Source organism: Colias croceus, chromosome Z (genome assembly GCF_905220415.1).
Source record: "Colias croceus chromosome Z, ilColCroc2.1".
Lineage (NCBI taxonomy): Eukaryota > Metazoa > Arthropoda > Insecta > Lepidoptera > Pieridae > Colias > Colias croceus.
In genome coordinates, this window is record NC_059568.1 from 4,241,587 (window position 1) to 4,385,765 (window position 144,179).

Sequence of the window (144,179 nt, forward strand, 5' to 3'; positions counted from 1 at the left end):
TTTGACATTTTCAAACAATTGATAATATTATTGTTTAGTTACATTTTTATCGCAGTCATGTGACCCACCAGATAATTGAAATAATTCAATACATAATAACAGCAGCGCTTACGCATCGTTCGACCTTCATGTCTATATTTAAGATAATTCGCTTGTTTTTGTGTCAATATCAAGTTATATAAGAACATGATCGATTTAGGTCATGGGCGGAAAATTTTGCGCTTTTCCTTATGGCGTGGTTTTCTAGAGAAATTATAAAAACATAATAATTTATAGTATTAATAACTAAACATAGTATTTTGTAGGGTGTTTAGATTTCTACTTTGATACTAGTCCGGTAGTCTCACTTATATATTAAACTGTTTTAAACATGTTATAATAAAGTTTTTTTACCTATATCTTCTCGAATAGATACAATATTGGTTGTTACCATCGATCAATCAACAGGCTGGCCGGACGAAAATCCGATCGTGGTTATTTTCGCGCGAAGGACACCACATGGCGGCTGGCGAAGAATAAAATAAATATTCCCTTGTCAGTTGAAAATATAAGCCGTTGGGTGGAAATGTACTGTATTAAGGAGGTACTTAAGAATCACAAAACGTTCTACGTAGCTTATGTGTTACCGTGAGCTTAAATGTGTGTTCTGAAAATTATTTGTAACCTTTTGTAACAGATTTATACAGACATGGAAAATTAACTTTCAATTCAAATTACAAATAAATGAAAAGAAATTGTTGTTACAATCACAAAATTGTCGATGTAATTCAGGTATAGCAACATCACTACGATTTCTAACTAACTCTACTTTTGCCAGAAATAAATCATTTTGCAAAACCGTCAAATGTATGCTAATGTGATTAATTGTATATTCACAAACATGCGCCGAATCTAATGTACATGTGTAAGTACATTATAAATTTAATATTTCCACATGAATTCGATGATGCGTGCATTTAAATCAATTTCAACCCTTCCTATCTAGGGTGTAATATCTTTATAAATTGCTTTAGGGATTTATTGCATGCTAGATAAAAATTTGGATACAGATTTTTATTTAATACAATTTGTTATCGATTAAGTACCCTTAGAATCATGGTAAGAAATAATATGATACATTTTTCAAGTACTGAATGTTTTGAAATTTGAAGCTATTGTGTAATAATATTATCTAGTTTCGTAAAAATAAGCCTTATCTATATCTATGTGCTATAGACATAAAATTTCCACTCAAATCCATTTGTACATAGAAATACAAAAAATATTACGTGGAAAAGTTTCAAATGTAATACAGATAGAATTTTAGAGGGTTTTTTTTTATATCTATACTTACAATGGTTCCACCAGAGTCGTAAGAGGCTTATAAAATATTGTTTTAATAAATAATACCCGTTATAAAGAGAGATTGAAATGTATCAGGGATATTTTCTGTATCCGGTTTGTGAGAAAGGTGATTTTATTTTTCCATTGTATCAAGCTTTTCACCAGACTTTGAGAAAATCAAAATTTTCCACTTTATTTGTTTGGTTTTTTGGTTAGCCGTTTTCCTTCTATAATAGCCTCGCTTTTTACTCAAAACTATGATTATGTTTTTCCATATCTGATTTTCACTGTATTTATTTTTAGTTTTCAGTGGTAAGCGTCAAAATTTCCACTGTATTTGGTTATTTTCCACAAATGATTATCTAGCTTTTTACTCCACTACCCAAAACATGTTTTTCCAAATTATTTCTGACTATTTATAATTCCAAATATTTATGTATCTCTTTTTACGTTTCAGTGGTCAGCGTGATAGAATTAGAAGAGCCATGCGTGCGCCAGGGCGGTCTCTGCCTCCGCATAGAAGACTGCCAGCCCGGGAACCTCGTGCAGATGAGGGGCGTGCTCTGCCCCAACCAGAGGCACTTGGGAGTCGAATGTTGCTATGTAAGGGTACTATTATAAGCGCGGTTAGAAAGTATGAGTACTAGGTAGCCATGCGTGCATTAAGGCGGTCTCTGCCTCCGTATAGAAGACTGCCAGCCCGGGAACCTCGTGCAGATGAGAGGCGTGCTCTGCCCCAACCAGAGGCACTTGGGAGTCGAATGTTGCTATGTAAGGGATACATAGACTTAACTAGCTCATAGAACTTTTTTATCAGGCTACCACGCATATGACAGCAGCAGGTTCGTGAAGGGATGATAGATAGGGAAGAAGTTCGCAAATAGACTTTTTGAATTTAATCAGTATAAACATTTATAAAAGGAATATTTACTAATTATAATATAATTTTAATATAATAAATAAATAAATAAAACACATTTATTGTCAATATCAAATCACGAGATACATTTAGAAAAAAGCAAAAACAAAAACAAATGAAAGAAAAAAAATCTCATTCTGAACAGCAATATGGCAGTGAGTGACTTGACAAATGGAGCCAACTCTGTTTAAATGCAAGGTGATATTAATACCTTACCACCACTGATTTTGAATTTATGATATTACTGAAATTATGTTCGTATACCAAAAGTCCATAATCAACTATCATGTCCATATTTTCCCTAAAACTTTGCATTTGAAACAGACCGGGAGCACGTCAGTATTTTTAAGTTTTAACTAGGATATTCCGGTATCAAGTAGCGCCATCTATGCTGTTTTTAAACCTGTCAAACCTTTTTTATAGTTCCAGTCTGTTCCAGTCTGAATCCATACTAATATTATAAATGCGAAAGTAAATCTGTCTGTCTGTCTGTCTGTTACTCAATCACGCCTAAACTACTGAACCAGTTTGCATGAAATTTGGTATAGAGATATTTTGATACCCGAGAAAGGACATAGGATAGGTTTTATCCCGGAAATCCCACGGGAATGGGAATTATGCGGGTTTTTCTTTGACTGCGCGGGCGATGCCGCGGGCGGAAAGCTAGTATTTAATAAACCTCCTATAAAGCGTCCCATATACTAAAATATAACTTACATTTAACCGGGTATAGTTATACATATATTTTAAATACTTACCTGACATACACGGTTTTACCTAGTTTGGGAGTCAGATACTTCAATATTTCAAAATGTAAAATCTTTTGTCAATAAAGACTTTTTATTTTGTTTTAATAATAAGATAAATTTTACAAGTGATAACTGCGTTAAAAACAACCGACTTCAAACTTACACTTGCAAAATTTACAAATACCTACAGACAAAAATGCTCATAAAATAAAAACTACTGGGCCTATCCGAATAAAATTTTTATGGGACCAATTCGACACCATCCCGCATCGAACAAAAAAAGAATCACGTAAATCGGTTCAGAAACCTCGGAGTAATCGGTGTACATACATAAAAAAAAAAAAAATATACCGGCCGAATTGATAACCTCCTCCTTTTTTTTTGAAGTCGGTTAAAAATTCGTGATGTCCTTCTGATATAATCGTATAAATCAAATTTTTATAATTAATTATAAGTGCTAATATTAATAATTTAATAGAAACGTTAAAGCAATTCAGTATTTTACACGTGCTTTAGTGGAAATACAAATCTTTTTTAATCCGTATTAATTTGTATAATAGAATAATTGATAGAAATGGGAACATAAACAGAATAAAGTCCTTTCAGCTCAGTAAAGAGGATTATTACAGGTGCGAATGTTTCTATTCCGTTTTAATACCATAATGGCGGAACAGATTAGAAGAAAAGAAACAGATAAACTAGAAGGACATAAGCTCATTTTACGTGAGAGTTTAAATGGAAAAAAAAACAGAGTCGCGGCCGGAAAGCTCAAAATGTCGTTATAATATTAACTCTACCATCTACTCACTGAATTAGATTTTATTAACATGCACTGGATATTTGCAGAGTCTAAGAGAAATATTAATTAACTCCTTAAAAATAAAGAGATAGATTGAACTCCTTATTGTAATTTGAAATATCGTTAAGTATATAGTTATTTCTTATATAGTTAGAACTGAAATCAAGTCATGTGTGAACTGTGGAAATATATGAAAAAGTCGTGTGCAATAAAGGAGTTTGATACTTTTTACGCCAGTCTTATGAGCACAGTTGCGGGTCATAACTAACATGTAGATTGTAGCCGAGTATATTTAACCCCACGTCCGATTTCCAGACGTAAAAGCTGTAATCAAAACCTACAGGGCACTTCCCATTTATTTACAATGTTCGTATTTGCGTAAAGGGGAATATTTATGCTCGTATGTGTTCACCAGATATTATGCGCCATCCATGCCACGTTTATTGGTTTTTCTGACTAATTATACATTGATAGAAGTAATCTGTGTACTTTGGTACTAATGATAGTTTCATTTGGTGATAGCATCGGAAATGAGTGAATACTCTTCGTTCGCTTGTAATTGCGACACGCATAGAGCCTTTTTTAAATAAAAGTCTTATTTTAAAAATCCATTATGTTCCCTATTATTATAAGGAACATAATGGAATTTTGAGGAATTTCTTGTATGTATTTTTTAATTTTTTACCTTTTTACGTATCTGTTAAATAAGGCAACTATTGAATAATTAATTGAACACAAATATGTATCGACGATAAAATATAGGAAATGTGAAAGTGTTTTTTATTAGTATACATTATTCATATTTCATAAATTCATTCATATGATGGTTCTTAAGTCTTATAATGTCTACATTTTACTTATTAATAACTACGCGCCTACGATAAAAATATATCAGTTTAATATTTGCGTGAACGTGTGTGCATGTAGCAGTTTGTAGCGACGTAGCTCCCAACAAGATTTGGTTTAGATCTTATATATAGAAGGAAAATCTGCTTTCCAAGATGTTTTGCCTTTACCGGAAATAGAATCAGTCGTCTCTGAGATATTTATATCCAGTAACTAGTGTCAGGATTTATTCTTGCTACGAATTGGAAATTTACATGTTGCATTTTATATGGCACTGTCGGACTTCGGAAGCTTACATTTTTAATACTTTTAGTTTCCAATAGTTTGTATTAATCGTTATTTTCTTACTTTCCAGGCATGAAGGAGATCTAGGGAGAAGCCGTATTCCGCCTTAAGTTAAGATAGATATAAGCTGTCAAATATAAATGGTTTATTACAAATGTATTATGCTCGGTTTCTATATGAACTATCTTATTTTATTAGCTTCACTGTCAGTTAAAATACAAACGTATGCAAAAATTTCTGTAATTTTTTTTGCCTGATAGGGAAGCGCTTGACCATGATCTTGCCTGATGGTAAGTTGAGATGTGGCATAAGATGGAGCGCGCTTCTCTAGAAGTAGAAATCGTAAATAGAATGAGAATATTAATTATAGTATGTTATATAATTATGAGTATTACGATGTTGTTATTGCTGTGAGCAAACTTATTTTATTAAATGAGTACTTAATGATATGGCTTATTATTTTTTTGAATTTCCTAAAAATCCCTTGATCTTAAGCTTCTTCTCAATTGTCTAATTATTGAATTATTTAAAAAAAAATACAAATCTTATTTATAAAATTATGAAAGATATCATAATCATATCACGTCATATCAAATGACTAAGATTATTTTTAATATTAATTCAAAATTGATTGTACGGTTAAAAGTACTCATAATATTTCTTATAAAATAATATTTTTTTAAGAATAGAAATAAATAAAATAGAAATTTTATTTTTTATAGCATTTGAATGTCATAAAAGTAAAGTATCAAACTCGCATATATTTGAAACACTACGACAAGACTACGACATTTAATAATATGAATCCACTTTATAATCAATTTCTATCAATACACGAGTTTTATGTAGGAGGAGCTGAAGTTCACAAACATTTTATCGAATATCAATTTATAAGATATTTTTACAGTTAAATCTATAATATAAAAATGAATCGCAAAATGTGTTGGTAAGCGCATAACTCGAGAACGGCTGAACCGATTTCGATAATTCTTTTTTTATTATATTCCTTGAAGTACGAGGATGGTTCTTATGGAGAGAAAACGTAAACATGTACCACGGGCGAAGCCGGGGCGGACTGCTAGTATAATATAGAAATATGAATCTTTTTATGTTACAGACGTTAAAATCTACTTAAATAATATTATTTCTTAACTTCAATGAAATTGAATCTACGAATTTTCATTAGAACGCAAATAGCATAATGGTTTCGGAAGTCAAATGAATACATCTTAAATATTTCATCAAAATTGATTTCAGCAGACGCCACGTTATTTTGAGATCGTGAAATGCAGCAAAAGCGTTCTATTAAAATATTGCTTAATTATCTGGAAAAGAGAATTTTCTACATAAACGTTTCCAAATATATTTGATCATTAATTGGGTTCAACGTTACCTCAAGTTAGGTATGGATTATAAACTTTTAAACAAACATATTTAAAAAAATTTTATATTTTAAATATACAAAAAAAACCTAAACGTTTCAAAATAGGTATAATATATTTGATCATTAATTGGCTTGAACGTAACTTCAACTTTGATAATTAACTTTGAACTATACATTTAACGTTTTAAAAATTGTATTTTTAATACACAAAAAAGCCAACTTAACGATCATATTTAAAGTCCATTAAAAGCGTATAAAGACAGAAATTTCGTCCTCCACGTCCAAATAAAGCCGATAAAATAAAACAAATCGTTTTACATTACGCGATTACGGTTACATTGTAAAAGGTGGCAATTTGATGCTGACATACGTCACGAGTACTCCTCAAAATCGGGGAGGCAACCCCCCGTTCTGTCGGAGCTTGCAGCGTATGCATTCCATCTTCCAACTAGCTACGGATTGGTCAACTCGCTTGCAATTACCAGGTGAGGCGCGCGGTAAGTACAAACTTTATTTATTTTATAATAATAATAATGTGCAAGTTTAATTGTAACGGAATTTATATTTATTAACTAATTTTTGACGAGTTTCGCGATGTTTTATGATTGATTTAATTCGATTGGATATTTTTAATTACTTACTAGCTTACCGCCCGCGGCTTCGCCCGCTTTGTCTCAAACCTAATAAATTATACACTAAAACCTTCCTATTGAATCACTCTATGTATTAAAAAAACCGCATCAAAATCCGTTCCGTAGTTTTAAAGATTTAAGCATACAAAGGGATATAGATACAGAAAAAGCGACTTTGTTTTATACTATGTAGTAATTACGGTAAGCGGTGTTAAATATGAATTTATACTTTTATTACGGTGTGTTTAAAGTAATATTTGGTGATAAAAGTGATTTTATTTTAAACTTTTACGCGGTCCGCGGCCGCGGTGTAACAAGTTACGCTTATAAAATGAGTGTAAACTAATGCGTTAAGATTATTTTTAATTACGGATCTTCTCATAAAATTCGGATAGTTCTTTATTTTTTTTAAGTAAATACCTGCTGATTTAAATTTCGTTAAAAAAATCCAACGGAAAATTTTAATTATTTTTATATTGCGATTCAAGTTAAAATGAACCAAAATTAAACGTCATGATTTGACAATATTGCGAGATATTTTTAATAATAAATTAATAAGAAGTGTTAAGTTTGGTGAGAATTCCGACGGACTTTCCAGAGAATTCGCTTCGCTTTACTGGACACTATTTAAATATTAAAACGACTATGAAAGTCTTTTTCTTTTGGTTTTGTGCAAAATTCATTACATTTTATAAGATAACTTAATGTTAAACATAGATGTACCGCGTTAAATGATCAATAATTGATATATAATATTATATTTGAGAATGTGTTCTTCTAATACATATTATATATTATGAGATTGTGCTCTCGAAATGTTATTATATCTTTATAATGGGCCATGTTTTTCATAAAATTTTTCGTGTAATAAAATGAACAAAGACTTTTTCACATAGTAATATAGCTCTAGCTTGGCTGTCAAAATGACGTTTTTGTTTTTGACATTTCTGCCCATATTCTAAGCTAACATTATCACGTTGTAATACATATTATATATCTAATGTATATGCGAAGGCCAAATAATGTGCAAATAGTGTTCATGCGATTGAATTTCTATTTCTCGGAATTCTGCTCCTTTCAGCCAATATGCAAAGTTTATCTCTAGAGTGAGATAGTGGCTAGTTACCGTGTAGCATTCGTGCGAAAGAGAACGAGCGATTGTAGCGATGGAAACAGATATATACTTGTCTATGCATTTTCCAATACTCTGTCTCACTCTTATCGCGCGGAAACGCCTACGTGAAAGCGAGAGCGCACGCTGTTCCCACCTACCGACCAATGCTGAAGAGCGTTGCATCTTTCTCGCTCTCGGAAATTACAGTGCGGCCGTATAGGATTAGACTTAACACGGATTAAAAACAATTTAATAGTTGAAAGGAATACTCTACATTTTAATTTTATTATTACTCCGGTACAATATTAATTTATTTTTGACTATTTGCATTAAGCAATTGAGAATGACTTTGACAGCAGCTGTCAATTAATGTTATATTGTCTGTGCGTATCTCGCGAATTCCTAATTCGAAAAAGTGTAAACGGTAAGCACTTAATCCACCAATCCATTATCGGCTTTGCTGCATTGTGTATATTTGCAATACATTTGAACGTGAGCAATCACAATCGATATGGATAATAAAAAAAATCATGCTATTTTATATGTTTTGATTGTTATTTTGATTCATTTATATTTTGATATCTACAATCTACATATTTTTAATTTTTATAATAGGAGTATTTTTATAAATCTTCAATTATTTTTAAGTTTTTGTATTCGCTTTTTTATTATATTTTATTTCGTAAGTTATATATGGTAACACAGCAGACTGGCGATCACAGATAATATAGGTATTTTAAACTCACTGCAAAACTAATTTAAAAAAAAAATTGAAATAATTTCATCTCTATCGATTGATAACCGTTTAAGCTTGCTATCCGAGGGAGGTTAAAGCAGTTCTTTAAAGTTTAAATTAAACGTGACGACTTACACTTAAACTCAATTTAAAGACGATTTACTTTTCTTACGCAAAAGTTAATATAACGTAACGAGGCGACGATGTTTGTTGTAGCTCTATTTTCTTAACAGCCGAGTGGGAGATGAGTCTTCTTTTTCTTATTTATCTAAGACTTTTTATTAATGTTGACTGGAATTGAACTTATGTTCTGCCGATCACATATTAAACAGATTTTACTTACCATTGAACAAAAAACAGTTTATTATATATGCTAGTTGAAGCCTTTAAATTTGTACAACTTATATTGTTGAAATCACAGTTGAAATAAAGCTTATTTTATAATGAAACAATAGTACTTCCTAAAAACAAAAGAAATATTTTTAACATCGGACAAAGTTCAAATATTGGAATTCAGTTACATTTCATAACAAAAAGTGACGGTATTCTCTGAACAATTGAAATCAGAGAAATATGGATAAACATATTTTGCCAATATATTCATAATAAAAAAGCGAAAGTAGAGTTCAGCGTATCACGTTTAAAAGCCTTCATAAAAGTGCCGCTGGGCATTAGTGGTCGGAATGCAGTCCAACGCAAAAGTACACTTCCAAAAAATACGGTCCACGAGCTACGGGCCTTACAATATATCATCGTATTTTCAAAAACTACACTCTTCATTTGGTCCTAAAACTCGTGAATAAAGAATAAAAGAATAAAATCATTTTTATTAGGTAGGTACACCACATTGATACAAAACATAAATAACAAAATTAAAAAAAGAAAAAGCAGTGAAACATCCAATTTCTATAGAAAAACTTCTTTTATTAAGTAATGTGTTCTTATTTTTTCCATACTTTCCGTGTAATCTTGTCTTTTAAAAGGATAAGCTGGACCTTATAAACCATTTAAAGGATTTGTCAAAGCGGTGCACTTTTCTAGAAATTGTGGTCAACATTTTATGTTTGAATGTAGTTTATTCATGTTGTGTTTATCTATCAGCAAACACAACATTTTATACATTTATACAAGTGCATTATAAATAATATTTTTACTTTTATTATTCCATATAAAACATTAATTGATCAGTAAAAAAAAATATTTACAAATTCTATATTACTACATGGCAGGTACATAAATTGATTTATCCATACTAATATTATAAATGCGAAAGTAACTCTGTCTGTCTGTCTGTTACTCAATCACGCCTTAACTACTGAAGCAATTTGCATGAAATTTGGTATAGAGATATTTTGATACCCGAGAAAGGACATAGGCTACTTTTTACCCCGGGAAATAGGATAGGTTTTATCCCGGCAATCCCACGGGAACGGGAACTATGCGGGTTTTTCTTTGACTGCGCGGGCGAAGCTGCGGGTGGAAAGCTAGTTTATTATAAAAATCCGATTGAAAATCATGCATCACTGTTACAAACCCTTGTGTTTGTGAATCCTACAGGAGTATCTGAAATCTGTTTATCTCGTATCATTGAAAAAGTTAGAATGTATAATTTATAGAGGTAATAAAATACACCTAATTAATTATACCTATATTACTTAGGGCCGATTTTTCAATGCTTGGATAAAACTTATTCGTCGAATAATGTATAAAACTACCATTTTAAAAACGTATTCCAATTGCCCGTATTTGACAGTTTACGTGACAATTTAATACTATCGTGTAATACTTTATTGGACGGATAAGTTTTATCCAAGCATTGAAAAATCGGCCCTTAGTGATAATAACAATATAATAAGAGTGACCATCTTAAGATGGGCTTTCATGTGTACTAGGCCAAATCCTTATCCAATAAATTTGCCTGGGACTGTACTTGACCATTACCTATGACATCACTGCCTTTAACTAAACAGGGGGTTGCCATAATATATTAAAGCAGTATTGCTTCTAGTGTAAAACAATGTCATAGCAATGTCGTCCAGCACCGTCACTTTTCCTTATGGAATTAATACTGCTTTAAGGCTGCCAGGGCGGACCAGCATAAAGTAAAGAGTTCTGAGAACACAGTTTTATATAAAAGTTGAACGGTCAATGAATAAGAAGAGGAAGAATAAAAATAGGACACACTCCTGAAAGGATAATCTCTTTTCTTTAAAAGGATTTCCTTTGTATTTAAATGTCATTTACGGAAGTAATGCATTATGCACGGTCAGAAAATAAAACTATATGTTCTTATGTTACGGCATTTCTAATTAACTTTAATCGAAATTTTGGCATTTCTAATTAGCTCGTTTTTTTTCGACTTTCTTGTAAATGTACGGTCAGTTACTATCGTTTTATTACTGGAGATTGATATTTAACGAATGTATTATTAGTTATTAGCTGTTCGATTACCTGTGATGATTGGTGACTTTTTTCATAGTACTTTTTTCATTTGCTGTTTCATTAGATCATTGGAAAGGTTTTTCAAAAAATTTTATCATTACGCGAAGACCTTTTTTTCAATTTAATGAACCGTGACTTATTAAGCTTTAAAGTGACAATTTTCTTCAGTGGTGTCCTCAAATAAACGGCTGTTGTAAGAAATTGAAATGTAACGAATGTAGAAACCTTGTACCTTGGTATAAAAAAGTTAAGAGACAAATAATTCATAATCAAACTCGAGTGGGCTTTACTAGTTTAATTAACTCTATAGAAATGACGATAGATAACGAAGATGGCTCGACATTCATGATACAGATAGATAGAAATATAATATAATATGATACAGAGATATCTTATTTAATTGGGTTCATTTATTATATTTGTGTGTGGGTGCCGTCTTAGGTTTTTTTTTTATATCTTCAATGTAATTAATTTGCCCTGTTAAATTTAAAGAGCTTATTATATTATTAGGTACGTCAACATATTATTTCTCAACTATAACATTGGAAGGTCATCGGTACCCGTAATACAGACTATAGTCTAGTACGGGACCATCGTTTTTTCTATACTTTGTAATTGAGGTTGTGAAATAAAGATATTTTTATTTTTATTTTTATTTTTATTAGAAGTAGTTTTTTCATAGAGACGTTTTTAAAGCTTTGCCAACAAATATCGCGATACATAAATTGTTATTTGCGATGAAGTGCATTTTAGCCAAATTGTTTCATTGTCATACGTACACAGGAGAGAACTGTAGAAATGAGACCAAAATTCGAACACTTAAAACCTAGTGTGAATCGAAATTAATTTTGAAGTGAGATAAACCTTTCAGATATTCAGTTATTTATTCACTTATTTATAGATATCTCTACACCATGGACATGGAAGAGATATTTTCGCTGATTATTTTTTATTATTATTTATTAAACTTTACTGCGCGCGCTAGCATACAAATAGATCAAATTAAAACTTATAACTAGACCAGCACGGAGGGCGGCCTTTAATATCACTTAAGAGTGATCTCTTCCAGGCAACCCACTGTGTAAAGTTATAGTTTATGGGAGGTTGGTAAATAAGTATAATAACACAAATAATTATGTTGTGTGCCGAGTACACGTGTCAGAAGTGAAACTTCTTTGGCAAGATTCAATAATACCAAAATTATCGCCTACCCCATGACGTGACGGTGTTGCCATGACCTTGAAAATTTACTCTCAACCCGTATATAGAAGTTTCACTTCAAAAATATTTCATACTTTCCAAAACACTACAAAATTGATTTGGTGATTTTTAGTTCAGTGTTAAAAGGGATTATAAACGATAAGAGAAAAAAGTGAAATATTTCTCTTTATAGTATGGACATCTATTAACTCGTAACTTTTTAAATGTTTCATATTTTATTTGTGCCGGCATTCTCGACGATATAATGAACATGACGCCTTTGAGCCTGTACAAAGTAATACATTTCTGAACTTTTTCACCTTTTACCTACAACGCCGCTTTAACGTTTTCGATTTATTTTTTAACACTGTCATTTCTATTCATTGTAAATATAATGCATTTTAAGATCGCTATTTTATGTAAAGATGTACTTAGAATATTACGATATCTAATAGATCGGAAAAAGAAATACGTATGTTTTTTTAGGATGTTATTTTCATATAATATTATGATCTTACCGCTTTGTTAAACCATAAAATATACGGCATATAAACTCGGCAAAGATGTAAGTAGTGTTTGAGTTTTATTGTAACAACAAAGAAACAAATGCCTCTTTAGTGTAATAGTATTTCTTTCAAAGTTATAATGCTTTGTTTTATTGTTAGCCTTAGCCAAACGGCAAAACGCTAAGGAATAGAATACGCTATCGATAGAAATTGACATAAGCGTATGATGTTTTGCATAAGGATTCGGTCACCCTACCAACGACAACGACGACCACGAACAAAATTTTCATCCAGTCGCAATTAAATAAAATTGTGCAAAACACAATTAAAAATGAAATTTAAGAATTTCCTGTCGTATTGGTGTTTGGAAAAAAAAAATTTGAGATCAATGGATAAACAAACAGGTTTTTCATAGAAACGGTGGCTCCTAGAAAAAAATGTATTTAACCTTTTTTATAGATAATTAGATTATATACAATTTTGGTTCAGGTGATTGTATGATAAACTTACCGTCTCGGCGAAAATCGCAAAAAACCCTATTTCTTTTTATTAATTGACCTCGAATTTTTTTATTCCTGAGTACCAGAATGACGGGAGATTTTAATATTGATTTTGAACAAATTTCGGCAAGATTGGAACTTTGGTCGTGGTCGTCTGCGTCGTTGGTAGTGTGATCGAACCATTACCAAAATGTCATGAGCTTATGTCAATAATTAGCGTTAGCAGTTTCTATTCCATGGCGTTACGTACGTTTGTCTAAGGCCCCTGGGGCCTTAGCCAAACGGCAAAACGCCAAGGAATAGAATACGCTATCGATAGAAATTGACATAAGCGTATGATGTTTTGCATAAGGATTCGGTCACCCTACCAACGACAACGACGACCACGAACAAAATTTTCATCCAGTCGCAATTAAATAAAATTGTGCAAAACACAATTAAAAATGAAATTTAAGAATTTCCTGTCGTATTGGTGTTTGGAAAAAAAAAATTTGAGATCAATGGATAAACAAACAGGTTTTTCATAGAAACGGTGGCTCCTAGAAAAAAATGTATTTAACCTTTTTTATAGATAATTAGATTATATACAATTTTGGTTCAGGTGATTGTATGATAAACTTACCGTCTCGGCGAAAATCGCAAAAAACCCTATTTCTTTTTATTAATTGACCTCGAATTTTTTTATTCCTGAGTACCAGAATGACGAGAGATTTTAATATTGATTTTGAACAAATTTCGGCAAGATTGGAACTTTGGTCGTGGTCGTCTGCGTCGTTGGTAGTGTGATCGAACCATTACCAAAATGTCATGAGCTTATGTCAAAAATTAGCGTTAGCAGTTTCTATTCCATGGCGTTACGTACGTTTGTCTAAGGCCCCTGGGCTGTTAAATTTTGCCCTCGGATTAGCTTTGGCGGCAACTGTGCTCATCATAATTTGTATGGTTCTATTTGTATCTTATATTCCCTTGTTTATCACCTTAATTCTATTTTAGAAGAGTAAAAGACGTTTAAAATTTGTAATTAATTTGAATGAATTTATCAAGTGATAATACACCAAAAATGTGTCTTGGAAGAGCTCATACTATTTAATTAATATAAAAATTAAAAAAAAAAAAATCGCAAATTTAGTAAGCGTCGTTAGTTTTGTAAAAATGGTCATAAAAATGTAATATTCATATCAAATTTTACACGTAAAAAGATTTCGAGTTTCAGTTACCATCATATAGAGTTTTTAATATACAGTTTCATCTCTGTAAAATGGTTTTTAAAAAAATATAGCCATGAATAAACAAATATACGACTGCTCGTTTTTACTTGCCTCAACGTCAACTCATGGGTTTTGATGAGTTTTGCAATAGAAAAATCTTTGAGAGCTTTTTGACTAGAATTTCATTTTTATTGAATTCCTTTTTTATAAAACTTTATACGATTCTTCATAAAAATCTTTACTAAAATAATACGAATAGTTAGTTGATGTCTAGTTGAATGGAATGACTAAAAAGTAAAAGATTTAAATTGGAATTTGTTTGATATATAAAATCCTTATGATCAATATTTTTATATCATAATGAACTCTTACGCAAAAATATCACTGAAGTATTCTTAATAATTTTTTATATTGCAACAGATAAATCAATAGAATGAAGATGACGATGTTCAATTCACATTTTTTTCCATAAACCTTGACAGAAATTTTCCCTTTTAATTACTTAGGTAGGTATTATAAAATATAGCAATTATACATTGTCTCAGAATCTCTAGAATCAGACCCGTCCGATTAGGGCCCTTCTGGCCTCCTCCACTCAAGCGACAGCTCAAGCCGAGGTTCGTGGTCCTCGTCAACGGGGGACGCCCTTGTGCATGTCGCTACCAGGGTGAACCTTCAGTTCACCCCCGCGTCCGCGTTAAAATGTAGTAGCCCTTCTGGCTAACATTGAGAAACACCTTACAAAAAAAAAAAATCTAGAATCAGAATATTAATTCTATCATTCCGACGCTTTTACGCTAACACTTTAGTTCAAATAGTTCTGCCTTTTAAAGTTCGTTTCAAAATAAAATTCGCGTAGCCTCACACACATGTACCATAGTCCGACTTGCTGTCGGATGACATGTCGCTCACCCTGGGTTCACTCAGAATTGTCAGTTCCCGACTCCCGTGTTCCTTTTTACGGTTCTGTGCGCTTTGCTGCGTTACTTTTGCTCTCGAATTTTGTTGATTTGTTTGTAGATAGGCGTAGATAGACCAGTGTGTAACATGTGTAGTATGTACTGTGATATTTTTATCTGTATTTTATTTTGTCAATATTTGTTGTTAGTTTCAAATAATTAATCCGGAAGGAAAAGCTTAATTTAAACTTCCTATGTTAATATTGTTGTTGAAACTGGCTTTTCAAATCATATGGAAGACGATTAAAGCTAAATTCGAATATCTTTTACAGAATAATTTACTAAAATGTTGATAAAAAATTGCTTCCGTTTATCAATGTTAGATAACTAATACGATTATATTGAATGAATTAATTAGTTGATTTGTTCCAAAAAATTATAAACACTAAACTTATTCTCTACTAAAGCCTCTTTTATAGATACCAGACAATACTAGACTCTGTGGCACAATAGTCAGAGTTCTAATCATTAAGCCTTGTCTCACAGGATTGACATTTAGTTAAAAACTTGCTAACTAAGCGGAACTTTTCTGCAGATGATTTTATTTGTTCCTTTTTTGTACTAGATACCTATAAAAGTTTTGGTCTGCTTTATTTATAGTTTATTGATTTTTCTCATGAAACGGCAAAAGCCGTACGAATTGATATCCCACGCACATTACTAAAATATATATTTCACGTTTCATTATCATTATCTAGTTGTTAGATAATTAATTATCTGTGGTTATCCTGATTATAAACATTAAAAGCTTTGACGTATACCTTTTTAGCTTATATTGAAACATTGGCTGTGGCAAGTTTTGTTTACAAAACGACCAACTCATTTATTTAATGAAAATCCGTCGGATAATAAATACCATTTGTAGGCTATTCACAAGTGCTATAATTTCGCAAATATTCAGTTGATCCGAATGCAGTTAATTATTTTGAAAGGGTTGTTTAGTTTCCCACGACTGCTTTGAATAAATAATTAGAAAATTGTATCAATTATCCATATAGTACGTAGATCCTTTGTCGACAGCCTTGATCGCCATTATTGACAATTTCCTAATGATTTATTATTAACACAACATGTTAGCTCGAATTGAAATACTGTGCACTTATTGACCGTGAAAGATTCAGTTTATCCTTCTAACGACTTAATAGGGTTTCACTGAAGCTATACTTGAATATTTGAAATATCTTTTCGCTTCGTTAAATGGAGGAAACTGTTTCAAATTCATACGAAAAGATCAGCTGAAGACGATGACGATGGATCAGCGTATACTTCAACTACACAGTATAAAACAAAGTCGCTTTCTCTGTCCCTATGTCCCTTTGTACGCTTAAATCTTTAAAACTACGCAACGGATTTTGATGCGGTTTTTTTAATACATAGAGTGATTGAAGAGGAAGGTTTTAGTATATAATTTATTAGGTTTTAGACAAAGCGGGCGAAGCCGCGGGCGGTAAGCTAGTAAATAAGAAATGCGAAAATTTCAAGAATGCACGCATACCGCAATAACAGCAGATTGGACCTGTATGAAATTTAGTACAATTATAGTACAAAGTCTAGATTAGCATATAGGCTAACTTTTACCCGGATACCATGAGTGGCGCCGCGGGTAACAGCCAGTTCATTTATAAGCTTCGATTTTTAATAGTGTGAACAAAATACAGTCGCTGTAAGCGAAGGAATTTTATCGTATACAATTTTTAATTAAAATCTCTCCTGCTGTGCGTTTACCCTTTGTATTAAAAGACAATATTTCAGCACAATATAATAGTGGAAATAAGCGCAAGGCATAAAGATATGCGAAAGTTTGTGAGGATGTGTGTATGTTTGTTACTCTTTCACGCAAATACTATTGAACCAATTACAATGAAATTAATCACACTTAAAGAGGGTAACTTCGATTAACACATAGGATAAGTTTTATCCCCCATTAAGTAAATTAAAATATTTCCCATTAATTCTATTTTTAAAAAGTTGTAATTTGTATTGTAATTAACTTAAATCATATTTATCACATATAAAGTACGCCAATTATTAGGTAATAACAAGAACATTAAAAAAATAATCGCTACAAGTAGAAGTACAACGAGAGTACCGCTTTCTTTAAATACAATTTCATAAATTAAAGATGACTTGATTTTTAACATAATAGAATATTCACAATATAATTTTCATTATCCTCTTATAATTAAATGTTCACGGTATTGTCTACCGGTTCAATAGAAATAATCCTTAAAAGAGTTCATAAAATATTCAAAAGAACGATCGTCAACTGCCACCTCATGAAGCGGCTCTATGAAATAAAATTGTGAATTTTATGAAGTACCAGGGTACCAGATTTCCGATGGCTTCGCTCTGTGGTAGATACCATTTTTTTTCAATCACTTTAAACGTTTTTTACTCTTCTAAAATAGAATTAAGGTGATAAACAAGGGAATATAATATAAGATACAAATAGAACCATACACATTATGATGAACACAATTCTTCGCTCACTTTATCTAAAACTTGTATAGTAAAACCATCTTATTGCTTCCATGCTTATTTCATTGTCCTTAATTGTTAAAAATACCAATTCATTATATAACTTCTCATCGTATAAAACATTATTAAATCATCATAAATGTAATAAATGCCGCAAACTGCAGAAGCATTGAAAATTCTAATTCAGTCTATACAAACCTTTCAGCCGACGCACAAATTAATAATCTTTGTGTCCGATAAACATGCACCTGAAACCCCAATCACGCGTGTTCCGTAAATAGCCATAAATAATCTTAATTACGCCATGCACGATGCGTGTGTCTAAATAAGTCCTATGACGAATGAATTTACAATACACCTAATTTTACCCACACCGATGACGCGACAAGACCACAGCAACAGCGATGTAATTCACACCTCCGCTTTTTCAAAGGGTGTTTAATCGTATGCATATTTGATTACCCTCGGCCCTGAATTAAGGCGTATTCGTTGCAAATAGACTGCTATTGTGGCTAATGTGTGAGTGGGTAAAGTTCCGTGAGCTCTGTTTTTGTGATCTGTTAACCTTAATTGATTATGCAATTCTTCCTTTTTTCAATCTTTCAGTTCAGTTTTCGTGTATTTTATCAGAAAGAATTCAGAATCTTTTGGCTGTAGCACAGAATACTTAATAGTAGCTAACGCTATAGCATTGACATTGACTACCAAATCAAGAAGGCATTCGAAATCTATTTAAACATCAATAAGTCTTTGGATATTTCATATCTATTCATTGCTTAAACTAAATATCTTTGAATACTTTGAAATTGAAGTCATGAATATAAACTATTTGCACTTTTTTTTAATGTTGCTTACCCTGACTTTTAACTTTTACCTCGTAGTTGAAAAGAGAGAAGAAATCATAATCTTACTTCTTCAATACAGATTTATTAGAAATAATTATGTATAGACAGAACGAAAAGACTTTAGAAAGTGGAAATCATAATAAAAAAATCATTAAAATTATATTGTGCACACGTAAAATCATCAAGAATTATATTTTTTCCTACCATGTAGCTACAATATTAAAAAGGTCACATGCTAACGATAGAAGAAATATTTTTCGTAAAGAGATATCAGGAAAATTCAGAAAAGCCAAAAATCAATTACACACGGCCGCAAAATTTTGAAACTAGTTCCTCACAAATTTGCCGGCAGATTTAAACACGTTTTATCCTTGACACGAAATGCAATTGCTTCAAACAGTTTACAGGTACTCTGAAAAATAGAGTTCTGAATAGTTAAAGAAATTTTGGCGTGAATGCGTGAATAAGTTTAAGTGTATGAGTGCGTTAATTTTAACTTTAATTGATCCAGGGTATATAGAAGAGTTTCTTAAGACCAATTAAAGTGTCATTATCTTATAATATTTTGTGCTCGAGATTTAGATATTGTTTATATTAATGAATGTTATGTTGCGATTTTCTATAACGACATTCAACATAATTTTGGAATGAACGCAAAAAACATAGATAGATTAGAACCTTACCTTACCTAGTTATCACACGAAGAAAACGTCTCAGAAAAAGATCTCATAAAACGTAAAGTGACTTAAAGTTTAAATTATTTCAAAATACTTTTTTTTAAAAACTGAACTAAAAGAAAGTTTTGTCTCTTTGACGATGATACTGTTTCACAAACACGATGTAATGACGGTGAAATTCTTTGTCTTTCACCACAATAAAAAGAGCTAACCTTTTGCCATATTTGCAACGGTCTGGACACATTTCCAATTAGTAGAGAAAATCTGAATGCGTCAAAAAGGAAATAATAACCGATCTCATAAGCTGCAAGGGCCTCAGACAGACACGGACCGACGCAGCTTAACTTGCTTTATTGAGCTTTGTTAATTTGTCCGAAGCAGAATTTCATTACAATTTACATTTTCCGTATCAAAGAAACACCAACTAATTAATTATTGACATGTAATAAACTCTTTGTGCCAATAACAGTCTTTATTAGCTTATACTTTTAGTGATTTTTTTAAATAAAAAGTAAATATTTTTACTCGTAGATCGGCTTATCGCTTTACGCTGTCCTGCGAGATGACGCCGCCATGATGTTTTTAAATTGTTTCTTATTGATAACTAGCTTACCGCCCGCGGCTTCGCCCGCTTTCTCTAAAACGATTTGAGATTTAAACTATCCTATCTCTCAAGTTGGATCGAACTGCACATGATGTGCGAATTTTATTATTATCGGTTAAGTGGTTTAGGAGTCCATTGAGGACAAACATTGTGACACGAGATTTATATATATTAAGATTTCACCCTTCACTATTGGTACCTTTGTTGTTGAACGTCATATAAACATACTTACTAGCAGTATACTGCCGCCCGCGTTTTTGTGTCTCCTTTGGTATACGTTTCGCTTGGTTTATGAAAGATTGATCTTTTATTATCAGGTGTTAAAGCGGCAATACATTAACCTATGGCTTTGTATTCCATACTTTAACACGACCGTTGTTCGTTGGACATTTGCGATGATTAAATACATACGTTTTTGTTAATATTTCAACGTATTTATTTGTTTGGAGTGAATATATTAATTTATTTATTTTATTTAAATCCTTTATTTAACACACACACACACACACACATACATAAGAGAAAAAATGAATAAACTCAGAGAAGAAAAAAGAAAATCATAATATGTTAAATATAGATTTTATAATGTTTATCTTTCTAGTTATTTGCTACACTACAGCTCTCTTTGAATTCGAATGCAAGAATCTACGGGAAAGCTTTGAATAAATCAGCATTGATGTCATAACCAGTGTCACTTACTGTAAATAACACTGATAGGTTTGTTCGTACCTCACAAAAACTGCAAAGCCAGTAAAGTCCATGAAAGCACAATCAGCGCGGATATCCTTTGTGCTTTGGCTAATTAGATAAGCAAATAGTTATAACCTTATTTGTTTTGAGTCGTCTTACGTTTTCGCTTTTTAGTTTAGCTGATAATTTTCTTCGGTTTTAATTGGTTGACTCTACAATAGCCGAAGTTTGCTAAGGGTGTGAGTTACCTATTATATCAGTGACAGCTCTATAATTAAATTCATTTTATGCAGTTTAGACAAGTTCGTTAGCAGCTTTCAATGGTTTGTTTTAAAGAACTTTGCTATCGTAACTGATCATAATAAATGTAAGGGGAACCTTTTTAGCGTGTAAGATAATAATTAAATAATTATGGGGAAGATTTTGATATTATGTTTGTTACATGCGTGTAAACTTTATAGGTAAAGTGAGTTTGATTTAGAGATGGCGAAAATTAGTTTAATTTATATGAAGTACATATTGGAAGCTTGTCTTTTACATTTTGCTATATATTCTACGATAACAACCAGTAAAACTTGTCAATAACATGAAACGAATTTCTTCTTTAACAAAAAATCAAAACCAAAATGCGTACGTAGCAACAAGAATCTGATACTCAAAGAACGTTATTTAGGCTTTAAAATGAGCAATATAGCTTGGTTTTATCAGCGTAGCTGCCGGGGCTGCGGCCGGCTGGGGGCATAGCCGCCAGCGACGCCGCTAGCAGTCGTATAGGAAGTGATAAGGGAGACAAATTTAGACGCACGAATACATTTTATATGTAAAAATAAATATATAATTAGGGTGATCGGTGTTCGACAGTTTTGCGTTGTAAGTTTGAATGGTTTTTTATACATAAAAAATATATATTTATAATTTATTTTATGAAAAATAATGATTGGACCGTGATGAATACTGCATTTAAAAGTTATTTGTCTCAATTCTTATAAATCTATAAATTACTTTAGTTATAAATATTAAATAATAATAAAAATTAATAAAAACGCTACTCTAGTAGCTTATTTGTCTCAATTTCTGTAAATCGGCCTACGACTTTAACTGTTGCTGTAAGTTTTGCTCCACCAGTTTTTAGGATAATTGAAAAAAGAAATATCATCCTTATTGCGACCGAAAAGTTATGAAACAGTTATCATTTTTTTAAATATAAAGCATAAAATTACTTAATTATCCCACGGACTACATCACAAAATTCTTCAAATAGGTTTAAAATATTTTATGAAATACTGTCCCTAGCTTCTATTATGGGAGAGTAAAGATAAAATGTGCAACACCGTGCTATCTTTTCTCTCCGAACACAAAAATCTTTATTTTCTAATACTCATCCTTACACAAGCGTGATCCGTCAATACGTATATCAAACGCCGCTATATAAAACGGCAGACGCTTACGGCGGTTTCGAAATAATTTTCAAAATGATTGTTCTGTAGATGAACGCCCGCGGTCATCGCCGGCGGCGCGAGAGCACTAGGTGTGCCTATCTGAAGCGAACCGCCCGGGGCCACCCCGCGGGCAACCCCTTATAATACACACGAAATAATAATTCTCAGCTGAAGCACATTCCGAGTACCAAATAAGTTAACGTTCATACCTTCTAAAACAGTCGGGAAGTGCGGACGTACATGTCTTAAAACTTTCCGCGTGTTCAAATTTTCTTGTGTGAAGTGTAGTACTTACAAAGATTTTTTAGTGTAAACTTTAATTATGTGAGGAGTATGCGTGTTTGTTTATGCATTGTTACGCCCCGAGCCTCGCAACACGTACGTATAAAAGTTATTTTAACATGACTGAAACTGTCAAAGCCAGTAATTTAATCCGCTACGAGACAAAAGTGGTACCTTTGGTATACGATTTTGTGTATTAAGGTAAATTTAAATTGAAATGCATTTTTAACTCTATGTTTATAAAAGGATGTAAGTTTATGGTTTTTAAGTTTTCTATTTTCGTCTAATAGGTATGTACAGTTTAAGAACTTGTTTCAAAATGAACTATATGATTAAAATATAGTGAATTTAAGGTTTATGGGGCAGATGCATAATAAATGAGTTTACAAATAGATTTTAAATTTACGGACAAATAGTTGATCAGCTTTCTATATTCTGCGAGACTGAAACATATTTTTTGTTTGTCATCACCGGAATTCGAATCCAAGACCCCTCTGTTCTACGTTCACGCGCTAACCACTTTACCAAGAAATAATTAATACCTACAACATTATTTAATTCAATCAAAAAGGAATACCGTCTACGTTATATTTTAACATACCTTCTCGGAACGCTTAACTTATAGCATCAAAGCTTAAAGCACCTTCGGAATTTTAATCAATAACTTCTTATAAAATATCTTTTCAGTCCAGAGAAAATTTAATTATATTATTAATTAATTTTTTAATTAAAGTTCTTGCGTTTTAATTAACATTCTGTTGTGTACTAAAAAAATATTATGTTTAAAGATACTCCTCTTTTAATTGCATGTTTAAAATTGTTATGAATTTTATTACATATTTTGATACAATACTTATTATAATTTTTTTTCTGTATGAAACATTCAATAACAAAAAAGAGCGCCATCCTTTGGCGAATTAACCAAAACATTAAACGAACGTTCCCAAAATATAACAGGAAAAATAATCACCATGCAAAATTTGGCTTCGTTTGAAAATATTATAATTGCGACGAGATTGTATTTTTTGGAAATAAAAAAATGAGATATTCTAAAAGTTATAATTAAAATTTTACTTAACCTGTATAATCGAAATCGATATTGAGATTTAATCTAAGCTATACCATCTATAGTCTATACCATACCATCTCAACTAATATAGAGGGACTACTTGCTCAATTTTTAATATATTTAAATCCACGAATCCTAATTATATCATCTATACATAATGTAATTATATAATAGGGTATATGTTGGTGTCTTATACACATGGCGAATATTGTCATATGTCTTAAACATATGACAGTGTTCTAGCTGTAATGGTGGATATACACTAGAGCATTCCCTCGAGAATGGCCAAAACATTTTTACGAATTATACAATACAAGTAAATGCTCATTTTTAAGAGTATTTCTATTTTCTATGCAATGTAAAATTCTTTCGAATTTTCGGTACTCTGTTCGGCTCAATACTCCTTGTAACTTTGCATTATATTTTGGTTAGAACTTTTTCCAATTAAAAACAGCATCATAGCGCTCGCCTTGGTACTTTTGCTCGGTAAAAAGTTACACCAATACGCTCTTGTAAAATCAGCTTGTAACATAACATGGAACGTTCCAGTCTACACCCACCCTAACACGAGAGGTGAAGGCTGACGTTCGTAACGCTGCTATTGTCATAATATATCTACTAATTGATACCTGCCAATATGTTACAATAGGCGTATCCCTCAACAACATACCTACCATACATCACGTCCATCCCCTTTATACAGAAGCATCAAGCCGTGCAGTGTCATCAGTGGTATTATTGTTTGCTGTCATACAAATTTTCCTAATAAGCATGTCAAGCTGTAACACATGGTGTTCGACACACGCCACCTATAATTATTTGACAAAGCAATCAATTACACAAAACGAAAATATACGTTTGTTTTCCGCAATATTTGTTTGTAGAAAATAAAAATAAGTCAGTAATCAGTTTCCGTACTTAGCTGTTGTGTGGTCGATCACAAATACTTATTTAAATGGCACATACTCCGTTGTTTACCGTATTTGCTAAATATTTATCAGCTTCATTAATTTTAAGCAAAAAGAGCGTCATTTCTAACGCTATACGCTTTATATATGCATAATGCATTCTAGTGAGATAATTATGATCCATAAAATGTATTTTCACATTTGCTCTTTTAAATTTATAATTAAAGCTCCGGTCGTACCTACTGTTAGCCAACAAAGAAAATTTCTGTTATAATTTAATGATAGTAAAAGGTTTCTTCAAAGGAAATCATTTGACCTTGCATCTTGTCTTTATGGGCAGGCATATAATAAGCAAGATGTTATTATGAGGTATTGTCTTTCGCCGTTGTTTTTCTGTCGCGTAACATTGCCCCTGTCTTCCGTTTTAATGGGGATTTCAGTAATACAAGTTTAAAAACATTGCGTTTACGTTATTTGAGATGGATTTATAGGTTTTTATGGCGATATCGGTATGGTTGTTGGGTTGGGTGTTCGAAACCAAGGAGTTTATAAAATAAATTTTTAAATTTCGGTTTTTAATTATAATATCTACGTATTATTTAATTTGATAAAATTAAGATGATGTAACTCTGTCTAAAAAAAATATAATATCGGTTTAATGTTGTAATGAAAAAACAAGCAAATCCATTAGCATCATCATATTTAAATTAAGTTTATCATTACAACAATCTAAAAGTTGATCTATAATATTAATTTTTGTTCAATTAAATGCAAAAATCCCTGCACTTTCATTTTATTCTTCGAATTAATTTATGATACTTCTGAGCTACAACAGTAATATCTATTCATAGCTTTTTATCCTATTAATCCATTTTTATCTCCTTCATTTTCTTAATGCTTTGTAATATTCTAGGATTAAATAATTATCACTTAAAGTTTTCCAAAGGACTGTTTGTATATTTTCAATCGCAATTAAATGAAAAACAGAGATTAACAAATAGAGATTTCTAGAAATATGTAGTTTCAAAATGAAACTGTTTTTTATATTTCTACTAGCTTTCCACCCGCGGCTTCGTCCGCGCAGTCAAAGAAAAACCCGCATATTTCCCGTTCCTGTGGGATTTCCGGGATAAAACCAGTCTATGTCCTTTCTCGGGTATCAAAATGTCTCTATACCAAATTTCATGCAAATTGGTTCTGTAGTTAAGGCGTGATTGAGTAACAGACAGACAGAGTTATTTTCGCATTTATAATATTAATAATAAATAATATGATAAGTATGGATTCTAAGAAGTTACAGGAATACATTTCCCACTACAGTATATTGTAGATGACAATTTCTTTAAACGTAGATTTCAAAGACATTATTGCTTTGACAAGCCCCTCGATAGAAACTATTGCCATATTCATATTTAATAGGAAAATCTATTTTGTTACGTTTTCTAGGTAACAGGTTAATCGATCAATCGTTTTTATTACAGCAAAGCTAGCATACGCGTGGAGGAAAGTACTAATACTTATAATTTTTTTTAGTTATGGTAGATGCTGAGGTTTATTTACCGCCAGCTCCTGTCTGATGTCTCACTTTCTCATCGGCGATACCGCCTTTTATGTCATGTACTTTCTTTGTACTTTGGTACCAGTTAATAAATAAATACTTTTCGGTATCACTAAACGCATACACCCGATGCCTTCATATATAAATATTACACCGATAAACAGCTCTTAAAACAGTGCAATTTTATCGCATTATTATACAGCTAAGATCGATGCAGATGATTAATAGCAGTTATAACAAAGTCGCGTCATACAGCAATACGCATAAATAAATTTAAACCTTATTTCTCGTTGAATATTAAAAGCGGTCGTAAATATTGTAGTTGTATGTACAAAATGTTGGCAGGCCGGCCCGGGGGCTCCGCCGGCGACGGCAGGCCTCCGGGCGGTGCGCCCCACAATAAGGCGAGTTCATGAATGGCCTTAGGGCTTCGCCTACTCCAAACGGAGCGCGGTATATACGGTATTCAGAAATAGAAAATGTTTTACTCTGGGGAAATGTCTTGGTTTATTGAGGACTGTGGTGTATAAAGCATTCTTGGAATATATAATCTGTGTGTGAGGGAATCATAATAAATTAAAAAAAACAACTTCACTATGTGCTAAGGCGATTATAGAAAAAATAATAATGGAGGGACAACAAACGATTAAATTGAAACCTCATTCTGCATAATTATATTGCAAAAATTATTAATAAAATCTATTTGACAAACAAGAACAGTAACAGTCGGGTTATTCGCTAATTTCTTCTTATTTTTGTGTCTATAGAGGCAAAAGAAAGGTAACTAATAATATTATTACATCTAGTTAAAATCCATTATAAATGCGAAAGTAACTCTGTCTGTCTGTCTGTTACTCAATCACGCCTAAACTACTGAACCAATTTGCATGAAATTTGGTATGGAGATATTTTAATACCCGAGAAAGGACATAGGCTACCTTTTATTGCGAAATATGTACCACGGGCAAAGCCGGGGCGGACCACTAGTTTATTATAAATAATCCGTATAAAATGCAAATAAAGGAAGAACGAAAGAATGCAAAATGAAAATCGCCAAAATTGCTTCATGCCTTACGTGTAATTGCTCGTGCAAAACCGATGAACCACTAGGCTACCTAAATCTTAAAACGATAGCAGAAATCAATATTCACTAATGGAGCGAAAAAATCAGAACTGAAACATTTAATTCATTACAAGGCTCTTTGACAATTTTAAAAGTATTGCACTCTTGCCAAAGCTACCTTTATACTATGTTAATAATATATGTACATTAAAATCGTGTTCATTATTCCTAAGCTCGTTGTATGGAATATGAAATAATCCAAATGGATGTTATAGTGGAAAGAATACACGGTAATAGGAGGGCTCGGATTCGATTGTTGATATCAATACATGGGGCAATCAATTCTCCTAATTGACTGCTATAGGAAGCTACTGTTAACATGTAATCCGATTTGCGATAAGCGATTAGCGGAGTACTCATTTGTTGTGTATTATATTGAATTAGAAAATGTTTGAATAGTTTTTAAAAACCTTAAGCTATAAAATCTTCTTCTAGCCCACATCACTAGTGGGCTAGAAGTCTTTATTGATTGATGTATGTATTCAAATACATAAGAAGGAAATGGAGTTGCATAGAGTTGGAGTTTATAAAAGCTGTTAATTTGACATTACAGATATACCACAATTTTATATGTAGGCAACCGTTTTATACATAAACAAATAAATAGAAGGTTTTGTATATATATTTAAATACATACATATATTATGACTTTAGAAAAGTATGATATAATAAAACAATTTTTCACTATTTCGGGTCATTATGCAAATTGAGACGAGTTCTTTATACCAAAAGGATTGTGTAATGTTGTGTTCATTATGTACGTCTAAAAAATACGTTACGAAAATTAGAAGCTTTATTATTTTTTTTGTCACGTCGGTTCAAAATTATGTAAAGAATATCAATTCTAATTATTCATGAGTTAATATCGTGTCTTGGTAATCATACAATCACTATCATTTTTCGATTAGTATCCTGCAGCTTTGATTTTAATAGAGGTTTTCTTTCAGATTTGAGATAAACTTCGAATTTTGAGAGTCGATCGCAATTTGCCAGTATGCCGAAAAGGTTAGTACAATATTATAACATATTTTCTTTAGTGAACCTAGTTATTAGTTATTCACGACTAAATCTCTAACAGATTTTAATAGACATTGAAGTTCGCTTTACATAAGGTGTTAATAATAATTGAATAACGTTGAATTTTATTTGCAATGTCACGGGAGAATTGAATCTCCAGGGGAGATTAAATTTTGAGTTCGAGGAATTGTAAATGATATATAGAATATATACGAGGAGTCATAAGTGCTTTTGCAAAGCTGTTGGGATTCCCGGAATAGAAATTATACCGGGAAAATTTTCGATAAATGAAAATTCAATGGAATTATTAAAACATTAATATAACAAAGTTGTGATACATTGAATATGGCGCCTGACAATCGATCAAAGGAATTCATGTAACAAGCGTTTTTAATTGCATAATAATAAAAAATTGAATCGGATCAAAGCTCAAAATTATTTATTTGCTTGGTGCTAAATATTATAAATTCGATTCTTCGCCCATGGCGTTGCATTTTATAGAGGCACTTTTAACAAAATACCTATGTAATGATTTATTGTAATGTTATTTCAACTTTGAAGCAGAGTAAGTGGTCGTTGCACGGAGCCGCTGCCCAATTGGAGTCCGCCTCCGGATCGGGCAACATCCGTTTGCTCACCGGCTGAGCCATCGAATGAGAGCCGTTCATCGCACGTGCATGCACCAGAGCACACCAACGGCGCACAGGCACAGGGGCACGTCCACGCGCAGGGGCATGTCCACGCGCCGGGGCACGGGCACGGCCCGGGGCACGCGCACGCGCACGCGCACACACACACCCACACGCACGGGCCTATCCACGTGCAGCCGCACAACCCCCGCCCGGACACCTGGCCCTACCGCCCTCGCCCCTACGTCGGCCAATCCGTGGACAGCGGCTGGTACGGCATGTACGACAAAGTGCAAGACATTCGCTCGCTGCAGTGCGAGATGACCCCGCATAGATACCACGGGGCAGGGCACATCCACGAGCACCCTGGATATGAGATGACGTACGCGCCAGAGCCGCGCTACTGCATGCCGCGCATTGCGGTGCCCAACCACATGACGGCGCCGGTGCATATCGATGTCGGCGGGGTGATTTATACATCATCCATGGAGACGCTGACTGTGTAAGTATCCAATATATTTGGTTTTAAAGCGGCTCTATTGTAACTTTTACACTTACGAATTTAAAAATGACTAAAATATATCCAAAACAAGTTTTCAAGGAATATTGCTAAACCGAAATAACACTGTGAAATTGATAATCAAACGATAGCATCTCATAATGCGTGATGTAAATTACTTATACCGTGCACGTGGCGTGGTTTTCAAGCTATCAAAAACATTTGTCAGATTTTAAAACTTGTTCGCCTGTTCTCAGTTTCCCAGTTATTTTGGCAGGATCGTAAATAAGCATGGTTTATCCAATCCGAGCCACAAGCGTAGCCGGCAGCCATGCGGACAAACCTCGCGCCACTTTTATCCTACGCCGTAGTTGTTAAGAGTTACTTTTGTGTGCGTTTAAATGACCCCCAGTAAATCGAAGAATGCTCTGAATTTTGTATCCGTAATCTATAAGTTTTAACTGATTCAAACTCATCCCAAATTCGTTGGATTCGGACAAAAGGAGTAATTATACTGCTCACGGCGTTAGGAATGAATAGAGTATCAGGTTTCGTTTTCAATTTTGGAACTCGGCATATTCGTTTATTTAATTATTTACATTTGTCTTATTAATTAACAACTTCTAAGATTAGACTGTACGTCTTAGTAAGTTTTGAGTCAATAGCCTTACGCCTATCCTTATCTATAGAAATCCCGCGATAATTTTAGTAAAATAACAGCAGGTTCCCGGACTCCCGCCTTGGCAGGATGTTCTCTGGCGCCATACCGCTGGTGCTGGACAGCCTGAAGCAGCACTACTTCATCGACCGTGATGGCGGAATGTTCCGCCACATCCTGAACTATCTCAGGAACTGCCGGCTGATCCTGCCCAACAACTTCGCTGATTATGACCTCCTGGTCACTGAGGCTGAATATTTCCAGCTACACCGTAAGTATTAAAAAAAATCGCATTATTAATTAATTTTAAGGTGACTGGTAACATATTCTTTAAACTCCAGGATATGATACCAAGAGATTTTACTAAGTAAATTTTTAAAGTTGTGTTAAAAAACAAATTAAGCATTTTATGTAAGTTATTGGGTATAGTTATGAGTCTACCATGGTAGCCTAGGACTGTGTGCTAAGGCCACCGCGTGATTGAATCGAAATGATGGCAGGAGCGCGTGCCTACACTTCTTTATAGCAAAAAAGGATAAAAGTTAAGGACTGACTTTAATTTCATACAACGGGAATCGTTCAAAGTATATTTCACCAGTCATCCTTTATATTATGATAAAAGATTATGCAAATGCTATTACTATTTTATGAATGTTAACTTCGTATTATGAATGTCGTCCTTCGACGAAATGTACAAGTTTATTGTAATGCGATTTTAATGAGCTCGAGCGCTCAATTAATATTACATAATATTCTGCTTTGTGACATACCCTTCAAAGTTGCTCTTGTACATAATGGCGAATTCCACTAATAAGCTTCTTAGAAATTCTGAGGTCCAACATAGAAAACTGTGTATATGAATGAGCCAGCTTCAAACGAGGAGTTCGCTTTCAAGCGTTCTCAATTAGCATCTTCGTAAGACTTATGCTACGTGTTGCGCGTTAGAAATTGTTAGCGAGGTTGTATTGATTTATTCTAAACGTGCTTGTAATGTGCACAAGGGAATTTCATAGGAATTATAACATACATTTTGTAAGTCTTTAAGATCTTGCTAGAATGCTCCTATTTCAAGGACTCTTAGATGAAATGCAAAGCACTTTGTAATGCGAAAGCTTCTTGAAGATGGCGCTACAAACGCCCGCCACTTGCGCTCGGGTACTTTATAGTTACGTGGAACAAGTCAAGTGCAATACCGAATCCGTATTAGCGTGTTATAAGGAGTTTGTATATAATACACCTGTTGAGCTGAATATTTTGTACAGGGATGTAAGTAAGCTTTGATAAAAATGTTTATAATATTTTAATTTTTAGTTTTGTTATATTAAATGCATGTAAATATTGGACCGTTTTAAAGAATATATAATATTTGATCATAAGATGGGATTCGATGCTCTTTCCATTTATTTATCGTCTGTGACTAACAATTTTTTTTATTGTGTGCTGTATACATTCAACTTGTTGATATTTAGATTCAGCGAGCTTTAGAATGCTAAATGCCAAGCGATGGAACTTATCATAATGAACTTTGTACTTACTTCCGAACTTCTTGCAGACTGCGCTATGCGATGTGAAGTCATGCATAACGCTATACTGTGGCCTTGCGATATTTAACTCTTATTATGGGCTCGCTTCAAAATGGGCAATGTTGGTCCAACAAATGATCGTCGATGTTTGATGTGATCACGGTGGTTGTGAACCTATTTATAATGTCGGCAGATCACACATTTAGGCCCTCTACACTATCGTGATTGCCTCTACTCGCCTAACGCAGCCCAACGTGAAGAGGGCCCATCAAACGCATGTTTAACCCATTATTACATCAAAGAAATTCTTGTATGATTGCAACAGAAATGGTGGAGGACTTGGGACGCTGGAAAGCAGCTCGTGAACCGAAGGTGAAAGTTGAGTGGGACGCCCGCCCCGCCGAGCCGGAACCTCAAGCGCAGTAAGCGGTAAGTGGAACTAAGGCGACGTACCCACGTGAATTATTTTTCAAGATTTTTCGACCCCTTTCTGTAACCACTCGTAGTATATGCAGAGATCACTCTTCCTTTAAGTTCTTAGGTAGCTTTGAACAGTGCAATTTTCAATCATTTCACAGGCAGAAAGTGCAACAAAAGAAAATAATTTGAGTCAAATTGCTTTATTTTGCACCGTTTATTATAAGACTACTTCATGCGTATAATAAATTATAATACGAGTAAATTGAAATACCTATGCGCACCGTATTCGAGCATAAACCAAAAAATTTCGAAATTACTTTAGGCGAGATTTACTACGAAAAAATGTCTAACCCACCACTAATTCTAACAATCTAACATCACGTGACTAATCTTAGTGTTTTAAAGATCTTCCCAACATCAACGTGTTACGTAGTATGAGTATGTTCCTTAAACTTAAGCTTTAAGCGCTTTATGGGGCGATTCGATGGTTTACCTAAGAGCCATCTAAACAGAGACAAGGGAACTACGACATACATTTTTCAGGTTCACTCGAATGTCGGAGCGCTACAGTTTATTTACACTGTTTACACGTTTCGACCGCATGGTGCAGCTAATGTCGTTTTTGTAGCATTAAATAATTTATTAGAAAATTTTGAAAAATATGTAGTGGAGAAAGAAAAATGTAAAATTAAAGGTTTATAAAATATTACGTTAAGGTACCTACTGCTGTTTTTTTTTTCCAAAGCTCCTATGTGAAATAAAAGATGGCAGTCATTGTATCATTTGAGAAAAGTGCTTTTTTAATAGTTGATTTATACTGAGCGTTCATTCAAAATAGGTACTGAAATAGTGAAGTTTATGTTTAACAAAAGAAAAAACGTAAGTTGCTTAGTCAACAAGTTTAAAATTCTGTTAATTCGTGATAAAGCTCTTAAAAATACGAGCTATAGCTCATTCGATTCTAATAAAACTGTTTCATAAAACATTGCATTTGCCACAAAAAAGTAATTCAAATATCAAATTGTATTTAGTTAATGTTTTTCTTATGCCTACTTGGCTTAAAAGTAACTACTAAAATGAAATTTATTGCATTTGAATACTTGAGATACTTACAATTCATATTTCATTTACTTCCAACCTTTTCAAAAACTTATAAATGAAATATCAAACTTCGATCTTCGACCTAACTTTAGAATACCTGTTCAATGATACCTTACAAATGCAGGGAAGGTCACAACTTCTTCGTTACTTTTTCACCCCCACTTTAATGATCGGAGAGGTATCTCTAGGAAAACAACTAAAGGTAATGATTCTAAAATTGGACCATTGGGAAAGAAACCTTAAAAAATTAAACAAAATACGAGACGAGAACTTTCCGAAAGTTGGCTAAAATTTAGTATTGAACTTGTAACTGCTCGCCTCGACTCCGATTTATGTTTTTCACATTTTAACAGCTAAGATTACTAATGCAGGCGGAGACAAATAGAATGAAGCGAAATCATTAAGCTGTTCTTTAGTGGTGATATTTACTTTAGATATGTTCAAGATAATCCCACCATGACCTTATCTATATTTCCTACAACATCCGTCCTCCTAAACTGAAATCCAAAATTTCCGTGCGACGCAACTTTGCTGGAATGGATGTTGATCAACTTTGTCGTGATGCTCAAGACATAGACTGGTTCGTAGTTTATTCTGAACACAATATCGATGCCAAGGTTGAACTGTTCACCTCACGTGTTACACAATTGTATGACAAGCATGCTCCATTGAGACCTGTTAAACTCAAACACCTCCCTGCACCTTGGTTAACTGATGAATTAAAGTCACTTTTACATCTTAAGTCTAAAGCTAAAACTAAACTGAAGCTGAACAATACCGACGCGAACAGAGAGAAGTACACAAAGATTCGGAATCGTTGTAATACATGTTGTAGAGATGCACAAAGACGCCACATTCATTCGTCGGTCGAGAACGGCGACCCTGCTAAAGTCTGGAAGTTCCTAAAAACCTTAGGAGTTGGCTCCAAAGATCCTAACACAGATTTTAAAAATTTTAATATTGAACTTCTTAATCAGTATTTTGCTGAAACTCCTCCCTTCGATAATATTACTAAAGTTACGACTCTTAATACTCTTTCTTCTATTCCAACTCCTAATTTTCCTCCGTTCTGTCTTAATCAATTTTCTAGTAGTGATGTTAAGAAGAATATTATGTCTTTGTCATCTAACGCCGTCGGGAGTGATTGCATAAGTCGTAGCATGATCCTTCCTATCCTCGATGTAGTTGTTCCTGTCATTACCCATATTCTTAACCATTCCGTTTCCTCTGGTACCTTTTTCTCGTCTTGGAAAAAGGCTAAAATTATTCCTCTTCCGAAAAAACGCAACCCTTCCTCTTTTGCTGATTTTCGTCCTATCTCCATTTTACCATTTCTGTCTAAAGTCCTCGAAAAGTTAGTACATCACCAATTAAACACCTTCCTCAATAAAAATAACTTGCTGAATCCTCTCCAGTCCGGTTTTCGTCCAGGTCATGGTACGACTACTGCTCTCACTAAAGTAACTGATGACATTAGACTTGGCATGGACAACAAGCAGCTCACATTGCTTACGTTGCTGGATTTTAGTAACGCTTTCAGCTCTGTTGATTTCGATGTCCTTGTGAGTCTGCTTCGTTCCCTTAACATATCTCCAACTAGTATTGATTGGTTTCATAGTTATTTATATGGACGTCAGCAAAGGATTCACAGTGATGACGTCTCCTCGTCATGGTGTGATATTCGTGCTGGAGTTCCTCAAGGTGGCGTTTTGTCTCCACTCCTTTTCGCTATTTTCATCAATTCTATCTCAAAATCCTTAACTTCTCTCTACCACATGTATGCTGACGACGTTCAAATCTATACCCAGTCAACCCTAGCTGAGTTACCGGATGCTATCCAAACAATGAATAGTGACCTGAGTTCAGTCCTTCAGTGGAGTAACCAATTCGGTTTGAAAGTTAATCCATCAAAAACGCAGGTCATCATTGTTGGTAGCCCATCGGTAATCGCGAAGGTTGACTGGGCTTCGCTTCCCCCAGTCAGTTTATGCGGTACTCTAATACCCTATAGTAAACAAGTCAAAGATCTTGGCATTTACATCGATCAAACACTATCCTGGGATGTTCAATTGAATAATGTAAGTAGGAAATTGTTTGCTTCCGCAGGTGCTTTGCGGCGTCTACGGAATCTTCTGCCCATTCCAACAAAGTTAGCGCTTGCTCATTCCCTTCTTCTATCCCACCTCGACTATGATGATGTCACCTACCTTGACCTTTCCGAAGCCCAGTTGGATAGGCTTGAGAGACTCCAAAACTTCTGCATCCGATTCATATTTGGGTTAAGAAAATATGATCACGTTTCTGAGTTTCGAAAGAAGCTACAATGGCTCCCTATCCGACTGCGGCGTAACTCCCATGTCCTTCATCTCCTGTACTGTGTGTTGTTTGATCCAAAAGCTCCAAGCTATCTCCGAGAGAAATTCAAATATGTAAACTCATTGCGTTCCTCCTCTAATCTCTTGCTTTTTATGCCGGCCCATAATACTAAATTTTTCCATAACTCATTTGCTGTTCGTGCAGTTCAATTGTGGAATTCTCTCCCCATAAATGTCAGACGAGCCCAAAACTTAAATTCTTTTAAAACTTTAGTAAAACATCATTTCATGTCTCTTTCTTAGTTCTAATCTTAGCTGTCTCGTTAGTTATATAATTTTGTTACTTAAACTAGATGTGTTCAGTTTATATTTATACCCATATGTACGTATAATTATTTCATATACAGTATACTTATATTATAAATATTTTATACTATGTAACTTTTTTATTTTATGTACGTTATTATGTTATTTATTTATTTTTTATGTATATTGTATTACATATTGTTATTATTATATAATATATTTATAATATATATTATATATATTGTTTATATTTATATATATTTCTTATTTTTATTTATATGTTTAGATACTAGATAGTGTATTTGAATATAATTTAATAAGTGTAATAGATTTTTTTTTTTTTTGTTTTTTCCAGTTTGCCTTGTTTTTGCTCAACCACTTTTGTTTTGTGTATTTCCTATATGAAGGGTAGCCTGGTAGAGATCGCTAACTAGCGATAAGGCCGCCTTTTGCTTATTTTATGTTATGTGCTGTGTGCTTTTCCACTTGTATTTTTAATTTATTATCTATTTATAAGCAATAAAGAATATTCATTCATTCATTCATTCATAATAGCTCATATATTTACGAGCTTTATCAAGAATAATAGAGTAAACTTAAGATTTGAAAATGAATTTGCAATACAATCTTGTTTTTGATAACGAATATGATAGTTCAGGATACATCGCCCATTTTTGCAAGTGACTACTATCAAGCTAATTTTCCGTTTGTAGCTTTTTTGATGAGACGCCCAATAATTTCGTGTACGAAAGTCTCGATTGTGGTAGCTAACAGAGATAACAAGGATAAAAAATTTTGATTTGATGGTTCTCAAATATTTATTACTAACTGAATTTTTTTTTGTTCAATCTCAAGATAATTACCTAAATTATTCGAAAAAATATTTGTCCTACAAAATCTATGGTTGGTTCAAAGAGTCCCTCTTCCCAAAGTGTATCGATAACGAGGTCATCATAAATGATTACTAACAAGCTGATTTTTTTGTTTTCACTTAGTTAATGTTTATATGTATAATTCAACAGACATATTGTCCTACAAATTGCGTAATAAATATCCCACCAAAAACATAAATGTAAAAATTGGAGCCGAGTTCAATCGCTGACTTAATTTGCCAAAAAAAGAAATGAGATCTAAATGTGTGCCAAGTTCTGCAGACAGTCCAGAAATTTATTTACAAAGATGTATTAAGTTCTTAGGTTGACTGAAAACTCAATTGTTTTATTTTCCCTTAGAGAACAATGTTTATTCCAAAATATAACTTTTTTAATTTGAGTAATATAATTATTTTCACAAAGCAAACAACTAATGACCTATTGAACCCCATAATTTGATGAGGCTAGTTTTTAGAACCTCACAAAATATAAACAGTAAGTATGTAAAACTAGCCTCATCAAATTATGAATAAAATCATAAATTGAGTTTTCAGTCAACCTAAGAACTTAATACATCTTTGTAAATAAATTTTAGACTGTCTGCAGAACTTGGCACACATTTAGATCTCATTTCTTTTTTTGGCTAATTAAGTCAGCGATTGAACTCGGCTCCAATTTTTACATTTATGTTTTTGGTGGGATATCATTACTTTTTGTACAGAAAATTACTCTGCAAATTTGATTTACTTTATAAATATAATACTTTTTATATACGATTTTTTTTTCTTGCGGTTTCTCTGTATGGTTTGTTTAGTATTATTTTCTATATTTTCTTGTATGTTATGAATGTCAGCGCACATTGCCCCGTCATTATCTGCAATTTTTTAAACTCGTTTTCTGTTTAAAAGATTACATGATTTTCTAAACATCCAGCATGAATTTGTACACACACTATTACCAAGATGCAAAGATCGTTGTAGAAGAATTGTCGCCTTACTCCATGACGTTACGGTATTGCCATGACGCGATCTTGAAATTTTGACTCTAAACGCGCCTAAAGATGTTTCACTCATATTAATATTACGCAAATTAAATCATTTCGACCTTCGACGAAGCCTTCTTCCATTACACCATTTATGGTAATTATTTTTGCATGCTTGTATTGGCTAAACATGTTTGTGCTTTATTAATATAATTGTATCACCATTGAATACCATGTTTAAAGCAAAATAAAGATTTTATTTATTTATTTATTTATTTACACTGAAATTAAAACTAAACTAAACACTCATAAATAAAGAATAAATAAATGTGAATATGTAAAATTATATATTATTTTTAACTGTATGAGCAATAAAGGCAATATTTTTATTACAATTTTCTTTTATTTTACGTTTAATAACAGTTTTGAATAAAGAAATCATGCAATCGAAGTAATCCGCCCTAGTGTGATGTCAGAGGCGCTTCGAATCTACAGATGTTTCGTCCTAAAATATGTTAACTTCAATAATCTATAATATCTCAGTCATTTATTGATGGATTTCAAAATTTTTTTCCGCCACTGATTAGTTTTGATCTATTTTTTAAGACTAGTAAGGTGAATATACTATTTTCTTTTTTTTTAAACTTTTCAATTTTTCCATACAAACAAAATTTATGTCATTTTGTATATGTCTATAAGTCAGTCAGTCTTAAAAATTGCGATTTTTGGATATTAATATCTACGCAACTGTTTAATCTGTATTTATGAAATTTAAGGTTCTTGTTTATCTTGAGGTCCTCTTGATATGTACCAAATTTGGTTTATATAACTTAAATAGTTTTCGAGTTATAAGGGGGTGAAAAGTGGCTCGAAATGGTTCGTGTAAATATACACACGGCTGCTGCTCGCCAGTTCTCTTCGCTTGAACTCGGTTTGACACGCTGCCGCGTGTCTAGATTTGAGAACCATCAAATCAAAAAATTTTATCCTTGTTATCTCTGTTAGCTACCACAATCGAGAGTTTCGTACACGAAATTATTCGGTGTCTCATCAAAATAAAGCTACAAACGGAAAATCAGATTGATAGTAGTCACTTGCAAAAATGGGCGATGTATCCTGAACTATGACATTTATCTTATTCACATAATATTATGTGTACATTATTTTGAACTGAAAAAAAACAAATATAGAACTTTCAAGGAAAGCCATTACAACAACGTTTTGTTGTGGGAAAACTACACAAGGTAATGAGTAAACAATAAAATATTTCTTTACAGGTATCACGATTGCACGAGTCTGCTTTGAAAACTATATGCTTTGTTCGAGTTTTATGAAGTTCTATTTAATGCTATATGTTTGCATTTGTACTACATTACATTATGTTATTATTATTTATTGTGAAACAGGATTGCGGGTTTACCATCTAGTTAGGTAAGGATTAGGATGACTAGGAACTTGGTGCTGATATGGATCTTCCAAATGTGTAAGGGTATTTTGTGATGAGTAGGCAAGGAAAGTAGGAGTAAACATATTAGAGGTCGATAAGAAAAACATAAATAAAACATTATAATATAATACTGGACTATTAATTCGAAAAATCACAAAAAGCAAGTACAATGCCATACTGTACTTAATTAATATCTATAGGCGGATTTATCAATTGAGAATTGGTTTGAGAAATCTTATGTCATATTATACAAGGAAATATTTAATCAGCATTTAACAGGTTTGGAACATAAAATAGTCTTTGTAAAAGATTAGAGAAGCAAAATATTTATCGTCAAATAATTTCATAGATACGAGTGTAACCATGTTCGATAGTCAAGAGGGATATAAGAATACTTAATAGAGTAAAGAAGTAGTTGATTAGAATGATTGGATTATTTAGTACTTCAATATTAATAGTTATGTTAATTTTATATGTTATCAGATTTAGTAGGTAATTTATTTATTTCGCTTCATAAGCATCTTTATTCGTCTGTTTCTTCAAATGATATATTGGTGTCAGTGTCAGTCATAGTCAGTGTTCTTAGAGATTGATGTCAATATGTGTATTCTTAAACTTAGTAAATTATCTTTTATTTGTCGTCGCATTTTTCATTAGATAAGGTACCTACCTACATTCTTTTTCTTTATGTATGTTTCACTTATGTGGATGGGACAAGTATTTTCTAAGTAAATAATATTACCTATGTCGTATTCTCTATAATAAGCAATAATGCTAAACTTAAGTAAGTCATCTTCATTTTTCATTAGTTGTATATTGAATATAGGTATCATGTATCAATCTAAGTAACTTGGATTAACACATAGGATAGGTTTTATCCCGGAAATCCCACGGGAACGGGAACTATGCATGTATTTCTTTAAAAACGCGGGCGAAGCCGCATGCGGAAAGCTAGTAGGTATATTAAGAACTCATCGTTTTTAGGGATTGGTATTTAACTGTATTATTTACATTCAGTTACAATCTTTGATATTATGTCGTTCTTTTAATCCTATTTATGTTGGTACATTCCTTAATTATCTCTCACTTATATCGAAGAAGAGCTAATAACTCTTCAGCGAATACATGTATTACAAGAATTTGATTGGCCCTCTTCACAATGGGCAGCGTGGGGCAAGTAGAGGCATCACGATAGTGTAGAGTCATCGCCATGATGGCGGCGAACATCGACCATCATTTGTTGGGCCAACGCTGCCCATTGTGAAAAGGGCCCATAAAGTTTTGAGTTTGAATTTGAACATTTTCTACGATGCATTTCTCTATAACAAGTAAAAACATTGAAAATAAGTAAGTCTAAGTCAAATAGGTAGATTTAGAATCTTATTAAATAGTCATTATTAAATGTTATAAGGTGTTTATTTTAAACTTTAAACATTTATTTACTAGTAAATTCTTAAACACTTAGTTTCAATCTTTTCCAAAATTTGTTGATTTTTTTTCCAATTAAAGTACATTTTTATTCATTTCTCATTTATATCATTTTAAGAGCGTAATTTTTGGCGCATAAATTTAATTTGTTACAATAACAAAATGTTTCGAGATTTGAGTTTGAATTTCAATATTCTCTATGACGTATTCTCTTTAATAAGCAATACATAATGTTAAATTTGTATAAGTAAGTCTAAGTCATACATCGTTTTTCATTAGGGATAGATGTAACACCAATGATATTACAAGTAAAAAGGTGTAGATAGGGTACCAACACAAAATTAGATCTTCAAAATAGGCACACACACACGATTGGACGTCAAAGTAAGATGGCATGATTCAACTATCGTAAGCAAGGAAAAAGAGACAACTTAAGCGAAGTGTGGCTAATAAGCTACATTATGCACAGCGCATTTAACCTATCTACACCTTTTTACTTACTATATCATTCCCGAACATTCTTCACGTCATCAACAATATTTATCCCCTATTTATATCGAGGAAGGGGCTCTTAACTCAATAAAACATATTGAGTTTGAGTTTGAATATGATCTATGTTGTATTCTCTATAACAAGCAATATCGTTAGACATAAGTATGCCTCACATCATTTAGTTTATAACTTCAACATAGAATTCCAGATATATTAGTCAGTATTATTAGGTAATAGGGTAGGTAATTTAAGCCATACGGTCTACCGTACAGGTATGGGTACCTACGTAGGTCGCTTGCCGTGTGTGGACAGTGACACTTGAAAGAATTGCTCTCGATCTTGCTCCGCTCACCTGTACAGGTTCAAAAAACTGCACAGGAACACCTTTATGTGTGTGGGAGTAATCCCACACACATAAAGGTGTTCCTGCGCAGGTATAGAATAGCGTATTTGGCTGACATAAATAACGATAACATAGGTAAGTTCTTAAACCACGAGTTTCAATATTATTGAAACGTTTAACATCATCAAATGTCCACCAACACCTTGGACGGAGGAGCATCCTCTTTTAATATTCTTCACCGAATATTAACTATGTTGTATTCTCTACAACAAGCAATAATAGATATATTTAAGTATAATAAAACAATATAAAATAGTCCTCTCGACCGAAATTCGACTACAGTGGCCAATCTCGGTTGAGACTACGAATAAAGTATGATTCACACTATACCGGGTCGACCGGGCCGTGCCGGAGGAAACAAATGAAACAATATCCATCGACATTTCAACGCCGTGCTCCGTCCGGGCCCCGTCCGTGCACGGCCGAACCACGCTCAGGCTTGAATTACTACATACAAAAAGTGTACGATAATATTTGAACGTGCCTCGACCAGGAACTGACGGAGCAGGGCCCGATCCCAACACAGTGTAGCGTAAATCAGCCTTTATTAAGCAGATGATATATTATAATTAAGGATAAGGATAAGGAGTATACGTAATTATTAGAGTATTTATAGTCTCGCTCTCATACTTCGATGAAACGGCCACCAACCACTCTGGATGTCTGAATCCTTTTCCTTACCCTTCCCAGTCCTTTCCTTTTATCCAGTCATCAATCCGTTCCTTATCCCTTACCTTCATATTCTTACCATAAGCGGGCATTTGAAGACTAACCATTGAAATTGCACCAGGCAAATAATAAGATCGGATGCCCGCTCTATCATTTAAATGAATAAAAATGGGTTTTAGGAGGTAAATAGGCATAATAAATAAGAATCTGTTAATGTTTAAAGCGTGTTGCGGATAATATCTAAATCGAGAAAAAAAAAACAAAGTAGTTATAAGGAATTTATTATATTCTATTTTTAGTATTCGTTGTTACAGCGGCAACAGAAACGTCATCTCTGAAAATTCCAAATATTATTACTATCACGGTTCCTAAGATACAGACAGACGGACGAACAGGCAGACAGACAGACGGACAGCGAAGTCTTAGTAATAGAGTCCCGTTTTGCCCGTGACCCTAAAAACTAGAGGCTACTCATCTAAAAAATGTCATCTTTCAAATCTACTAAAATCTCTACGTAATATCTCTTCCGCCTAGTAATCTAAATGTTAGTCATAATCTTAAATCAGTATTTTAATTGAAGTAATATAGTTTAATTTGTAATAATAGGGAATAATGTATACTAAACTTTGATTTGTTTATAAGTTATACATCTTACATAATAGGTAGATACATTACTTTAAGATTCATAATATACTTATACAATATGCATTACCTATTTAGAAGACGATCTTCGTAAAAATAGGTTTCATTAATTGAGAAATATTTATTATGTTTTTACGTATTTCATTCATTCAGTATAAAATAAGGTTTATTATTTTTGTCCAAATTTCAGGAAAAAATAATATGAAGTGAAAAAACTAAAACCCAACTACGACAATAACCGGCGCTGAAAAAGTATAAAACAAGATTTCAGAATACTGAACTGAACAAAGTTGCTAATGTAGTTTCAAGTAAATGGACACAGTAGACTCTACCAAGATGCCTTCGTTGTAAATTGACAATAATGTCATACAATACTATTCTGAAGTATGCAATATTCCACTATGTAAAGATAAATTGTCATGTTTGGAAAGGCGTAGTCACACGTTACATAATATACCTATCTACCGTAGCACTTCAACAACGTGTGACTACGCCTTTCCAAACATGAAAATTTATCTTTACATAGTGGAATATTGCATACTTCAGAATAGTATTGTATGACATTATTGTCAATTTACAACGAATTATATTGTATGAAACTACATTAGCAACTTTGTTCAGTTCAGTATTCTGAAATCTTGTTTTATACTTTTTCAGCGCCGGTTATTGTCGTAGTTGGGTTTTAGTTTTTTCACTTTATATTATTTGTACTATTTTGGTGTTAAAATGTATTTGGGGGCATAATATTAACAAAAATTAAATTGATGAACTAATAAAGAAGCTATGGACGAAAAGATGTGAATTATATGCAATCAGCCCATGAATACAGGTAAAGTCACGAGCAAATGCTAGTAATATATATATATTCAAAATGTACAAGGAAAGCGCTTTCAAATGATACTAAACACAGGATATTTATCTTAACTTTATTTTTTTACTTTGTATGTTTTGTCCGATAGAGGACGCCACATTAGATTTTGTGAAATCCCATATAGCCTATAACCAGCGGACAATTAAGACACTTCTAATGATATGTCATTTGTCAAATTCTGATAAGTAGTTTAGACGTTACGTTTAGAGGGAACAGATGAACATACATACATACATACATACATAGCCTGTCAAAATCATAACCCTCCTTTTGCTTTGCCGTAGTCGGGTAATGAATCATTATCATTAAATGTATTTTTTGTAGATATAATTCTATGTTTCGTTTGTTAATAAAATAATTTTATTTTGTGAAAAAAAGTATGTAAACGAGCGTGGGCAAAAAAAAATATTTCATGACGTCATGTTATCTTAAGTTGCAAATATATAAAATATATCTATAACATGTAATAAGATTATTTGTCCCATCCATTCAATGGGCCCTCTTCACAATGGGCAGCGTTGGGCGAGCAGAACCAATCACGATAGTGTAAAGGGCCTAAATGTCTATGTTCGGCCGTCCGCGTCCATGTAGACGTTCATTCACAATCGCCGTAATGGCGGCAAATATCGACAATCCTTTGTTGGGCCAGCGCTGCCCATTGTGAAGAGGCCCCATTAGTAGTACGTATTAATTCTAGTCATATAATGATATAGGTAGGTAAGTTATTTAGCTAAGTACTTGAGTTTAAGGATAATTTTGTTATTAGATGATAAGGCTTAACAAATTATCATGTCATTCCATTGATTTTGCTGTTAAACATTTTGTGTAGTGTGTACTCTTCTTATGTAATAAAGATTGATGTTGTAAATTGTGTTTTATTTACCTAATCATGCTCCCCCGTATCCCAGTATAAACTAATTGTGTAACATAATATTTAATATGGATTTTTTCCCACAAATTTGAACTCAAATAACCTAAATTTTGCTCTACATATACAAAAAGTGAAGTGAAGTATGCATAGGTATTTACTTATCTATAACGTATTTTTCAGACAAGAAATATGTTTCAAAAGTGTACTTCATAGTTTTATTATAAACTAGCTTTCCGCCCGCGGCTTCGTCCGCGTTTTCAAAGAAAAACCCGTTGCCGTAGGTTTTCCGGGATAAAACCTATCCTATGTCCTTTCTCAAGTATCAAAATATCTCTATACCAAATTTCATGCAAATTGGTTCAGTAGTTAAGGCGTGATTGAGTAACAGACAGACAGACAGAGCTACTTTCGCATTTATAATATTAAGTATGGATTTATAAACTACACTTTTGTAGTCAATATGTCTTAACATGCATATAACATGTTCTAGATAATAAAACTATAAAGTGTTGCTGGAGCGATGTATAATTTCTTCTCATAAAACACCCGCAGGACACACTCGAGGCAAAACGTTTTTAGCTACTAAATAAATAACAAGCTACCCACGTCGAAATAATTCAGTTTAGTTCCTCATCATTTTATGAGACTATAATTAAAATTTGCTTATGCTCTTTTTTGCTCTTGTAAAAATAATTTCGTGGAAATTAAGGATATTTTTAGAGGAATCTGTAATAAATATTTTAGACATTTAGTAGAGGTAGTAAAGATATGTCTACATTATGGTGTTGGAAGGTGATTCTTAATAAAAAAAGGTAATTTTTTAAATGTGTAAATAGTTGTGTATTTCCAATATAGATTACATAAATCCTTTACTAAAAATTAAAAGCGAAGTAGGCTTTTAGCGTTTTGGCGAACATTTTTGTTTTGAGCTTTTTGGAATGATTAGTTCAATTCAATTTATTTCCCATTCTATCCAATAAACGAAAACAAAAAATGTTTGATGCTTTAACATAGTTTAGCAGTAATAAAAATTATTGGGAACGGAATTAACTAATTAAAATTAACGTTTATACTTTACTAATATATACAATTAACAATTATTATTTCTCTACGTTGCACACTGTACTTTCAGCAAAAGAGAAAAGGACCTTCGGAAATCTTCAAAGAAATGACACGGAGATATTATCCGTAGGTTATGTAATCTATCTATATATATAAAAATGAAACCCGTTTCGCGTTGTCACGCCATCACGTGTGAACGGCTGAACCGATTTCGATAAATCTTTTTTATTATATTCCTTGAAGTACGAAGATGGTTCTTATGGAGAGAAAACGTAATATACCACGGGCGAATACGGGGCGGACCGCTAATATTAAATACAAATAGTCAGTAGACAGTGTGTCTGTATGCAAATATAATAGTGTATACTTCTTGCAAAATGTATTTTGGTCCACAAAAGCTTCTCAGCTTCCACGTGAGCGCTCTGAAGGGCTTTATCTTGCTTTCAATAGAATAAAATCGCTCTGTCCGAACCAATTTCTAGGAACTATCCTCAGTAGCCTAGTATTGTGCTAACAACATAAAGCTTCGGCGAAAAGCTATATTATTTAAAGCTATCCTGTAACTTCTAAGTATGTTTGTATCGTGTATGTATTGTATTTCGATATGGAATAAAAAAGCTTTAAAAGAAATCTCAAAGGCGAAATCTAGCTCTAAGACATGCAAACTTTGATAAAATTTAAATATTACATCTTAACCCACGTGTCCACTTTGTTGGGCCTGAATTACATGAAAAAAATCGAAAAATATATAAGGATAAAGAAATTTTGTTTTCTTTAAACATCTTAATGAATAAATTATTGATTTTGATAAAGTTTCATAAACGTTCACGAAAATGGTAATACAGTTAAAATTGATTTCTTTACTACTAATTATAACAAAGCAAAAACAAAGATCGCACTTTGCATCCGTCTATTGTAGTTGTAATATAATTTTCAACAATTATTTTTTTAAGCTTTTGCATAGCTTTTATCTCAGACAAAAAAATTCCGTAACGAAAAAACCTAACACCCTCCCTAACCTAACAACTAACTCCAACCGGCACAGCGATACGATGCTGTGGAATAGCTTTACCGCGGCAGTCCTCGAGTGCCACACGTATTTTTCAATTTCAACATTTAAAAATGTCAACATTGGGTTGGTGGATATAACCATTGGTAAAGTACGGAGTGAAAATGGAATAATTTTATACCACGTTGATAAATAATTATTGTAATTAATATGTGCCTTATTTTAATTAATATGTGCGAAAGGATGCGGCTTCGTGTCCCGCCTCGTGATCGAATTTTTTCTATTCTTTATAAATTTATATTTGTACTAAGCTTGTTTAGTAGAAGTTTCACTAGATAAGTAAGAAATAAGAGAAATAGAGTGTAAATAGTTGAGGTGTTATTAGCAGAGTTCCATTACTTTTCCGTCTTGTACAGTGATATAAATTGCATATATCCTTTGCCTTCGGATGCGCTTTTCTAGGCAGTCCTATAATTAAGATCTTAACTAGATAGTATTTGTGATTCTTTATGTAAACTGGTATCTTCTCTTTATATTGCCTTACTAAGTCAACCTTAACAGAGCGAGAGTATGGCATTATTTTTAAATTCTTTGTAAATAAAAATACATTAGTATTGTACCGCACTGCAAGCTGTAAGGCCTTGACAAACAATAATTGTAAAATTGGAATCTTAAGTGATGGGATTTTAAGGTCGGGAAGAAGGAAAGTCTTTAAGGATGTAATAAAATGTTATATAATTGTTTAGAAAACTCCCACATAATTGCTTACGCCGATGAGACTGCTCTAATTTTTCATGGCGCGGATTGGGAACAAACGTACAGATTCGCAGAATCAGAATTATTAACCATAACCAGAGCCCAAAAATCTACTCACTTTAAATTCCAATAAAACCAAATATTTACCCTTTTCAAAATCTGAGAACCCCAGACTTCTCCCCAACCAGTCTCTCCAACTTCATTCCTGCACCAGCCCCAACTTCATTCATTCAACATGTAATTGTCATCACATTGAAACCACTCCCTCAATAAAATATTTAGGAGTTACTTAGACTCCAACCTAAACTTTCACCAACACATAACAGAAGTATCATCAAAAGTAAGAAAACTCATCTTCATTATGAAGAAACTTCGTAACTGCACCCCTCCAAAAATTCTAAGACAAGTATACATGTCTCTGTGCCAATCTGTAATAAATTATAGCATCTCAGTCTGGGGTAGTGCTGCCAAAACTCACCTCATGCAGTTGGAGAGAGCTCAACGTGCACTGATCAAAGTGTCACTGAACAAGCCCTTCCGATTCCCTACGAACGAACTGTATCGGGAGTTTAAAGTACTTCGTGTTCGACAATTATACGTTTTATCAGCTGTGAGCTTAACACACAAGTCAATAGTTTCGCGACCTGATTACAAAGATCTACTAAAGAAAAGAACATTCCGTATCTCACTTCCGGCATACAACTCAAAACTAGCCAGACGCAGCCCGGTTACTCACTCATTCACACCTACAATAATGTTTGTAAAATAAAATCTCTGAAGTATTGCAATATGAGTAAATGCAATAAAATAACGAAATCTTGGCTTCACGAACTTTCTTACAGCGATACCGAAGATCTAGTTTAAACATAAGGATTAACTAAAACTAAAATAAAGGTAAACTTCAACTGAAATCTTTGTGAGAAATAAAATTGGAACAGATATAATATGTATACTCAATAATATTTTTAATGTTGGTTCCTATGCACGTACTTACACATTAACACACTCACCCATACACACACACTCCCATACACACACGCTCCCACACACACTCTCATCCACACACCTATTCACTCCAAAAACACACTCATACGTACCTACTATTTGTTTAATAAAAAAAGTTGTATGTTCCTCCTTTTTTAGTTATCATAATTCTTATTATACTTATATAATTCGCCATATGAAGGGAACTGTATACCGTTTCTGATATCCAAGATACAGGCAATAGCCTAGTTTGGATATCACTGCACTCTGTAAACTAATCCTACTGATAGGATCTCAATATTATCAATGTAATGTTTAAATGTGTTTTTGTTAATAAAGATTTTTAATTTTTTTTTATTTAATTTAATAATTGTTGAAGTATGTTATTATAATGTGACCTGTATATTAGTGAAATGAAAAGTCACATGTTCTGCTGCTCCATTCATCATCAGTCTAACTTTATTGTCTTATAGTTCGGATTTATTATTCAAGAATAAGATTACGGCTATTCTGGTGAAGGTCAATAATTGATACATTTAATATTTGCAAAGAGAGACTTGACAGAATATACATAAATATATTTAATAGATATGTAGTTTAAAAAATGTAATTAGTTATTGACTCAATAGAGACGAACCCAACTAACCAAAAAATAGTTCAGCCATTTTTGGATTATGAGTTGGGTAACTAAGAGGACTATCTTCGTTTTTCTTAAAATTTTTAGGGATGAAGCAGGGGGGGCACACTCAAAACTGTCATGTAAACGCATAGACGACAGCGACGCGGGCGGTGAGTGGTATAACTAAAATTAAAAAAAAATCGCCATCTTGTAATGATGTGCGACTGTCATTGTCAACCATAGTTTTCAACTTTCGGACGGACGTTGATGCCATTTCGAGGTTATCTCATTTGTTTTTGTTAAACTTAGTTGTTAAATATTTCTGGTTATCTTTTAAGTTTTTGTTTTGGTTAAGTTTTGTTTTGTTATTTTGTTACTTGTTTTATTGTTGTTAACTGTTGTGAACGTTGTGATCATGAGTTTTCAACGGAGGAGAAAACACGCTAGAAGCTTAGAACTTTTTAAAAACTTGAGAATCCTGCCTCTTGCATGTATTTATATCAAAGAAATTTGTATTTTCATAAAAAAACATCCTCAATATTTTAAAAATAATAAAGAAATTGGAAAATTAACAACATATCCAAACAATTTGTTTTTACCGAGGCCTAAATTAACTTTGTACAAAAAAAATGTTCCTTATATAGGTATTCAGATATTTAATAAAATCCCAAAAGACTTGCAAGGGGTTCCTCTTCCAGGATTTAAAAATAAATTAAATAAATACTTATTAGAGAATTGTTTTTACAACCTAAATGAATTTCTGTATGATATGAAAAATGTCTAAATAATATAAAATAATGATAGGTATTGATATTAATTGATTGACTGTATGACTAATGATTTATGTATAACCTAATTTTAAGTGACAATACTCCTGACTCGTATTTTTACTATAAATATCTAATCATTTTCATTCATTATGTCAATTAATAATAATTATTGTATGCTATGTAGTTATAGTAAAAACATGAATGTTCCTTAATTCTGATCTTAATATCTTTGTATGTACCTACCATGTTTTTATGCAATAAATGATTTATTTATTTATTTATTTATTTAGAACAAAAGCTTTAGTTATTTCAGTGACTGCACTGAAATAACTAAAGCTTTTGGTTTTAGCAGATTTTAGAGGTTTTAGCAATAGGGAATATTCATGTTTTTCTTTTTTGTCTTAAATTAATAGTTTACTATTTTATAACGTAGAAAAAAATATTAATGGGCTTCAAAATACTCTAGATATTTTTAAAAATTAAATTTAAAATAGTATATAAGTCTCAATTTCAATTTAATAAACGTGAATACCGCTAAAGAAATTGTTTTTTATTCTCACCCCTGGTTGCCCTCATTACTTATTTATTATTTACTCAACTTACAAGGCAACTTATGGAGTGAGAGTATGTTTACAAAAATATTACTAACGCCACAAAAAGAGCGTTGTCACGAAAACGACGCTTTTCTTGGTGTTAGTAATATTTTTGTAAATATACTTTCGCTCCATATCTGGTGCTAAATGTCGATATGCATACTGCATAGCTATATATATATATTAAAGCATTAGTTATCCTACAAAGTTGCAGATGGCAGCACGTTCCATACATGCACTTATTACCACAGAGTAGCCACTCTATCTCAGTTATACATCCTTCCTCTATGGGATGAAGAGTATTCTATAATATAGTCTTCTGATAAGCTACATCCCAATCAAGTTTCAGCCAAATCGGTTCAACGACGGATGTTATATGATATTATTAATATCTTGATTTATAAGTGTTATAACTGATACCACCTTTTACAATCCATACTATTTAATATTATAAATGCGAAAGTAACTATGTCTGTCTGTCTGTTACTCAATCACGCCTAAACTACTAAACCAATTTTCATAAAATTTGGTATGGAGATATTTAATACCCGAGAAAGGACATAGGCTACTTTTTATCCCGGGAAAATAACGCGATCCCGGAAATCCCACGGGAAACGAGAACTATGCGGGTTTTTCTTTAACTGCGCGGGCGAAGCCGCGGGCGGTAATCTAGTAATATATTCCCATACAGATTGAAATAGATGTGAAGATAATGTATGCAAACCGATCACTGTCCACAGTTATGACACACATGAGGAGAGTTAAGTGAACTAGTAACCGTTTGTATCAAGACTTTCTTAGAAACTTAGGTTGTAGCTGAACTTAATTAAGTCACTGATAAATCAGTTTGCTGATATGTTGAATGAGTTAAGGTATTCTGAATGTTTCCAGAATTCTAGTTTAATAAAGATCTAATAGAGATCTTCGTGGTAATTTGGAATTATTTAAGGTCAAGGTTAAGGTTAATTAGGTCAAGATCATTGTTATAATATTATCTGTGTCATGCAGCATTAGTACGGTTAAGATTCACTTATTAGGCTAAGTTTTGGTGACCGTCTCCTTGGTATGAATAGCGTATGGTTTACGCGTGAGCGTAGACTAAAAACACCATATAATATAGCTTGTGTTCATCAGGGATAATTAATAATTGAGGATTCTAATGGTAAAATATTTTTTTTTAATCGGTCCTGTTGTTTCGGAGCCTATTAAATTCAGACTTAAAATCAATGTCGTGTAGATACCCTTTCTTCTATACCACATGTAAAAAATAAAATCTGTTAAAAAATCCGTCGCGTAGCTTTTAGATTTAGGCGTAGAGCAGACAGATAGCGGGACGAGACAATGTTTTATATTAAGCATTAAAAGCCATAATTATTAACTCTCAGTTGTGTATAAATAATCTCAGTTCGCAATATAGCTTTATGTACATAATATCAATTATACAGGAGATAAATTACGAATAGCTTTCGCTTTGCAGATTATCTTTAAGGAGAAAGATGAATTAGCAACTGCGCATAAGCATAATGATAAAATTTAACTTTTTAACTAGGATTAAGATGTATCATATATCCCATTTCCACACTTTTATTTATTGTATACCCCAACCAGTGGGCAGTTAATGGAATAGAAGGTTGTGGGAATAAAACAACATTTTTTCTCTATTTTATTCTACACATCAATTTTCACATATATTTTTATATGCATACAATTTGTAGCAGATAACAATAAGACGAAAGCGATAATTACAATAAAATATATCGAAATATAAAGCAATATTGTAACAATGAAATTGGTTTGCATATGACACCAGATGGCATGATCTAATACATATTTAAATGAAATAAAAAAAAAAATATTCTTAATTCACAATAAAAAAAAAACTTACAATTACATTAACAGTCTCAACGTATTACAATCAACGAGTAAAGTTATATAAGATTTATGTGGCATTATTCAAATAAATTACAAAAGAGACAGCGCGCATGAGCAACTTTTGTCTCCGCAACTATTTTGTCTCTCCCATCAACTCTATGGGCTAGTAAGAAAGTGCGCGCAACTCCAAAAGTTGCTCTTGTGCGCTAGCTCTTAAAGTACGAATAGAGGGATTCAGAAAAAAGAAAGACGCGATCAAATCGCGGTCTTTATACCAGTCAAACGCATTCACGAAATATACATTCTACACCCTGTCGACGGCCTCTGAAGCAACTTGCTTTGAGCCAAGCTAAATTTTACTCATCGTCATCAAATTACTATCCTTGCCTAATCTATCATCAAAAAATCGCGGACCACATCTAGTAGGTACAAGTTAGGTATGTTTGCGGATCCAAATTCGCCAGTTAGTTGTTCCAACAGTGTTCAATTAGATACAAATCGCTACCAACTCGCAAGGGTAGAGCCTAACACGGAAATACGTTCCTAGCAACATTTCCTTAGGTAGAATCTATGAATATATGTCATAGCGCCGGGTATAATAGACCGCCAGTGATATAATAGCACGTCAAAGTTGCAAGTCAGAATATAGTTCACAACATCTATTATTATTATCGATTAAATATGGTGGACGCAAACACTATATTTTGTATGCCATATGCGTCCATGTCTTATATAATTAACCTCAAAATTACCCAATAAAACATAAATCCATTGTAATGTAGAAATGAAACACTGAATAGATCTAAATCTTTATTATTAAGAATAATGAGTAAGAATTACAGTTAATCTAGACATTAACTGGCCAACTATATAAGTAGTCCTCATAGCCTTTTAAATTTCAAATCCTTCATGTGCATTACATCATTACTTCCCCGCTTATGTAATTGACCACAAAACGTTTTTTCCTATAGAGATACATATAATATAGCTACCAAAAGAAGAATACATAATATTACTTCCATAAAATATTTAGAGTTACTACCGTTGAATATAACATCCATCAAAAGCTAAATTGAAAGTCGATTTACGACAAAACACTACTTTCTTACGTACTACGTAGGGTTACATGATCGTAGGCCTTGTAAGTACGGCCGATAGACACTAATTATGATAAACAATGTTTATCAATCTTTTGGGCGAATCGCAAAAGATCAATAAGGAGGAGTATTCGTAAATGTCACATTATGTGTAATTTAATGAGCGTAAAAGATATCTCGAATGAGTTGAACGACTAATGTTTTAATTTTTAAGAAAATCGTGTATGGTTTTATTATAGTACGTATCTAGAATATACGCAGAATAGCCAACTGTGATTTTACAGTGAGTATAGACAAATCCCGACAAAGGTAAGCTTAGAATAACTTCCTGCTCAAAGGATTGTCATACTTTGCATCGTTATATTTTCATAAAACATTTTAGAGTTTAGATAAATAAACTCCGTGCACTACGTGTTATTGTATTTATTAAAAAAATGGTACAAGTAAAGTGCTTTAACATCCCTATCTAAGCATGTTTTTCTTGTAATGGTCAAATCCGTGATTTTTTAAACTTTCTAAGAAAGTTTCATTTTTTAGAATACTTAGACGTGCAAGCGCATGCACCATCAAAGTTCTATAATATGCCATGTCCGTGATCTACTTAACTTAAACATTAATTACATCAAAAACATCAAATAATTATAATTTAAATTTACTTTTAATGATATACGATACCAAACGTGTTACGATGATTTGGTTGATTTTTGGTAACAGTTACATAAAATATAGAAACGTAAGCAAAAATGTTGTTCAACAAAGTATAACGTTTCACGATCCAAGTAAGTACTTAAAAAGGTAACGAATAACAAAAACTAAACTTATACAAAATAATTAACATACACTAAATCATAAAAGAATTTACTCAGTCTTAACAATTTTCAGTATATTTTAAACAATTAATGTTTTGACTTTTCGCGCAACAGTTGACTAGGGTGTTTTTCAAAAGATTATATTTTAATCTTACAATGTTAATTATTCGAATTTTAAGCCTATGTATCATTTGAACAGCTTCATTATTAATTTCTTTGGTGTATAAGTCTCCTTAAGGGACTCCCGAATAAAATTACGTGGGTTTTTATTAGAGCCAATATTTCAAACTATCGTCATATTTACGCTCCAGGATATTCATTTTCGAAGTATCCTTTAAAAGTATCAATTCATCAAACAACATATAATTTGGCTATGTTTAATTTGCGACACACATAATTAAGCACATGGATTTACTCTATAATGAAGTTATAACTGTCTAAAATCTAATGTATTTATTTCTACTTTTATATCTATGTGATTGATATAGATTAAATGAGTAATATTCTACGAATTCTCGGTACGATTCGCCTAATGCGATAAAAATATGAAATAAAAACAAAACATAAATACGTTTACTGTAAGTAAATATAAGATAACAAAATAAATAATTTTAAAAAGATAACTTTTAATCATTTTTATCATTACTTTGCAATTTAATTTAAAAACTACTCAACCCGTTTATTTCCCGTTTCGTTCGGAACTTTTTGTAAGTTCCGTTGACTACTGAAAAACTAACAAACTTAAAATCAAAGAGATCAGCCAAACAAAACGGCACAGATATCATTTAACTTTAGATAATATACTATGTATCTTATACGTACAAGCATAATTACAGCAAATTTAATTTTACGTTTTTTTTTTTTATTTTATGATTTTTTTTTGGTACGTTTACAACTACTTTTCCATTAACTCCATAGCATAAACACAATTAATATTATAAAGATAAAGTTTTAGATAGATAAATATTTGGACACCTTTCGAGGACAAAAGTTTGGAAAATTCGATCATGTAAGTTCGTTACTATGGATTGGTCAAAGTTTTTCAAAATACAAATTTACATTTCCTATGATATCAACGTTAAATTTATTTTTTGAAGTAAAAATACCGAAAAATACACCAACTAATATCACCGGGATGAGTAACTATAATTACAGTTTAGCAACTTTTGTTTCAGGATAATACGATACAAAAAATATATTTCTCTTTGCGTAAAATAATGTAGTTTCGTGTGCACTTAGCCGTTTTAACAGCCAACGTGTTTCAGAGGATGATAAAAACGCATCAAGATTAAATAAACGTAGTCTGTAATCTGTATATCGTAAAATATTATCAATTTTTTTTCATAATTCAATAGTTACAAAAAGGGTAATGTATAGAAATTCGAAAATTTAAGAGTCTGAAGTTCTGTTAAAGATTACATAGAAAATAGATAGGATCAGTTAATCGTTCCCCGAAGGTATCTAGATGCGTTCCTTATCTGGATAAAGAACATGCAATCACGTTGCTTATATATATAGCTTTTAACCACCATCATCACATTCACCAAGAGAATTCAAGGGAATTCGCGAATTCAACATATTGATGATGATTAGATGAGAAAGAGTCAAAATCTGAAAATAATTGTATAGGATTTCATGAGACGCGTAGTCCCGAACCAAGTGCGTACGAACCAATCCACGGTAGCGTTTTGGCTCAAGAAGAAAATCAACAGACACATTAACAAACACATAAATGTAAGCTTAATATTCATCTTGAAAGTGTGAATCAACGAAAGTCAGATGTTCTTAAATCTTCAAATGTCCAATTTTAAGCTAGCCAACGCAATAGTGCAATATAATCAAGTCAAACTGATCTTACGTATTTTATGAACATAGACAACAATTTTAATATATTAGAATTTTACCGTACAGCCAATGTTATTGGCACAATTATTAAGTAGCTATATAACTTATTAATTAAATGGTTTTAACAACACACAATGACTAATTCAATATTCAAATTTATGGGAAATATTTAAATACGATAAAATTCACTGTGAAACATTAAAATGTCCACACTCCACACTGCAATCAGTTTAGTCGATATTTTCAAAATAGGCGTCCTTATTCCGGTAAGCCTCTTCTAGAATTAATGTGTAGTCAATGCCATTTGCGTCTGAAAAGAAACGATGAGTGAATATGCCAAATTAATTTGAAACAACATTGAAAATACACAATTCGCAGTAAAATTGCTGTGCGCTGCAGCTGTTTACATGAAATACAAAATATTTGCGATGGAAATGACACAAAAAAAAAACAGAAACAGCACAATCTAACTAAAATAATGATAGAAAAAATAGTTTGCTTCATTAAAACAATAAGAATCACCTTTAATTATTTTTATACCTTATCCAGTATTTTGCAGATTTATGAACGTGATTAAAGCAGATGGTCATAGTGATTGTTTTTTTTCAGAACAGATAATTATAAATTAAAAGACAAATAAAAGCAAAGGCTGACAACCATATACGTATAAGTACAATCTGACCTGCCATACTTTGTTAGGCAGGTTGTATATAAAGTCAATAATTACTACAAAATCCCTATCGCGGGCTAAAACAGAAAACAAAACGTTAACAGGGATCTGTTCATTGTCCATTGATTTGTAAATATTATGTAAATTTAATAATGTATAAGTGAACCTTCAAATTAAAGTTAAATTATGCTATCTCCAAAAAACAAACAAATTGCGTTGCATATCAAATTTAAACTTTCGCATTTTAGCGCAATTGAATAATGCAAGTTAAGATAAAATATGGAAAGTTATTAAATAAATGTTAAATATCAATGTTGGACACAGTAGCAAGTATCTTACCCAATTCAGCAATTTTCAATTGATCGTCTTGATTTAGGCGTAGTATTTCATTGATATTAGTCCCTTCGGAATCGTCTTCTATTTTTACAATTTTCGGAGCTGGTTCCTCTTCAGAGTCCTCGCGGTGTCGTCTGACCCCACAAATGCCACTTGGCCCTGGTTCCGGTTCAATCGGACTCTCTACAGAGACAATGGGAGACCCTACTACAGGGTCTGCTTGACCCACGGATTGGAAAACAGGGTCTGCTTGACACAGAGATTGAAAAACTGGGTTTTCTTGGCCCACGGATTGGAAAACAGGGTCTACTTGACCCACGGATTGGAAAAGAGGGTCTGCTTGACACACAGATTGAGAAACAGAGTCTGTTTGACCAACGGTTTGGAAAACAGGGACTGCTTGACCAACGTCTAGGTAAACAGGGCCTTCTTGGCTAACGGTTTGGTAAACAGGATCTTCTTGGCCAACGGATTTGTAAACAGGATCTTTTTGACCCACGGATTGGTAAACAGGTTCTTCTTGGACCACTGATTGTAAAACAGAGTCTGATTGGCCCACGGTTTGGAAAGGCCTTTCGCTCTTGAGGGCCTTTTCTGCCAATAACCTATTCTTTCTCGCTTTTACACCCTCATACGGTTGAGGTGATTTGTTGCCTGAAACATGTAAACCATTAAAACATTTAACTTGTAGAAGTCGAAAAGGAATTTGTGTTTAATAAATGATTACTGATTCGAAACAATTTATTCATTAGGTGAGAGATTTTTTTTAATTATAAAGAGAATATAGAGTGATAGAGTGTTACTTTAATTTGACCATCTCCTTGGTCCTGGGTTCGATTCCCGGTGGAGACGAAGAAAAAAATGCCCCGGTCTGGCAGGACACAGAAGGTTGATCAACTACTTGTCCCTAAATAATATCGATCAGTAAAACAGATGTATGCATAATGTTTACTGTTCATAGTTCTGAGTATCTTATTAATAAATTATTAACTAATCTTTAAAATGAAGTTCATGCTGCCTTCTTTCCTTGAATTGCTTTTGGGAAAACATTTATATGAGTAATTTGGTGTAAACAGAACATTGTCATAATACTTCAAAAGCGAATACTTAAATGAGTTTAATCGCTCGAGGCAATAGGCATAATATAGGATCAACATATTTTATGACAATATTCCTCCACAGGCAACATTGATTGATGATAAAAAATAAACAAAATAAAATAAAAACACTAAACATTTAACATTTAACTACTTAAACATCAAAATTGATACCGTTATTTATGAAACTTGGACAAAATATTGTCGTATCGACCATAATCCGTATTTATTATCATTAAACATTCACGTTAATTCACGTTAGCTATTGTTAAAAATTGTAGCTGACTTTACTGTTTCCAATTTTATAATATAACCTGAAACAACTTTTGATACAATTACATCAATATTAACAATAACTATAATTCTTGGACAAATTATTTTGCGGATTGGTCGTGTTCGGTACGTATTTTGGTGTGTTTACTTAACATGTCGCTTTGATACATATTTTCATGCAGATTTTATGTTTCATAGCGAAACGTGCAGTGAAACGGTGGTGAGAGACAATGGATGAAATGGTTGATATGAAAATAATCTTAAAAGTTGAATGATGATGTGAAAATGGTAACACGTTGACAATGATTAAGCCAGACAAAGAGAAAAATGCGCAAGCGAAGACAAACGAAAGTGAAAGGTGGGACATATTGCGATTACATTCAATGCGAACATTTATCTAAATAATACTCGTTACAAGCGAAGAAGGAAGGACATTGACCAATATTACGTACGGCAGTTACCATTGCAATAAACAGACTTACTAGATCATTTTGGAGAATTGTGAATATTATCTTAATTTTAGTTTGATAGAATTAGCATGCTTATAAATATTTCCAAATTTTAAATAACAGAAAAATTTCGATCATTATCTATTTTTCACTGAAATTGAAATCATCTCCAAAATAATAATCTGATAATTTACACAACTGATTAGTTGAGCAAATTATTTCCAGTAAGACCAAAAACTGGGATACGGCCGAAAATATTGGCAATTATTGATAATAATTAATAATATTCAATAAAGCAATTGAAAAATGTAATAACAACATTTACTAATTAACAATGGATCTAGCACGCAGATTGGAATTTTACCATAACTTATGGAATCCTCTGTATATTCGTATACATGTAAAGAATCGTGTTTGGAACATTCACTCGAAGTTTTACAACGGTATTTGCATTTTTTTACAATTGGGGAAACAGTAGGATCATGATTTCTCAAAGCAGTAAATATGAGATAGCTGTCTGAATTGTCAGAACTGTCGGGATTATCTATCGCTTTCATCGATGTCGTCCACGCCACGCGACGGCACTCGATTTCTTTCAAAATATATTCTGGTGCGAATCCGGTGGGTGCCAGGCTGATTGGATTTGCGGCGGGTTGATGAGTTTGAGGCTTTGGATGTGTCTCGTGTGGCGAAGGAAATAAATATTCATTCAATGAGGTTAGCGAACTAGTAGCGAAGGATGTCGATTGCGTGTGATCTGTATAAGTAGTAAATGTTAATGGATGAGTGGTTGTGCGGGTTACGGTTGATGTCGTGTGCACTGTAGCAGTAGTTGTTTGATTCACACAGGGGAATGGCTGCCACATTCTGGCAAACGGCTGAATTATATCTTCTGTGGAATCTGAAGAATTATAATATTCTGTATCTAAGGGGGTAATTGGAGAAAAACTGCTCGATGAAGATTGAGCCATGAGCAGTGTTTCGGTCGTAGCAGGTGTCGTGCGATTCACTTCTAAATTCAATTCTGAATCAATTATAGACGACCCAGAATCTGAACTTGTAACAAGGGGAGAGGTCGGTGGAATTATCGAGGTCGTTGGCCATGTTAGCCAAGAATTACTACTAAGTGACGTAGTAGCGCTTTCTGTTTGAATTGATACGGTTGATGTAATTCCATCAAAGTTTGTTTCAGACGCGCTAGATGTTGTCTGATTTATAGTTGATACAGTTATAGTCGATTTAAGAAAGTTAGATTGATTTACAGTTGACGCTGCATCGTCTTCTGTCAGTTGACTCACAGAAGACGTATCGATGCGTACAGACGAAGAAGACGTAGCAGTTGAAGTAGTTGCAGTTTTAATTTTTGCAGAACGCGCAACTGATGCTTTTACTCGAGTTTTTGTCGCTCTAGTTACAGTCGAAGTAGTTTTAATTTGTGATTTACTAGATCGTGAAGATGTCTGAGCATTATCATGTACAGTGACAACAACTGTTACATTTGTTTGCGGCGTGCTCCATGAATACTGTTCGTTGGTTGAAGGCAAATGAGCGGATAAACTTTCGTTTAAGTTATTGATTGATTGCGCGTAATATCTGGTAATAGGTCTATTAACAATTAATTGATTAATGTCTTCGGCCACTGGTCTGTTTGCATCTCTACGCCTTCTGTGAGCCATGTTCTAAAATGACAAATTACCTATAACAAAAGTACTCTTCAAAATAGCATTGACAATTCTATCTTTCTTTGGGGGAATAATAGAGAGTCGGGGAGAAGTGAAGTCGCTACTGGAGGGGGAGGTTATATCGCTATCTAGGTCATCTTGGGATGGTAGGTTGGTAACCAAATGCAAAATGACTTCTTGAAGTTGCGCTGGATCTTCAACTGATATGTTTTTTTCGCTTATCTCCTGCAAACAAAAGAAAAAAAAATGGTCAAAAAAAAAAGAAAAATTAGAATTTGACTAATTGACTATGTAGTATGTACCTAGTTATGTTAAAAAATTGTAGATGTATAATCAGTTTTGGATTTATACCGCAGGCAATACATGCATCACAGCTTACTAGCTTAATCATTTAAGAGCCTTAGTCTGTATATTCTCTATATTGACGGCCTTTTTTTATAGTGGAGAATGCATTTAGGCATACCCAGGGCGCTCGGGGAAGGGGGAACTAACTTCCCTGCAGAGTGAAGGGAACTACTGACTAAACTCCACTGTATTCTGCCTTGCCGCTGTATTGACGGAGCCGCGGGTATTCGGTAGAACCGCCACCGCAGACCCGTCGGCGGCAGCCTATCTCCAGGCCCAACGCGACTTGGAACTGTGGCGGGAGGCCGCCCGCTCTACCTTCCTGGGGAGCGGCGTGTACGGAACACTTTTTTCTCTCCGCACCGGATGATGAATTATGTCCCCGTTCCACCATTCGGCGCCCATCATCAAGAAGTTGCGACCGTGTAGAGCGTGTAAACGCTGCGTGTAAACGCTGCGTGTAAACGCTGCGTGTAAACGCCGCGTGTAAACGCCGCGTGTAAACGTTGCTTGTAAACGCCTTTTATTGACGCTGATTGTAAACGCCGGGAGTTAACGACGCGTGTAAAAGTAGCATGTGAACGCTGCGTGTGAATGGCAAGTGCGAACCTCTCGTGCGAACTGCGCTTTTTCAATGACAACTGAAGGGAACCTCTTTTGTTTAGTCAGGCAGTTTAATATTGTAGAATCGAATAGGTCATTAATTAAACGGCCTCAAATAGGCTCGGCTGTTGATTGATCGGCTGATTTAGCTAGTTGGCTGTGACAAATGCAAAACTACTTATGTTATATCAAAGTTAACTTATACCACACCCCGGACACTCCATACAAAATTATAGTTTTGACAGTCACACTGTAGAGACTGCAAATGTGTGTGTAAACTCTTTATGGTTGGCACATTTGTGACTAGCGTAAAAAAAAATTCGCGTTTTTCTGATGAAATACATCCGTAAACAGCACAATATCTAACCATTTTCTACGAAAAACGATAATCACAAATCCAAAATAATAAAATTGCTTTAAGTCAATTTGATTAATGTTGTCAATCTTCGTTGCGTTTCGTCTAAAGACGTCGTTGGTATCGTCCTTGCGGGGAAATGGGTACCATAACATGTCTGATCGTGCGGGGTGAGGTAAGTGTTTAATTTTGGCGGGAGGCGGAGAGTGTCCGTTCTGTAGCGTTTAGCTACTATTATGTATTCTGTGCTTATACTTAATCAGAATTATATCCTCTTATGGATACTCTGCCAGGCAACTTGATACTCTGTAGGCCTAAACTTAACAAGATTGAGCGTGTAACACCAGTGAACGAAGTATAGCCGCGCGTTAAGCAAGCGAATATTTTATTCACATAAATTTAACTAATCACCAGTTATAAAGGCACACAAGGTGTATACACTCTTCTATGAATAATAAAACACGCCTTCTAACTTTTAACTAAAACGAAGAATTTAAAATTAAACGTGCGAAGGACGTCAATTATTAGAAAATAATACCTATCGTATTCACAAACAATACTTTTTACCGAAATTGTCCGTTAAAAGAGCGAAACACGGTCGCGTCCGCGTCGCTATCGCGCACTAAACTTGTCTTAAATGTTTCAATAACAGTCGGCCTGAACGCGGGGAACTCGCACGTCTTTATACAGAGAAAGCAAGCACGTGTTTAGATAGTTCACGTGTCCGAGATTTGATGAAAAACAACAACAATATGTCCTTTAAAAAAGAGTTTCAAAACTTTTATAAACTTCGCTTACAATTTAAATATCACATTTTCTATACATTCTTACTTATTCGACATAATTTTAAAATAACGCATTTATACAAGAAAATAGAAAGAAAGAAGAAAGAAAAAAAGCTTTATTGCCAACAAAGCTTTATTGCCAAAATACATATTATTTTAAGTTAAATCGCCTTGCAAAAAAGTTACATCCCGCGCTACTATTTCGCTAAATCGCTGCCTAGTTTAAGCGCGAAATTAAAAAGCTGTCACACTTTCCCTAACTTATTTAACCTTAGTTGAACACGGGTTTTCTAAAATATATTCCAAAAACTTAACTGAAATGATTTCCGCAAATATAAACAGTTATTTTGTTTTACGATTAAATTTCTATAAAACTATAAATTATGTTTGAAAACTTACACAGTTTCACCCAAAAGTTCAGCTGCCGGCCGCACGATTAGAAAACCGAATTTAATTGGCCGCAATAGTTAATAGGCACAGCAGTACCACCGGTCACTACACAGAGCATTCACTCAACGAACGACAGATAACTAAGTCCCAGGCTGGAGAGCCGTACTGTCAGCGCGTGTACATTAGAGGACGTAGTAGTGAAAAGTAACCTGATGCACTGAAAAGTTTAGTCAGAATGTACGTTATATTTTAAGTCTAGAAGTAGAGCTACGCTTGCGCGCGGTGGAGTCTGGGCGGAGATGCACTCCGGTGGGATGGGGCTGATAGGGTGGATGGGCGGTTTAAAATAAATTCAATCATTCCATCGATAACAATATTGCACTCATATTCATATTTTAAGTTTACAGGCCAGATGACATTTTCCGTGAAAGGAATGCGGAGGATGGTCTTCCGAGAAGCAGTATTATTGGATGAAAATATCTACTTCTGGCTGCTTCCATCATTCCAAATAAAAATGTCAGTTTTCTTAATTTAGTGTTATATTATAATTGCGTACATTTTTTATATTTATGAACATGAAGAGAATTTAATTATAATATGTATGTATATACTTTATTAAATTTATGTTTATTTTGGTTAATTATAAATAATTGTTCTTCATTACCACTTAAACATAGTGTTAGACATATTTTTACTTAAGTATTTTGAATTTTTGGGAAAGATTTAATACATTTGTAATGTTTCATTGCTTACTAACTGCGTCCGCCGCCTTCGCCCGGGTCTACCCAGGATTAAACAAAAAATGTTACTCAATGAACAGGTAACTAATGTTCGAATAGGTACGAAAATTAAACAATCGAATTTAAGTCGTAACGAACACATAATCAAATCTATCTCCGTTTGGTTATCCTTCTAATTATCCTCTATTTATTTATTTCTTTAGGTAGCAACATAAAAATGTTACAAAATTACCTCTTATTTTCCCAATTAATAATTAAACTATACATAAACAAACAAGATTAATAAAGCATAAACTCTAAGACGGCACATTCCTTTCGATAAGTATCTTTGAGATAATTAGCCTATGTCCACATTGTTTACGGTTAGGTAACTTTTAATCGATTTCGATGTAAGGTCACGTGTCGACGTTGGTTTTGTTGTCCACCATCGGACATCCTATCACGTGAAGGGCTTTGAATGGATCTTCTACTGAATTTCACATTTTGAACTGTCAGCGACGCGATGTTGTGAAATTGCGCTATGTAGTAAGGAGAATAATTAAAAAAAGCAGAGATAATTCGCACTAGCTGTTAAAATTTTTGTAAGCATGTACCAGGTACCTGTAGTTGACGTAAGACTTTTTATTGTTAGAGCTCGAGCTTTCTCCCGATTTCTGAGGCGTGTATTCGTAAGTTGAAACATTAATTGATATCCACGTCTATAGTTTATATTGTATAGATATAAGCTTTAATAGAAAAGAAAAGGAAAACATAACCTACTTGTAATATAATTATTGAGATTAGACACATTAATGCGCGTACTTAAGGGAGATAATTTTACTGGAATATATCGAATAGACCGCATTCGTCATCTGCATGATCATTAGTCGCATTTATGACGTGAATTTGCCTGTATAGTTTGCCCATATTGAATATCTTTTGGTTAATTTGGCACTAGCTTTTTTTTACAATCACGTTTCTTCTGTATTTTTCTAGAATCATTAGGTTCGATAATAATCATGCCATCTTCGAAAGCGCTGTCAGCCAAAAACGTCAGTCCGGTCCATCCTGTTAATTAAAAGGCTCCTATACACGGAAATTAGTGTCCACTGTCTAGTGCCCACAATGTAATTGTTTGTGTTCAAAATGTTGTGTTAATTGGAAATTTAATTTAAAAACACACTCGTTAAGGCTTTAGGCACCCGTACGTGCTCTCCAATCTAATCTAAGCTACTCGTAGTTTGTGCAATTAAACTTTTGCATCTCGCTTAAACACGCGGATAAAATATTAAGCGAAAACACAATTTGGTCTAAAAGTATTTTTTTCATTTCAACACATGACTATCTTATAAATCCATACTATAGTCCTTTCCACCTAAGATGATTCCTGTGACACATCGATTTTTGACACGTGTAGAGATGTCTTTACTGAAATCATATCAATTGTTTCCGTTAATCGATAATATTTTATATGGAAATGAAATCGATTTGAATAAAGTACCAAAATTAGTTTTTTCGGCATTTCGCCGAAAATTAACTAAGGATACTTAGCTAACAACAGCAACAAAAAGTCAACAATAACAATTAGTAACAATAAAAGAATACTATGTAAAGTATCAATATAAAAATGCAACTTGTATACAAGGCTGACGCACTCGTACATACGATTGACTCGATTGACAAACGAACACAAGATGGGCGCCGATTATATGATTTTCCAACTCTATGATTTTTCAACGATCCATTTCATGTACACGAATTGCGTATGTATTATATTTTTGTGTTATTTTATTTTATTTTTCATTATATTATACTAAACAATACTGTTTTTGATTTATAAGCTTAAGATGTTTCATTTTTATATTTTTGGTAATATTGCCGCTATAAAATAAAAATATTATGCACTAAAATTTTTTTGGCGTTTTAAACATAAAATACGTAATTCGGAACACGATGAAGTGTCACAGGAATCATCATAGCTGAAAAGGACTATAATATTATAAATGCGAAAGTAACTCTGTCTGTCTGTCTGTCTGTTACTCAATCACGCCTAAGCTACTGAACCAATTTGCATGAAATTTGGTATGGAGATATTTTGATACCCGAGAAAGGACATGCTACCTTTTATTGCGAAATAATAATATGTACCACGGGCGAAGCCGGGGCGGACCACTAGTTCCTTGATAATTTAAAAATTAGAAAAATCGGGATGCACTTACATTATAATTTACCCAGATATAGTTAATTATTGCTATCGATATTTATTTTATAAAGAAGATTTGATTGTATGAGTAGGCTCTGAAACTACGGGACATTGCACATGTTGCGGGACATTGCATAATGAGTAACATATACTATATTTTAGTTGTTTCTGTTCCGGGTTTACACGTGAGGAGCCGGGACGAGCGACTAGTAAGTTATATGTTATTAAATATTCAACAAGTGATTCCTACCTCTGAAGCTTAACAACGAGGCATAGAGGTCATGGAACAAATGCAATTATCACTTTTTGGGAACCGCATTGAAATTTAAATTGGATCCGCTCAATTTCGACGGTGAAGTTATTGGACTTACTACCGGCTAATACTTGTTTCACAGGCGATCACTAAAATTGCGCATTATTTTTAACCTGTTCGATATTTTTTGGCGTAACCTTAAAGAAAAGACGTAAATTATATCGGTCTATCTATCGATCGGTGACTAGTTAGGTTTAAATATTGTATTATGTATTGGCTTTTCTTTAGAAGTTACTATGAAAACCTAGTTGAGTCATACAAGAAAGTCGTAATGAAATTTTATTAAATTTTGGTAATCCTGAAATGTACAGTAAATACTAAAAATTACATAGGCGAGTTTTACTACCTAATATTATTTTTCATTGCAAACCTAGTATTGTGAACAGAGGGTTTAATTGTTAAGTTTAACGGATCCGTAATGTACCTTTTTATTTGCATTATAACGAGTTAGTTTCCTTGTATAAAGAATATGACTATCTCATTTTCAGTAAACCCAATTTCTGAGAATTTAAAAGTCTAAACCCACAGTTTCCCGATACTAGCTGAGAAGCTTTCACAAGATTAACACCGTAATTAAGTCTTCGTGTGAAACTAAAAGCAGATATCCACTTAAGCTTTGCGATGTGTACGGACTTTACTGTACCGTCAATCAAATCTAGTGGACAGTTACTGGATCGAATCGTGCCATTACTATTAATACAATTAATAGTTACAATGCAAACAATGCCCTTAATCCTGGCTTTGCCTTAATAATAACTAAACTGGTCTTCTAAGGCACACTAGACCAAAAGAATGGAAGAAAAAAATCGTGAAACGAGCGCACGTGTCAGAAGTGAAACTTCTTTAGCAAGATTCAGAATAGCAAAATCGTCGCCTTACTCTATGACGTGACGGTATTGTCATAACGCGACCCTTGAATTTTACTCTCATTGCGCCTTTTTTTTTGTAAGGTGTTTCTCAATGTTAGCCAGAAGGGCTTCTACATTTTAACGCGGACGCGGGGGTGAACTGAAGGTTCACCCTGGTAGCGACATGCACAAGGGCGTCCCCCCTTGACGGGGACCACGAACCTCGGCTTGAGCTGTCGCTTGAGTGGAGGAGGCCAGAAGGGCCCTAATCGGACGGGTCATTGCGCCTAAAGAAGTTTCACTTCATATATATTGCTGAGGTGGGATCGCGAGTGACCTATAGGTTAGGGGTTGTCACGGTACAGGGAACTACGCCAGTTCAAATACCTCCTTATGATCTATTTTTTTTTGCATTTAAGTTTTTTGATAAACACATACCTGGGAAGGTTCATCTTCATCAGTGTCTCTATCCTCTCCGTTGTTCACGAGCAGTTTGAATCTCTTCTTCATTAGGCGTATAAGCTGTTTACCCTCTTCTTCGTTAACAAGAGTGTTCGTGCAAACAAAACTTGTGACTGCGTTTGTGCTTTTGTCCACGTCTAATCTTCCTCTAGTTCTCATGTATATAAAACGACCATTCTTCGTCATCAAGCGGTAGCAGGATTCACCGAAGAGACGGTTTTGATCGTACACTGCGGATTTAAATGGAACCTTTGAGATACTAATTCGTGGAATAGTGGAATGTATCAAAGCTTGGTTGATTCTAACAACGTTTGCACACATGTGAGAGATGAATCCAGGTAATCTGGATTCATTTAGATATATTATTCGCTCTTAAAACTATGAATATTTAAAGAAGGAAAAGGGTTGTGTTAAGCTCGATTAGTACATAATAAATTAATAATAATGCTTTTGTAAGGATTTTCGTTATATAAAGAAGTCTTCTTATATGGAGATGAATTTATTAAAAAAGACTTTGACTTCTTCCTGAATAATGCATAATAAGTTTTAGCTCTTTTCTGGCTGCAATGTTCGTTATATAACCAAAGTTTGGTTCCTTTCTAGGGCTTAGGCCCCTACCCTACGCAAGACTTAATTGAAGCATTGTTCACAACTTCCTAGTAATACCTGAGAGAATATATTCTTGTTAAATATTTCTATTTTAGGAACCTTTGATACTTTATAATTTATATTTTACGTCCAGCGTTCTACGTTGAATAACATTATTAATTTCAAAACGCAAAATTTTAATTATCTTTCACAAGTAAAATCTATTTGCAAGGAACTTTGTCTTCAATCTCAGTATAAGAGAAAATATTTTATAAAATGCAATATTATAAATCTTTTTCATAACAAGAATTTAATCGGATTTAATAATTCTTTTGAAACGGATAATTATTACACCTCTGCATTTTATTGAAAAAGGCTAGTTCTTATTAATTCGTTTCAAGAAAATACCAAATAAAGTGTAAAAATGTCAATTAACAGCGATCCGAAGCAAAAAAGGCAACTAATTAATTAATTAGAACTATATTGCCAATTATCAATCCATTATATTTTCTTGTAATAAAAACAACGGATGTTTGTTTTTTGTTTTTTCAAAAACTGCGTGGACTGTATGAAATCCAATAGAAAATAAATGAAAATCACTGCGATATCGTTAAAATTTGTGTATCGAAATGTGTGCACCTATTGAAAGATTGTTTGAACAGAGTCATGACGAATTTTATTGACGAATTGCAGCAAATCAATTACGCTGGACACAATCTATTACGCACGAAATAGTCAATTAAAGCTTTGATACGTTGGAAAAGCGAAATCCGATAGTGTTTTGTCTGTTGTGTTGATGGTGTTAGTCACTTACATTAGTTACTGAGTTTCAGTGTAAATACATAATAATATCTATACTAATATTATAAAGCTGAAGAGTTTGTTTGTTTGTTTGAACGCACTAATCTTGGGAACTACTGGTCCGATTTGAAAAATTCTTTCGGTGTTAGATAGCCCATTTATCGAGGAAGGTTATAGGCTATATTTAATCACGCTACGGGCAACAGGAGTGGAGCCACGGGGGTGAAACCGCGCGGAGCAGCTAGTAGATTATAAACTGTAAGCTAAATTGTAAAGCAATACTGTAAGTGGTGTTTATGTTATCGATCTTATTAATGTCACATTAATCACATCGTGGAAATAAACACATAACCGACACGCTAAAAAACAATTAGCCCAAGAATTAGAAAAATATGACTAGACATGACATTATCAAGACATGACATTATAAAAGGTTTATAAATAAATATTTCAGGGCATCTTTCACACACGGCACGATCTAATTCCATACTAAGCTTTTCGCTTGTGTTATGGAAACCAAATGGCTGAACAGTGAACATACACAATATATAATTCATAAAACATCGATATTCATCACAAATATTTGACCTGTGTGGGAATCGAACCCAACGACTTCTGGCTTCGAAGGCAGAGACACTATCAACTAAACCAAGTAGTCAAATACGTTTATGTCATCAAAACCCGTGCAATGTCAAGGGGGTGTGGATTATTGATGTCAAAGATAACAATTTATCACGTTATGTATTTGAACATCTGTCTAGTTGATAATTGTCTCATGAGAGCGGCAAACAAGCAAATCGGCAAATAGTGAGTAATATCATGTTTAGACTGATGTATAGGTGTAAAATTATGTATTTAAGGCCGGATATACACGAAACAACGTGATTTATATTGCTACTAGTGTTACTGCTGCTGCTTTACTATGGTTTTTTGTGTCTGGAGATAGTCAGGGGTGACAGAGGCTAGTTTTTACCTGTACATCTCATAAAATTAGTAGGTATTTTCTCGACTAAAGTACCTAACGTAAAAAACAGTCTAAATAAGGTAAATTATATTTTGTACAATTACCGATCCTCAAAGTGTAGAAAGTTTGAATTAAATCTATTCTGTCTGTTTTAAGTGATTCGAAATAGAGTTTAAAACAATCTGTTACAAACTTACATTCAAACATAACGAAAGATGAAGAAGTACTCACTCTCCCGCAAAGCGATGATCACCCATCTGACGTCATCGCGGTGCATAAAGTTCATTGCGTTCACACCGCTCACTTCGTGCGTCATGTACCCTGTTACGAGCGCAATGCGTTGCTCGCATTGTATAATTTCCCCATCGATAGAGTGTCGTGTGCGATATTCCAGCTTGTACGACTCAAGCACTCCTTCGGTCATGAACGTTTCGGTTGTCGGTCGAGCCATTCCGATGAATACCTGTGTGTATGAGATATTAGAGAAATCGACTGTGGAATATGATTATACAAGTTCGTTATTTATCAATCTGATATATTAGACACTTATCATTAATTCTAAAGAACGTATCTTAAAATTATCTTTAACAAAAATCTAAACCGTCTTCAATTAGTCAGAACTGGACATAAACGGGAACCGGAAGGCAATATCTTTCAAATAAAAAGATCATCATCATATCTCTTCACCCAGCCAAAAGAAATGAAGTACCTAACAAACTAAAAAAAATACGCTTGAATTGAGATCAGTAGGGAGCAGCGTTTGCTAAATAAGATCACAATAAGATCGTACGAGAACAGCCTAACATAGACAATATACATGTGTGCATGTATTGTTTGAAAATGACCTAATCATATCTAAATTTGCATATAGTAGAATAAATAATTCCAGTTTGTATCACAAATAAACACCAACATTTAATTGCTATTTTGTCCCTTTATTATTTCGTATTATATAATAATTCAATTTTATTAATATTCAATTAATATCACAGCTATTTAAATCACTATAATGTATTTTGCAATCAGGAAATCTAAATGGAATTTTTGGCCATTGTATCACAAAACAATGCTTGTTAAATTGGGTTCATATGCAAAATGAGTAGGTAGTGTTAATTATAAACCCGTTTCAATGAAAAACAATACGAAATAATATGATATAAATTCATCATGATTATATTTTAATAAAAATATAAAAAAAAAACACATTTTAACGACGACACTAATTCCACAAAAGAAACTACATGTGAAGTTAAAGAATGCAGCGCCTTTTCAAAGAAGGGCGCTGAATAAAAAATAAAATAAACGTCGCATTGACGTAATTGGTTTCCGATACATGACTATTAAATTAAACAGCACATTCTGGAAACGTGGAGAAGGCACAGACATAGGTCCAGTATTTACAGGAATCGGTAGCAACTGCAAGCCCATAGAAGAGCTTTGACTTAATGAACATAATATCATGACTAATTAGGCATAATTGTTAAGCAAATTTGTTGCAGGCTTTGCTAACGATACCTTGGTAAATGCAACTAGATGTTAGATGCAAAGCTTTTGTATCTAAGTGAGAACCAAAATATTTCTAATTCAAAGGTAAATGAAAATCAATTTCAATAAGGTTAGAAGAATGTTATTCTCGGTCATAACAACTCAATTTCCAATCAGCCCACATTGAGGCGTAATTTGATTGAGGTTACATCGATTCATCCCATTTCATAATTCTAGATGATTCCATTTTATTATGTAAGTTTCAAGGAAAATAAATTTGCAATCGGGTTCATCGAAGGAACATTATTATTTAGAATTTCTATTTTAAACAAGATTTCTTGGATCTCTTATGAATGTAGTTCATTCCTCTTTGATATTTTAAAGTACCCACTTTTCAAGGAAATCTTATCGATATACCTATCAACTGGAAGGAGGATCTCATGGGCTATTATCGTAATACTGCATTGACATTTATTAACTACGTATCTATATTGTAGCATTGCAAGTACGCTCAACGTTAGAGAGAAGATAATTCTTGGAATTCTATTTTGAATCTCAAGATTGGATATGGCTTTATTTTATATAAAATAAAATACTGTAACTGAACTTTAGGTTAGTGATTTTGTAATATATGTATGAGTATATATTTAATATGAGTATCTATTTAAACATCTTAACATCATAAATATGTGAGAGATATATGCCTACTTTGTAGCATAAAGCTAAGGCATACTATTAAACTATTCTGTGGGCATACTAAGCTTGGCCTTGGCCGATCAATGCAGTTTAGTGTGACATTGTGAACTTGAATCAAAATGCTAATGAATACTGGCGATCGCAACTCATTTAAGGGTATATAAAATGGTTTTCTTACTGAATTATAGACTGAACATTATTTTGTCAGGATGTATGTAATTTTGTTACTCTTTCGTAAAAAAATTTACTAGACGGAATTTGGATGAAACTGTACAGCCATATAGGTTTATACATCAGAATAACATGAGCTGCTGAAATATTTGACTATACCTGCGGGTGAAACCGCGTGACACAGCTAGCGCCTACTTACATTGTTATACAAAAAATAACAACTCACAAAAATCCTCCTCAAAAACAAACGCCTTTAATAAAACTTCGTGTCAAATTTAGTTAACGAACAAATGAAGGCTTTTATTGTGCTTAACACAAAAGCTTCCAGGCTTCACGTGCACCTGACGTTACATAACATCCTCATGCAACTTGCCGGCCCCATCTCACCCCATTCTCGTTGTTTTCGATAACAAGGGACGTGCTATACCTACGATTTGTGTATGAAATTCAAAATTCAAATCAGTTCAGGTGTGCGTAACAGACAGGTGGTTTTGCTTGTATTATAGGTGTGAAGTTTAAGAGGAGTTCTGTTTTAATAGTTTTTTTTAGTAGATAGATTTATTTATTTTTATATACTATCTCAAATGAGAAGCCGTTACGTTGAGATATAAATAAAATTGCATCCAATAAAAGAAACCTGTTGCGCAAAAATATATAACAAAAATACAGTGCTTAACGATTCCATGTCCCCTTAAAAACTGACGTCATTCCTAAAACCAGGTTGATCGTTACACGTCAATAATTACTGAAAAAGCTCCAAGTTCTATTTTAGTTCACCTACGGAATAGGATTAAAAAATATTGGATCACGGAACATGACTGAAAGCCGAGTTTCCCTCCAGTGGTGCAAACGGCTAGAACAATTAAATCAGCCACGATACTGGGTGACATATCGAATTTCACCTGTCCTTTACATTTCAAGCGTTATGGACTGCCCGGTGACACTAACATTTTCAAGCATTGTTTTAAATGTTAGGAGCTCAGCGTGTTACTAACTATAGGATTTTGTATAAGTAACTTTAATACTGCTTGTATGGTAATGACGTAAATAGAAACAGTAATTATTAAGTAGGCTTTCACTAGGTACTTATTGATAATGTCTCTGGTTGTAAAAACGATATTGGTAATCGTAGATCATGTATGCATTAGCTGCTTGAATAAAATATCTATTGAGTGTACTCGGAATACTGAATACATTAATGATATTCTTCGCGAACAAAGTACTGGTTTCAGTTATCCGTAGTTTTATGCACTTATTCGCTAAATAATATAATTATTATAGTCATGCTTTTTTAAATTATTTAAACATTAATTCATTCATTTGAATAACGTATGTATATGAAAAAAGTATTTTCCCTGGAAACCAAGTACCATAGAATTGATATTCCAAGCAAGATGAGTAATTTGACGATTAATTTCATAGGCATCCCTCACAAGATAAGTAATTAAGTGAAGTCAAAGCTCTTTATATTTATTAAAGTAATAGAAAAAATTAAATAAAGGAGAAAAATACTGCTGCTTCCATGAACTGGCATTAACATTAACGGGAATTATAGAAAATCGATACACCCAATTAGACATAACTACTACGCGGAAAAGCTGGGTATTGACATTATAGAGATTTAAAAGGACATAACTATACAATTCTGTACTGAAACAGAAATCTGGAAAGCATAAATCCTATTTACATACAGTGTACAAAGAGAGATAACATATTATATATATTCCCAACAACAGTTGAAACGTGATCTCTTCTTGATAGTAAGGGAGAAATGTTCCCGGTGTATTTTCCATGAAATAACCCGTGAAATTGATTATGTTCTACAGCGATACATTCTGAGCGATTTCACAAGAACTAGCCTGAAATAACCTTTTAGCCTATTTTCCAACTTAACATGGATTCCGATATCCGCGTATCCGTGCAGGTAAAAGGTTTTATATAATATTATCTATAATTGATTTTGTTTGGGTATTTAGGTATTTCTAGTAGGATCGATAGAAAAATGTTCACTAGAATTAGCTACCTTTTAACAAAAATTAAAAATTTCTATCTCATTAATTAGTTTAGGTCTAATTTTACATACATTATAAAAACAAAAAATCCATACTTACAACATCATTGCCGCTCGAAATGGGGTTTTCCCCCCTGAACCTAACGCGTCTGACAATCTGGCAGAACCGGTTATACTTCGGGCTGGCTTTGTCCGCCTTCCGGAGCGTTCCTTCAACATGACATGTCACGTAGTGCACTGGCCCAGAACGCTGGCCGTTTAGTTTCTTAAACCTTGAATTAAAGTATTAATATTATAATTTTATTACTATTATAAATACGATATAATATTCGTAAGATAAAAATTATCAAACACCTGGGAAAATCGAGTATATAAAATTCCCGTGTCACAATGTTAGTTACCGTACTCCTCCAAAACGACTGGACCGATTTTCATGAAATTTTATTTTTCGTAACCCTAGTGATAAGAGTAAGGCAGAACAACGTTTGCCGAGACAGCTAGTTAAAGATAAATTTACGCCACTTTTTATCTAACGGGATTTTGGTACATCGTAAACAATGCACTAAAACTGTATGTTGAATTATTATGGGTCAGGGTATACGCTTTTGCAATAGAATTCCTCCTAATAATTATTTGAGTTTAGTAGCCCTAAATTTAAACTCTATTTTATTAGTATTAGTTTAGTTTACAAAGATCATATTATACTTAGCATTCATTTATATATTATGTAAAATGAAAATCCATGGAAATGTAGTCGGTTTTGAATCACAGCCCCCCTAGACAAGTGGCTTTCTATTAGCGTAAAGTTTGATAGAATAGATTATGAATGTATGAGATTGACGTAAGCTGTCGATACATTGATCTATAGCTTATGTCAATCTCATACATTCATAATCTATTCTATCAAACGTTACGCTAAATGAAAGCCACTTGTCTAACCCCCCAGGACAGTTCTTTATACTATTATGGTATACATATTATGGAAAATTTAAATGTAAAATTTATATCATTTAAAAAGAGCAACTAAAAGGTTGGGCGACTCAACTCGGTAGAAAATGCTCTACATAAAACTATATTATGACGATCTAAAAGTGCTTCTAGAAGATATCTCAATGAATAAATAAGTTTATATAAAAATACATAAATTACATTGTAAAGTATTAGCACCTTATTCAATAGAAGATATAGTACATTTGATTATGTGATGTGAATGTGTAATATGTTTACGATATAATCGACTAGCGGAGTACTAATGAGGCTTAATTAATTATTGTTTTGTTTTCATACTTATGTTTTAGTGAAATTTGATGTGCTGTTTTATATATTACTAACGGTCCGCCCCAGCTTCGCCCGTGGTACATATTTACGTTTTCTCTACATAAAAACCATCCTCGTACTTCAAGGAATATAATAAAAAAAGATCGATTATCGAAATCGGTTCAGCCGTTCTCGAGTTATGCGCTTATCAACACATTTTGCGATTCATTTTTATATATAAGAAGATGTATGTAATATGTTATTATTGCTGTAACTCTTACTTTTCCATTTTTTGTAGAATGTGTTAACGTTATACATATAATACTAGGTTTCCGCCCGCGGCTTCGCCCGCGCAGTAAAAGAAAAGCCCGCTATTTTACCGGCATAAAAAGTAGCCTGTGTCCTTTCTCGGGTATCAAAATATCTCCATACCACATTTCATGAAAATTGGTTCAGTAGTTTAGGCGTGATCGAGTAACAGACAGAGTTACTTTCGCATTTATATAATACTAGCTTTCCACCCGCGGCTTCGCCCGCGTTTTCAAAGAAAAACCCGTTCCCGTAGGATTTCCGGGATAAAACCTATCCTATGTCCTTTCTCGGGTATCAAAATATCTCTATACCAAATTTCATGCAAATTGGTTCAGTAGTTTAGGCGTGATTGAGTAACAGACAGACAGACAGACAGAGTTACTTTCGCATTTATAATATTAGTATGGATTAGTATGGATAGGTATTGAGATTTCCATTTCTCTTTATAATAAATAGCAAATGGCAAAAGCCAGCTTTGCGTATTTTTAGATTCCGTTCGGATTACTCACATGGGATGACACATATTGCATTTAGTAATGTACTTTCATTGAAAGGCTTTGAATTTTTATAAAAGAAGCTATATTGTAGGAATTAGTTTATAATCAAAATACATTTACACGTTGTATTCATATCGATACATGAATACAACATGTAAATGTCATTCGTTGAAATATAAAAAAGCAATTAATGAATCCGTGCAAAAAAATTAAACTTTATATTTTCAACGTGCACACATTTTTACACGGGCTCAATGTACGATATCTACTAATTGCAATTTCCGGGAATTTTGCAAAATACCGACATGATACCTTTGGCCTTTTGTAAAATTGCCAGAAGTAAGATCAAAGGAGCTTTTGACATTTCATTTGCAAAAGCGTATTGCACCAATTTGGAGTTTCAATTATCCGTAGTTTGTTTTGACATCGCAATTATTGAGGATTGGTAAAGGGAAATTAATGAAGCAAGGAAATAAATTCGTATTGAAAGGTTTACCGAATGATAAAGCTTCGTCTCTCATTTCGTAGTTCGTCTGCTATTCTTTTCTTGCCTTCGGGGTCTTCTGGTATAAGTAATTCTCCGTTAGTTCCCAGCATGGAGTTGGGAGGCATCAGTTGATCTCTGAGTAAGGCATGGTCGTGTTCATGCACGTAGCTGTACACGCTTTGGCCGAGTAACTCCAACTATGCGGAAGGAACCATTTTTGTTAATAGGTTAGCCAAAAAATATAGACTTTGTAAACTGATATTTTTAATTACATACTTAATAGTACGTTTGTCGGATTATCAAAGCCGTGAAGCCGCATTCAAATAGAACTTCGCATGGCAACATATTACATAGAATAGGTACATAGATACATATTATTACATAATAATATATAAAAATACATTGCTTTAAGCCGCTGCAATAAGATCGATGTCCATATTATTTACTGCATTTATCAAAGTACTGTATAGAGTTAAAGAATTGCATTAAAAAGTCCATTAAAACAGTCATACAAAAACGTATTCCAATCACTATATCATAATAATATCGGTCCAACGTTATTTTTCTTATTACGGATTGCATCGAGAAACTCAAGCCAAAATCGATGACAGCGCAACAAGTATTTCATTTCAACTCCATATTCTCGTCTAAACGTTATAAAAGCGAATAATGCTCTAAAAGTCCAATACATAGAAATTATACTAATTGATTTATTAGTACTGTTGCCATAATACGAAATTTTTTAATAGAAAATCTCGATATATTTTCTGGCTTCCAAGTAATGGATGCTTAATAAATAAACGTACAGAAAATTTGGTTTGACAGTTAATTGAATTTCGATACCCAACATCATGCATGTTTCCTACAATTTTAATACAACGTTATGAAAATATTAAAACTGTGCGTATATTTATTTTAGAAGAGCGCAGTGATTCATAGAATTTTGGAACCAAATGTTTTTGATATTTTGCCAGGAAATGAATTAATTGAAACTTTCATTTTGTGTAAATATTATATGAATTTGATAGACATTCGTAGTGGCTAGATGAATTTTTATTTTACTGAAATATCATAATAATTCTTCAAAATATATGGTATAATGCGTAGCTAGATGAGACGCAAGTAAATGCTTACAAAAGTCAATAAAAACTGCAGGCACTACAAACTTTTTGACATCCGGTGTTATGTAAATAAAAGTTTTCCACTGTATACATGAGTATACAATAGTAATTTGCTCAATATAAATAAATATAGGTACTGATTACTGAAGTTAATTCTGATAGATACTTCAGAACTAGAGGTTCAAAAAAGAAACGCTCACAACAATACACACACATTAAAATAAGGCTTGATCATTGTTCAGAGTTTTACAATATTTCTAACGTGTGTATTACCAATGAAAAAGCTACTCGATCGAAACTCGATTTCAAATTACCGTCATAATATCACATGTACACTTACGTGCAAGATTTGTATGGTTTGATCATTGTTCAGAATATCACAATATTCCTACCGACGTATTACCATTGAAATACTAGGGTATCTATACGATGGAAACTCGATTTCAAATTACCGTCCTATCGAGGTTATCATAGTCACACAATAGAATGTTACAGCGACATGAAGCCTTTAAAAGACTTCTAGTTTCATTTAAAAACATTTCTACTTAAAAACTACAAGCGCGAACTTTACTAAGTTTCCTGTGTTCAAAGCGGTGTTTACGTAAATTCTTTACACCTGCGTACTAGGAGTTTTTAAGTACGGCTTTTCAATAACATTGTATACAGTTGCAGAACAGTTAATAATATGGACATGGAAATTGAGAACATATTACTTATATAAATATATAAAAATAAAATTATAAAAATATAATTCGCAAAGAAAGTAATTATATAAAGTCTTCCCTTTGACAGACTGTTACCTCCGTGTAGCCCAGGTATTCCTGTATATTTGGAGATACGACCACTACGAGCCCTTTATATGTTAGAGCAATGAGGAAACCCTTTAAGGTCCTCAAAAGTGTCTTCGTGAACTCTGAACTGAATTTGTTGCATTTCGTCTTTGTGTCGATAGTGTCCCCGAAAACTGTAACAAAAAAAAACGTATTATAATTCGACAATATTCTAAGTCAAATCAATTTATTTGTATGAGGTTTGTAGTTGCACAGGAAAATAGTAAATTAAATTTTTAATGTTAAGTTGCATAAATAAAAAAGCTCTGAATTGCGCACTGTGAAAACAGACATAGGTATCAACTAAACAAAATATGTTGTCGTTATTATTCGTTAACTTCACCTTATTAGTACTAATGATAGTTTTTCAAAAAAATAATGAAGATAATTTATGTGGACAAAAAATACTGTGAAATTAGAGTAAGTATCGGAAAACGGTCGCAACAGTTTAGCGAAAAAAGATAAAAAGCTAGTACCTGAGGGAAATTGCAGGAGATTCTTCAAAATTAGTTCGATTGCCCGAACGGAATAAACCGTGGGATGTTTAGTTTGAAACGAGATGATTGCGAAGGCGAAGAATATTATTATTTCCATGAAATATCTTTAAGAAAATCAATTGATTAAATATTACTAGACGCAAAACAAATTAAATGAAATCATATTTTCTACTCGCATAAAGCATCGAAGGTAAAAATATATTAAAGTCTATCCTTTCAGTTTTATGTGTCTTAAGGGACACACCGCGCTGCACACACATGCTTTATAAATTTATATTTATAAAGCATTTGAATGCCATAAAAACCAAAAAATATAAATTCAAGAAAAGGTCGTGTTCCATCGTTACAATATTGTATTCACTGAAAAGTGCTTCATATTGGTTGAAATGGTTGTTAAATCATCTCAATAGATGGCGCGCGGTGTGTCCCTTAAGACACATAAAACTGAAAGGATAGAATAAATTCGATTGCTCAGGCGGGTCACGAGTGGCTGAGTTGGTTAGGCATCCGCCCCGGAATGGCGCGAAGGATGCGGGTTCAAGTCCCGCCTCGTGATCGAATTTTTTCTATTCTTTATAAATTTATATTTATAAAGCATTTGAATGCCATAAAAACCAAAAAATATAAATTCAAGAAAAGGTCGTGTTCCATCGTTACAATATTGTATTCACTGAAAAGTGCTTCATATTGGTTGAAATGGTTGTTAAATCATCTCAATAGATGGCGCGCGGTGTGTCCCTTAAGACACATAAAACTGAAAGGATAGAATAAATTCGATTGCTCAGGCGGGTCACGAGTGGCTGAGTTGGTTAGGCATCCGCCCCGGAATGGCGCGAAGGATGCGGGTTCAAGTCCCGCCTCGTGATCGAATTTTTTCTATTCTTTATAAATTTATATTTATAAAGCATTTGAATGCCATAAAAACCAAAAAATATAAATTCAAGAAAAGGTCGTGTTCCATCGTTACAATATTGTATTCACTGAAAAGTGCTTCATATTGGTTGAAATGGTTGTTAAATCATCTCAATAGATGGCGCGCGGTGTGTCCCTTAAGACACATAAAACTGAAAGGATAGAATAAATTCGATTGCTCAGGCGGGTCACGAGTGGCTGAGTTGGTTAGGCATCCGCCCCGGAATGGCGCGAAGGATGCGGGTTCAAGTCCCGCCTCGTGATCGAATTTTTTCTATTCTTTATAAATTTATATTTATAAAGCATTTGAATGCCATAAAAACCAAAAAATATAAATTCAAGAAAAGGTCGTGTTCCATCGTTACAATATTGTATTCACTGAAAAGTGCTTCATATTGGTTGAAATGGTTGTTAAATCATCTCAATAGATGGCGCGCGGTGTGTCCCTTAAGACACATAAAACTGAAAGGATAGAATAAATTCGATTGCTCAGGCGGGTCACGAGTGGCTGAGTTGGTTAGGCATCCGCCCCGGAATGGCGCGAAGGATGCGGGTTCAAGTCCCGCCTCGTGATCGAATTTTTTCTATTCTTTATAAATTTATATTTATAAAGCATTTGAATGCCATAAAAACCAAAAAATATAAATTCAAGAAAAGGTCGTGTTCCATCGTTACAATATTGTATTCACTGAAAAGTGCTTCATATTGGTTGAAATGGTTGTTAAATCATCTCAATAGATGGCGCGCGGTGTGTCCCTTAAGACACATAAAACTGAAAGGATAGAATAAATTCGATTGCTCAGGCGGGTCACGAGTGGCTGAGTTGGTTAGGCATCCGCCCCGGAATGGCGCGAAGGATGCGGGTTCAAGTCCCGCCTCGTGATCGAATTTTTTCTATTCTTTATAAATTTATATTTATAAAGCATTTGAATGCCATAAAAACCAAAAAATATATATTAAAGTACTAATATATAGATTCCAAAATATTGAACAATATATAGGCGTGAAACAAACTTTATTGTCGAATAGGTACATCATCAAAGCAAATGCGCTGAAATCTCATTAAATCCTGCCATTGTAAAACGCCGTGAATGTACCAATATTATCCAATATTATGGATAACCCACGACTAATCAAAGCTCATAATGTAATATGAAAATATACGAAAAGCGCGCATCCATAATTAATAATGAGAATGTCTGTGTATCGTAACTATTGTGATAGGGTGCTGAAATACAGGTACCGGACATACCTGTTTTAACTATACGATCGAATGAGGCAAATGTATTAAATACCATATTAAATACTCTATAAGCTCAATATCATAATAAAAGTTATGTTAAGCATCTTTCTTCAGTTTGTAGTAAAGACCCTTGGATTGGAAATATATTTTTTGGGTTGGTTATCTCCCCTAGTGGTGATAACCAACCCAAAAAATATATTTGTTATACAGATGCAAGCTCAAGATATACATATTGTTATTACTTATTCTCTACTTATACTCTATAAGCTCAATATCATAATAAAAGTTATGTTAAGCATCTTTCTTCAGTTTGTAGTAAAGACCCTTGATTAGAAATACATTTGTTATACAGATGCAAGCTCAAGAAATACATATTGTTATTATATTTGTTTATTTAAAGAATTCATACTACATTTAAATTAATAACAACGACGTTTCATAATAACCTCGGGAAATATGAACTCTATTTGCAATTAATATGAGTTCACACAGAAAACAAACATTGCCTTGATGTAATTATTAGGACATGAAAGTAAATTATTGGTTTCTAAATTGAAAATTGTAGTGTTCAATATAATTAAATAAACACGTTTTTATATTATAATATTCATGTGTGATTTTTTCGTTTGATGTTTGAAGTACTCCAGGAGCAATCAGCAAACAAAATATTAAATTAAGAGTTGCATACACTTTTAATTTATAAAATCATTCGCAATAATTCTGTTTCCGTAGATAGGTTCTAAATAATTCTAATGCTATTTAAAAAAAAGACATATTTTATTTATTTATTCCTTCTTACAATGACCGAGAGAAAAACATCGCATGATTCAAAACAACAGTTTAAATTTATGGCATAATATTTTAGTCTTATTTTAAAAGTGACCAATTCTTCGGCACTCCACTTTCGTTCTTAACACGTTTATTTTCGTAGTGACGTTTTTATGAGTTTCAACTACGCATCATTGTTGGAATGATTATAACGTGCGCTTATTAAAACTAGATAAATAAAAGTACAGCGGGAAAATTAATCGGTGCAAATATAGAAGTGCAGGAAGCGCCAATGTTGACAGCTTTAATTCCCGTTGGCGCTAACACTTGTTGATTATTACGACAAGATGAAAGACATTGTGAACGAAATAGGCTCAGCATTTTCAGCCGACAGTCTGAGAGGCGTGACGTGAACGTTCAAAGCATACTTGTTGCTTTACGTGACACATACGTCGTTTAAACTACAAAAAAATAGTTTACACCGTGCTTAAGCTTTGTACAATTTTCTGCGACCGGTTTCCGGTATTTAAAGCTCCCGCGCAGCTGCTACGTTAGAACGACTCAGCGAAAAAGCCGGTGAAATTTTAAATAGAGCCACTGTTTTAAAAAGTTGAAAAAGTGTAGTGACATGCAAGTCCCCAGCGACCGCTCAGCGAGTGCTACAAAGTAGATTGAGATTGACAACATTGTTATGTCGTGTTCCTCACCAAATAACTTGGCACCGGCTTTCGTCTCGATGTGAAGCATGGTCAGACACGTGGTACAAGTAGTACAAATTCAATTGATATCAGCGCGTGACTTTTGCTATCACTGCTCAAATTAATTTTAGCGATCTAAGTTTATTATTTATATGTTCCAATGTTTATGTTGTATCGTACTTATGTAATCATAAATTGAGTGCATTATTTAATTCATCTAAATCATCGTGTATTGTGAAGAATGTAACCAACTTTGTGGAATCAAAAAAATAATAATCAATAAATTTTATTTATATTGAAGCAAATGACTATTATAAATAAAGTGTATCTAGTTTATTGAGTTCAATGTCTCGTTACTCTATAAATTTTGATGTATTTAAAATATTTTGAAAAGGTTTCACAACCCATACTAATACTATTTTAATTTAAAGATAGAAATTATTTTCAAGCGCTCTTTTCTTCAATTAAGCTGATTTTCTTTCATTTATGGCTTTGAAGCGTATTTTCTAAAAAGATAGTTCATAATAGGTTCTCGATAATAAGTCTCTTTAATACTTTCTTGATGTCAATATTATTTTAATGGCAGAGATTTTTATGCACAATGAATAATAAATAATAAAATTCTTATTTTGAAGTGAAAACTTCTTTAGCGGCGTTGGGTATAAAATCCATTATATTCCATGCGTAAGACGGATACCATCCCAAAATATCAAACATGCTGAACGTTAATAATCAAGTTTTCACTTCTGCCGGCACTCCCGGAGTGCAACCCAACCCGTCTTTTTTTTATCTCTAAAGCAGGCAAACGAGCAGACGGGTCTGCAGCATCTGATCGATTCATGGATTGCTTCAATAATTATAATATACCGAGAATTTCAATCCAAATGCATAACATACATCTGTATGACATTTAATATGAATAAATTGATATTGATGTAAACTTTTAAAATGAAAATCAAAGCTTTCAAACATTTTAAATCATATTCACATTTCTAGGTAAGGCTTCATGTTGGATATTTTCATGGAAATTGTAAATGTAATTTTATAACATACCTTTTCAATACATTTGGTCTGTTCGAATACAACATGTGGTAACAACATGTTTATGTTGTTACCATAAATGATAACATAACAAACACGAAGTGCTGTTTATAAATTATTGGAGTATTATTATTTTGTATTAAAATTGATGAATTATTTATGAAAATGATAAACAAAAGCTCGACAAAATTATTGAAAATTTTAAATCAAGAATGATTAAATTTAACAAAAGTATATCTGATACTATTGTTATGATTTACCTCACTGTTAATATTATTAATTTCAAGACTTTATAATGATGAAGTATATTTACAGAACATGGTAGCTCGGATTTCATTTTAAAATATCATTTTAAAAAATCATATTGTAATAAGTCAAAAGATACTTCAATCATGCCAGCCCAATTTAAAATGAATATGAACTACGGTAGAAAGTAGTTTTTTATATATTGTTTACATTGTTTTATAGTGGACTACCGACTAAACTACTGTTTCGTCCTGTGATGGAGTCGCAGATTAGATGGATTGTAAGAACAAAACCGCGGCAACCATGGCAGTCTGTTCGACTGCCTCCTTGGTACGGTCCTGGGTTCAATTCCCGGTGGAAATGAAAAAAAAACTGTCCCGCTTTGGAAGATCACAAAAGGCTAATGACCTACTTTTCCCTAAAAATAATCGATCAGTGAAATAGATGTATGCATCAAGCATTTCCCATACCCCACTCCCCTAGTGGGGACTCCCACACGGGGATTCCATGACGATGTCAGTCAGTCTGTTACCGAGCCAAGGGTGACCTAGATCCGCAGGTGGTTAGCCAGCTTCGCGGGTACCTACCGAATTTCCGCGATTCGAACTTAATAGTGCGATAGATGTAGAACACAGTAGAGTTTAGTTATTCAGTCATAGTTTCTCGGCAGTCCTCGTGTGTTTTGGGTGAGCGTAAGTGCATTTTATTCTATGACAAAAAGGGTGCGCCCTTCTTGGGGAGGCGAGGGCATGTCTGACGATGGTTGCTACTAACAAGATAGAAGTGCTTCCACTACTCTAATCACTTAATTGGAGGATATTTCGGCATTATTATAGTCCTTTTTCGATCACAATACTTGATATTATGAATACCTTGAATTAAGGTATGTAAAAAGGTATTACACCTAAACGGCATAGATATAAAGAGTATATTTAATTGTAGTTTATACAAAAATCATTGACTTGGTCCTCCGAGCCGGCGTTAAACAAAATTGTTTACGCTAAACTCAAAGATCCGTAATAAATTACTACCTTATTTCATGTCCGCAATACATCACGATACAATATAGTAAAATGAGTAAACAATGGCTCTATTACCGGAGAATTATTGAGTTTTACTATCCAAAGTACTACACCTACCTAAATCATAAATATGCATAGCCTGACTCATGTGCCTGCTGCGTTGTATGCATTAATCTGCCATAACAATGAAATCATAATTTTTATATTTTTGTTTGTTTACTTTTATTGTATAGATTACCTTATTTAAATTCTATTCCTTCGATACTTAATTTAATAAGTAATTTTTCATCTTAAGCATTTTTTAATCCAAATTTTGTCCTTGATCATTGAAACTAGTTTCAATTAATATAAAACAGAAAGATGAAGTAAATACTTTCATAGAGTGAAAAAATAAAAATCTGATCCTAAATTTTACAAACAAGTAACTATTAAGCATTAAATTAGCCTCCGTATTACAATACAAATCGAAAAGCACGTAATAGACACATTACATACAATCATAGATATGGTATAAAAAACAATTCGCCGAACACAAATCATGTGGTTTTATTGTCTATATATTGTAATACAGGTACATTCCGAGACATAACAATTATATCGTGGAATGCAGTGAAACTAGTAAATTATTTAATCCAAAACGTAGTTGATCGAGATCATTGATGCTAAACTGTACTGCGTCATTTTTAGATTACTAGAACAATATAAGCTCAGAGCAGGTTTTGTCTGATTTACTGGCACTGGTAGTAAATTATATTGTAATACGAGAACAATACAAGGAATGAATCATTAAAATGTTTGTCTATTTTTGTAACGTTTTATCTATAGCACCTGTAAGAAATGCCATCGGGGATAATTGTCGTCAAGCCCTTTTTCAAGGTTGTTTGATGGCTTTATAGTCTTTCTACGTATTTATACTTTATAGTTTCTACATACTTCATTTCATATTAGCATTAAACATACATTTTCAACCATACAACAAAATACTTAATAATTCGCATTCAGAAATGCCTCACATAGTCACATCTACAGCGAATACTAGTTTCTACGCATACATTGATGTCGATAAAACATACAATTAGGAGAAATAACTTATAATTACAAGCTTTTGTATTCACTGCGTTGTTTGCATGTTCGTTTTACTTATCATTGTGTGTATTGTAACAAATATTTGATTAAATATTCTTCGTTAATTAAAATTTCATCACTCATATATTCATAACCACGCAGCAGATTTTTATGCGTTTTTTTTTTAATATATTGAGTAAGTCAAAAGGAAGATTTCTATCTCTAAGGTGCATCATCATCATCATCAGCCCATATACGTTCCCAATGCTGGGACACGGGCCTCCTAAGAGGGTACAGGCCTTAATCCACCACGCTGGCCAAGTGCGGGTTGGCGGATGACACATGTCGTCGAACTTTTTAATTCTTCGACATGGCGGTTTCCTCACGATGTTTTCCTTCACCGTTCGAGCAGTGGTGATGTTACAACATGCGCAGATAAATTGAAAAAGGTGCATAATTGCACCCAATTCCCCCGTGGCTCGCGTAAATTATTTCCCTTTTTTTCGTTACTTGCGTTATCTTTCTGTTGATAAGTAGGTAATAGTCAAAATGTAATTATAAAGTAAAATAAATAATATCTATACATAATATAATAAAATCGTAGGAAAGTCAAAACTGTACATTGAATATTTTTTTAAAAGAATACTTGATCCATGATCTATAATCGATATAGAAACCAAAAACATAGTTTTTAGAATTTTTGTCTGTTTGTCTGTTTGTCTGTTTGTCTGTTTGTCTGTTTGTCTGTATGTATTTCCGAGCTAATCTCAGAAAGTACTGCATAGATTTACTTCAAATTTTGCATGAATATTCCTTAGAGGTCGGGTGAGGATAGTTTATACATATTATCATGATATCACCTTCGGGGGAGGAGCTGTGAACCTTTATTTTTCTTACCTATTCTGTGTACTACGACAGCGTACAATCTAAAGACTCATGTTTAAATGTTGGTTTCGAGTAAGCCATGCTATTATCTAGCTTTACAAAATAAAAACTATGTCATTTACGTAATTTGGGCAGAGAAACAGTTAAATGAATCTTAGCAGTATAAAGACAAATTTGAAACAGCGCCATCTATGTAGTGTTATAAACATCAAACACACGTTAAATATATTGGAAATTAATAATAATCAAATGACGCATATATAAATGTTGTTTGACAATATCTAGATTGACACTATAAAATTATGCCATTTAAGTAACTTGGGAAGAGAAACATAGTATAAAGAATGTTAGTTGTACAATGTTAATTTTGTAACAGCGCCATCTATGAGATTTCGTAAAAATCAAATCAATTTACATGTTTACACTACAGACACAATGTTAAAAATTAATAATTTAAATATAATTATGTTATTTATTTATTTAACTCTTTAACCCATATCTTCCGTTCCCTATAAGATATGTTTCGTGTAAATAATAAATATACTACATTTTTTTAAAGTGAGGGTAGATTTTTATTATTTTAAGTAAAACTAGACACCATTATCTACAGTTAATCTAATGAATGTGTTCATTAGTTACAATTTTAAAAATCTTCGTGTTTTATAAATTTAATAGCTTACCGCCCGCGGCTTCGTCCGCTTTGTCTAAAACCTAATAAATTAGTTATATACTAAAACCTTCCTCTTGAATCAATCTGTCTATTAAAAGAACCGCATCAAAATCTGTTGCGAAGTTTTAAAGATTTAAGCATACAAAGGGACATAGGGACAGAGAAAGCGACTTTTTTATAGTATGTAGTATGTAGTTTTATTAATTTATAAAGCAATTGAATGCCATAAAACCAAAAATATCAAATGCAATCTTCGTGTTTTGTGAATTTTCACCATCATGCGTTCCCACAAATGGTAAGTTGTTACTTATAGGTATTTATTTTTTATAATGATAGCAATTCATGTTTTTTGTTGGTATTATATTACACTTTTAGAATGAAATAATAAAATGATGAATTCTTTTATTATTTTGAGGTGCATTGGGAACAGTAGTTTTTGATAAAATTTTATTTGTAAGTAGCTTTTTTTATAATTTACAGTTAACTTTAGATTTTTTTAGTAACAGATTCAATGCACATAAAATTATATCGCCTTTGGAAGACGATTTCTGCTGATATTTTTACTACACCACTTGAAAATTGATTATTTGATGATAAAGATAGTAAGTAGCAGTGAGGATTAAGTGGAAATTAGTAATCATCTGCTTCGTCAATTTTTGACTGAAGTTAATGTCCAACGACCAATGGTTCAATCATTGGAAGTATCTCGGGAAATTTTGGAGGATATTCTTCAGGAAGGAGAGGAGGGGCAGCCAACCACATATCAAACTACTACGTTTTAGTACCGAAAAAAATGTTATTGCCAAATGAAACGTAAATTTTGCACTCACAACTTTACAAGTAATGTTTTATTTTGACTTTGGGTTAGGTTATCTGATTATAATATTTATCGTTATGGCTATCGAGGTACCGACCATACTGGGATCAGAGTACATGATATACAGTTCATCATCCAGGATTGCTAAGAGCATTTTCAAACTGAAAAAGATGTTTTCTTTGAATCGTAGTTGCTTCATTTATTTATTTTTAATCATTTTACATAATATGTTTTATATTTTATAAATGTATCATTTTCATTATTGTAGATAAAACAAATTATTATATATTATTATGTACTTAACGGTTTTATAAGAAAACACATTATATTTATTAGGTGACGGTGATTTCTTCTAGGCAAAAGATATTCATCAGCTCAATAAAATTGAATAGTATGTTGTTAGTTATTCTTTAGATTCACAATAATTTTAATGAGCATTTCCGCATGCAAGTTGTATCGTAGTTTATATATATCATAGTTTTTACATATTAAAGTTCCAACAAAACCCTCCAATTTTTGAGTAGAGTTGAGCAAGATAATTTTAAAAATGTGCCGTGTTAAGTATTATAGAAAAGGTAAGTTCGTTGGTAATTATTATTTCTTCTTCATTAACATGTTGTTAGTAAAAATAAACTTTGACTAACAGTCAAAGTAGTCAAAGTATATTTTAACTAATACTACTTAATATCTATTATACTTATGTTCAGTATTTATCTGTATTATTATTGCTTGACAATTAATATATTTTTATGTCGTATACCAAATTATAAACATAAGTTTGATGTGTAATTAGCTGGATTTATTTTTACACACTCACAGACTTATATTTTATGTTAAAAGAGTGTTAATAGTGTAAATCATAATATATTTTTTCACAATTAAAAATAATCCTTTTTTCTCATGGTGTTGGCATTGAATTAAACCGCACTGTCGTTTCGTTCACAGTGTGTTATGAGGAGCATAATATTCGGTCCTCATAATATCATAAAAAATCTGTGCGAAAACAATAAACACGTGTGAGGCCCTCACGGCAGATCGGGGCGGTCTGACGCGAAGTGGGGACAGCGTTGTCACTGTATCGCTCTTGCCACGCTGGTCAACAGACTTATTCGATAGTTCAGTTTTGTATTAAGACCGCTGGCTGTGACAACCAACCCGTGAGACAACCAAACCCGGTCACCCCTACTATCCCGTGAGACCGAAACCTTCACTGAGAGGGTATGACGTCTCACAGCTGATCGCAAACGGCATATTGTACTATCGCGTGAGACCGAAACCCTCACTGAGAAGTGAGAGGGAATTACGTCTCACTACTGATCACGACAGTCATATTTTATCTCGAGAATCTGAAACTTTACTCAATATGAAGACCGTTTGACAAATGATAGGGTGCATCATAATATTATTCGATCTCTTGAAGATGAACATGAGCATAAGCAATGAATAGAGTAGGGACGCGAATATTACAATTTCATATAATTGTAATATTCGATTCGACAAGAACGATTAATAAGTTTGTTTAATGAAAGATTAAGAATTGAAACTATTCGGTCTCTGGAAACGTACGAATAGCGAGAGGCCCGTCTTACTGCAGACAGATTTCGTCATAGTCTTAAATGACTTGAGGTAAACAATCTACGAATTCGGTGGTGTAGTCTGACAAATATAAAAGTGGGTTTGCTCACACAATTGATTACAGATCATCTTCTCTAAAGGCGATATTAACGTAGTATGTTCTTTTTGTAATGCTTTAAAGTGTAGTAAGGAGTCGGCTTTCGTTTGAAGATACACCGGAACCTTTGATGATCCTTTGGTGCTCAATAATTATCAGAAGGTCTGTTCATGCTTACTTTTAAGTTTTAAGATACACGGTCAAGTTTACCTTTTGATAGGATCTCTTTTGCCTGAAGGCCAACCTAAGTTTGTTTAAATATATTTTGTATTCGACTACAACGAATAGTGGAGTACAAGAAATCAATATTTCTCAAATTTAAAACTGAACTCATTTCACAATTTTAGAACAGGTTCATTCGTGTGTATGCAGTTTTAAATCGACATTAGAAGCTTTTCCTCAAGCTGGTGATATCGGCACTCAGGAACTCCCTGGACGTGTTATAACGCACAGGCCACAGTATTACAATTTTTCCTACAGTAGGGCGACGAATGTATTTTCGCATAGCAACGGAGGGGAACTCGCGGGGGGTCAAGTGATGCGGGCCACGTACCACAAACATCTAAGACAAACATGCTTAGTTTGTGGTACCGAGCGCGAAAGATAGTCATGGTGTTTTTAGTAAAGTTACTATGTAAACTAACGTAATTTAATATGTACTTAGGTACATGTTCTATAATGGTGTGCTCAAACTGTTAATTTTCATTTAATTTACATTTAATAACAATTAATCTACATTTAATTTAGATTACAATTTGATACTAACTACTAAGTAATGTAGAATTTAAATCACATTCATTCATGTTTTCTTCAGATTTTAAGATGTTCTTATCAGTGTTCAATTTTAATGTAGTTAAATTTATAAGAGACTATAATTAAGAACATTTTAAAATAAATTGTCACGTATTTTTTTTTAAACTACGAATGACGAAAAACGACCTAATCGTGGACGAAGTCGCGGGCAACAGCTAGTATATAATAAGATTAGGCCAGTACAAGACAAAGAAACAGCTTTATTATTCGGAAGTATATTAAATAGAGAGTTTTACTGTCCTTTGTAAAAATAATACGAATTATTTCATCATTAAATTTCGATATTACTCTTAATATGTAATAATTAATAAATCTGTGCACAAAATAATCAAATGAAATTGAATAAAGCTATTTTATTCAAAGAGATAGTAGATCAAATATATAACCTACGAACTGTAAGTCGTAAGTGCGCGACAAATTCTAAGAAAAATATCTGAAAGAAATCTTGAAAGCCCCGTAAGCTATTTAGTATTTAAGGCGACTACACCACCGAAACTAGCGCCCCCCCAACATTTTATTTTTTTACTCCTAAACCAGATCAAATTTAAAAAATCTAGCTCGGTACTTTGCTAGTATATTACTTGTAGTATTTTTGGTATTACTTTTCATTATTTTGCATTCGGTAAATTAGGAGAACTTTTGATTACCGCCAAAAGTGGCCACTTTTGGCGGTAATCAAAAGTTCTCTAGAATAATGAACAGTTAGAATAGTGAAAAGTAATACCAAAAATACTACAAGTAATATACTAGCAAAGTACCGAGCTAGATTTTTTAAATTTGATCTGGATAAGGAGTAAAAAAATAAAATGTTCGGTGGCGCTAGTTTCGGTGGTGTAGGCCTCTTAACGGGAAATTCTGATTCCCAGTAGATATTATTTTATTCAAAGATATTGGAAATCTTTTTGCATTTTAGATGTAATGCTCCTCCTAGCACTAGCTGATTCCCGCAATTGTTATTTTAATAATAGTAAAGGATATTTACTATGTTTAATATCCCATGCCATAAACGTGACTGTAGATAGGTTATAACGACATGTTTCAAAAGACATACATATTATATTTTTACTCATTAATATCGTTTTAATTAAAATGAAGACTTAAGCATGCGTATTCCCAGAATCTCATTAAAATTTTTACTTGATTTCCGTATAAAATTCACAAAGAACCGAAATATTTCATGTATTCAACGTACCTATTCTTTTTAACTATAAAAATGATTGCTATTTTGATACTCACTTATTTGAAATTCTGATAAACTGTATTAACCAAATTACGTGGATTTTAATACCGTATAAAATAAATAATATTTTCAACAGCAAATACATTAAATTTCTGGAAATATATGGATTAACACAATAAAATTATGATTAAAATTTGCTATACTTAATTAAAATTTAATAGGAAAATACGCATTTAACTACAAATTATGAATTAAACTGGAATTCAGCCATTATAACACATACTGTAAAGTGAATTGTTTATCTAATAAAAAAGACGTGTGGCACTCGGGGACTGCCGCGGTAAAGCTGTTGCATAGCATGCCTTCAAGCCAGTCGGAGTGGGGACCGTGAGATTTCTTCGTTACGGAATTTCTCGATTCGGTCCCCGCGCTCAAGGCCCGCGATAGAAGCTATGCAATGGCTTAAAAATCGGAAAATTTTAAAATGTAGAGATATCGATCAAATATCGTGCGCACTATAATCTATTAACAATAAACCTAGTATCTGTGATTATTTCTTAAATTTGTTTCTATCCTAGTATTAATAATAAGAGCGTAGTGTCTTTAATGTGCAGGCTTTATATATTGCAAACATGAATTAACGTAGGTACTTTTTTCGTAGCGAATTTTAACTCAATAAACTAGTACTCTACTTACTGCATATCCATATAATATGTCAAATTGGATTATGATACCGTTTCAAGTTAATAAGTTGTGAAAGAGGTATTTTTAAAATAATTTGCTTACAGAAAATGATTTACCATTACTGAGATAAATTAATAAACTTTAACGTATGCTGTTCAATACATTTAACAATGATACGTAATACTTCTGGTCAAGTAGGGTGAAGCGACAGAAAATAAGAAGAACAATAATTATATATTACCTAATATTCATAACTAAACCCAAATGTAATAATTATGAAAAAAGGAGGCTTTTAAAACTTCTCTTTTGCGTGTAGTTTCTCGGTCTAAACGAATTAATTTAAATACATTAATTTACTTTAAATAATAATGCAATCATCCCTATATATACTCAAGTGTTTATCATTGTAATTATTACTGTGACATTTATATTTATTTACATATATTATATTTGATTCGTATCACGAAGTCGACACGACGAGGCTACAATTGGCGCGTAATACATCGTTAAACAATGTATGAAACAGGCTATGGTCTGTTACATTAATTTGTTTCTTATGTTTTAGCGTTAGAATCTTGTCGAGAACTTGTAAGGTAAAGCCTCTTTGTATGTTCTGCATGTATGTCAGGTATCGATTAGTAAAATATGTGAAATGCATATCGAGTGCACAAGTACTCGCTTTAAGCACCTTTAAGGCACGAAGTGTTTAATGATTTATATTAATTGATTACCATATTCATTGTTAGATTTTTATATTTGAGTTTTATTTAACACTTTTATATAAAAGAGCTATCTAGAGTCTAGAAAAATGTTGGTTGCCAATAAAAAAGTAAGATTTTTAACGAATAATTTTACAGAAAATAAAACCATCACATTACCGAATAATTTTTCTTAGAACTTGCAGGCAATGATATTAATGCTCCAAATTTTTAACTTTTTTATACTACTGAGCTATGGATACCTACTTCTAAGGATGTTCGTTGCTGTCGATTAGCAATACAAATATATTATATATTTTTTTTGTCTCTTTTTCAATCAAATTTTATAGTAGCGAATACGCTACTATAATAGAGCGCTTCGCGTATTCGCTACTATAATAGAGCGCACCTTGATTAATATTTGAAAGGATTTTATTAAATGCGTGGTAGTAAAATATAAGGATATTTTACAAGAAAATCATTAGACCGTGGCAATTAGAGATTTGATAAACATCCTGCATTATAGTATTTATTGTAAACAATAACATATCTAGTCTCGTTGTAAACACCCCACCCCCACCCAGACGCTAGAAAAAATACAATGTACATCGCAAAATATGTTTTCAATCGTGGAGATTGACCGACCTACACCCTTTGTACAAGGTGGAACCACCCCGCGCCTCATAAAAACATCACTAATGACGCTCAAAGAGGATTAAAGATAAACAAGCAATATGATAATAATATACCATTTTGCTATTGAATATCCCTTTGAAGGATCGATTGAAGCATAGCACTTCCAATTAATACAGCGCTTACAATTATATGTGGTTCTAGCGCAAAGCTAATCGCTAACATATCGGATGATATTATAATAATCCTCGTACGTAATACACAGAAGCACCTAGCGTACAGCAACAGATAATAACTCTCATAGTGATTATAGTGTAGGATTGTATAACGAAATCTATTGAATTACATACAGCATTCAATAGTTCACGGTAAGCTTTAGTAGTTTTCCGAAGTTTTCTCTTTAGTATTCACACAATCAATTATTTTAATTAAAAAATAGTTTTTACTATTTGATTGAAATACCGAAAAACGTATTTCCATTCGAAAACATTTTATCGAATAGCTGGAATTTCGAAAACTAGTTTTACTATAACGTAATGGAATATTTCGGAAGCAAGACTCTCTTTCATTTTCCAGTATTCAATTTACATTGCAAGCAGATTATTAAGTTCGCATATATGTATTCCAGCGAATCGCATGTATAAAAGTTATATTCATACACGTGTAACTTCAGCGAAGCTTCCTCGCTAACATCGATAATGATGTGAAATACAAATGCATTCGAGTCAAACTCTAAGCCGGTGCTCGTAAGTGGATAATCCATAGTACATCACTGTCTGTGTTGAACTAATGAAGGTCAATGTCGTTACACCGCGTTTAGCACGTTGCATTTGGCAGCCTAAATTTCAATGTAGGGGTTTGGTTTATCTTAGTGGCGAATGCGGAAAGCATCCATCGAGTACCATTCATTGGCAGTTTCCTCTGCGGAGTGTATACCATTACCCTAAGGGCTATATTTCCTTCAAAGCTTGGATTTGCGCCGTGAAAGCAAAGTTCCATAAATCGCTATGTAAATGTTGGAAACTTGTGAGGAAATTGATTTCAATAGCTTGTTGAAACCTTTAATTTTCTTCTGTAAACCTGGCTTTGTACGTAATAATGTGAGATACGTAGATCTAAATCTGTTTTATCACGTTTTATAACAACATTCCACTTTAAATAATAATTCTATTGAAAGGAATGTTTTTCTCAAACAATTTTTTTTCCATTTGACGCTGTAATGCAGTACAATACGAAAAGAAAGGGTAGTAAAGCAGAAACTAAGTAACCTAGAGCTTGTTTACAAATGAAATGAAACTAGAAAGGCATGTTTTTCTTTATTAAACAAGAAAAAACATTACGTAAACTAACAATGTAATTAGTATTGTAGAAGCTTCCACATAATTAATGTCTACTATTTTATTGATAAAATTCTTCTGCTACAATGATTTTCAGGGTGACAGCTAATAAAGATAATTATTCATTTAATTTTAGTGAAAATATTGTTGTTTAGTGACATAATGTTTTTTAATGTGCGACATTAAATAATATCACCTCCAAACTCACTCAGCTACCCTTGATAGCTCCCGTTTTGGCAAAACTTCTAGTGATTTTTTACATTACTATAATTTTTCAATACCAGACTGATGAAGACCGGAGATGAGAGGTATTAGCGTTGGAGACCACTGCTCCCTGCTGCTTTGCTCGCTCTGTGGAAAGAAAACTAACCGTATTGGTGTGAGCGCAGGTAGTGAGCCGTGAGTCTCAGCTTGCTGATTTTGTCAATCTTTCTGGCTGGTATGGCCACGGGCGGCACAATGGTCGCCAGGTGGGCTATGGACTCGTTCATTTTGTCCCGCCTCTGCTTCTCTGCTTTGTTCCGCATCTCGCGGGGACTGTCCCTGGAAAGATAGGTTGGTGTGAAATAGGATAATCGTTTTTCTATTTAATATATTTTTAATATGTATACCCCTAAATGCATATCCAGATCTAATTTATAATATTTTAAACTTTGGTTGACATTCCCAAAGAAGTGCTGTTATATAATATATACAAATTAATAAAAATAGGTATATAATATTAATATCAACATATAAAATAAAAAACCTCTCCTATTTTAAATTATAAAAAACAACATTTATTTAGTAAAATACGAAATTTTGGTTTGCGTAAACAATATTTAACAAGTATGGTAAAATAATAAGGCTGTACGAGAGAACGTTATACAATTTAAAACGAGTTTAAAACGTATTTTCTTTTAATTAACACGTGAGATTTATACATAAATCAGCTATGCAACCAGACACTCGTTTATGTAAATTCAACAATTATTCCAAATGGAAATACATTATAAACAATATCTATAATTAAATGGTACATTGACGTATAAAACAAACTGGAGAAGTTGCAACTAAAACACCGAATATTCGATTTATTTTCGGTTAGCATAACAATTAGGAGTTTGTAGCAAAAAGCCTCTTGTTACAGCTAATTGCATGTTATACGTGATCTATTGCTAAACATCATGTAATACGAACTGGTATTTCAGCTAAATTTAGCGAAATATTAGTAATTTGAACGCCTATATGCAATTTCAGCGCAACTATTGATCGCCTTGCGTTGTAATTCCCGATACAGATGTGAAAAAAGCCGAAGCCTTTTTGACACAAAATACATTGTCGCTTTCAGGTCAATGAAAATCCTATTCTTTTTTCACACAGAAACATATACAAGATTAGAAACATATTCGTTATATTATTTTACTACAGAGTAAAAAATTAAAATATACCAAACATGCAGTTGATAAGTTACAACTTACACGAATGAAATAATCTCGGACAGAACCTACAAAGTTCCGTTTGACAACCTACAAAGAACAGTTTAAATTACAATCGAGCTTTTTCCTGGAATGCTGGAAATATTAAAGTTTTCTCGTTTACATGGTTATGTACCTACTGGACACATACACGTTGCACGCACGTGAAGGAAACGAACAAGCGTTAAAAACAACCGACTTCAAAAGTTCAAACTTGCACTTAAAATTGCTTGCAATAAAATACAAAAGAAAGGCATTGTTTGTAACTTATTAGGATTACAAGTGATAACTGCGTTAAAAACAACCGACTTCAAACTTGCACTTGCAACATTTACAAATACATACAAAAATGCTCATAAAATAAAAACTACTGGGCCTATCCAAATAAAATTTTTATAGGACCAATTCGACACCATCCCGCATCGAACAAAACAGAATCACGTAAATCGGTTCAGAAACCTCGGAGTAATCGGTCGGTGTACATACATAAAAAAAATACCGGCCGAATTGATAACCTCCTCCTTTTTTTGAAGTCGGTTAATAAGGATTTGTGATGTCATATTGGTTTTATGAGAGTATGTTCAACATGTTGATTTATCAAGCTTACACTTGTATATAAGTCTTTACAGAGACAAGTCTCTCGTACTGAAGTTGCTGAATCTGGGCGCACGATACTGTGTCTGCCATGACGAACAAAACGACGCGTGACGGGCACTATCTACTTTTCCTCGGACCGTTTCGCCGAATTACACACCACTTATTATAGAATATTTTCCGAAAAGTTTTCTTAAAGTTACGTTTGAGAATTTACTACTGATTACATTGATAATTGATATATAACCTTAACTGCTAGGTTAAGTATTTGAAAGGCCAATACGGCTAGGCCTATAATAATACGCAACGTGTGTTCGCGGTTCTACAGAACAACGTCTATGGATAAAACTGAAAAATTAAGATTAATACATATTTTTTTCTACGTATTTTTCCGGGATAAAAAGTATCCTATTTTACTTCCAGGATAATAAGGTATAATTATACCAAGTTTCATCGAAATCGAACCGTTAGTTTTCACGTGATGTCTTTCAAATGTCGAAATTTTTTTATCACATATTTGGGTTTGGTATCGATCCAGTAACACCCCCCCCTGCTATTTATTTTTTCAATATTTTCAATGTACAGAAATGACCCTTCTACAGATTTATTATATTTATTATATATGTTTTATACCTAACAATATTACGGTAGTATTTTGTTTGTCAGGGTTGCTTAATTACATACTAAGCAGCCCTGAGTTGTTTCGTAAAAATACTACCTACGATATTTTTCCGAGTACACAATATATACCAAGAATATAATATCAATTACAAGTCCCACTTAACTTTTAATAAAAGTTGCTAGCCGACAACGTGTGGTTCAGCGCTACACGGTAATATTCTCATATTAACTAGTAATAAGCAATAAGCAATACTAATTTTTAGCAATACGTATTAAAAATACAAAAATTATTCTGGCTTCGTTAATATTGCTATAATTTTATTAATAAAGAGCCAGATTTTTTTCCCTTTTCTAAAAATCTTTTTGTGATTTTTATTAATATGAAATCATAAACTATTTCCACATTTGCTTGAACATGAAACATATTAATAGCGTATCCATGCTCATAATTCCGAAATTACCACACAAATTTTGAAACGATTCAAGCATGAAATGTCTCGAACTAACGTAATATCATAGACTGGGTAATTCCATGTTACATCAGCTTAAATATTGGACACAGGATCAACAAACTAATAGGGTTGGTAGAGAATGAAACTCAATGAAAATTGGAGGCTTTGACGATTACGTATCGATATTGTATTGCTAATATTGATGAATTTCCTGTTTGCTTTGCGGGACTTGTTTGTAATTAAAGGTGGATTAGTATTATTTAAGAAAGCCACTTTCGTAGATATGCAAACGGAATGAATGTCTGTTGCATGAAGTTATTATACGACACCTAGTTATAAGATATAAAAAAAAGTTTTTGGATACTCATATTATAGACTTTTTTAGTTTGTTGTTTGTTGGTTGTTTTAATACTCGTACTGAAACTGTTTTACGACATAGAAAATAAATATTTCATAATACTTGTAGAAATATTCTGTTGTCCTACTTTGCTAAAAGTGTCTCTTGAAGAATTAATATTTTCCTTTATTTACGTCAGCACCTATATATTTTTATATGGACTCAAAGGGTACGCTTATTAAATTTTTCTCTGAATTTCATTGTTTGCTTCAAACGTCCTTTAAAGATTTTTAACGCGTTTTTATGAAAATTATATTAATTACGATTTTCTCATATATTCATCGTAATAAAAATGCAGTGTGCCTTGTGCTAGTAGCAGTAAGTTTAAATAGATAATAAAATGTAGGTAGACGAACAATTAGTTTTGAAGCCAGAAGCGTTTTGTTGATATATTTTTGAAGAAGATTTGACACACCAAAAATCTGTTATATGGGTATTAGTTTTGTTGCAGCGCTAAAAAATAGCAAATAAACAAAAAATAACGGGATTCATGGCTGAAAATCATATCGATTTCATGGTTGGTAACATACCGTAACTTCACATTTAATAACTGAATATGGCAATAATTGTTTATCACGTAAACTTTATTAATGCAACAATTAATATTTTTTATAAAATGTATTTATTTCACATCATTTAATTTTATATAAAAATATTCCATTGTTATTATTTTACAGTAAACAACTTTACAATTAATTAAAGGAAGTAACAAATGCAAGAAAAACAATATGTGCAAGATTTAATGATTCCAAGAACTGAAAAGTATCGCTAACGTCTCGTCGAAAAGCTAATGGTTGTAAGATAATGTGTTTGTAATTTAAGACGAAGAAGCTGCAAAGGTTTTATAAACAATAAACAAAGACCTTTAGATCACAAAGAATCTACTTACAATGTAGTCTTTGTTATAGAAACATTATTGAGGGAAGATGAAACTAGGGCCTACTTGCGCGTCGGTAGCTACTTAGATGGCACTAGCGCACGCCCGGCCGTCTCTGTCCGGGAAGTTTTTTTGTAACTATTTTTTTTTTACAGTTTTCGTTTCATCTAATAGGATATAGAGGTATATTTGGAATTGATTAATGGAAATTCCAACTTCACCTATTTTTTAGATAAAACTTGTATTTTTACCTGACTTTCTTTTCCATATAAATTACATAGATCAGCTCATTATATCAAAAATCGATTTAATTAATGTATGTATGGACAGTTGGTATGGGCTGAGGTATGGGCTATTACAATCTTTAACTACTTACTTAAATTGTATATTTCTAATCTATCTTTCTTTCTTGTACTATCCCTGATTTATCCTCTATCTGGATATCCAAACTGTCGAGCAAACGGGGTGTCACATTAAACTCTACTCCAATCTACAGTCTACACTACAGACACTTGTTGAATCTGAGATTGCGCTGCGAGTGGGCGACGTGATCGAATAAATTCGATGATATGAGATTTTCCGCAGTTTACAGTTGTATGGTAGTTGAGTGTATCGTTTTGAGGATAATATTTAGGATAGTATTTTTGGTTGTGGCGCATTTATGAATAGGGGGTTCTGTATTTGGTTCTTTCAGGTACCATAACGTAAATATAGATAATAGGTATCACTGTTTTTAGAATAATACAATGTAATTAATATAGTTGTTTTAATGAATAAGTTGTTTGATTATCGGGTCATCCAAGTTTGTAAAAACTTAGATATACGTAGTCTGATATTAAACTATAATATGTTCGTCTTTATTTCAATAGGTATTCTAAATTAGAATTTTTTATAACATGCATTTGTACGATGTGCGTGGTGTGTTTTGAAGAATGCTTAAATAAAATATATTGTTGTCCCACTACCTTGTTATGAACAAATGAAGGAATTATGTACACAAATAGCACCTAATAGCATACAATTGCAAATGAAAAGAATACTAAGAATTTTTCTTATAGCAATTTTTAAACATTGTTATAGTCTGTTACACATGTATTATATGGAACATTGCAGACATTTACAATTAATCCTACGCAACTCGTTAGCACGTTACTGAGAGTATGAACAATCAAAATGCGAAATCTATTGTTAAATCCCCTGCAATTCAGAAGCGCGCCCTACACGCCGAACGAATGTTATACAGATAATGCGAGGATATTGCAATTAATACCCTTTTGAACGTAGTATGGGCTTGTACGTACATGGTTGTATCGCCAGCCAATTTAAGCCGATTTTCAGTAGATAGAGTGACAATTGTTCCACGTGTGTAAAGGTAGAAATACCGAATACGCTACAAATATAACAACTAAATTTTTTTTGGGGAGCGCAATGAAACAGTTCGATTTACACAGGTAGGAATATCAGTATTCAATCAACTGTAAGGAAAAACGTTATAGGATTTGAACGAGGTTGATTCTATACCCCGTTCAAATCCTATAACGTTTTCCTTTATTCAAAGTTTTAGGTATTTTTGAAAAGTATTTTTAACTTCACACTTTTAATACTATAACGTCCTTCTTATTGATACTTTAGACATTGATTACGATAAAAAATTTGACTAAAGTACTTACTTACTTCACTTAAACTGCGACGACGAAGTTTATACCTAATGTAGATAATGTATTAAACGTTATTTGTGGATGAATAGTATTGCAATTTATTAATAGACACTGAATGATGATGAAGAGGCATTCTACACTGTATGTACTATTTTAAGACATATTTATCGCTCCTATCATTTTAACGGTGACGCCTTACAAAACAATTTCAACGAAATAATATGTGGTTGCACCTTTCCAAATATTCATCTTAAATGCAATTGCTCTAAAGTGCAGTGGACATAGATACTCTATCTATTTACTCTTGCACCATAATACATCCAAATCCAAATCAAAAAATGGGTATATCATCTTTGTTTCTATACAGTACACTTGTCCATTCTCAGTTCTATAAATTATCACGTAACAAGCGTAACAATCTGTAGATATCAGGTGCCCACATTGTGACGAGACTCACATAACCTTTGCATGTGTGCGTGCCATTGTGCTAGTGTTTGTATAAATATATTATTCAGGCGTGTTGCTAACGCGAATATCTATTGTGTAAGGTCAGCTGTTATAACAATATGTAGTGAGTGTCTATGAACTATCGTATTCAGCTATCATCAGTATAGATATTAGGGAAACCCCGTGTCCTCTAGTGGGGTGTGGGGTAGATGCATTTTATACATCTGTTTCAATGATCGATTTTCTTTTAGGGATAAGTAGGTGATTAGCCTTCTATTTCCGGCCAGACGAAGACTTTTTTCGAACCTAGGATCCCTCAGTTCTACGTTCGCGATATCCACTGTACCATGGAGGCATTCGAGTGCGTACTAGGAACTAGGTATTGCATGCGAATTCAATTTTACTAATTGAGTGAGCGGGATAAATTTAGAGCTTTTAGCTTTGTCTGATTTTGAGTGCATGACGCATGTGATCCGATTTTGTGAAATTTTTTTTATTATGAACCGTTCAGGCAAAACTAATTTATGACCGTGAGCCGGATCGATAGAAAGGGAATTCGATTCAGGTATTTTGTGTAATTGAATATTATGCTATAGCTAGACGATGTTGCTTACATAGTGTGATAATTATGTTGAAATCATATCAATATGTGTAGGTATATTATAGTAACAAGATACTTTTATTTCAAGGTATTTAAAAACGGTCAAATCGTTAATATAACCCGTCCATTTGTTAATTAAATTACAAAACAACGTTAATAATAAAGGAAATAAATCTGACTTCCAGTTCGTTTAAAATTTATATTTTTTTTTATACATTTCTTAAAATTTGTTATTTCTACGTTTTATTTGCAATCTTCTTTATAAAGCTTAAACTCAAACATATATTCAACTAGACTACTTCTAGAAGCGCTTTTGAATCGTCACATTTCATAGAAATTATTTACTATCGGATTGAAAAGCAGTCTCTACAAAGTAGAGCGATACAAGAAACTCTATAATAGCTCTTTTATCATAATATTAGTTGTATAAATTATTATATTATGTACAAAGCTTAGATTATTACTGCACATTTCTATACTGAATTGATGTTTGTTTGGCGCCATCTAGCGGAATAATTAGCAAGAGCTTGATTGGGGCGAAACTCTAATTGCAACGGTTCAACGACGACTCTAATAAACTGTATTCAACAACATATTGTCTCCACTTAAAATAGTACTTATATTGTACATTGTAATAATTTCTAAAATAGAGATAAGGTAAATAATTAATATTATGTTATAGTTCTAGTAAATTCCTACCGAATAGAAATTTGGCGCTAAAATTCATGTAATATTCAATTTGACACGCTCCCACGTTTGTTTAGCTTGCAATGGAAATAAACAGTCATGTTGTTTGATGGTTCGTTGATAGCCGATTGTTGTTGTGTACACATTACAATGGAATTTAACAATTTACTTATTTATTTATAACACTTTATTGCACAAACAAAAATTAGGACAAAATAACGATAAAATACAAAAGAAAGGCATTGTTTGTAATTTATTAGGATTACAAGTGATAACTGCGTTAAAAACAACCGACTTCAAACTTGCACTTGCAACATTTACAAATACAGACAAAAATGCTCATAAAATAAAAACTACTGGGCCTATCCGAATAAAATTTTTATGGGACCAATTCGACACCATCCCGCATCGAACAAAAAAAGAATCACGTAAATCGGTTCAGAAACCTCGGAGTAATCGGTGTACATACATAAAAAAAAACTTACCGGCCGAATTGATAACCTCCTCCCTTTTTTGAAGTCGGTTAAAAATCAATAACATTGTGTTAATTTTTCAACAGACTTATAAAAAAGGAGGATTGAAATCGACTCTATTTTTTTTTTGTTTATTATCACAGATATTTCAAATGGGTGAAACGATTATGATGGGTTTTTTTTCTTTGAAAGACTTCCGGTTGGTGCAATTAAATTTTGCCCAGTTTTGAAAAATGTTTAATTTTATCACGATTTTATCCTCAACATTTTCACTGACTATGCAGCATATGCATTTGACGAATCAATATCTGCCACGCGATGGTTCTTAGATTACGAGCTTGAACAATCACCCTCCGGTATCCATACGCTTGATTTATACGTGTATGAAGTTTGATGTGGTGTGATTCATAATAACGCTATATAGACAGGATATTAATTGCCAACCAGAGGGAGCTGCAACTGGGTATTCGATATCTTACAATCCCAAAAGGCAATATATGATACAAAGCTTTGATATCCAGGGTATTCTGAGGCTAGTTAGTAGAAAGTTACAGAAGAACTTACTATATAAATCGAGATTGAATAAAATAATTATCAATGAAATGAATTATTTTTAATGGTATGCTAGGTACAATTTTGAACATTAACGTTTATAGAGAGGGTTAGCAACGTTTAAAAAAGAATTCTTTTACTTAAAATGGAGTTTTATTTCAATATTATGTTACACGCATCCGTATCGTTAAGTACCGAACGTACGTCATTTGTTTATTGCAATAAAATATTATTATTAGAAGGTCACGTGTAGCGAAAAGTGAAAAGCCATTTACAGTGAAATAATTGCCATTTATTATAAGGTGACTTTAAGTGCTAAATATTATCTATAATATGTTACATGCAAATTTTCCGCGATATATGCTTAGCGCTTGTAAATCAGCGTACATAATAAACATTATGTAATAACACTTTTTTTCAATTGCTTAAAGGTATTGATAAACTGTTTTATTTTGAAGCCTACAATTTTGAAAACTTGTTCGTCAGAGACGTGTGGGATTGCCTAGGTTTAAAAACATTTTTAGTGAAGTGAATAAACAATTATGCATAGCTGTTGTTGTCATGTTGAAACTGATTCAATGAAAACGTTCATACTCTCGATACTTTTGCGTATAATTTAGAATATTAATCATCAAATTAGACGTTATGACTATGTATAATTAAGTTTCCATCTATAAGCCTTAACAGTATGACAGTGAAATAAAATGTAAATTATAGCGCTAAGTGACATCCAATATTTATTTATTATTATTTTTTGTATTTATTGTCCTATCACGCTTTCATATTCTGAATATACCTTAGCCTGCAGAAATATGACGACATGATATTTACATAGAGATAGCGAACACCTCTAAAGGCTAATTGGTAATAAATGCAACCCAGTTATAATTAATCAAAAAATAATTACCTAACTTCACTAAAAGCAATTAAATTAAATGAATAATTATAATTAATCTGTCCACAGTGTCAAGTATTAATTACATATATGATGGAAACGAAAACATTCCTACTTGATTCCAATGTTGTTTTGAAATAAACACAGTGATAATCACAAGACTATAAAACATGCGATAATTAATGTTTAGAAGACCTTTATCGATTTGTGGAGACATCATGACGCCTTAGTCTATTTTAGAAATTATCTCCTCCATACAATGTTACGGGGCCGGAGGTACGAGCCATATAAAATTTAATAAATGGTCGATCGAATTGAAAACACAAATATAACGACGTAAAATATACACGTGTGAAATATCTTTCGATGTCCATGGACGGTTTCATAAAATTCTTTCTAGAACAATCGGGAATGCCAAATTTGGTTTATTATGATAAGCTTTAGTTTATGTTAAACCTATAGACTTATCAAATGTAGGATATACAATAAAGCACAAAATACCCTGAAAGAGTCTACGACTATATGCAGTGAAACTGAATATCTACCCATGCAAAACCACGCTCTTTCATTTGAACATCAAATCCAGTTATTCAGCCATAGTCCAATTTCATATTGGATTCCTACAACGTAAAACGTTACGTAACGTAAAAAAGAACTATCTTCAATACATTGTACATATTATAATATTCATTTACTAATAAAGATATAATTTATAACATGCAAATAAACTAAAACTAAGAACAACTGGCGGCGATCGCTTCAAAGTAATTCTACATACAAACTTGGCACAAGAAAGGAATTGAAGGGATGGATGAATTAAATTTATATGCCACTCATTATACAAATTTGAGTCGATCATTACAATGATACAAATGAAATTAAATTTTATTCTCTCTTGTAAAAGAGAGCATCATTTCATTTTCAGTATTATTACTAGAGGAAACTTCATTATTGAATGTAACCAGATATCTCGGGCTACAGTATCAGAATAAATAATATGTATATTGTAGTATGGAAAATTTATTCCGTTGATCTGGATTTTATTAAAGGTTTTATTATACTTTGGATTGACATAACGACAATTTTATTGCGCTTATATTATTTTAAAACAATAATTGGGATTGATTATGTTGAGTCTTTCATCGAATAAAATTAACATGATTATTTGAAAAATTTTAATACGCAATTTAAAAATTCAACTAATTAATTTAATTAAACGCATTCGAGTATAATATGCAGAAATTAAGTGATCAAAGCGTCACACGGTCGATATTGAAAAAGGCACAAAAGTTTTTTATAACATAAAGCAAATACTCATACACTCAAAAGTATAAAATAAAAGCAAGCAACGCTTTTAAATGATTTGGTCCATGTGTACTCCGCATGCTAGCCAAAGCTTTGATGGTATTTTTGTTTACCTTTCTTTATGATACAAATGTATCGGATATTTATTTACTCCATACAGAACTGTGATTGATTGATTATTCCGAATATCCGATTTAGTATTTAGTTGTCATTTTATTTATTTGGATTGTAAAATGTACATTTATAGATTTTTGTGCATCTTTTCCTTTTCTAGCTTTGATTGATTTTTATGATTTATGCCTTATTTATACAATTGTAAAGAACTGTTTCTTTTTCAATTTCACAAACTCGATTTATAAATCATTGTTAGACAGACAGGTGTCGTCTTGTTCACTACAATTAACACAGTTAATTATTCACAACCCTAGAGTAATAAATCATTAGCCAATTGAAGAATTTTAAAAATCTACTGATATACATATCAGGAAAAATATATTATCAGTGTTTTTGGAAAATTTCGCTATTACATCATTGAATTAATTCTATTTATTTTTAAAGCGAGTGTTAAATAATTTTTCCAGTCATTACATCTGAAAATATTTCCCGTACCTACTTGCAGTACATAAACCCTATGTAAATACTCAAACCTAAAACCTCTACACAACCCCTTTATATTGAAATGAATGATGTTGAGCAGAACGCGACGTGGCACCTACAATTATATGCACATTCCGCATGCTCGATTTTACTGTCAAATAATAATTGAGTGTCCGCCCAACCGTTACTAAGCTGCAACGAAGCAAATTTGTGAAAGAGAAAGAGAAGAGAGTATTGACAAATACAGATAACCTCGCGAATATGTAAGCTCTGCCCCTCGCCTTTGCCCCGATAAACAAAAACATAATAATACCATACACCGGTCAAAAGATCAAAGATACACGTGCTCTTGTAATTAAGATGCACTAAGCTCGTTTATAATTTTTTTCGCACAACATAATTAGGAATAGTACTTAGTATAATGCACCAACGTAAAGAGCGCCGGTGTGATGCCAAAACTAAATATAGCGTGCCATTCGCCATTAAAATCTATTACAGCGACTGATCGCCAAGTTGCATTATAGAATGAGGTGTAAAAACTTTCGCTAAGAGAAATGTGTATGATAATATTATTTAATGTTACGGAATTGGAATATTCCAGAATAGCAAACATCTTTCGAATTATCTAGAATCTAGATGTTATGATACAGAATATAGGTGGTGAATCACAAGAGTGCGTTGGCTTGCTGATAAAAATAACTAAATGTCTAACTAATGTTGCCGTAGTTAACTCTCAGTAATTGCTGGAATCAACAAGAACGGTTGTTTTTCAAGTAAATTTCCAAAAAACCCTTTTGTCACGAACATAAAAGGTTTTTTTGGAATATCGAGAAGGTCGTGGGTGTGATTCAATGGATTTTTGGTAAACGTTTGTTTTCATATGCGATAATTATTTCACTCATTAAAATTTTCCAATTGAAGTATAAACACAATATATACCTGCATATAATATATTTGCTTTATTAAAAGTAAAGAATGAATATATAACTAGTATCTCCTAAGTAAAATCTAGTTATTAAATGATATCTAATATTCTATCTGGACACATGAACAATGAACAGATTTCTATAGACATTTGCAATTTCATAGCCTCTGATCAAACATCTGGATTGACGTGTGACGTAGTATGTTAGTATTGAATAACACACCTCAATAACAGCCCCTTAGGTCCTGAACAAAGGATAGGCCTAGGCAAGCCTTGCGGCAAATGTGAACCAATTTCTAGGGAGTTCAACATGTATACATGTTATCTATAAATATGATTATCTTATGGAACAACGAAGACTAAATATTGTGGCAAGTTAAAACCAAAACGAACACCAACTCGGACTCGAATAATGTCGTTAACGGTGTGAATTCACGGCACTAATGTGGAGCCACCATAACATACCTGCCATGTGAATATTCATCTCGCTAGATGCACGCTTGCAGCACAAATATTTTATTGAAAAAGAAAAAAGACGCCACTGTGCCACCAATTTCTAAAAAAATAAATCTCGTCTTCCAATTAAAGGTTGTAGGTACTTAAAATTATGCTCGTGTAATTTATAAGCCTAATCGAGTAACCATTGTTTTTGAAAAATGTTCTTAATGTTTAAAATGTTTAAAATGGAATACTACTGGGTTTAAATCCTAATAGACGTCGGTTCGAACTGCCAACACCTGGTAACCCTGCCAGGGATATTTATATTCTTGAATGAAATGTCCTTAACACCATCTAAAAAGTTTTTTTTAATAATCCTAAAATTCATATGTTTTCTAAATTATATTTTAGTGTGTCAACATGTTTTATAATAATGTATATACAATACATATTTAATCGTTCATAATCTTTGTTAAATGAAACAAAAACCACTTAATGGTGGTGAAACATTGAAATATTTAATTGAAAGACACACCAATTAACCTTTTAATGTAAATTGTTATACGCATCTCTGCCAATTAAAATAAACGTAAATTATAAGTTATATGTTCAATACATGCTCTAAGTTTTATGGAAGTTGGGTTTTATTAATAAGCGACTTATCCTTTTAAATCCAGAGATAGGAATTTGTTTAAAAATGTATTAAATAAAGACGATTTTTTTAAATCTATAATTGACTTCGCTTTTTATATTATGCCATAACATCAATATTTAATTAATCAAAAAAAATAATAATAATGAGCATCACCATACTAAAGAATAAAATTAGTAGGTATGTATTATAGTCAGTCGATGATCATCAAATAAAAGAGCAAAGGTATGTAAAATTCATGCAATTAAACACCGTAACCAATCATTCACAGGCATATAATTAACCATCAAAACTTTTTTTTTCACACAAAACTTACAAATGAAAGAACTACTCTTACAAAGCCATTATAATCAATTCATAATATTTTTACTTGCATAATATCAATACAGCGTTCGCAACGGCATAATTGTAACATGTTATATTTATTTCACAGCATAAGGAACATAGTGAAATGAAAAGAAAATATTTTCTGATTACTACTTTGATTGAGTAATTAAATTGTTTTCTTATTTTCTAGCACGGTGTCAAAAGTGATTCGTTATGTATAAAACAGTATAAATGCGCTCTACTATAGAGTAGAGCCTACTATAAAAGAGCGCTCTTAATATAGGGTAGAGCCTACCTTAAAAGAGCGAATCTATCTACCCGGTAGGAAGCAAATTTTTATAGAATGTCAGGTGGTTAACACGAAAAGTGATGGCGTTAGAAGAATCATGGTATGATGGTAGAAGTTAGATATAAGATGTATATTTGCAAAACCTCTAACAAGTACAACATACCACAGCCACATTAAATGATAGCTTTTGTATGTATTTTCCCAAAGAACCACATCATATTCGCATGTATTAATTGCAACAAAAAAGCAACTAACTGGATGGTTTTTATTCGAGTTTATTGTTATTATAATTCCAATAATATTTCAATACTACTGTAATCAGAGGATATCGATACCTACATTCAAAGTAAAAATAAGTTTTATCGTTTTCTCAAACAAATTAAAAGTCACGCTTAATTATTGTTGGTGCTGATTTTACAGTTGAAAATGAAATAATATTTCTATAGTAATTTATTGTAAAGAATCCTTTTGTTTATAAATATAGTTCGTTATTTTAAAAAGATTTTTTAAGTTACAACCTTACTCATAGCCATAACTCATTAGTAACCAATTTACAAAATAGTCTAGCGTCAATTTAAATACTAAGCAATCTATATTCGTACAAGTCAAACCGTGGTATGCAATATGCAAAGGTCATATCATGAAGTGCTTCGAATATAGAACTGTCTTCATGTCTTATACTTTGGCTTAATCCTGCTTAAAATGGAGCGACCAAGTTCAAGAATATAAATATACCTATTCTAACAGGCCACAGATTTAACATTTGCAAGTTTATTTCGAGTGAGATAATGGACTCGTCTAGTTTGACATGTTCCTATCAGCTGTCTTTTAGGTCTTAACGAAAATATCTAGACGACCAGACGGCTAAAAATATGTGAACTTGTGTACCTAGCGACATGAATTTGATGTGATATAAATCTGAACCGTAGACTAGTTTGAACCTTTGACATCGTTTACAAAAGGATGCGTCAACGTCTGGATTATGTCTGGCGTGTGCGAAGATTTTATCTCCTGTATCGAGGTGAATTTTTAACTGCATAGGTTGGTTATAACGGCTTTTTTATGAATCTTTCGCTGGTAGAAAGTATCTTACATAATATAATTTTGTTTGAGACATTTTTTTGTACAGTATTTTGTATAATAATATTATTATGTGTTATGGTAAGTACTCTTCTTATGTCTAAAAAAATCGACATAAGGAAGCAATGCACATTGCAAAGATTTGCTTAAATCGATTCTATTGAAGAACGATTTCTGCATTTATTGACACTTACCTACTAGAATAAATTACTTCGTAAAAAATTCAACATTTCTATTAGGTCATCATGTATCATATGTCATACAAACAATACATAAGTGATTTGTGAAATTTCCGTGAAAGGTCATATTATTGTGATTCTCCAAGGAGACCTTACCATATAATTACCTAGTATATTTGCTTTCCTTCAATTAACTATTGAAACGCAGACCTAGACCCACGCAGTATTCAGGCTTACGATGAAAATTACAAATTAGGATTGGAAGCCAATGAAATATTCCGTTACTTTGCAATCAAAATATTTTAAATGAACTAAATGATAGATTTCTAGAATTAATTAACGATCACGTTATCTTGTTATGTCTATACAAAATCACAATAATTTGTTGTTAGAAATAAAAAAAAATATTAAAGTTATTTATTCAGCTGTAAGTCTGTTTAAATGAACAATATTATTAAGGACTATGCACTAGTAGAAACATGTCAATAAATCGGAAATAAAATCAGGGTTTACATGGTTTACGAATGCACATACAAATATAGCATTAAAAAGCATTCAAAAACTCAGGGGTGCTGAAATATTTTCACGCACGTAACGACGCGTGTTTATTCAAGCAAAAGCCCTCGTGAACGGTATCTGCTATCCGCGAAAACATTAGTGAGGCGCATGCAGGTACATATTGTTATTATTCTTGATATTTATTACTACATTTGCTTCAGGTGACTGTTTTTGTTAATTATAATAAAACGTAACGTATTGAATAGTTATAGTTGACCGTATTTAATATGCAAGTTTTCAATTATTTACAAATGAAAACTCGCTAGCGACATTGAATATTTTAGGACATATTATCCAAATTCTAACAGTGTGGCGATTTTGTAAACGTTTTTAAAAGAACGATATTCTAGGACTAACGACTAATGAAAACAATAAAATAAGATAAAATGCGCACTTTTTGAGTAGCGATTTGGAGCGCGCTTTTTGAGTAGCGATTTGGAGCGCGCTTTTTGAGTAGCGATTTGGAGCGCTTTGAGTAGCGATTTGAAGCGCGGTTTTAGAGTAGCGATGTGGAGCGCACTTTTTGAGTAGCGATTTGGAGCGCGCTTTTTGAGTAGCGATGTGGAACGCACTTCTTGAGTAGCGATTTGGAGCGCGCTTTTTGAGTAGCGATATAGCTGATATAGGAATTCGTATGATAAAACAATAATATTTTCTGTTAAAACATCACGGATTTAAGAGCATTTCCTTTTGACAGCACTTAAGATTATTTCGAAGCCGTCATAGATGTAGATTTTAAGATAAATTTTGTCATAGTATTTTCTAGGAAAATAATATAATGAATAAATCGCGTTTAAAATCCGTTAAAAAGTCTTTAATTTCTAAATAAATTTTGTCTCACATGTAGACTAGATTTTCTACCGGGCAATGAACTGCAAGAAAGCACCGCGACCTCCGTCAGAAATATTAAGGGTCCAATAACGAACTGGAATGCGAAATTGACACTCCATATCTAGTTACCGAAATTGTTTACTCGTATCCGGTGAGCCAAGGTTAGTTCCCTTGACAATTATTGTTAAGCAAGCGAAGCGAGTTCTCAGCGACTACTGGGTAGGTACTATGCGGCGAGTGTGTATATTTGTAACGTATATTGTGATTAACGATAATACTGTTATAATTTTTCGATGATATAGCTGAATAGTTTAGGCTAACGAAATTGTCAAATTCAAATATAAATAAAGCCCGGGTAGTGGGTGATTGAAACTTTAATTTTATGTGACTACATCCAATAAATATATTCAATGAGGATAATACATGCAAGATAAGCTGAGTGCTTCAAGGTAAAGCGTTACTTAAAAAGGAGGATTACAGGACGTAAGCAGGAGGCAAGAAAGCAGGCGCGGCTCCTCCTTTACTTGACCTATAGGCGTGACCGCATGTCGATAAATACCTAAAACGGATTTGGGGCCACTAAATATACCTATTGTACCTAAAGTAATTACGAAACCGTTTTGAAAATGAGGAATGACAAAAGTTATGATTGAATGTTATCTAATCGTACATTCATAGAAATGAACGAACTATTAATATAGATTAATTCATTTAAGGATATTATAGTAAAATTTAAAATTCCCCTTTACGAAGTTTGAAAATTTTTTTGTAAAACTTACAACTGTATAACGAATGTAGTTCTCGTAATAAAACACGTCAATGCGAACGTAAAATAGGTCGATACAATCACAAGTCAATCATATTATGTTCAAAACAAATGTTTGTTGGGGTCGCGAGTTGTTACTTTTTTTTGGAGTCTGTGGAAAAGCTATGGAAAAACGCTAGCGGCGAGTGGAGTCTGGCATGTTATTCGAGAAACGGGAATATCATTTCAACCCTTTATCAGACTAAAAAATTAACAGCTTAGCTTTTTCTCACAATTTTTTAATTAAAAATAAATAAAATCCAAGTTATACTTCGTATCATTACTTCTTCGTGGAACTGCGCAGAATTCCAGAAATTACTTAGCTTCACTGGTTCTATTTATTATATTTGTAGCGAAGGTGGACGTAATTTAATTATATTAATGTGTTTATTTTACAAACAAATAGAGGGATAATAAGGTTTTTAGGATAAATATGGATTATTCATTAATATAATATTAAAGCTAAAAGCAATGGGATTGAAAACAAATAGATTATGCATTGTTTTAGGAATACGATGTTTATATGAAGGTTTATAATATTACTAATATTATAAAGAGGAAATATTTGAATATTGTTTGTTTGTTTATTACGATTAAAATAAAAAAAGACGTGTGTCACTCGGGCACTGCCGCGGTAAAGCTATTGCATGCTATGCCTTCAAGCCACACCTCCGCCCGTCGGAGTGTGGAGCGTGAGGTTTTTCGTTACGGAATTTCTGGATTCGGTCCCCGCGCTCAGGGCCCGCGATAGAAGCTATGCAATAGCTTAAAAGGCTATTGCATAGCATGCCTTCAAGCCACACCTCCGACCGTCGGAGGAGCGTGAGGTTTTTTCGTTACGGAATTTCTCGATTCGGTCCCCGCGCTCAAGGCCCGCGATAGAAGCTATGCAATAGTTTAAAAAAATAATCAACCGACTTTTTTAATTTCTTTCAAAACTTTAAAGCTAAATCATGACCGAGTTAAATAAACAATTTATTTATCTCGTGTTAAATTAAATAATTATAGATTTTATTGATGTTGTTTCAAAATGACCTGCGAAAATAACATAAGTACATATGTTTATCAATGAATAGCTATAACATTCAAATATTATCGGTTGAAACGAGAGATACTAAGCTGAAGCTTTTCAGTGCTGAGTGCGAAGTGGTGATTAAGTTAAGAATCTCATTAATGTATAAGATGAACTTACACTTGAAGTAGTACACTTAAAGTTGTAGTTCTATTTTAACTTTTTAATCATAATTCTTTATGTAAATATGCATGGGTGTAAAGATAACACATATAGTCTTTGTTTATTGAAAAGATTTACCATAAATTTTGATAGAGAAAGAAAAAAGATGTAAAATAATATATTCGCTTTCCTCGATGCACGGCTATACACATTGTTTAAATTGTAAAATTATGAAATTTAAGCATTTTGTTACTTGTTATAAAAGCCTGACTTTAGATTTATGATAATAGATATACTACTAGAATAATCAGTCATTGGTCTAATGTCTTAATTGTAAATACGCATTAAGCAAATATATGTAACACTTAACAGACATAGAGCTATGTAAACGGACATTTAGATAGCTATTTCATATTAATTAAACTGAGGGATAATAAAGCATAGTGTATCATCAATCATCGATACATTAATATGCTTTCACGGAACGAGCTATAGCGAAAACACACACAGAGATGTCATTTAATAGACTTAAGTCAATATGTGTAGACGAGGGCACTTAATAATTTTACCCATAAGATTGTTATTACTAATTTTTATTATTAGAATTGAAACTGTTTTAACTATACTATTTTATTTTCTAGACAGAACATGCAACTAAGTTTTAAATTATTAATTAAATTCTCAAATTAATTAATGATGATGTACCATACAGAAGCTCCTAGTTTTGGATAAACTACGATATATGTAAGGTTTTTATCCACCGATGAATTTCAAAGACCCAAAACTTTCCTCAAACCCGGTTTGTGGCAAACCTATTGCATAACTCCACCCTTATTCCAAAACTTCTGCAAGACCAATAGTGAAGTCGCAATACGTTATTTTAAACCTGGCAATTGCAGCTGTCAACTTGATACTAACTCCATAAACTAAGTTGTCTCAAAGCTTAACATTTACTTAAAGAGACAGCCATATTGACCTCAATATTAGATAACTTCTCATAAATAGATACAGCGTTATTTACCTTGCTGTTATCGGTTCTAGAAATTTCCTTGGTCTTTGGACCCATATTACATCGAATTAACTCAGAGAAATTACTTTCTATGATATCTGAACACACTTGACACTATACTACATCTATACTGAACTAGTATAGATGTAATGTTTATTTAATCAAGAAATTTACAATGTCATTATATCAATTAGCAATATCGAATTCTTAAGACGTGATATTTAGTGCAAAAGATTGTTTAACTATTTGCCTATAAACAAATATTAAGTATTATCAGGCTCTATACAATTTTCATCGCGTCAATTTTCCAATACTCGAAAATTGAAAAAGCTAAAGCCTGTCACGCATGCTTGATAAATCGATAGGTTTTAGATTTCCGCTAATTGCAATTACGGACAGCCTTCTTTTTCGGGTGGCTATTTGGATTAACATCGCTACGAATAAAGCGCATAGTAAAACCACAGTATTACCATATTTCCTATTGTAATACTGTGGTAAAACGTATTAAAAGGAAACGTAGGTATTACATGGAGAGAGGTATTTGTAAGCACCACTAATGATACTCTGATGGGTATTCATGTTATATTGGAGTGTAAGCAAGGATAGAAGTGTTTAATTAAACGAATTATCGACTATTAATAATGAAAATGCCTTTTTTTAAATCTATTGTTTTCTTTCAACGTTAAACATTGTAAATCCATACTAATATTATAAATGCGAAAGTAACTCTGTCTGTCTGTTACTGAATCACGCCATAACTACTGAACCAATTTGCATGAAATTTGGCATAGAGATATTTTGATACCGGAGAAAGGACATAGGCTGCTTTTTACCCCGGGAAATAGGATAGGTTTTATCCCGGAAATCCCACGGGAACGGGAACTATGCGGGTTTTTCATTGACTGCGCGGGCGAAGCTGCGGGTGGAAAGCTAGTAATGAAATAATTAGTCTTACAACTGGATGATGGAATAGCCTGATGTCATAATTAGAAGCCTCGCATGCTGTTTACAAGTACAGTTTGTTCCTATGTCATTCTGCTTGCTTTACTTTGTTTACAAGTGTTTACGTGCAAGTTTACATCTAGTGGTGCATTCCGATGAGATAATATACTCGTGTAAAATTGATTACATTCATGTCTTTTGGGAGTTGTTTGGATTGCTATGTCATTTCCGTATATCATCATATCGAATAACTACATTAAATGTATTATTTCGTTTATAGTACAGTTATTGCCAGAATGTGTATGTATTTTAATGAGCCATTAAAGCGTAGATTTTTTAAATTACATCACAGAAATTGATGAAATTTCAAGCTTACGCATAAACACCTACGTCACTTAATAGGCATTTTTTGCTTTCACGTCACATTATTTTAACAAGATATTTCTATCGTCAGCTCTACAGTTTTCATAAGAGAATAAATGAGATGCCGTTGCCTAGCAAAAATTTAATATTTTATACCTAGATTAGGTAATGAAATAATTCCACCCGCGCCATCTAGCTCAAGAAGTGCGAAACTTTATTATATAAACTGAAATATGTATTTAATGAACAAGAACAAAATTTACTTTATAAACGACGATACTAAAATTTATCCAGAATTAAGGCGCGTATTATTTTTTATAGAAATCTCCTTATAAACTATTTATAAGGCGGCGTTTCTAATAAATTTTTCAAAATTCGTCTCCGACATCTCCATCGAGCTTACTAGAACGATACCCCGTTACGTGATTCTAACAAGCTGTCAATACATTTTACATGAAATTCAATTTTCACAAAAAATAAAATAGCTCGCATCGGGCGAACAGTGAACACCCTGTAAATCCCCACCCACTCCCCCTAGAAATGCAGATCAAATTCACATCCAATTGTTAACAGGCATGTTTGGATTAGCAACTAGTAAATCGGATACAGGATACTAATTGCCAGTCTTAATATTGGAAATTGCTCTTTCAATATCAACCACTGATATACAAAACAACCGTTTAGACGATACCGATTTATCGGAAAAACGAAGTACCTTAATCCGGCGTGGAGCATTCAAGCGTTTTGATATAAATTGTATACAGGATGTTTTAATAATAATTGACTTAATATTTAGGAATAAAATTCTAGTTTTTCTACCAACCAAATAAATCGCGGATTAATTGGGTTGTGCCAGTCTTTTGGAAAAGACTAACATTTCAAATTTAAATATATAAACCAAAACCCATTTTTTTTATTATTATGGTTCTAGTTTTCTTTGTAATTAGGGTAAACAGAATCGAAAGGTATCTACCATTTTTGTATTATATTTTTTTATGCAGAACGGATGCCTCTATTTCTAAGAATTTTAGTTCGAACTAGGTAGAATTTAAATAAACTTTATAAGTAATTACTAATTAGCTTTTTTTTTATTAGACTTCATTGGCAAAAAATAATAATGCTTGTAACGTAAGCGCGATAATATTATCAATACAAATAGTCATAAGCCACAAAGTTATTCAGCATGCGAACCAAATACACAATCAAATAAAAACAACACAATTCTAGTTAGCTTTTTATATTATGCATGAATAATCAACATTTGTAATTATTAATTAAACAGTACACAGTTGCAGATAACAACACTATAAACAATTGTGTAATAGAAATCCAAAATCTCATTGAAATTCCTCTGTCGCGCTGTATCATTACTCAATCATTTGCATTTGCATATAATATGACTCTACTCTCAATTAAGCGAAGTACCAATTACAAAAAATGCACCACCAATTTGCAAACACATAAATGATAGCGACAATTGAACGCAACGCTAGTATGCAGTTAATAAGTATATAGTCTATGGTATGCAGTATACATTACTAACGGTAGATTGATAAAATTGACAGGCGTATCGAAATGGTAAAATGCAAAACTATCAAAACAGGCCGCGCATTACCATTCAAACATTAAAACCTTTAAAACCTATTTCCTGAACAGCAACAGGTGTATCGACTATCAGAAGATTGATAGGAAAAGGTGTAGCGGCCGAAGCATGTTGGTACTTGGACATAAAGCCTAGCCTATCGACTTGAAACAATGTAATCGAAGTAGGTAATCAGTGCAATCGAATGCAACCAATAGTTTTAGACGACCTAAGCATCATATTGCGTACAGCGATAACTGGCGCGCAAAGTTGACACCTCACATTTATCTCCAGGGTCAATTTGTGTGATAGCGCAAGTTATCAATATTTCTAATATAAAATTTCGCCTAAAGACTAAACAATGTTGCATAATGCTAGCGTGGACATACCCTTTGGGCACCATTTGTTCGTATTGGCATGGTGGTTTCGCGATCGGCGGCGACAGAAGCAGGGTTAGAGTCGGCGGCGGCGCGTAGGGGTCCTGCGTCGGAGACGGCGCGCACTCCGCCGGCACCTTCTGTATCTTGTCCTCGTAGTACGGGTACGGGTACGAGTCGTATCGATCAGCGTACTCGCGATCAAATACCGACCAATCCGACATCGTCAGCACAATATCAGTGACCGTAGTTTATTGCGCAGCGTTGCACACGTGCACCGCCGGTCGCATCGCGCGCGCACTGACTCGGTTCCGCCCGCTCCTCTAAACATTACTTTATAAACAACGGCAAATCCTTTATCTATTTACTTGCAATTTTGCTGCTTCATAACTACTCATCTCGATTAGATGCCATGGCTCGAATTTTCCAAAGCTAAGCTAATATCGAAAGTTCCTGGAAGAATGCCTGCAGTTTCAAATGGTCTTCTATTGGGCGGCGACCATCACTCGCGATCTCGAATTAGTATTACGGAATTTATATCGGTATTATTTGAAACATTGTCATTGTCTCATTACATCAAAGGAGATCACATTGCGCATCGGTCTATTAAATAAGATGTCTTATATTATAACGAAGTTGGTCCCACTCTATAATACGTGAAGTAAGGATAAATATTTGCTGTAGAGCAAGGATACGCGACACCTTCAATTAATCATGAGGTCAACAAACTGCAGCGCAGTTTTAAAACACTTAACGTTACATAGTTGCACAAAACACTCGGACTGGTTAGAATAAACTTCAAGATTTTCCGCAATCAACAAATTAAATCAGAGAAACAAATACATCATTGTAATGACAAGTTAATTGTGATTTTTCATAAAAATGCATGATTGATGTATAATTAACGAGAAACAAAGATTAATTAAACTAATCTGTATCTTTATTAGTATGTTATCTGGCTACAAAGATAACCTACTAATAAAGAAATACAGAATAAGAAAAAATACATAGAAACTTTTCCAGCAGTACGTAATAATATGTAACACGTGAATAATTAATATATAACATTATGACTTCAAACTTAAAAGGTTCCTAGTTTCATTTAAAGAACTGTTTCTTACATATTATAAACTTCCATAATGTAATGTAAACAAGCCCATATAAGTTAATTTAAAAACTTCCTTACAAGATCTTGTATATGTATTTACATTGTACTTGTTGGATCCCGTGCCCACTGCATCGTACGGATAGTAAATTGTTTCGTCAAATAAGAAACTTTACGTTTACTTTTACTTTACGTAAACGTTCATAATAACGTTTAATAATAAAAAATAGTTAAAGATTTAACTTGACATAAGATTTGTTAATATTACCAAGCGTAATCCGTGACTGGCTGGCTCCAAATTTTTAGTTATCCTTTACCAATAAGTTCCAATGCCTATAACAGGTAAAAAGACAATTAAAACACACACATAAGAAAAAAGGCCAATATTAAATCTTGATCACGGAAGATCACTCAATAAAAAGTATGAAATTCTGCCATAGATGGCGCCACGAGACGAAATTTAAAATTAAAGTCTTTTCAATGCTTCTAAAGCAAAAGCTTTAAAACGAGCAGTATGCTGGCTATTTCATTAGATGGAGCCTCCTTCATCAAACTTTATCAATATCAGAATCGGGCTGCTTTCGAGCAAGCAAATTTGCCAAGCTGTCCTGAGGTTGTGCTTTTAGTTTTTTTATACAATGTCTAAAACTTATGATAAATGGCCAAAGTATATTTTGATTCGCTCTTAAGATGACCATAATTTTAAGACCTTCATTCGAACATAACGTGTCCTTGTGTGTCCATATTTATTACTATTATAGATACTTAGACTACCTATGATGGCTAAGACCATAATCCCCCACAAGGCAAGGCTTTTGAATTATAAAACTTAAGCAAGAAATTAATACCAATACACAGAACGGATATAGTTAAAATTTACCTGCCTAACAAAATTAAAACTCGAATGGCGTTCAAACAAAAACATAATTAAACTCTTGCGAGGCTAAATATTGTTTATAGTTTGATATTTTCATTTAAAGCACTAAGAGAGAAATCCAATACCATTTTAAAATTTTACCAAGAACATGACAAATATGTAGAGCTTTTGGAGCATAAACAATATGTAGTAATTTAACTGCCGGCAAATATAAACATTGTAAATGTTATTATCAGTAGTTACACAACTACACAGTGAATATCATATTTTCGGAGAAGGCTTTTCAATTTTTGTTATTTTTTCATAAAATTCTAAAAAAAAAAACATCGCACAGGACCATAGAATATCTTTAGTGTCTGATACTTTTTTAGTATGAGTGAATAAGAATATAGTGTTTCCAGAAACTGATGATGACTCACAATAAAACATTTATAGCTATTTCTAATTTATATTTATTTACTAGATACCGCCCGCGGCTTCGCCCCTTTTCCCTAAAACGATTTGAGATTTAAACTATCCCCTCTCTCAAGTTGGATCGAACTGCACATGGTGTGCGAATTTTATTATAATCGGTTAAGTGGTTTAGGAGTCCATTTAGGACAAACATTGTGACACGAGATTTATGTATATTATAAGATTGTCATGAAGCACTTTGTTATCAGTAAACCTTTAAATACATTTCAATGATTTGTGAATTGTGAAAGGTCTATACTCTATACTGTTCAAATAGTCAGTTTGTGCAAATAAAAATAAAACTGCAACGACTGGTATGCATATTTGAATAACGCAGTTGACATTGCTGTAAACAATTTTAAAAATTGATAACGTTAGCCGACGCAAATACTGCCCTCATATTAATATTTGAGCATATTTAATATTTGTTCATGAATTATATTGAATTGTAGAGAAGAGACGAAATGTTCTAAAATAGAATAGATATTAAAACAGGAAAGTTGACTAAGACAAAAAAAATGCATTTGAGATACATATAGGTATTACGTACATAGGTATGTCGTGGCCATATCGCAGATTTGCTCATTTCATGAAATGGTCAATTTAGTTTGGCCAGATCGTTAAATCATCAACGTTTCACGATTTGGCCAAACGTGGATGGCCATTTCACGAGATGCGACAATTTTTGTTTCTTTTTTAAAAAGCGATTCGCTTCTGGCGTCGTTTATTAAAGTCTAACCTAACCTAACCATACTGTTTTCTATTGAAAAAACCATTCGCTTCTGGTATTCGCCGGCGCTACCGCGGCACTAACTTAAATGACAATAAACAAGTCCTTAAAATATTCTGAATTTATTAATGTTTTATGGACTTTCTAAGATATTTTATACGATCTGGCCAAATGTCGATGACCAAATCGTGAAACGTTGACGATTTAACGATCATCAAACTATGTTGGCCATTTCATGAAATGAGCAAATCTACGATATGGCCACGACATAATATATATATATATATATATATATATATATATATATATGATACGCCTGTGAAGGAAAAGAATAGAATCGTGAAAAATAAACGTCATGACAAATTACTAAATTAAAATGTGATATAGCAACCAGAAACAAAAAAAAAACTCAATTCCAGGACTGTAATTATTTTAAGTTATAGATGGAGACAGTCATATAGTATTGCAAACCTATTAGGATAGCCTAAGTAAATTATTGTGTTGTAGATTAACGTTTTAGCTCTCTACAGATCATAGCACTATCGTTCGAAATTGTTTGCTATCTTTCTGATTTGTAATTTTGAAGTGAAAACTTCTTTAGCGGCGTTGGGTATAAAATCTTAAACTCGCGTCAGGACACGTGGCCTGATCGAAAAAGCGTAAGACGGATGTTTTTTTTTAGCCCTTATATTCCATGCGTAAGACGGATACCATTCCAAAATATAACGCTGAACGTTAATAATCAAGTTTTCACTTCTGCCGGCACTCCCGGAGTGCAACCCGTCTTTTTTTTAAATAGCAAGATTGAATACTGTGATGAGGACCATTTTGCACAGAAACACCTATGCGGTTAATTAGTATCAAAAACTGTTAATAATCCGATTAAAAGAGTCCGCGAGAACTGATGCCATTAACATAATGCCATTATGCAATAGGGTCGATTATGAATGCGTTATAAATTTCTCGATAATCCTGGATAGTAATATGATGATTTTTTAGAAACTCTAGTGAAAATTATCTATTGGTATTTCAGTGTCTAAAATCACATTTATATTACGATTGTCCATGTGAAAATATTGGGAATGGATCCACAGTAGGTAACGGTAACGGCTTAGTACCATATCACACTAGCGGATTGCGAGCGGTTTCAAAGCGGAGCGGGTGCGCAACGAATACGTTGCGGGCGCGCAACGAACACGCCGCGGATGCGCAGCGAATTCGTTGCGGACGCGTGGCATATGCGCAACGTTTACGTTGCAGTCATGTACACTCATTAGCAAAATGGAATCCGTGCTGGTTGTTACTTATAACTTGTGATAGTATAATAATTATGAGATCATAATTTTTTACGAGTTTCATAATATGTTAATGTTTAGGGTATTGCTTTATCTATTAAATCTTGGTCGAAATGCAATCAGATAACTTAATTGCTCATTATGAAAGTTCACTAGCGAAATAAATTTTAAAGCTCCTTAACTTAAACAGGACTATCTTATTATTAGATAAATAGCAGTGAATAGAAAATTTTATCAAGCAACCAGCAACTCACTATCACTTTGCTCATAATTAGGTTCACAAAATCTCTTTATAAAATACGTTGCTATGGGAGAGATTATACTGGTCAAGTGGTCAGTCGTTACATACTTTTGGAATCTATGTTACATTCTAAAGTCCTAGTAATTCAATTTTATAGCACCTTTTACAACAACTTCAGTTGATAATACATCTTTAGTTAAGTAAGTGCATTTCCACAGTACGGTTAAAAAATGGAGTGCTACAGAAACGATGGAAATATTGAATGGAAGTTAGGCAAGGGCTGGCTTTTGTGCGAGAGTATACAAAATGACGTTGACGCTTCTATTCGCAGCGAAATCGTTGCGCGTCCGCGGCGTGTTCGCTGCGCATCCGCGGCGTGTTCGCTGCGCATCCGCGGCGTGTTCGTTGCGCACCCGCTCCGCTTTGAAACCGCTCGCAATCCGCTAGTGTGATATGGCACTTAATACCTGATTATTTAAGAAAACTAAAATTAATGAAAATTAGGAACTGATTTTTGAATTTATTTAAGGGTACTTTCCTTTTTTGTATTCGGAAAATAGAGGTCTGGTAAGTTTAAGTATATACGTGCTTTTATATGTTTAAGGTTCTACATAGTGTAAATTTGCTTCGAGTTCCCTCGTAGTCTACTTAGAGGAAACTTAGTGTGTATTCATATTTGAATAGCATCATAAATGCGTTGCTAATTATGATTCCAAGAAACGGGATCAGCTAGTTTGAAACTATAAAGGAAACAACATTGGGCATATCAATATGAATAAGATGTTTAGAAATGAATAGGGTTCCCAGTTTCTACTAACCCTCGTCTTTGGAAAAGCAATTTAATTTTCTCGTAATCATTTATGTTTGCAGATAGATTTAAAATATTGCAATAAATATTTATTCAGACTTTAGAGACGTGATATTTCATGTATCTATAATGCAAATAAAAATCCTATTCTTCGCTATATAGAGTAACGATTAGAATGCCTCATAACCTTGCCTTACCTGTTTTAGCGTTAAGACCGCCTTTCTTTTATCTTTTGTTGACAGATTGTTTTTTTTTTAACGAAACTTCTTTAGGCGCAGCCGCGCAGAGAGTAAAACTTCCATGTCACGTCATGGCAATACCGTCACGTCCATAGGTAAGGAGACGAATTTTGGTATCTTTTGAATCTTGCCATGGAAGTTTCACTTCTGACACGAGCGCTCTTTTTTGTACTTGTTTCTGTGATAAAGAATTTTCGTTTTGATACCTTGTGGTTGATGACGTTGAAACGTCGTCGTCTCCAGATACTATAGACGACGGGGACGGTGACGGTGTGGTTGGTGACGACGGAGCAGGTGACCCCAAGGATTGTGCGTAGTCGGTGCCGTTTCGTATTACGGAATCCTCGTCCGTGCCGCCCATGTTTACACGTTTCCCTGAAATTGATATAGAAATAAGTTACAGTAATTTACTTTGTACCCCAATTGTTATAGTGGACCAGTTGGCAGGTTTTGAGCCATAGAGTTAGATCTCTCACCTGTCTCACATTGTGTTATAATTGTTATTTTTTTGGTCATGTTATTTGTTGTTCATGTTTGTAGAGCTATGATGGCTCTCTCCCTCTTAATAATTATTACTTATTAGTTATTCTTATAATTTAAAACAGTTCTATTTAAATAAATATAAACTTGACCTAATTATATTGTGCAATTATATGTGTATTTCATTTTATGTCATGTCTTTAATTTGGTGTGTTTTTGAACGTCGTATGTAGGATACGTTTAGGATAGAGTTTCTAAGATATTGGAAAACTTTTATGTGCTGCAGTAAAAAGTGTTTTTTTTTTTCGTAGAATAACAACCCGTACTGACTCCGATTAAATAATATTTAGGATTATCGATAAGGAAATAGGCCCATAATCTACAGATTACTAAAAAGTTAGTACATCCTAATCCAATAGGTTCGGCGGGATATCGACTTGCCAAATCGGTCGCCTCTAGCACAGGTTTATACCTAGTTGAGGCGATCGTCGAGTTCAAATTGTATTGTGTTATGTATTACTTAGTACTAAATAAACGATTTTTATTTATTTATTTATTTAAATTGTCCCTTCTGCGGTGAAACTAGAATAATGTAAATAATAATATAGACAGCATAGTACCTAAATTGCATATTGCGAACCGGATATTAAACGTCGATGTTAGATTATTACGTTAATAGATATCAATGGATATAGACAGTACAAAGTAGTATGGTAATAGATCATCAAAGCACGCAGCGCCATCTAGTCTTCAACATTCTTGTTAATAACTTAATTCATAGGGTGTTGTGTTAAATTAAAGATTTAATTAATAGGTAATATGTGCCCTTACTATAGTTATTTCAATAGGGATTTTTTAAATATGCTATCACTACATAGTATAAAACAAAGTCACTTTCTCGGATTGAGTGAGAAAAATCTTTGCTACGTAGTACATAATATTATTATCTCTATGTTGCTAACGGAAAATTGGTTGCCGAGTGCGACCAATTTGTGATAGGTAGTGTTAACTGATAGCTATTAGTCATTAGTCATTACCAAAGGTCATTACATATTAATAAAAGGATTATCAAAGCTAATTTTAATTTGTAACTAATGCAAAGACACCATAATGTTCAATGACCGTATATATTTTTTGCTAGTATTTTTTTATGAATAAAATGTGAAGATTTATGTCGAAAGTTCTTCTTTACCAATATCTAAATGAATGAATTTTATGACAAGAATATTTTTAGTGTTCGTTGGTAATATTTAATCTGATTTTAGTGTTATTTTATCTTTACTGTCATTAATTGTATTTTAAATCGTATACGTTACCAAAACGCATAGGTAGTTACAATAACAGATTATCTATTTACTTAGGATACCTTTTTTTAAGAGTTAAATGAATATAATTCATTTTAGCACCTATTGTGAAAAAAGTAAATTAAATTAAAATGGAACGAATTTGATAGGTAATAATAGCATCGCACATTGTACCTATTTTAACCCGCCATTGGTGACCTTATATGTCTGTGAGACCGGGCAGTCAAAGAAACCTAAATATTTTTGTCACCGTTTATCGAATTACACTGTGGTTTCGAGTAGCTGCCTAATTTCGCGCCCCCTACCGCTAGTCTATCCCGCGAGAGCGATGCGGGCGCAGGTTACAGAGTTTGAGGATCAACCCGGTGCGTGAGACCGGCGTCACCAACTAAGTAAGTCAAATGGTTATTGTGTATTTTTTTTTATTTTCCTCATTTTGTTAAAGCTGTTGTTGTAATTTATAGTTTAATCATATAATTCTATTATAAGTAATTGTTTTGCTAGATTTGATCGATATTTTACAAGAAATTCTGTGTTTTTTGTTCAAATTGTGAACATTGTCTCAGCATGCCTTACGAAAGAAATCAGCGTCGTCTCGAGGCTCTTTTGCAAGAAGCAGTATCTGATGAGGATAGATTACAAACGTCATTGGAAATTGAATCTGGAAGTGACTTCGAACCAGATAATTTCGAACCAGATCGCACGTAGTAGGTACCAACTTGCTCTAGTTGTTTGGCTGTTAAAGATGAGTGATTTTAGTATTGTATATTTATTTTTTTGGTCGAAGTATTACCATTTATGTTACTTCATTTTATGTTTTCAATGTCATAAGACTGACTAAGCCTAATTTTATTGTTAAATAATTAACATTGTTGTTTTATTTTTGTGTTTTAAAAAACCTTTGTTAAAATACTTGAAAATTTTAGTTATTTCAAAGATATTGTCTTATGCTAATAAAAGAGATTTGATTTATGAAATACCTATGTTTTATTGACAATAAAACATCAAATTTTATATCTATCCCAATAAAAAGAAGCATGAACTGTAAATTACAGAAAAACTCGTAGTCAAAAACCCCGGTGCGTGAGACCGGGGTCACCAACGGTGTAAGTCAAATTCACGTCACCAATGGCGGGTTAATAAAGAATACATAAAGTACATTTTTAACTCCCTAAGCTCTTCGTCTTAGTTTTTTTTTTTTTTTTTAGATATAATATTAAGGGTCTTATTACTTATCACAAATCTCTAAGCACTATCTCAGGAATTAGAATCAAAACCTCAAAGTGCATGTACTAAATAGTAAATACTAAATACATAATATTTAATAATATTTGAAATACCTACCTACGACTCATGCGACTTTGCGCTGGGAGCACAGCGCAAAAGTCGCACGCTACCATGGTAACGCTTGCATAGGGACTTATGTCGGTCTCCCCATAACCAAACTTTACAAAGGTCACTCACCCCGACCTGCACTTTGAAATGAGAGGATCTAGGATATTTACAAAACGACGCTTTTACAAATCAAAGTCCATATTATCAGAATAATTTTATGCAATGTAAACTTACCTTAACATATTGGGTGTATCCCATTATCCTTAAATCCAAACTCTCAATAATTAATCTCGGAAGCTTTCCAGTTTTCACCAAATTTCTTCAATATTCATTAATATGATTAGGTACCGTACCTATAATAGAAACGTTTTTATTTCAAATGGACACACAGTTCAAGGTAAATTTATACATACTTACACAGTAAGCATGATTTATTATTAGGAATAAATATCTTCATAATATTTATAGCCGCGAGTAATCTCCCAAAAATCTGTAACGTTTTGTAAACAAAACAATGACACTGGTGACATCTATAAACACAAAATGAAATCAACATAGACTCTCCCAATCTCATTTATTAGATAACGTCACAGATGGCGTTATTTGTCCTTGTTATAGTGCCATCTATGTTTTTATTATAGAACTATTTTAAAAGAACAGTTAGTTATAGCGTTTTCTAATTGAGGGCGCTATACTATATAAATTGCGTTTGATGCCAACAATAATAATTATTATTATAACTAAACTTATTTAAATTTTTAATAATTGTTACTTAATTCATCTAAATTCTAAACTAACACTGAGTTGTGTTATAAATGGATGTGTTTAAACTGTATTTGGTTAAATGTTTTTACTATTTTAAAACAAAAGCAGGTTTAGTTACTTAGTATATTTACTTAATTCTAATTTTCTTCGGATTTAAACAGAATTGGTGAATTTACCTTCTCATCTAAATTGTAAGCGAAAATGCCTTCAGAGCTTGTTATTTATTTTAGCACTGTTTATATAATAATATAATTTGTCACTGTATACTTATAAAATGGTACATTATTATTTGGTAATTACTAATTAGGTAGGTATATTACATAGTTTTACTGTAACCAATTAATGTCATCGTGTGCAATTCAATTTATTTGCCGCCATTTTTGGGGTGGTCTTATTTTTTCTTGGTGGGTGGTGGCAGTTGCCATTAAAGAAAATATAAGTACCTATTTAAGTATAAATATGTTTAATTCAAGGTTTAATTACCATTATATTGCCAGTGTAAAATATCTATTGTTTTTTATACCTAGCTTACTAACATTAAAATTAAAATTTAAAATTTTTGCTGTGTGCAGATATTATATTAATTTTTATAAAACTAGATAAAAGTAAATTTTTTGTAGGTAGGTAATATTATATTGCACATGTTAAAAAATTGAGCTGCAGTGAATTAAAAAAGTAGATACTTTTTTAATTAAAGTGAAACTTTTATTACACAGAACATTAAGAACATTACTGTTCTGTGTTTTATTACATCGTCTCAAACTTTTTGCTCTGTGTAGCGCATGTCGCGTGACGGTCGAACCGTACGATAATTATCGTACAAATACGATAATTTTGTGCCTAAGTTTCACTTTTACCGTGGTTTCATAAAACCAAACAACATTTTTTTTTTCTTGTTTTTTTTTCTATAATCTTTGTAGTCTTGAAATAGTTTTTACCTATATAATTTATGTTGCTGGCTTGCTGCCCTAGGCGCCGCACCGTTAGGACCGGGGATGAGACATGCATGGGGAATTAAATTAATTGTAGCTACCTAGGTACGTACATACATACATACTTATATCTATATTTTGCTTTTAAAATCTTTACAATATAATATTATAGACGTCAGTTTATATAATAGGTTTATGTATTCAAAGCATTTAGCTATTATTACTACAGTAATTCAATGATTCTAATTTCTAAGGTACAATATTAATAGGTAAGGTACTTAATGGAGATGATTGGTGAATATAATAACATATAGGTACCTACATCCATCATTTAATACAAAGGATTAGTAAATTCCAAAAGATAATGTAATTTTCCATGATAAAATGTGTCAAGAATCAAGATGCTATAAAATTATAAATGTATCCTCCTTACATTTGCCAGAAATTTCCTTATATTCGGGTAAGCACCTTAGTAAGGTTACAAAATATGTAAAAAGAGGTATCCTCGTAGTAGGTAGGTATTTGATAGTACCTAACTGGATAATATTTTTACATTATAATGTTTATGTTTTTTCTACTGTTCCAAAGTTGCATATTTTAAGTACCTTTACTATTATAAAATTGCATAATTATTACAATCTAAATTTTTCATAAAACGAATTAATAATTTTTAAACCTAAGATAATGTAGGTATTATAATATTATGTATCTATATCTACGATTTACAAGTCAAGTCCATTAGAAAATAATATCTACTGAAAAAAAATGATAAATAATATAAATGCTAACATCAACAAGTAAATAGGTAGACTGCGCAACGCAACCTGACATAGGTACTTTACCTATTCGTAATTTCCATTTTAGATTTATTTAATTAGACTGAATATTTTTGTGGTGTAATTGGATGAGGAGCATGAAATATTGAATATTATATTATTATATAGTTAGTAAGCATACTCTTCCAAAACTGCTGGACCGATTCTCATGAAGTTTTATCATAGCCATCATCTATTTTTCATACCCCTAATATATAAGTAAGGCAGAACACCGTTCGCCGGGGCCGCTGGTAATTGTTATAATCCATACTTAATATTATAAATGCGAAAGTACCTAACTCTGTCTGTCTGTCTGTTACTCAATCACGCCTAAACTATACTGAATCAATTTTCATGAAATTTGGTATGGAGATATTTTGATACTCGAGAAAGGACATAGGCTACTTTTTATCCCGGGAAAATGACGCAATCCCGGAAATCCCACGGGAACGAGAACTATGCGGGTTTTTCTTTGACTGCGCGGGCGAAGCCGCGGGCGGAAACATAGTAATAAATATATTATGTAGAAAATAATACAGCTAGTAATACACCTTTCCTCGCGGATTTTCTTAGGTAGTTACAAGCTCCTCTGTATTGTGTGTTCTATTAAAAAATAGATAACCTCAAATTTAAATAATTATGTATGTAAGTGAAACTACATTATATGAGCTATAATTACTTAGTTTTACTTATATTTTTTTGATGAGCTATAATTACTTAGTTTTACTTATATTTTTTTTGTTTACCTAACTTAAACTTTGAATTGAGAACAGTCCTTCTTGGGAACTTATATTGAAGAGAAACAAATCAATTTGTTTCTAATTTGAACAATAGTTATGTAGGTATATGTACCTAATTGTGTAGGTGTAATATTTTCGGGCTCTCGAATTAATAGCCCAGTACCTTCAATATACGTGATGAATGTGCGAGCCGATCTGAAAATCCACTTAGTGATCCCGACAATATTTCAATGAATTACTTGTATAATATCGATATTTCAATTTGATTTTATTTGACGTCATATGTCCGAAAAAAAAATTTTTGCCATAATAAAAAATTATTGATCTCCACGTGCTAATAATCTCAAGTAAGTATGAATGTAAGATTTAATAAAAAATTCGAAGAAATTGAGTCCAACAGATATATTTGACCACAGGAAAAGCTTTAACAAAAGTGTCACTACAAACAAAGATCAAGCTGATGACAGGTTTGTTACAGGGATGGCTATAAATGCTATAATCTGGACATAAACAAACGAAACAATAAGAAACTAGAAAACAAACAATAAAAAGCTATTTTATAGAGGTAAGTATATTATATATATTTTAAAAGAACAATTTAACCATGGCACGACACAAATCTAATACCTTAGGTTTACACATAAAATGTCTATTAATAACTTTCCTAGTTCTTTTTTTTGTACATTGTGGCCATCATTATAATTAATGAATCATTCAAATGTTGTAATATAACGACGTCATAACTTGTAATACCTACTGAGGATTTCTTATATCAAACACGTGGCATAATAGATATATAATGAAAGAAAGAATGAATCGAAACACTTAATCTATACGACATGGCCACGACATATACTAATATTATAAAGCTAAAGAGTTTGTTTGTTTGAACGCGCTAATCTCAGGAAATGCTGGTCCGATTTGAAAAATTCTTCCGCTGTTAGATACCTAGCTTACTTATCGAGGAAGGCTATAGGCTATATTATATCATCACGTTACGACCACAGGAGTGGAGCCTAAGCCACGGGGGTGAAACCGCGCGGAGCATCTACTAATACATATTACTAAGATATCCAAAAAAGCATTCATAATACACACTCAAATATTTTTTTCTAAAGGTTCTAGGTACCATGGTTCTATAGCCTAATAGGGAGGTAGTTTCAATAAATAATAATATTATGTAAGTATGTTTTATTATTAATTAGGATAAATACCTATTACCTAATCTATCTACTAAGTCTAAATTGGTGCAGTAGTTTTTGAGTTAATCGCGAACAGGTTCTTTGTTTTATATCTATCAATCTTTCTATTTTCTATGTGTCTAGAGTTTTAAAGGTAGATACATCCATCTATCTCTATATTTTCTAGTCACAATCATAGTTACCGCATGCTCCTCTATGCTCATGTCATGGACTGGAAATTGCTGGGATTCCAATGAAATTTTGTGTGCCTATTTATTGGGTAGATCTGAGACTCGGCCACCATCTATTTTTCATGCCCATCAGTGAAAAGCGTATTGATAGTGATTTTATATTATATATTTCAGGACAATTTTCACACACGGCACGAACTTATCCCATACTAAGCTTTCGCTTGTGTTATGGAAACCAGATGGCTGATAAACATACATAATATATAATTATAAATAAATACTTATATTATAGATAATTAACACCCAGACACAGAGCAAACATCTATATTCATCACACAAATATTTGCCCCGGGTGGGAATCGAACCCACGACCTCTGGCTTGAAAGGTAGGGCTACTACCAACCAAACCAACCGGTCAGTCAGAAGAGTAATGAAAAATGAAAAGCTATTATATATTTATAGAAGCACATTATGTATTACGTACAATATTACTACGAGGAAGTTCATCTCATGTAATATTATAATTAGTAAACAATAAGGGTCAGGACTCAGGAAGTAATTGATAAAATGCGATTATGTACCTAATCATTGACATCATTTGAAATACCTTTATACATTATAAACATATTATTACCATATTACTCATCGATTATAAAAACAGTTTGCTATTAAAATATGATGTTAAAGTATATTATACAGTGTGTTTAGGTAATCACGGCCTACTAAGTAATTTGTAAAATTACTGTGTCCACGTCAATAGGTATAATATGAAAAATTAAGAAAATTATAATATTGTGTTAACTATTACTTACTACTATCGAGAAAGAATATGTTCATATTAATTTTGGCGAAATTTTGTTCTGAATTGGGCTATGTTGTTGTCAAGATTCCTGTGATAATAGCGGTGATGGCTTCCGCACTTTTCTTTCATCAGCGACCCGCGTTACATTTCAAGTTTTTAATTTTGTTTAGTGTAGGACGTGGGTATCATCATTGGTTATCACATAATAGTTTATTGTAGGTATTATAATATTATATGTGTTAACTAGCTTACCGCCCGCGGCTTCGCCCGCTTTGTCTAAGACCTTATAAATTATATACTTAAACCTTCCTCTTGAATCTTTCTATCTATTAAAAAAACCGCATCAATATCCGTTGCGTAGTTTTACAGATTTAAGCATACAAAGGGACATAGGGACAGAGAAATCGACTTTGTTTTATAGGTACTAGGTATGTAGTGATAGCATCTATTATTCAGGTCACATTAAGGCTTTTGTAAAATTGTATTGCTAATGTAAGGGTTCACGATTCGTGTCACATTTGTCTTCTTGACAAACCAGTTCCAAGTTAAAATCTGTACCACATAAATTGATTTATCTCATAGGCACCTAAGCGAGTGTTCTCTAAGATCATAGAAACGATTAAAGTTTCTAGGAACTGTATAAATCTGTTCCTTAACAATTTGTCATACACCATCAGTAAGGTAAGTTGCGAAGGTCGTAGGCAGTTCCTTGTCTATCGAAATTATATTATTTATTGCGCCAGATGCTTACTGCACCAATAGTTCTGGTGACCTTCAGTTTGTTCCTGAAGCAGGTCACGTACACCATTTTGAAGAAAAAGTTTACTAGAACAATACTTTGTTTAAGCGTTGATTAGCGTGATGTTTATTTTAAGGGCGCGGTAATCAATGATTTACGGTAGTGTATATTTAGATAGGTGTTATAATCTTTATCTATATTTAATACTAGCTTTCCGCCCGCGGCTTCGCCCGCGTTTTCAAAGAAAAACCCGCATAGTTCCCGTTCCCGAGGGATTTCCGGGATAAAACCTATCCTATCTCTCAAGTTGGATCGAACTGCACACGGTGTGCGAATTTTATTATAATCGGTTAAGTGGTTTAGGAGTCCATTGAGGACAAACATTGTGACACGAGATTTATATATATTAAGAAGATTAAAGCTGAAGAGTTTGTTTGGTATGTAATACTGGTCTGATTTGAAAAGTTCTTTCGGTGTTAGTATATAGCCCATTTATTGAGGAAGGCTATAGCCTATAATGTTATAATACCTATCATCACGATAAGACCAACAGGAGCGGAGCACTGCGTGTGAAACCGCGTTATTAAATAATTAATAATGAGTTAATAATGACACAGTATTACAATATTATTGATATGCTCTATCTACACTAATATTATAAAGTGGAAAATTTTGTTTGATTGATTGTAATGAATAGGCTCATAAACTACTGGACCGATTTTAAAAATTCTTTCGCCATTCGAAAGCTACATTATCCACGAGTAATATAGGCTAAGTTTTATCCCGGAAATCCCACGGGAACGGGAACTATGCGGGTTTTTCTTTGAAAACGCGGGCGAAGCCGCAGATTGAATAAAATTAGACATTATGCTGATAATAATAATTGAACAAAGCTGCCACCTGAGAAAAGTTTTTTAGGACTGTTTCATAATAATTAATTTTCCTACATTCAAATAATAACTTTATTGCTCTAATGATGATTTCCCCACCACGTCATTGTGATAAAAAACGGGACGAATATTCTTATTATAATCTATGGTTTGGTGTGAACGTACTTAGGTACTAACTACAAAGTTTATACTTTGATATTCAGCTAACTTCTCTAAGTTAACGCTTCAAAACCACTTGATCTCTATCAAGTGGTTTTGAAGCTGTATAAGTATTGGAAGTTCATTCTAGGGCTTTTGATAAAAATACAGCTATAAAAAATTAGCTGCTTCGGTAGACGTTGTTCTTTCATATTGCCCTTTTTCAATTATTCATGTTAAAAAAATCAGCCAATTAAGTCGAACTGTCGTGAGCTTCTAAGCTTAGGAATTTTGTTTTAATTAGTATATCTATACATATAATAAATCTGTAGAAGGGTCAATTCTGTACATTGAAAATATTGAAAAAATAACTAGCAGGGGGTGTTACTGGATCGATACCAAACCCAAATATGTGATTAAAAAAATTTTTGTCTGTCTGTCTGTCTGTCTGTCTGTCTGTCTGTCTGTCTGTCTGTCTGTATGTGAAGACATCACGTGAAAACTACCGGTTCGATTTCGATGAAACTTGGTATAATTATACCTTATTATCCTGGGCGTAAAATAGGATACTTTTTATCCTGGAAAAATACGTAGAAAAAAAATTAATCTCTATTTTTCAGTTAGGTATCCATAGACGTTGTTCTGTAGTAGGTACCGCGAACACACGTTGCGTATTATTATAGACCTAGCCGTATTTGGGTCCAATAGATATTTATAAGATGTCATTGTCCGAGTTACTCAAAATGGAGAAATAAACCATCCACGCGAAGACCGACATCCGCGCGGACGGAGTCGCGGGCGGAAGCTAGTAGAAAATATTGTTCTAATAATTTATTATAAATGTGTAATGGCTATTACTTACATGTAACAATAATTACTCATGTTCTATAGAGGTCGATAAATTATTGATAGGTTTTTCACATGATATTGCCTTTTGAATTCAAGCTTATTCAAATGCTAATTAGAGGGACGTAAGCTATAAGCATATTGACAAGTTTTGATCGCATGGTACCTACAATGAAAAACGTAGAATGTCTTTATTAATAAAATCTGTATGGTACATAAATTATTAATAAAAACAAAATCCATTGATCCTCACAAATTTTTTTTCTATTCATAGTTTAATAATAATATTATGTACTCTAGGATTTGTAATTTCTAGAAGCAAATTTATAAAATGTACTTACTAGGTATGTAATATACATATACATTGATAATTGTTAATTCTATTAAACAGTTATGCTTTTATTTAGCCCTACACTTCCGTATTCCTTACCAGTGCAACTTTTACAAATGCTATTAATATATAATAATTAATTCAATGCCGGAAAGTTTCTAGATTAAAGTACCAAGACACTAATTGTTATATTATATACTTTGTTCACTTGATATAAAATCCAACCCTAATATTATAAAAGCGAAAGTCACTCTGTCTGTCTCTTCTTCAAATTTTGCGTTGCAAGCAAAAATGCGCTTTTTCATATCAAATTAAGATTTGATTTAGAATAAATAGTTTAAATTAGAATAAATAACTAATCGCTGTCGCGGCATTCTTTCCACGAGTATCTATCATGAATACGTATTTATTATTTAGGAATGCTTCTGTCAACGTCACAACAGGGGTTAAAAATAAGATTTAGGTAATTAAACATATAATTCAATAATAAAATATTTAATGTCAAACATTATTAATATAAAAATATAACGGATTTTAATTAATAAAGACGCGGCACGCCCGCCATCACACAGACCTATATTTTTACCAGATCAAAATCTATTTATAGTTTAAACCACCGACAAAGATATGAAACAAATAAAAAATAAGTGTCATTAAACTAGTTAGAACCAGTTAACCACTGGAATTACCATTAAAGTATGTCCAAACAAAAAAGAACAATATAAGAAAAAGGCAATCTGTCCGAATGTGACTCTTAAAGCTTATCTACAACAAAGCTTAAACGTTGTACATTGCGTGTTCATTACTGTTTATTTTTTGAGTACGCGTATATCATTGGTACATGTACGTCATATTAAATTTCGAAACTAAAACTTTAAAAAAGTTATATAATGTGTAGATGTAGAGGTTAATTAAAATAGACTTCCTGATTGCGTAATTTCAGGACGCTTTGAAATTGAGTCGATTCGAGTTTAGTTCCGCGTACTGTCCCGGTCATTGTGTATTCAATATACATACTTACATAGAATGTTATACATTAGTTTTACGGATCTCCTGTTTGATATGTCAATGCAGGACATATACGTGATTATGTTTTATTCATATATCGTTCGATACACATAATATGAGGTGTTATGTAAGCTTCAACTTGCTTTTAAATTATTATGTTATTTCTGGGAGCGAGAGCAATGAATTATTGTTAATCTCTAAACTCATGATAAAAATACAAGTAGATTTTTAGAGCAACTTATTTTCTCATAGCCTTACGTACAAATTTTTAATTAGGTAGGTATATCATCACTACATAGTATTAAAACAAAGTCGCTTTCTCTGTTCCTATGTCCCTTTGTATGCTTAAATCTTTAAAACTACGCAACGGATTTTGATCCGGTTTTTTTAATGGATAGAGTGATTCAGATTCAGGAAGGTTTTAATATATAATTCATTAAGTTTTAGACAAAGCGGGCGAAGCCGCGGGCGGAAAGCTAGTTATATTATACTAAGCTTATTATTAAGATTGTATATTATTTGCTGAGTATAACATTTCACGTTCGTTTATTTTCTTACATTATACATATTGTAGTACATCCCAATAGGTGGTTTTATATATTATTTTTAAGCAATTATTTAGTCATTTAATTGTAATTTATACCAGTATTTTTTTATTTTATTTTGTATTTCACCAGTAAGTATTTTATATTGTATTTTAAAATTATTTGTGCAAAAAAAAATAAAAGCAAAAAATGTCTCTGGACTATAATCCAGAGGTGGCGCGAACACCCTGTGATGACGGATGCCAAAAAAAAAAATAGGTGGTTTTAAAATCAACCAAATACATAGTAAGTACAAACATTGGTTCTATAAATAAATAATTAGCGCAGACAATTCTAGTAGCTATTAGCTAAACTGTAGTGCTAAAATGCAGTCAAGTAGAAAAACCAACATTATAACAGATTAGACGGAAGGTGATATCATTTACATACTATTTGCGGACAAGTGAGATAAATAACTTAATAAATCGATAAAAGGCAGTAATTAGCATAGTGATCAAGTAAAGACACCTTTATAATTATCTTTTTTTTTTTGTTTACTATAAATAAGTTTTATTTCTGACATGCTGTAGAAAATTAACAATAATAAAGAGACTAGAAGTTGAAAAGTTTTGGTAGATTCCTATTTCCTGAAGCTTAACATTGGAAGCTGTGGAAAGGACTGTATTAATTTAGCTATTATAATTAGGTATTGCTTATCTATACTAATATTATAAAGGGGAAAAATGTTTATTTGTTTGAACGCGCTAATCTCAGGAACTACTGGTCCGATTTGAAAAAAATGTTTCAGTGTTAGATAGCCCATTCATCGAGGAAGGCTATATGTTTTATAATATCATCACGCTAAGACCAACAGGAGCGGATCCACGTGAAACCGCGGAGCGCAGCTAGTTGTATACAGGGTTACTTGTAAAACACCAGCAACCTCGCAGGGCCAGATAGGTAACATCATAAGTAACAACATTTGTTCTACGACTTTTGGCATAACGCAATAAATTATTTTTAAATGATTTTTTTAACTTTTATTGCACTCTCCTAACATTAATAATGTAAGTCTATGTTCTATTCATTATCGGATGGACGACGCGACGCCCCCTTCCCCCTCTCGTTCGCTTCTTGTTTACGTAATTTTTGGGAGGCGTAGAGTTTATAATATTCAAACGGAAAATTAAATGAATATTTATTTTTGTATGAAAATAAAATCTAACAAATTATCAAAAGTCGTAGAACAAATGTTGTTGCTTACGATGTTAGCTATCTTGTCCTGCGAGGTTGCCGGTGTTTTACAAGTAACCCTGTATAAAACTTAAAATATACTATTTAAAGACAATGTGTCACAGCAATTTAATATAATATGTAATAGTATCTGATATATTATTATCTTTTAAAAATACCCAAATTTAAAAAACGTTATTTTAAATCCGTCTTACGTTCTTACTTACCTACTTATGTAAAAAAATATTACAACATAACTGAACATGAGAAAATCCCAATACTTAGAAAATGCATTGATCATAATATGACAATGATCGTAGATAATTAATTGTCTGTCCATTTATCAAGATATTATAGAACTGAATGATATAAAGACTACACTGACTCATTCATAACTACATACATACATACAAATTTGATAAGAAAAACACTAAGTTCCTAGAAGTTATTTTATACTATTCGTTGACGCATGGCTTATAAAGGGTTGTGGTAAGTTTATATGAACCGCAAAATTTCCTATCTCTTTTCTAGTATATTTTTCAATAAATCTTTCTTAGAATTACACAGTAGATTGTTGTACTGTTAATGTAAAAAAATTGGTTGTCTGTAAAGTCAGTTTACTGACGATAGTTGAACGTGTCAACGATAAATTGTCCTTCTTTGTCGCTCATTCCGCGCTCTCGCTTGCACTGGAACGCCTCAGAGCGAGGTAACGCCGCATGAGTCATGTTTTTTCGGGTGTGCAGCCGGCTCTATCGAATTATAAGACGTTGTCACGTCAAAATGCTATTTACTGTTTCGTAAGTTATCCTACTGTGACTCATGCCCATTTAAATAATTAGGGGTAATTATTTGCAATGAAAATGAAATAAAATTATAATATTCTGTAATGTATAGTTTATTGATTACAAATCTTCTGAATCATTCTATGTCAACACGTCATTAATTATAATAATAATTTATAACATTCGGGGATCCAAACGGCCTTCACCTATTACGATGAACATAGAAAAACAAAAACAAAAACTGCACCTTTTCGAGATGAAAATTAGTCTCAAAATTGCATATTCAGTAGCTCTTGACGTATTTCTTGCAATTATAACGGTAAAACATTAGGAAAAACAGACTTTTTACCAACTTTTTCATAAATGAAAACTGCTCTATTATTAGGTATGGAGTTTTTCCTTTTCGCTACAGGATTTTTCCACAATTAAGCTCGAATACAGTCTTTACTTACAACATTTTTTTTATAAAACTTTACCTTGAACTATGAAATAATTTAAACTACGACGAAATATGAGAACAGTAAAAATCAAGTGTTTGTTTAGTGTTTACGTTGCAGTTACTACCTATGTCCTTGTGATTGGGACATCAAGCGACACCGCAGGAAAAGTACTAGCTATGTACGGATAAGGGGAACTCCGAGTTAATGTCACCTGCTGATTATTTACTTGAGGAATATTCTAGTTCCGAGAACACAGAGGAAAAAATTAATTGCAAATAGGTCGTTCGCTCGCTCGGAAGTTTTTTACACATAACCGCAAATATAATGACGTCTATTGAATCTGTGTAAAAGTTTTTAGACCCTTCTAAAATTTGGTAACAACACTTTTAAGTGGTCACTTCAAAAGCTTCACTTAAAATTTACTTAATTAACCCATAATATATTTAAATTTGATACATATTAATATTTTATTATTTTTTATGCAAATGTATATTATGTTATTTTTTGTGCACATGGTTTTAAATTTTAATTATGTAAACATTTCCAGTTTTTGGTAAAAAATAAATGCGTTGATACTATGGTTGATAGTTGATACACATCGTCTAGCCGAACAGTTTAGTTAAATTAGTGTAGTCAAAACTGATGGATCGCCTGTCGAAATATAATATATTATTGTGATAAGGTTTATACATTTTACCTTAAGCAGTTAATCAACAACTAACTAGCTCTTATCTTGACCGAATTTCAGCGATGGAGGCTTGCGAAGGATATTATATTACTAAAGACTTATAGTGTACTAGCTGTTCCCCGCGGATTCACCCGCATTGCTCAGCTCCTGTTGGTATTAGCGTGATGATGTATAGCCTATAGTCTTCCACGATAAATAAGCTATCTAACACCGAAAGAATTTTTCAAATCGGACCACTAGTTCCCGTGATTAGCGCATTCAAACAAACAAACTCTTCAGCTTTATAAAATTATAATATTAGTATAGATTAGATAGTAATGGTTTAATAACTTATTTTTCGTAAAACCTGCGTGTATTTTGTATGTGTGGTATATTTTACTTTTACCAGCTTAGCATAATATCAAGTTACATTATTCAAAAAAAATCCACTTATTCGTTATAACCTAAGGTTATAACATACATACATCTTAAGTATTTTTATAACCACGATAGCCTAGGATGTTATGGCCACAGGTCCTAAGTCCATCCTAATTAAGACATTCTTCATCTTTAATTATAAGAATCACACGATCCTTGTGCACTGTTGCATGATCCCTTGTTTAAATAAAGATGTTAATCACCCCAAAATATTATTTGCATGTGTATTGAATAACAATCCTTGGTTAAAACTTATTCAATCGAATAACTACAATTTCAAAAATGTATTCTAATTGTCCGTTATCCGTAGGACAGGATATGCCAGTTTACAGGTGACATTTTAAAATGTTCGTGTAATACTTTATTGGACGGATAAATTTTAACTAAGGATTGAAAAATCGGACTAGTCAAATGTCAAATTAGTGTTAATATAAGAGTCTGTCACTGTATAATATAACACGAGTTTAATTATCTATATACGTATTTATTTAAAACTAGCGGTCCGCCCCGGCTTCGCCCGTGGTACATATTTACGTTTTCTCTACATAAGAACCATCCTCGTACTTCAAGGAATATTATAAAAAAAGAATTAACGAAATCAGTTCAGCCGTTCTCGAGTTATGCGCTTACCAACACATTTTGCGATTCATTTTTATAGTATAGATTATATATTATGTATGTTAATGCCATCTGGTTACCATAACACAAGCGAAAGCTTAGTATGGGATCAAATCGTGCCGTGTGTGAAAATTGTGCTGAAAAAATATTTAATGTAATGTCTGGTATTTGATATAATTAATAAACTAATATTTTAATATTTGTATTGATTATAAGTTTATTCAATTACCAGTTATTATTAATTCATTGAATAAAGATTTTTTGAAAGATTTTTCATTTATGAAAACTTATTCAGAAGATTCAATAACTGACCTATTGGTATGACATAAGGTATGACAGTATAAAGTCAGTTATATTATAATATGATTATATTTAAGCTTTACATGCTAAAAGACTGTTCAAAATTTAATAGATTCTCAGCAGGAAATGTCTTATAAAAACAATGTTATAAGGTAGGTAGGTACATCCATACTAATATTATAATTTATAAATGAGAAAGTAACTCTGGCTGTCTGTCTATTTAATCACGCCTGAACTACTGAACCAATTTGTATGAAATTTGGTATAGAGATATTTTGATACCCGAGAAAGGACATAAGCTATTTTTAACCCGGGAAATAGGATAGGTTTTATCCCGGAAATCCCACGGGAACGGAAACTATGCGGGTTTTTCTTTGACTGGGCGAAGCTGCGGGTGGAAAGATAGTAGGTACTCTATATTTCAAATTGCACCAGTACTTTTACTTTAAGTTTCATTCTGAGCCTTAAAATATATAAGATTGTTATATAGCTCTTTAAATTTATTAGTGCTATAAAAACTCCAGTCATGTACACTCGTCTTAATGCACAACGGGGCTAAGGTCTGCATTGTATTCACTGCAACTAATTTAACACACACAATAAAACAATTTATTACTCAAATTGAATAATTGGTAATTAATTAAATAAGTGTTATATTTCAGTGAACGGTGTAAAAGATCGAATTGTTATAGCAGTAAGGTTGCGTGGTATATACCTAAATAATATTATGACTATAAGCAAAAGGAATCCTATTTGCGTAGGTAATTTTTGTCGGACCAATAATGATTTTTTTCATAGTTATTAATTTTTTAAATATTCAACAATGTCATAGGACACTCTTTTCTTTAATTTCCTTAAATCGTACTTGATTGAGTGAATTTTTAGTTTTAACTATAGGTATTGCACGCCAAACATTTCGTCCTGCCCTTTGTTTATTTTTCTCAATGTTAAACAAAGAAAATATTAATTATTTTCTTTCGATCAATTTAAAATGCAAAACAACATTACCATCGGTATTTTCCCATCGCGCAAACCATTTCTCTGTTTATTATTCAAAATAACTAGTAAAAAACGAGATCTAATAAAGTGAACAATGGATCATCTCCAACAATTGCTCTCAATATACATAAATGACTTTTTTACCTCGCCCTAGTAATGAAACGTCCTCCCTATCTGTCACGCGAACTGCAAAGTAAGGCGCACTTGACAATGATTTTATTTAGATGATGTTAGGGCTGTCACTCTATAAAAAATTCTTAATTTTCTTTTTATAGAAACTGAAGTCATAATATTATTATGTTCACAATAATTTTCAGTTTATTTAGGCAGTTATGTAAACAAGTTACAAGATTAGTATGTTGCAACAATACATTATAAAGAAAATTATGAAAAGCCGTGAAGCTATAAAAATATTATATAGAATCTAGATGGACTTAACTAGTTGTAATTAATGTAAATTAGTTACTTGAATGTGAAATTACACTTCGATGTATACTAAAAGCCTTTTGATGCAATGCAAATATAATAAAGCATTATACGTATAGCAGCCCTAATTGATTAAGATGTCGTAAGTCGCGGTGACCTTAGTTATGTGATGTTAAATAACTTATTTTTTACCTTTACCGTTGTGGTTAATTCAATGTTGATGTTATAATTTATTTTGAGGTGCTGTCTATTTCTTGTGAGATGTTTTTGTTCGATCTATTTTTATGTTCTGAAAATTTTACTGATGAGGGATTTATAAAGACGCACATATAACAATATACATAGTTTAAAAAACTGTCTTACTATTATGGATGAATTAGAAAAAAGTATAGAATAGTAGTTTAGAAAAGTATAGAATTTTCTATTTTAATCAGTAAAATAGATAAAGCTTTAAAAAATCTTTTAGTTGGGCTTTATATTAAGACTTGGTACACATACACTAGACATTTTTTCTCTTCCATGATAGCAGCGAAGGAAAACCAGTCAGATATGGAGATAATTTGGTCTTGAGATTCTGGGAATATTCAAACAATTGCCTATAATATAGTCCTACACAATAACAATTTTTGCACTAAAGCACACGCGGTAAGTTGATTAAATCCAATGTCGTTATTCACACAAGCTTAATCTTCTTGGCTTGCTTTTAAGATTCCTGGTTATAATCCTCCTTTAGAAGGAACACTCATCCATTTCGTATTAGATGGTGAATGAACAAAGAAGTTTTCACTTTTGATCATTAAGTTTTCCATTTGTACAACAGCATGTCTTTAGAAACGATGTATTAATATATCATCTTGTATGTATGAACGTTAATATTGTTCTCAACATGTTGG

At 32.8% G+C, this 144,179-nt stretch overlaps 3 protein-coding genes and 1 long non-coding RNA gene across 6 annotated transcripts in view; 3 read left to right on the forward strand and 1 right to left on the reverse strand.

Annotated features, from left to right (window-relative positions):
• LOC123705326 overlaps window positions 1-5,368 on the forward strand; it is a 10,422-nt gene extending 5,054 nt beyond the window's left edge. The window contains exons 2-3 of one of the 2 annotated variants that reach the window (XM_045654068.1): window positions 1,781-1,926; window positions 4,992-5,368. In XM_045654068.1, coding sequence (XP_045510024.1) covers window positions 1,781-1,926; window positions 4,992-4,997 — 152 coding nt within the window. In that variant the 3' untranslated portion in view covers window positions 4,998-5,368. The other variant, XR_006753296.1, reaches the window with a different exon arrangement.
• Window positions 5,369-29,372: 24,004 nt separating this feature from the next.
• LOC123705540 (BTB/POZ domain-containing protein kctd15) lies at window positions 29,373-32,143 on the forward strand. The gene is made up of 3 exons (XM_045654370.1): window positions 29,373-29,423; window positions 30,141-30,349; window positions 31,927-32,143. Exons 1-3 carry the CDS (start codon window positions 29,407-29,409, stop codon window positions 32,025-32,027), a joined length of 327 nt encoding a protein of 108 aa, XP_045510326.1. The 5' UTR covers window positions 29,373-29,406; the 3' UTR covers window positions 32,028-32,143.
• A 20,739-nt stretch (window positions 32,144-52,882) lies between these two features.
• LOC123705060 (neuronal PAS domain-containing protein 2-like) lies at window positions 52,883-118,913 on the reverse strand. Of its 2 annotated transcripts, XM_045653632.1 has the most exons (10): window positions 118,624-118,913; window positions 95,838-96,010; window positions 78,557-78,720; window positions 76,645-76,832; window positions 74,183-74,354; window positions 69,951-70,182; window positions 67,343-67,596; window positions 60,358-60,568; window positions 56,846-57,496; window positions 52,883-56,146 (listed from the first exon to the last, which is right to left on the reverse strand). In XM_045653632.1, the coding sequence occupies exons 1-10, from the start codon at window positions 118,833-118,835 to the stop codon at window positions 56,067-56,069; spliced, it is 2,337 nt and encodes a 778-aa protein (XP_045509588.1). In that variant the 5' UTR covers window positions 118,836-118,913; the 3' UTR covers window positions 52,883-56,066. The 2 variants fall into 2 exon arrangements, with proteins under 2 accessions (XP_045509588.1, XP_045509589.1); XM_045653633.1 differs by lacking the exons at window positions 60,358-60,568; window positions 67,343-67,596; window positions 69,951-70,182; ... (3 more) ...; window positions 95,838-96,010; window positions 118,624-118,913 and adding an exon at window positions 59,026-60,348.
• A 7,486-nt stretch (window positions 118,914-126,399) lies between these two features.
• LOC123705290 lies at window positions 126,400-127,120 on the forward strand. The gene is made up of 2 exons (XR_006753292.1): window positions 126,400-126,535; window positions 126,710-127,120. It is a non-coding gene; the product is annotated as an uncharacterized LOC123705290 (long non-coding RNA).
• The last annotated feature ends 17,059 nt before the right edge of the window (window positions 127,121-144,179 follow it).

Bases quoted from the DNA above. Each gene is read 5' to 3' on its own strand.
- LOC123705540 (XM_045654370.1), top strand. The intron at 30,350-31,926 runs GTAAGTATTAAA...TGATTGCAACAG, and splicing joins TGAATATTTCCAGCTACACC to AAATGGTGGAGGACTTGGGA.
- LOC123705060 (XM_045653632.1), bottom strand. From the start codon at position 118,835: ATGTCGGATTGGTCGGTATTTGATCGCGAGTACGCTGATCGATACGAC. The intron at 74,355-76,644 runs GTAAACCTTTCA...CTTTAATTCAAG, and splicing joins AGACGAAGCTTTATCATTCG to GTTTAAGAAACTAAACGGCC. The intron at 56,147-56,845 runs GTAAGATACTTG...GTTTCTTTTCAG, and splicing joins ATTGAAAATTGCTGAATTGG to ACGCAAATGGCATTGACTAC.